Source organism: Eutrigla gurnardus (genome assembly GCF_963514095.1).
Source record: "Eutrigla gurnardus genome assembly, chromosome: 3".
Taxonomy (NCBI): Eukaryota; Metazoa; Chordata; class Actinopteri; order Perciformes; family Triglidae; genus Eutrigla; species Eutrigla gurnardus.
Genome location: NC_139917.1, coordinates 5146335 through 5290513, shown reverse-complemented (window position 1 = coordinate 5290513; position 144179 = coordinate 5146335). Strand labels below are relative to the sequence as shown.

The following is a 144179-nucleotide window of genomic DNA, read 5'->3' as shown; positions in this document are numbered from 1 at the left end:
ACTGCAGCCTTGACCTGTACAGGCCAGTTGGAGATGACATCCTTGACTCAGTCCATGGAGCCCTGAGCTCGGAACCTCCTTCTGCACAGGGAGCTTTTGCTGGTTCATTAAAAGTTTCTCAATATTGCATGAATCACATTTACAAATCGCACCAAATTCGTCAGCCCACTCCCTTGGAGATCTATCAAAACATTCTTCAAGACTCTTCGAATGCACATTTGGCAAACTTGCAAGGTGCTGTGTCTTAGCTGGTTAAAGCACCTGTCTAATAAACAGGAAATTCTGGGTTCAAATACCAGCAGTACATTGTTGTTACAGATTTACCTCTTACAGAAAGTCTGTGCTTTCTCTCAAGTAATTTATTCATATATGCAGATAAACTGTGTTCATGTGAGGTAAATGTTTGTTTTATCATTAAAAAGGTAACTATGGGATTTGGAGCAACACTGTACCTGTGATCATCTTTTTGAACTCTATGTGATATGTTGGATGTGACTGCATTTTTGACATGAGATGAGGCTCATAAAGGACTGATGCATAGTTATGAAAGTAGGCACTGTGGCTTAGCGGTCAAAGCACCTGTCTTGTAAACAAGACAATATGGGTTCAAATCCCAGCAGTTCCTTGCTACATTCTATGGACTTATTCCTGAAGTGTTGCTATTAGTATCGCTTCAAGAGTAGTTGTCTGGAGACATAATCAGCAACTTTTTGATTAATCTGAAATTCCCTGTTCAACTTTGGTTTACTGTAAGCATCTATTTAAGCACCCAGCAGCAATAGTGAACTGCAGCCTTGACCTGTACAGGCCAGTTGTAGATGACATCCTTGACTCAGTCCATGGAGCCCTGAGCTCGGAACCTCCTTCTGCACAGGGAGCTTTTGCTGGTTCATTAAAAGTTTCTCAATATTGCATGAATCACATTTACAAATCGCACCAAATTCGTCAGCCCACTCCCTTGGAGATCTATCAAAACATTCTTCAAGAATCTCACCTGTCTAGTGTTGAAGAAAAACTCTTCAGGTCCAATTCTGTGGCTGGTTCAAATGAGGTTTAATCACTGACAGTGGAGAAAAGAAATTGGACAGATGAAGATCCATTCTCCCGAATGGCCTGGCCGAGGTGGATTTATACAGAACATTCGGGAGAACAAAAGGGAAAGCGTCATGAGTGGATTTGCTTTGAATCAACACATGTCTCTCTGCAGAGGAAGAGACATCTGTGGATGTCTGCAAGGTGTTCTCGGGACAGCTAGACGATGTCACTACAGGGGTCACCCATCGGGCCCTGATCAATGTATGTGAGACAAATGTTACAGAGACAGTTCAGGAAGAGGGAAAGATCAAAGAGTCTTTTCATCAAGACAGCAAGGGTTAAACACAATAAAAAAACAGCTCAGCAGGACATTTGATGTTCCGAGAGAAAGGAACATTATATGAGATACAAATCAGAATTGTAAGGTAACACATTTTCTTCTACAATTCCCCATTTTGTCCTATAGGACAACACTAAATACATAAGAAAATGTAATCAAGTGAAGTAAGAAAATTACAATACATCAATTCTACACAATTCGTCGAAAACATCATGAAATAATTCTTTAGGTACGTCGTGAGTAGTTTGTTGAATCATCATTTTAGTAGTCACCTTAGCTGTAATAATTTTGCACATTGCTTTGAAACAAGAAAAAATAACAACAAAAATATAAAACAGATTATACCAACAAAAACATATTGAACTATATTTGTACCCCAACGACAAATGAGTGTTTCCAACCATTCAAAAGGGCTACTAATATCACTGGTGTGCACTTCATCAGCAGTTGTGTTTAACGTGTGTAATGACATCAGAAAGGCTAGCATTATAATCTGGCAGATAAGTACAACATTCAACACCAATCACTGCACAAGTACCACCCTGGGATGCTAAAAGATAGTCTAAAGCTGCTCTATTCTGTAAGGCAACTAGACGGGTTGCAGCCAGCTCTTTTGATAAGAGAGACAAACCTAGGGAAGTGGTATTAGCTAAATCCTCTATACGTTTGGAAAGATCTCTTATCTGATTCAGGGAAAACAATACACCATAACTGGGAATAAGCATACCGAATAGAAGGCTCCAATATGTGTGTGAGTGGGTGATTAACACATCTCGTTTAGATCTTGTTGACCTTAATCATGAGGGAATTGTAGGCAATTTATCTACAACTCGCATTGCTGGGACTACGTAGCCCAGGCTACACACTCCGCTCCAACCCTTAGGAAGATATTCATATGCTTTTTGTCCACATATCCAGTACATCCCTTTTCCAGCTGGGACGGAGCAAAAAGAAGCCGCTGTGGCTAACCTAGAAAAGTTAATGTCAAGTGTAGAACAAGCTGTAGGTGGAGGGCTGTAGTCCGAAGTCCATATTCTGGGAGAACTTCTTGGTATTGGATAAAACAGCGAGTCACAGTTCGAATGTCCCATGTCATGACCAACTCCGTTACCTTTAATGCACCACTTTAATGGTCGTGGGACTACTCTAAGAGGGATGGCAGCAGGGACATCAGTGCATGCCTGACACTTGCTTGTGGATGTTTCGCAAGGTAAAGGTCTCAGTTCAGGTGTAACTGGGCACAGTTCATGGGTGTAAGATGTGTGTGTATTTAGGTGAAGTAAATGGCATATGTCGCAGTCAGAAATGGGCAGAGCCATCAGGGGGGAGGCCTTCATTTGTGCTATGTGGGATGAATCCACATACGTAACAATTGGTAGAATTTGAGCTGTGATAAGCTACTATTCTAGTCAGGTTGATATAAGTGTTTGTAGAAATAATTTGGTCATGTGTGAGAAATGTATCGGGTCCAGTTTCTCGTCTCTGTTGAAGGATGGAGCATTTAAGGAGGGACGAGATATTGCTAATATGCTTTTTTTTTTCTTTTTTTTTTGGTGGCTCCGTGGTTTCAGTATTAAGAGGGGGATCTTCCAAAGCAACTTTCCGTCCCCATTGCTTAATACTGGTACTGCAAAGGAGCCACAGAAGTGATAATCCGGTCACAAGCAGCAGCCATGTTGGTGTCGTCCATCAGCATCTGGTCAGAACAGCACCGTTCCGGGTTGTCCTCCTGCTGGGCTGTTGATCTTCACTGGTCCATGTTGGCATCCTGCTGGGCTGTTGATCTTCACTCGTGTGAAGAGTGGATCCATGTGGGGTGTCACACACTTCATGACAGTGTTGTTGGTCAGCAGTATTTGAGATGGACCGGTCCACCTGGGCTGGAGAGCGTTCCTTCCCTTGAACTGCTTCAGGGTTGAAATCACCAGGCTGAAGGTTGTGACAGCCCCCGTCAGCGGGAGGCGTGTGGGCTGCGATCACCTGTTAGTGCAGAGCTTAGACAGAAGAACACAGTTCCTTGCAGAGTTCTCGTGTGATAGAGGAGTTGAAATGGGTGCCTTTGTCGCTGTTAATGCAGCGCGGGGTCCCAAACAGGCAGACAATGTCACTGTTGTGGTGTCTGCTTTTCTGTTTGCAAAAACTTCAGTCTATGTTGAAAACATTTGATTAAAAAAAACAATAACAATAACATGTGAACATATGACTTTGTACAAAGTCAATCAGCATATTTACAAAAGAGTCCTCACGGGGGGAATGCGCTTCTTGGTTTGTGTCGAAATTCTGGGGTCTCAAATAGGGGACCAATTGCATAACCTGAGTCAAGTGTAGGGCTCTCTGTTTCCCACTATGCACATAGACTGAATCGCAAAATCTGACAAGAATACCTGTAAAACGTGGAATTTGTCAAAATCTGAAAATCAATGTTTTCTCAAACATTATAAGAGTTTGTTACCATACCTAAGCAAAAAAAAAAAGGGGGGGGGGGGACGTTGCGGAGAGTCTCTATTGTGTTTTAGTGTAATCAACGGGAACACCGCCTCATCCAGCATGTCTGAAAAGTGAAACATAAATAGCGGCGAGTGGATCGACAGATACGCTGATTTTAGACACGGCGAAAGTTTAAACGGAAAGTACGGAATTTGGGAAAAATTAAATGGGAAAACATGAAATTTAGAAAAAATAAAATGGAAATCAGAATTTAGACAAATTAAAACGGAGAGCACGAAATTCTGGAAAAATAAATGGAATTTTGAAAAATTAAAACGGATTTCATAGGGTTCTAGTCAAGTGCTCCAGTGGGAGAGCGGTATGAGCTACCATCTACAGACAAAAATAACTCAGGTTTTGCAAGTGGTTTGTCTAGTGGATCGGGACGGGGTGAGCATAATGATCAACTAAGATCAACTTTCACAACTATATGGCTTGCCATCAATTAGGGAAGGAAGGAGGGAAACAGAGTTAAGAGGTGATCAGCGCTCAATAGTAAGGTGAGGTTTGGAAAGAAGGGTGAACTCATAACAAGTCTGTCTAGAGGAGGAAAAATGTTGCGTTTCAGAGCGGAAGACCACATGGGAGACAGAGTGGGTGGCAAGTAGTGTTTAGTGGAGATCACAGTACCATGGAGGAGGTAGTTTCTACAGCGTGACTGAAATAAAAAAATACTGGGATCTGGGATGAACAGAACAGGAGGAGAGGATAGTGGTTGTATCTGGAACTACAGGAAAAATAGGGTTAACACAGTCATTAACTGCACTGAGGTCTTATAACTTGTCTTATTTGTTTTTTTTGGTATGGGAAAAATGGGAGTGTTACATAGGCTGGAGGTAGGTAGTATTATGCCTTGTTCTAACAGGGACTCTATCACAGGTGCAATTCCAAGTTCTGCGTCAAGTTTAAGGGGATACTGGCGTTTCTTTGGGAGTGGTTTATCTGGGTTGACATTAATTTTTACACTAGAAGCAGAAAGAATGAGTCCCACATCATTAGGGTGGGAGGAACACAAAGCAGGAGGGATCTGTGAGAGAAGATGGAAGGAGGTTGTAGATGGAGAAATAGGCTGGGGGGGCTAGGTGTGGTTCTGTCTGTGACAGAGTTGAAAAGATAACAGGTTGTGGGTCAAAAGAGACACACAGGATGTACCCCAAAGAGCCAACCTTGTACAGTGGGTAACTGGCTACAGTATCACAAAATGTTTTGTCATTACAACATTGGAATAACTTTACCATCTTGCCCAGCTCCAAGGTGTCGCATTTGTTAGCAGTAGCTACTGCGATATGGGGAACACTGTCATACTTCTGAAACATAGGTTGTTGAGTGAGAGATAGTTTTACATTGAGTGCAATCCCTGCATGACCAAAATGTATATCATTATCATGCAAGAGGGAGGTTGCTCTTTCATCTTGCTCAGCTTTTTGAGTATACTCAGAATTTGGAACTGCATCGTGATGAGCTAGACAATGGAGTGAGGGAAACCAGAGCAAAGAGTCAGATATTTCAGAAATCAGCCAAGAAAGGAAAGGAGAAGTGGGTTGTTTGGTTATATGGTCATAGATTGTTTGAAGTTTTAAAAAAAGTTGAGGAGAGGGCAACTGCCAAGCATAGGTCACTGATCGGGAAACCTGTTGTAGCATAGAAAACACAGTATTAACATTAGCATCAGGTACATCAAGATACACCCCATAAGGGGTGCATTAATGGTGCAGCCAAATTGACATAATAAATCACGACCCAGTAAGTTCAGAGGGGAATCAGTAGCCATTAGAAAGGCATGTTCTCTTGATAGGGGGCCTAATTCCACTGTCATTGGAGTACTTACTGGGTTTTGTTTAGTGATGCCGGAGACGCCTACTGTGTTTACAACCTCAGAGGACAATTCAACGGAGGACAAGTCTTTAGGATTGATGGCAAGTCATATAATTCAGTTAATTTATCCCTCTTTTTTTTTTTTCTTTTTTTTTTTAAGAGAGAAAAAATAAAATAAAAATGTACAAGCGAAAATAATAATGAAACACTAATAAAAAATAAGATGAAATAAAAATTAAAACCAACATAATTATTAACGAGAAATTTAAAAATGAAAATAATACATTTAAAAAAAACCAACTAATATTAACAAAAGGTAAAAATTAATTAATATAGACAAAAAACAAACTAGTTAAGATAAACAATAACACTTAAAGGACAAAGTACTGATAGTATGTGAAACCTGAAGTAATAAAATAGAAAAATAATGTATTTACAAAAAGACTAAAATAGTAACCGGTAGGTTGCGGAAAATGCATTAAAACAGACTCTGACCAACTAGTTAGAGAAGCGATACTAAACAGTGTTGTGCCTGAACCTGTTCATTGAACGATAGTTCTTGAACTCGTTCATATTTTGGGAAGAACGTGAACTAAACATACTGTATTTCTGCCTGATGAACGCTACTGTGAATGCATTCATCCTGGTGTCTGTGAACGCTCTCTCAGTTTAACTCCGTTCAATAGGATGCCAGATTTGTATAGATCATTCCAGGCAAAAACCAGGCGAAAATAATAAAAAAATAATAATAAAAATAAAAATGAAATACTGTGAAAATAAAAAAATAAAAATACAATTGAAACAAACAAAAAATATTATAAAATGATTAACAAGAAAATAATACTAAAAACTGAGAACAATATTTTTACAAAAAAATAAAACGGGCAAATTAATTAATACAGAAACAACCGGCTCAAGAGAAATGATAATTCTAGAAGGATAAGGTACAGTATTAGTTATGAGAAACAAGAAATCATAAAATTGAAAAAATTTACAAAAAAATAATAGAAGGTAGGTAGGGTGAAGTGAATTTAAAAAAATAAACAAACCAACAGGCTAAAGAGAAGCCAGAATACTAAAAGAACCAACAATTTAACTATAGTAAAGAACAAAAGAGTAAATAACAAAGGGCAGGGTGGGGGAAACTAATTAAAACAGAGAGACAAACCAACTAGTTAGAGAAGGGATAAAGGGCAAGTTACTAACAGTCTTGAGTAACAAAAAAATAAAAATAGAATATAACATATTTACAAAAAACTAAAGTAGGTTGGGGAAAATTAATTAAAACAGACAAACAACCCAACTAGCTAAAGAAGCAATACTACTAAATAACAAAGGAACAGTGGAGAAAAAATTGAATTTACATGAAAAGAAAGTACTCTTAGCCACGTGGTAAACCAGCAGTCGTGAATCACGGTGAACAAAAGGTTATTAACTAACAGATAAGGAATTAGAGCTGGAATGTTGTGTTCAATTGTAACCTCCCGAACAACTACTCAATTCCAGCAATAATTTCTCACAGTAAGAAAACAACATATTTATGGTCGCAGTGGGCCTTAAATCACAGCAAAACACAAATACACAACATTGACAAACAAGACGTTACAATGAGCTCATACAACTCTCAAACCGGTTATACACACCTCATTCATTCAATATAACAATCTTTTACAAAGAGAAACACTGAAATCCATAAGATCACAGAGAGTTTCACCATGCAAATCGTCATTATATTTCCAAGTAGGGATTACGATGACATGAGTGGCGGTCTGGCTACCCCTACTTCAATGTCATCCACCTTGCATAACAAACCCTCATATAGAAAAATCCTCAATCACAGAGAATTTCACTATATAAACCGTCATTATACTACCAATAGGATTTAGGACAATGTGAGCGGCGGTCTGGCTACCCCTACTCCAATATCATCGACCTCATATAATAATCCCTCACATAGAAAAATCCTCATTTACAGAGAATTCTACTATGCAAACTGTCATTATACTACCAATAGGATTTAGGACAATACGAGCGGCGGTCTGGTTACCCCTACTCCAATATCATCGACCTCATATAATAATCCCTCAAATAGAAAAATCCTCAATCACAGAGAATTCTACTATGCAAACTGTCATTATACTACCAATAGGATTTAGGACAATATGAGCGGTGGTCTGGTTACCCCTACTCCAATATCATCGACCTCATATAATAATCCGTTACACAGAGAAAAACTCAAACCCATAAGGTCACTTTATAGAGAATCGCACCCTGTAATCCGTCATTATACTACAAAAGGCCTTTTTGCTTAAAACTCACCAGAACAGCCTGCAGTCAACCGCTGCTATTTGCAAAATTTCAATCGCCTTACCTGGGTCTATGGAAGATCCGGACCTGAGACAGGGTATTGTGAATATCAGCAAAAGTTAGGAATTTTACAAGAGGCTTCCTTTACCCTTTGAATATGGCGCCAATTGCTAATATTCAAAATCACTCCCTCCAGTCCAGACGTCCTCTAGCCCAGGGTTAGCGAGTTACCGAAAACGCCATATTGTGGAAGAAAAACTCTTCAGGTCCAATTCTGTGGCTGGTTCAAATGAGGTTTAATCACTGACAGTGGAGAAAAGAAATTCACAGTGTATTCATGAAGATCCAGTCTCCCGAATGGCCTGGCCGAGGTGGATTTATACAGAACATTCGGGAGAACAAAAGGGAAGGCGTCATGAGTGGATTTGCATTGAATCAACACATGTCTCTCTGCAGAGGAAGAGACATCTGTGGATGTCTACAAGGTGTGACTGTTCTCGGGACAGCTAGACGATGTCACTACAGGGGTCACCCATCGGGCCCTGATCAATGTATGTGAGACAAATGTTACAGAGACAGTTCAGGTAGAGGGAAAGATCAAAGAGTCTTTTCATCAAGACAGCAAGGGTTAAACACAATAAAAAACAGCTCAGCAGGACATTTGATGTTCCAAGAGAAAGGAACATTATATGAGATACAAATAAGAATTGTAAGGTAACACATTTTCTTCTACACTAGTAAACAGGAAATCCTGGGTTCAAATCCCAGCAGTACCTTGTTGTTACAGATTCACCTCTTACAGAAAGTATGTGAACTGTGTGTGTGCGTTCTCTTGAGTAAGTGATAAATGGCATAATTACAGACCTATTAGTATTGTGCCTGTAGTCTCTAAAGTAATTGAAAAGTGGGTCGCCAAACAAGTAATTGATTTCCTTGGCAATAGCCATACTCCTTTACATCCCATGCAGTTTGGGTTTCGACCTTACCATTCCACCGAGACCGCATTGACCATGTTCATGGAGAGAATTAAGTGTTATTTGGATGCTCATGGATGGGTTGGTGCTGTCTTTTTAGATTTAAAAAGAGCGTTTGATACCGTCAATCACAAGGTACTTTTATCCAAACTGTCTCATTTTAATTTTTCTTTTCAATCTATTAAATGGTTTGACTCATACTTGTCACATAGAGAACAACGAACTGTGGTGGCCGGTGCCAGCTCCTCTTTTATGGGTTGTCCAGTAGGGGTCCCCCAAGGGTCCATATTGGGGCCCATTTTATTCACATTGTATATTAATGATTTACCCGATTTTTGTTTAGATGTGGATGTTCAGCTTTACGCTGATGATGCGGTAATTTTTACTAAAGCTAAAAATCCTGAGGAGGCAGCACGGGTGCTTTCTACAGCACTCACACACATACAAACATGGCTTACAAGTTCGTGTCTTATTTTGAAGGCAAAAAAAACTGTTTGTCTATTTCTGTCGAAGCAATCTGCTTCTTCCATGCCTTCTCGCTCAGGTGTTTTTTTGGGTGCTGACGAGTTGGAAGTTGTTAATGAATTTAAATATTTAGGTGTGATTATAGACTCTAAACTTTCTTTTAAAAATCATGTTAAAATGTTATCAAAAAAAATTAAATATCACCTTTGCAACTTTAAGCAAATCAGAGGATCGTTGTCAGAAGCAGCTGCTCTGATGTTTCTGCACTCTATGATTTTTTCTCATTTAAGCTACTGTATTACTAGCTGGTTCATGACCGGCTCTACTATCGTGAAACCAATTGAGCTTCTGTATAAAACAGCACTCAAAATCTTAGACAAAAAAACGTTTTCTTACCATCATTGTAACATTTTAGTGAAATATAATTTGCTGAGTTTTCCTAATTTTTGTAAGTTCTCCTCTGTATGCTTAATATATAAAGTACTTCATGGCCTGGCGCCATCTCCACTTAAAGAGTTTATTGCATTTAAACAAACAAGGACCACCAGATCAATTACTAATAGGGACTGTGTGGTTCCATACAGGAAAACCTCTTTCAGTCAAAATGCCCTGTCTACGAAAGGAACTGCAATCTGGAACACACTACCCTTACCCGTAAAGGAATGCCCTACCTTGACTACTTTTAAGAGCCACCTGAAGGTATGGCTTAGAGCCAACCAAACGTGTAATCACCTTTAATGTTTTAACTGCATGCTTCTAATGTACTGATTAGCTTTTATTTGTCTTTGTATGTATGTGTGATAGAATGGGATATACTGTATTTACCCGCTGCTAAGTCTCTAATGTCTTGGTCCACTCTATGCAACAGGAGAGGGCCATCGCATTTGGATCCATCCATTTATCCATGCACTCTATCTATGTAAACTTGCACTTGCAATTTAAAAACACTGACACTTTATACCCGGCACTTTATAGAACTCACGCTGACATTACTGCACTTTATGTCTACGTATGAATGTGTATATGATGTGAATTACTGTTTAACTGTTGCTGTGTATTTTTTACCTGCCAAGGGACTGCGGATGTAAATTAGCAGGCTTGCTAACTCCGACACATTTACATTTGTATTCACATACTGATGTTCATTAATGTGTATTGTCCCTTTCAAATAAATAAATAAATAAAAAATAATTTATATAGCGCTTTTGTCCAAAGCGCTTTACAACAATGACTGACATTCACCCATTCATTCACATTGCTCATCAGGAGCAATTAGGGTGAGGTGTCTTGCTCAGGGACACCAGGCACTCAGCTAGGAGGAGGCAGAGATTGAACCGGCAATCTTGCGGTTGCCAGCCAACCCACTCTACCTCCTGAGCTAAACCCCCCAACAAGTGAATCATCTATGCAGAAAAACAGTGTTCATGTTAGGTAAACGTTTGTTTGATCATTAAAAAGGTATGATGCATAAGTATGGAAGTAGGCACTGTGGCTTAGCGGTCTTGTAAACAGGACATCCTGGGTTCAAATCCCAGCAGTGCCTTGCTACATTCTATTGACTTATTCCTGAAGAGTTTCTAGTAGTGTTCGCTTCAAGAGTAGTTCTCTGGAGATATGATGTCGACATAATCCGCCAATTTTTGATTAATCTGAAATACGCTGTTCAACTTTGGTTTACTGTTAGCATCCATGTCATCACCCAGCAGCAATAGTGAACTGCAGCCTAGGCCTGTACAGGCCAGTTGAAGGTGACATCCTTGACTCAGTCCATGGAGCCCTCAACTCGGAACCTCCTTCTGCAATAGGGAGCTTTTGCTGGTTCATTCAAAGTTTCTTAATATTGCATGAATCACATTTACAAATCGCAACAAATTTGTCAGGCCACTCCCTTGGAGATCTAGCAAAGCATTCTTCAGAAAACTTCGGATGCACATTTCACAATCTTGCAAGGTGCTGTGGCTTAGCTGGTTAAAGCACCTGTCTAGTAAACGGGAAACCCTGGGTTCAAATCCCAGCAGAACCTTGTTGTTACCTTGTTGTGTGCTTTCTCTCGAGTAAGTGATTCATCTATGCAGAGAAACAGGGTCATTGTTAGGCAAAAGTTTCTTTGATCATTAATATGATATATTTAACAAAATGTGTTTTTGAGAAGAAAATGATCCAATTGGCCACTTGTGTTTTGTAGGTGTGAGTCTGTGTTAAGAGTTTAGAAAAAGCATCTGAAGTATGGGTAAGCGCTTGTTAGCAATTGAAAAAAACTGTAATATTAATGGCGTTACACAGGAGTATACGTTGCCAATACCATTATCAGCAATGTGATTGTTTTACTTCCTGTCTACTAGAGGGCATTCCAAAAACATTACCAACAAATATGTTGAGTTACCAACAGGTGACAGCTTTTTAGATAGTATTAAATAATAGTACTGATTTTTGTACCATTCAAATTTTATTTGATTCCCGAAATCATTCCAACACCCGTAGTTCACGTCAAGCACTCGAACGTCCCTCCTGAGCAGAGAGCCAACACTAATCTGCCTCTGTTGTAGGGCTTTTGTCAGGGATCTCCAAAAACTGTCAGTAAGTATAAAAATCAGGACATAAGTCGTCTGGTGTGAAATAGGCATAGCATTATGTTATGATGACTGCAGTTGTTGCTTACCAAGTCTAACTGTGGAAGCGGAGTTCACAGCATTGTTCAGTGAAGGGACAGTAGGTTTTAATGAGCTCTTCAAGATATGATGGTGCCTGACCATTAAGAGCCTTGTAATCACACATTAAGAGCCAATCACAATCACAATCACACACACATATATATATATATATTAATCATTTTTAATAGGGAACAGAATATGACTGAAATTTAAATGGGTTCAAATGTGTTTTTCATTGAATCTCGACTTTAAATTTTACTTTAAATAATGCTCAAACACATACTATAATATCTCAAACACAATCAATATGTTTTCATCTGGTGAAATCATTTCATTTCACGTCTTGCAGCTGGTTTTGCGCGGCTTGTGGCTATACTCTTCAAACTCAATAGAAAAGCATAATACACATTATGTTTTGGGTTGGATTTTCTTCTTGAATGCACAATATTATAAAAAAGTTAAAAAAACAAACAAGAATTAGTATAATATAATACGTAAAAAATCAGACTACTTGGTTGCAGAAGTCAATGCAGAAGAGTAAATACAATGACTTATTCCCACTTTGAGTAACTGCAGGCAAGATGTAGCTTTCAGGAGATGTTTTCCGCTGCTGGGTTAGATTTTAGATCAGTGTACATCCATTTCAGTAATGCCTCCCATCACTGTAATTCGTCCCTTAGCAAAACACTCAGTAAGCCCTTCAGGAGTGAAGCATTTGGGACGACCCCACTGTTGGGATGTTGGGCTCCCTGCTTGATGTAATAAAGAGGAAAAGCAAACTGGCAGCAGATGCTGGTAAGACCTTTCTTAGGAAAATGTTTGGCAGTAACTTCAGTGTTTCTGTGTGACTGCCAACGTAACCGACACTACGTGGATTTAGCTGCTTCAGTAAACCCCTCTCATACGGCACTTACTCCCCGTAGCTTAAAACAAACTCCAAAACATGATTTGTAGCTGCTAATTAACCCAGCAGGTCAAATGAAAAAGTGTTAGTATTGAAATCTGCGATACCACCTGCTGCTTAACTGCGAATACAGTAGCAGAAGGCTGGCCCTCCCGGGGCTTCTTAACTTCCATCAATCTACCTAAAAGAGGTTAATGATGAGAGCTGATGTAAGTTTTTCAAAATGTCTTCAGTGACAGCATAACAAAACAGTGTTTCAAGACCCGGGGCCCGTTCCAGAAAGTAGGTTTTCCTGAAACTCTGAGTTTGTTAACCCTGAGAAGAGGAATACTCTGAGTTTTCTGTTCCAGAAAGAGAGTGAACTTACAGTTTTTTCCGATTGCTAAAACCCTTTTTTCAATACTTTGAACAATTTTCCTAAACTCTTAACGCACCAACACACCTACCACACACAATTGGCAAAACAGTTAATGCTCCAAATCACATATTGTTAAATAAAATCTAACATCAATTTAAAAAAAAACAATAATACACTAACACAATACACAATGTCTACTACAGTTTTTTTCAATCGCTAACAAGCGCTTACCCATACTTTTTCTAATCTCTTAACACAGACTCACACCTACAAAACACAATTGGCCAAATGGATCATTTTGTTAAATGTATACTTACTCTTCATTTCAAAATAGAACACATCTTTCTCTGCACACACTAACTTTACCAAAACATTTACATTTACATTTAGGTCATTTAGCAGACGCTTTTGTCCAAAGCGACTTACAATAAGTACATTTGTCAAAAGAAGGAAACAAGGAAACCACAACGAATCATTGCCGATAAAGTAAGAGCTAAAAGTAGAACAAGTGTTAGGTCCTCATCTGAGTAAACTAGTAGTTCAAGAGCAACAGTGCTACGATCAGAGTGCTATAGGTAAGGGTGTTTTTTTTTTTTTTTTTTGGGGGGGGGGGCATGCTAGTCGAGGTGAAGTCTGAACAGGTGAGTCTTGAGCCTTTTTCGGAAAATGGCAAATGACTCAGCTGTCCTGACATTAGTCGGGAGTTCGTTCCACCACTGAGGCGCCAGAACAGAGAAGAGTCTGGACTTTGCTTAGTGACATTTGTTTGATTTCAGCGATGGTGGTACCAGCCGGCCAGCTGAAGTAGAGGAGCGAAGTGCTCGCTTCGGGGAATGAGGTTTGACCAGTGTTTGAAGGTAGATGGGTGCCGTTCCATTGATGGCCCTGAAGGCCAGTGTCATCGTCTTAAATTGGATGCGTGCTGCTACAGGGAGCCAGTGGAGGTCACGGAGGAGGGGGGTCACATGGGAGAATTTGGGTAGATTGAAGATAAGACGTGCTGCAGCGTTCTGGATACGCTGCAATGGTTTAATCGCAGAGGCCGGGAGTCCGGCCAGGAGAGAGTTGCAGTAGTCAAGGCGGGAGATGACCAGTGCTTGGACCAAGAGTTGCGTTGCGTCCTTTGTGAGGAGGGTCCGAATCCTGCGGATGTTGTAGAGGGCAAATCTGCAGGATCGGGCCACAGCAGTGAGGTTGGGGGTGCAGGATAGTTGGTCATCGAGGATTACACCCAGGTTCCTCGCAGTTGACGACGGCAATACTGTGATGCCCTCGACAGTGACCGACAGGTCCATGCAAGGGCAGTCTTTCCCTGGGATGAAGAGGAGTTCGGTTTTATTCAGGTTAAGCTTGAGGTGATGTGCAGTTGTCCAGACAGAGATGTCAGCCAGACAGTCCGAGATGCGAGTTGCAATGTGGGTGTCAGAGGACGGGGGAAAAGAGAGGAACAGCTGGGTGTCATCTGCGTAGCAATGGTAGGAGAATCCATGCGATGTGATAACAGAACCTAGTGATCTGGTGTATAGTGAGAACAGAAGCGGTCCTAATACTGAGCCTTGAGGGACACCCGTGTCCAGAGAACAGGGTTTGGACATAGAGCCATTCCATGTGACCTGAAAGGTGCGATTTGTCAGGTATGATGTAAACCAGGCGAGAGCAGAGTCAGTTATGCCAAGTTCAGCCAGAGTGGAGAGGAGGATTTGGTGATTGACTGTGTCGAACGCAGCAGATAGGTCGAGGAGAACACTGTGAAGTGAAAACATGTGTTATTCTTTGACAGAATAATTTCATTTTGAGTCAGATTTCCAATGTACATGCAGTCAATCAAAGTACATCAGGTTTCAAAATACTGGCTATTGTTGACATTACAAAAACTGCATGGACTTTTATGTTTCAGTTTTACAGGTATTTGCATGCAAAACATGCAATCCACCGTTTTTCAGTGTTTGGAATAACGCCGTTTAAAATAACGGCGTTAGGTAACGCCGTTATTTTTTCAGTAACGGGGTAATCTAACTAATTACTGTTTCCGTCGCTACAACGCCGTTATCGTTACTGAACGTTAAATGCGGTGCGTTACTATGAATTGAATTTGTCGGTTGTCGGTTAAAAAAAAAAGTCAGGATCGTGTTCTGCTTGCGCGCCGCTCGTGCCTGGTCTCGGCAGCCTGTTGTCCGTGGAGAAACGTGCAAACTTGCCGCGAGCTGGAGCCGGAGTTGGGGCTGCTGCTGGTCTGAGCGGCGCGCGAGGGCCACGCGGGCCCCGGTGTCCCGCCATTCTGGTGTTGGACGGGAATCCGGTGCAGCTGTGGAGTGCGGATGGTGAAGACGGTGTTGATGATGATGATGATGAACGGCCCGGCGGCTCGTGGAGGCACCGGGGTCTCGCCGTCATTATGTGATATATGACAGAAAAAGCGTCTCCCACTGTATAATTTCTCCTCAAGTTATTCCCGCATGCGAGGTGCGGAGAATGCGATCTCAATTTTTATACACAAGACTACACGCTACGCGACTATAGGAGTAGACTACAAGACTACAGTTTGCCATCTCATTACAAGAAAAATCCAAATTCTTTGACATAAAGCAACTTTTTTTTTTACAGTAACGCAAATAGTTACTTTCCCTGGTAACTAGTTACTTTTATCATAAAGTAATTCAGTTACTAACTCAGTTACATTTTGGAACAAGTAGTGAGTAACTATAACTAATTACTTTTTTAAAGTAACGTTCCCAACACTGCCGTTTTTACACTAAATTTCTTCGTTTGGAACTTTATGTCACATTCAAAAGCATTCCAGTAAAAAGCAAATCATTTTTTTCCCCTTTACTGTTTACTACAGGAGGTACAGTAGAAATACTGCTTACAGTATGATAGAACAGAAAAAGCTTTACAGTATTGCTTACATTGAAGAAAATATCCATGAAACAAACAAGAGCATTCTGGAAAAAAAAACAGCAAAAAGCCCAGATAAAATGTTTGTCTTTTTCTGTTTCTGTTTGCGAATACATCACTCATCAAAGTCCTCCTTTCACTGTATAAGTGTCAATGTAATAGAAAAAAATAACCCCTGCCACTGAGTCTAAGCCACACTGGAATCAGCTGTGGTTGGCCCAATTTACCCAACATAAATCAGCTGTGTTTCAATTATTCAATTGTTTGTTTTTTATCAGCTGAGAAATATTGTTTTTGAACTGATATCATTGCAGAAGCAGAGGATTTTATACTGTATCTGAGGTTTGGAATATTGTTTTTGCTATTGTGGGATGTTGTGTGTTAACATTCGTAAATAATACAAAAACAATCCATAATTTTGTTGGGAGGTATAGCTTGTCTGTTAAGAAAATGTAAGCATTGTTGAAATGTGTTCACTGACTGCATATTGTGTGAAAACAACATGAAATGTGTGAATAGTATGGCCACAAAAGACCGATGGTGTGCTAATTGTGTTTAGAGTTTTGAAAATGTGACAACTGGTTGGACAAACGCTTGTTAGCGACTGAAAAAAACTGTAAACAGCTCATGAGTGGAGATCAATGCCACAAGTCATCCCGCTCCATTGTTACTTATCAATAAGACCACAAGATGGCAGCATTTGGCTTATTTAAACAGATTGATGTTATTGTTGCTTCCCAAGTACCCATTAACTGGTGATGCAGATGTTTAACCTCTGTGGGTACTTGATCAGACCAACAGGTGGCAGTATTTAGCTACATTTGGCAGAGGCAATCTCACTGACTCCTGCTCCGTTCTGGAGATCACAACATCCAAGGCCCACAAAAAAAATTAACAACGTCCGACCTTTAACTGATGCACTGTTGCAGACAGGAATGTCACAATATGTATCCTAACAGGAAGTTTGACTTTAATGTTTGACTCATTGGGTCAGGGAAGGCCTACATTCTTTGGAGGACCAGTTGAACTCTGTTGGCCACAGTTTTGTATCAGGAACAGTTGTGACATTGAGGTGTCTGGAACCTCTTAGAGCTTCAAGTGCTTCAGTCTTTCTTGCTATAATCTTGCTGCTAAGCATTATGACCTACAATACAGCTTGCTGGCTGACTGGTGCAGGATCAGTGATAAGTACGTTAGTTCATCTCCAAGTCCTTATCTCTGGCTGAGACCAGCATGGTTGAAACAAACATTATTGGGAAGTGAATGGGTTTGAATAGTAGATCAAAGCCACCTTAACTTGCATCAATAAACTCATATTTTAGGAAGAAAGCAGGACGTTTTTTCATCTCAACAAAATGGTCTTGAGGCAAACCAAACCCACTTGAGGACTCAGCTTGACCAAAGCCAAACCAGGTTATTTTTTCTTCGCTTTTATATGATATTTAATAGATAGTTCCATGTCAACTTGAGTCAGGCTGCGTTTCTGTGGAAAGATGACCAGGGACTGGAGGCAACCAGGTAGAAATATTAGCTGCAAAATGCACCATGTTTAAAAATGTTGGTGTTTCCTTCTCTGATTCTTTTCAGATCAAGTACATGTTTTTTTGAAGTATTCTAATTTATTTATAATACTTAAAATTATACTCTAAATACAGTATATGAGTTAGTATGTGAGGTAATTCTTCATTGTCTTGTTCTGCCTGTGTGCTTATGCATATTTCTCTTACTTTGCTGGAAGCTATAACACACCGCTAAGCACACAGCACTTTAATAAAACGAATCAAGATGTCAAATATTTGATACAACAACCTCCCCGAACCTGAACATCCCCCTAGACTCCAGCAGATCCCACTGAAAACATTCTCCAGATGATGTGAGAGGTGATCTGCCATAAATAAAGGTTCATTTTCATTAAATATTTTACCTCCCATGTGATCGACCTTTTCATTCTTGTGTTTAGAACTCAAAATGGACGACCTTATATAGAATAATGTGTGTTTTTCAGGGATTTAATATTAGCTAGACCAAGTGTCTGCCAGCGCTGGCGGTCACTGTGTTTTTATAACCAGAGGAGAGAAGTAGTAACTCTGCCTCTTTGTTTCTGTCTAACACACACACACACACACACACACACACACGCACGCACGCACACACACACACACACACACACACACACACACACACACACACACACACACTGCAGCCAGCGAGGGCTTCAAAGATGTTACATGAAAAACATATTTTGGCTAACAGGCATCCACTCTTACAGGCATGTTCAGAGTTAGTGGAAGGTCAGATGGTGGACATGTTTCAGAGGTACATACTGTAACAGGGTTGGATATATCACACACTGACCTTTTATTAAAATACTCTCTTTCAACTCTTTGACTTTGTACACAGTTCCCGTTGTAGCTGGAATGTTAATTGATTTGCTCAGAGATTTTGTGTCCACACAATCTACACAAAAGATCCGTCCAATCACTTTTTTATTTCAGGCCTTTGTTGCAGGTTAAAGCATCACAAATTAGTCTCAATGGACCATAATTTACTAAATGAACATCATGCTGGATTGAAGAAGACTTACAGCTTTTTTTTTACGATTGCTTTGACAATTTTTTCAAAACTTTTAATGTTTTAATGTTTCCTCTAAATACAGTTAGCAGCAAGATTTGTTTATTGTTATTTTACAGTTGGTGGGACAACAAAATGTGAGTAGGAAGGAGTGCATGTCATTCTACTAGTATCCAACCTTTGGGTTCATCTGAGCTTATTAGCGTTCCATGAATCAACATGCAGTGAACATGCTCCTGAAGATGCTTTCTAGCTTCATTAAAAAAATGTTTAAAAAAATTCAAATTTCAAATACGAAGCCCTGAATATTTAAATGTTATATTTTATTTGGCGTAAAACTGGTCACAGCAGGCAGTGGACCAACTACCAGGATCCTGTTTACCCAGAGCAGCATCTGTCTGTCTTCTGTCTAAACTGTTGTATAGTTTAAGCTACTGATGGCTATTTTATTGAGTTTGCTTTTAGTGAAATGCTCTGAGTAAATTTGAGTTCCCTCCCTTTTAAAAGATTAGAATAGAAGGGGAGCAGCTGATCTGAGCTGCCTTTATCAAGGTTGAAAGGATTATTAAAGTGTGCAGTCTTGGTTTTTACTCAAAGTATCTGTGTGGTTGTCCATTAAAAAAAAACCTTGCCCTGAAAAAAATTTATTACTTTGCTTGTTGGTCACAGAAGTCAAAGACACACCTTGTTTGTGAAAGAAATCATGAAAATTATAACAAAAAATATATTGACATTGAAATGAATCACACAAAAAGGCCATTACACTTGTATCTGTATAGTCATGCATCTTCTTACACCTTCAACATGATTTTATGGATTTAAGGATAAGGACTAAGTATTGCACAGCAATCTCACACATACACACACACACACACACACACACACACACACACACACACACACACACACACACACACACACACACACACACACACACACAGCTGTTTTTCATCTGTGCTGCTTTCATTCAGTTATTCACAGCTAGTAGACGGTTTGAATATTATTGACCCACAGGAGACCCCCTCTCCTATGAGTTAAATAAAAACCTGATGTGTAGGATGTGTGTCTGTGTACACACAAGCTCAATGGGACTTTTTTAACTTAGTAGTTTTATTTTGCATATAAGTAGTCTATGTTCATTCTTTCCAGTGTAGAGTAAATCAGCATGTAGACCATCAGGAGCCACAGTTTACAGAAAGCAGAGCCAAATTCAAACATAGATAGATAGTTTATTTCGAACATGTAAAAAAACAAAAACAAAATTATCATAAAGAAAAAAATAAAAATATATAACAGAGTAAACATAAACTAAAAACTATCAATTCTGTTCACATATCCGAAAGGGAGTGGGAGGAAGTATAAACTTATTTTAGTCCACCCCCTTGTAATGAATAATACTACTGAAGTATTTTGCCTTTTATCAGTATATTAATAATAACAATAATAATAACTTCCATTTGTCATTTGTCAATTTCCTTTGTTCTATATCTAACAAAACATAAATCTGATTCAAGAATATTTATCCTAATAAAATATTATATTATATTATTCTTTATAGTATTATAATATACAACATACACACACATACTGAAGATGACACATAGTACAATATATATATATATAAACATACATACACACAGACCTACACACACACACACATATATATATACACACATATATACATATATACACGTACATATATACATACATACATACACATACATATGACATACACACACATACTGAACAAAGAACACAAAGATACATAAATAACAAAATAAATAAACAATATACACCCAGTTATAATCAAACACCCTCCTCATTTCTGTACCTTGTAAAAATCATCTCCTTATATATTTTTTTAAACTGGTTTATGTTTGGACATTCCCTGAGCGTCTCCTCCAGACTGTTCCATAATTTAACCCCACAAATTGAAATACAGAAACTTTTTCCTGTTGTGCGTGCCTTCAGTATTTTGAATTTAAATTTTCCCCTTAAATTATAACCCCCTTCCCTTCCAGTGAATAGTTTCTGAATATTTTCCGGTAGCAGATAATTTTTTGCTTTGAATAATATTTGTGCTGTATGAAAATCCACAATATCTTTGAATTGTATGAGTTTTGACTGTAAGAATAGTGAGTTTGTGTGATCCCTGTATCCTGCCCCATGAATGATCCGTATTGCTTTCTTTTGTAGAATTAGAAGTGGATGTATTGTAGTCATGTAGTTATTGCCCCAGACTTCTACACAGTAAATGAGATATGGAAGAACTAATGTACAATACAGAATACGGAGTGATTTATGATCCAGTGCCTGTTTTGCTTTATTTAATACTGCGATACATCTTGATAGTTTGGTTTGTACATGTTTAATTTGTGATTTCCAACTAATCTTGTCATCTATGATCACCCCTAAAAATTTGATTTCATTTACTCTTTCAATACTAACCCCCTGTAATTGTATCTCTAATTGTACATTAGTTCTGTGATTGCCAAAAAGTATTGTTCTTGTTTTGCTCAGGTTTAATGATAGTTTATTTTTGTCCAACCATGCTTTTAATTTATTCAATTCATTATTAATCACTTGTGTTAAAATTTGTAGATCACTGCCAGAACAAAAAATATTTGTGTCATCCGCAAACAAAACCAACTTCAAAACTTTTGATACCTTGCTTATATCATTGATATACAGTATAAAGAGTTTGGGGCCCAACACTGACCCCTGAGGGACGCCACAGGTAATGTCCAAACACTTTGAGCAAGCATCACCCAATTTCACAAACTGCTTCCTTTTAGTTAAGTAACTCTTGATCCACTCTAATGCTTTTCCCCTGATGCCATACCGGTCTAGTTTCTTGAATAATATATCATGGTTTATTGTGTCAAAAGCTTTTTTTAAGTCTATGAATATCCCAACTGTATACTGTTTTTGGTCTATTGAATTTGTAATTTCCTCAACTGAATCGATTAATGCCAGTGATGTTGCCCTGTTGGATCTAAATCCATATTGACTTTCAGTGAGTAATTTGTGTTTATTTATGAAACTGTCCAGTCGGTTCTTGAAAAGTTTTTCTAGAATTTTAGAGAATTGAGATAGTAATGACACAGGTCTGTAGTTTGTGAATTGGTGTTTGTTCCCAGTTTTGTACAGAGGTATGACCTTTGCTATTTTCATTTTGTCTGGAAATGTACTCGTTTGAAATGATAGGTTACAGATGTATGTTAATGGTTTTGAAATCCCCTCAATCACTCTTTTCACAACAGTCATATCAATATCATCACAGTCCTTAGAAGTCTTATTTACACATTTGGTAACAGTATTTATAATTTCTTTCTCATCCACTACTGTGAGGAACATTGAACTCAGATTCCGGTCTATTAAACTGTCACTCTGCTCCTCAGATGTTACTGGATCTGGGATTTGTTCTGCTAGGTCAGGTCCAACACTAACAAAGAATTTATTAAAGCTGTTAACTACTTCATTCATATCGTGCTTTTCAGTGTTATTGATAATAAAATACTTAGGATAATGTAATTGTGCGGCGGTCGGTGGCGCAGTGGATAAGGCAGCCGCCCCATGTACGGAGGCTGCCTTATCCACTGCGCTAAAACAATAAAAAGGCTTGCATGGCACTCTAGCCATAAAAAATAATCTTAAAAAAAAAGGATAACTTAATTGTTTAGAGCTATTTCTTATTACAGTGTTCAGTATGTTCCATATACCTTTAATGTTATTCTTGTTATCATCTAATATTTTGTTATAGTATTCTTTCCTAGCTATTCTTATAATATTGGTTAACTTGTTTTTATATTTTTTATATTTATTTTCTGCCTCCTTGGTTCTCTGTCTCATACATTCTCTGTACAGTGTATTTTTCTTTTTGCAGGCATTCTGCAAACCCTTTGTGATCCAAGGATGATCAGCATATTTTAGTTTACTATACATTTTTTCTACAGGACAGTTTTTATCATATAGTATTTTAAATATTTTTAAGAATTCATCATATGCACTATTTATGTTATTGCTATTGTATACAATATCCCAGTTTTGCGCCATTAGGTCATTTTTGAATGCTGATATTGATACTTCTGTTCTCACTCTCCTGTATACAGTTTTATTGTCAGGTAGATTAGTCTTGTAGTCATTGTCATACACTATAAAAACTGGCAGATGGTCACTGATGTCACTGATGAGTAGCCCGCTTATTGTATTGTGAACAATGTCATTTGTGAATATATTATCTATCAGAGTTGCACAGTGGGTAGTTATCCTGCTGGGTCTGGTGATTTTTGGGTATAGGCTCATACTATATACTGTGTTAATAAAGTCATCAGTCATTTTGTGTTTATTTGGATTAAGGAGATCAATATTGAAGTCTCCACAGATGAGAATTGTTTTATGACTCTTATTTGTGAACATTTCCTCCATCCATTCATTGAACAGCTCAATAGATGAGCCTGGTGTCCTATATATACAACTAATGATAACTGGTCTATTTTTTTCTTTGTACAGTTCAATTGATATGCATTCAAGCATGTTGTCCACAACCATTGACATACTTTCCAACACCTTGAAGTTAATGTTTCTGCCCACATATATTGCGACTCCTCCTCCACCTTTATTTTGTCGATCCATATGCACAAACTCAAAACCTTCCAATTCAAAGTCCACCCCTTTTTCTGCGTTAATCCATGTTTCAGAGATTGCAACGATGTTGAATGATTGTTTAAACTGATTCAGGTAATCCTTGATACTTGCAAAATTTGCATACAGACTCCTGCTATTAATGTGTAGAATTGATAGTTTCCCATCCTTATTGATTTGGTTATATTGTTCATCAGTGTAATAGCAGCAGTTATTATTGATGGCGTTGAAGAGGGAGTTGTCCGGGTCTATGTCATGTTCCATATCCAACAAATTGTGTTCCGTATATTGAAATGTTTGTAGTTCAGGGTTATCATGATCATTGATCCTCTGTGTTGTGTTACTGTTGTCTCCAGGACTAAATGAGTGAGCTCTTTCAGTGTGCATCATGTTTATGTGTTTGTTACCTTACAGTCCAGTCCAGCCCATGTTGATCATTGGTATTTGTCCAGGTCGTTGATACTTTTAACCATCAGTACTTTTGCCTCTTCCAGTGTTCCGTTTAGTTTAATGAATATCTTGCAATTTGTAGTCCAGGTATGTTGAATTTTTTTCTGTTTCTTCAGGTAGCGTGCTTGTTTGGCAATATCTGCGTTGTGTTTGGTCAGGTGCTCGTTGATGAAAACGTTTGTCCCTTTTAGTTTCCTCCCCTGTTTCAGCAGTGCAATCTTGAGTTTTCTGTTTACAAACCTCATGATGACAACTGGTTTCTCTTTGACGTTTCTTCTGGGCAGAGTGTGGCAAGCCTCGATGTTCCCACAGTCCAGCTCTATGCCTCTGGTCTGCAAAAAAGCGGCCACCTGTTGTTCCGTGGAGCTCACATCCAGGTCCCCGGACTCTTCCCCGTTGGTGGCAGCCACCGCACGAGCGTATGACCGGGGTTTTATATCGAGCCCAGTGATGATGATGCCGTTCATCCTGATGTATTGCTCCAGGTCGGCAACTCTGTTCTCCAGGAAGGCGATTTTCTTATCCTTCTCCTCATTCTGGATGCGAAGGGCTTTCACCTCCTCCACCAGAGTCAATATGCCCTTCTGCTGCAGCCTGACAGCGGAAACTTCTTCGGCTAGGAAGTCGAGCGACTTTTTTATGTCGTCGACCTCTGGTAGCTTCTTCGGACCAATTTATTGTCCGGTTGCGCTAGTTATTTTTGCTCAGATTTACAGTATAATAATAAATCGATTAACCGTATCAAGAGTTTACCTTTTTAAAATTAGATCAGGTGAAAAAATCAGGAGTGTAAAGTTATTTGCCAATATCATTGTTCTTATTGTTTGTTTAATATTTATTATTTATAACAATATTACCTCATGTAAGGAGGAATGATGACGTTGAGTGCAGTAACTTGTATAAATGTCAGGTCGTTTACAACAGGTTTATCAGAGCCTGTTGACTAAAAAAACAGCTGCCTTCAGTGGATGAAAACAAGGAAAAATCACAAAAAGAGCTGAAATATACTAACACATGTTCTCTACAGAGGAGGTAGAGTCTGAAGACCTGGGGGAAGGCTCTCCCATATCCCAGTGGCAGAGGTCGCAAAGCTAAAAAAACTGCAGTGACAAGGCCCCGGGGTGGATGAGCTTCAACCTGAGGTGCTGAGGGCTCTGTTCGGATGTCTTGGTTGACATGAGTGTGGTCCAGTTATTGGGGTATCACACTGCTCAGCCTCCCGGGAAAGTTTACTACAGGGTATTGGAGAGGAGGATCCGTGAGATTGTCAAACCTCAGCTACAGGAGGAACAATGCGGATTCCATCCTGGCCACGGCTCTTTACCCTTGCAGGTCTGGAGGGGACATGAGAGTTTGCTAATCCAGTCTACGTGTGTTTTGTGGATTTGAAGAAGGCATACAACCGTGTTCCTTTGGACGTCCTGTGGGGGTACTGGGAGAATATGGGGTAATATGACCATTGCACCGAGGCATCCGGTCCCTGTAAAACAAAAGTGAGTGCTCTGTCTGCATTCATGGCACAAGGTCAAACACATTCTCAGTGGCTGTTGGCCTCCGTTAGGGTTCTCCTTTGTCATCAATCCTGTTCCGCAGACGGGAGGAGGAGAGTGACTTTTTGCAGATGATGGGCCCTAGTTTCGTAGACCAGGCTTAGTCAGCGCGCAGCACCTGCGCCACGCCGACGGGGTGTGTCCGCCTGGACTTTGCAAGTTTCGTGCACCGCGCAGGCACGCCTCCCGTCACTCCCACCCGCGCAAGTGGGAAAGAGGGAGGAGAAGAAGGCGTGAGTGGGAGACGAGGAGGAGACGAGGCGTGGACTGGGATTAATACAGCCGATTCAGATCTTCACCAATCAAATGAGCTCCTCTCCTCACCTTTAATGCACTAGGGGAGGTTTAGTGCAAGTTCCGTCACTTGACAACCCGATGACAGAACAGCGCCGCCGCTCCAACCACGCGCATCACGCGCTGTGCGTGCGTATAGTCATAATAATAACAATGCCGATATTATAAAAAACAGGAGAGAGAGAGGGAGATGTTTTGGTCCGAGAGGCTGAGTTTCCGTTACGCGTGCCATCCGCCTTTGATCTGACGTCAGATGTGACGGGACAATCTATATAGATATAAATTCACGTGTTGATTCAATTAGTTGCATTAAATAGTGTTTGTTGTGATTATTTATTGCATTTAAATGTGCCTGGAATTGTGGAAACCCGCCTGTGAGGTCTCGGTGACGTGTACGCACTGCGCGCCGGTGAGCCAAACTTCCACTCCGCCAGCTGTGATTCGCCTTGAATGAATGGACTTTATTTGCGCCTTGCGCCTTACGCCAAGAGTAGACCAGGTTGGAGCTGGCGAGCTTTCAGCGCAGTCTCGGTAAGGCTTTTTGCCACGAAACTTCCCTACACCAAGCTGAATCTGTGACGCCTCCCCCTGCTGCGCCGCCACACCCATCTTGGCGCAGGCGATCCACCAAACTGCCAAACTGACCGTGCGCAAGGCTGTGCGGGTCGAAACTTGCATTACGCCGGCTCCGCCACCCTGCGCCACCCTGCGCTGCGCCACGAAACTAGGGCCCGATGTGTTTCTGCTGGCTCCTTCAGAACATGACCTGCAGCACGCACTGGGCTGGTTTTCAGCCGAGAGTAAAGCAGTTGGGATGAGGGTCAGTACCTCCAAGTCTGAGGCCATGGTGCTCTGTGTGTGTGTGTGTGTGTGTGTTTGGGGGGGGGGGGGGGGGGGGGGGTCATATTAATTCTGCCATGTAATTCTTCCATGTCGATTACAGGGTCATGTCAAAATAAAATTATGTTGCCAGGGGGGTTATGCTTAAAGTGATCAGTGGTTCCAAAATCCATCCGGTGGGTCTTAAAATAAATAACGAACAGTCTCTTAGAGTTATTCAAGTGACTGATAAATCTGTACATGAGGTTCCTCATTAAGGCTTGTAAGGTATTAACTCCTGCATTCACAAATAGCTAACTCTCACTGCTCCACCTTGTTTTTTAAGCAAGATCCTAAAACAATCATTGTAAGCAACCTGAAGTCTGTGCATACTCGATTTTTTGAACTTACCCCATAAGGGGGAGTTTAGAGGAGAGTGCAATATGCTCTTCAGAGAAATATATTAATATGATCAGAACACATGTGAAATGTTCTTGCCAACATATTGGCTTGGGCATATTATATACTGTACGACACTGTAAAAATGTCATCGTCAGACATTTGATCTGTTATAAGGTGCCCGAGGTATTTGGCCCTTTTCTCCCTTTGCCCTACATATAATCACACTGCTCTTATTTGAATTATATTGCAGATCATATTTAGCACCATATTCTGTGCACACATTTTACAACTTACCAATCATACAACCCGTTCTACAGCCATTCAGTTGGTCCGATAAATTGTTCATATACAGGTCGAAGAGGGCTGGTGACAGTAGCCCCCATTGTCAAACTCTATTACCAACACCGAAGGGACTAGAGACACTACTGCCCCATCTGACTTGCATCCTCTGGATAGCACCACCAGTATGCAAGTATTCTTATAATGCTAGACTCTTCTCTGTTCTGGTCCTCAGTGGTGGAACGAACTCCCGACCAATGTCAGGACAGCAGAGTAATTTGCCATCTTCCGAAAAAGGTTCAAGACTCACCTGTTCAGACTTCACCTCGACTCTGCATAGCATGACCCACTAACACCTTACCTATAGCACTCTGATCATAGCACTGTTGCTCTTAAGGTATGTTTTGCTGAACAGCTACTACTTTACTCAGACTAGGACCTAACACTTGTTCTATTTTAAGCTCTTACTCTTACTTGATATGTTGTGGTTTCTTTGTTTCCTTCTTTTGACAAATGTACTTATTGTAAGTCGCTTTGGACAAAAGCGTCTGCTAAATTACCTAAATGTTAATGTAAATACTAGCAGGTACACCCCTTTGATTTAATTTTGTAAATAGCTTCTGGTGATTGACATCAAATGCTTTAGAGGCATCAATAACGACAATTAAGACAGAGGAATTTTGTCATCTATACATTTCTACTATTTCTTTTAAACTATAAATACACAACTCAGTTCTATGCTTCTGTTTGAAACCAAACTGATTGTCTCTGGTATTGATATAATCACCCAATGGATCTAAAAGAATACTCTCCAGGGGCCTCATTTATAAAGCTAGCGTACGCACAAAACGGGGCGGGAAACGTGCCTACGCCACTTTCCAAAGATTGTTTGGAAAGTCTATCACAGGGCCGACATGCAGGATAATGCTGCAGAAAGCAGCATTCTCCTGCTCTCTGCTATCTATGTTGCAAGGGCACCGTCACTGCATCCTGAGAAGATTGTGATCGGTTTCAAGAAATACCAACAACCCAGAGCATTTTTGCCACTATGCCAGAATGATGTGTGGAGGCAGACCCTTGTTCAGTGCTGACACATCACTGTGGCAGCGTTATCTCACAGAGATACGTTAGTCCTCTTCACATTACCGCATTACCTGCTGGAGGCACATATGTGTCAAATTACCATGAGAACAATTTCACATCAGGTTTAGCCAACAAAACTACTATTTAGGTTTAGAAAAGATCATGATTTCGGTTAAAATAACGTAATTTTTTTATGCAACATCTTATGGAGCCTATATTAAAAATTACTCAACCTTGAACGTTGGTTTTATGCAGGAAATGAACACCAGTCTCCTTGGTGAAAGTCCCGTGTCGATGCATCCCTCCACCCAGACCTCCTCCCTGCTCAGTTTGAAAGTCATGTCTCCACCATGACAAAGGAATCTAACTGTCCTTCCATTTGGCATTGCAAGTTCTGTGGGATCAGGCCGGTTCTGGAGATAGGTCTGACTATGTGAGACTAAATTTATGAGAATAAGACTCCAGCTTATGTCGTCATCCCTACTTCTAGCAGGACAAAAACATCATAATTCACTCTAAGTGGCTGCCTGTTCTGATTTCAATGCCAATGTCTGACTCATGGAACTTATGAAACCTTCTGTCTGCCTGAAAAAAATGTGAGTACAACTGAATGTATCCTATCTTTAGGTTTCTACTATGTAGAAACATGTTTGATTGAATTAGGTGTTCTACATTCAGTATCAAGTCTGTCACATTTTAGATGACTTCATCATGATTTCAGATCATGTTCACTCTTGGTTTTAGTTAAACCCAACCTCCAGTTAGTTAATCTAATGTCAAATGTGGAGTTTCACTATATAATGAAGCCAATTTGAATTTCAAAGTGATTTTAGTTTTTCCTGCATATTAGTGCATTTTAAACAACAGTGTCTGGTGTGAACATTCCAGGCCACATTTATTATGGAGACTTTTTTCCACTTTTCTGATGGAGCAAGCAGACACTAATTTGTAGTGTCTTATTCTATTGTGTCTATTGTGTTATCTAAGTAGCTGACACACCCAATACCCCATTTTCCTCCTATAGTCTCACCCTCCTCTCTCTCTCTCTCTCTCTCTCTCTCTCTCTCTCTCTCTCTCTGTCTCTTACACACACACACACACACACACACACACACACACACATAGGTCATAAGTCAAATAGGATTGAATGGCAGGAAGGGAGTGTGATTGTTAATACTGGACTTAACTGTAATATATGGTGTGAACTGCTTTCTGTGCCACCAAGCTTTATCTTCACATCTCCTCCCCCCCTCTCCCTCTCTCTCTCACACACACACACACACATTGCGTGTGCCTACATCTTATCTTCTCATCGACAGACCTGGGTAGCTCCGTTACCTTCCTTCCCTCTTATGGAGGGACTTTACTTCCTGGAGATTAAAACAAAGCAAACAAAAGAAATAAAAGGAATTGAATGAATAAAAAAATACAAAATTAACTAGGCCACTTCTCATTGCTTACTTATTATGATTATTTATTATGGATATGTTTTTTCAAGGCACTGGTCTGCTGAACTTCATTGCAATGGTTAGCATTTCATTGGCATACAAAATTCAACATAGCTCCATCCATCTGTTGTCTGCCGCTTATCTCAGGTCAGGTAACCCAGACGTCCCTAAACGTCTCCAAGAAAGCATTTCTTTCCAACTTTCCTGAACTCCCAGACGAATGCATTTCATCATCATTACAGGATTGATCATTATTTATTGGACAATCCCATGCCCTGAACAGTTTGGATGCGCAACACAACATAAAAAACAAAGCGTATGAACACATTATATACATCAAAACAAACAAAGAAGAGTATGCATGTTTAAATTAAAACATCTGAATCTGAGAATAATATTCAAACAGTCTAAATCTGTTAAAATATTAAAAATATAATAATTTTTATGACTTTTTTGGGACATTTATGACACCGGTTTGCTGACACAACCCTGGGGGGCTCTGTACTCAAGCTACCATTAACCCTGACCTTTTATTTAAGATCGGTTGAGAACAAGTGGTACCAGACATCCGTCTGAGGTAGAGTCCTCTAAATCGCTTTCTTTCCAGATGGAAGAACCGTAAGTAAGTCCAGAGACTTCTGGTATGTAGGGATCAAGTTGGCCTCTGCCAGCTATTCATTGCATGATATTAAAACCGAGAGCAGAAGAACAATCTCTGTACTTCGTGCTGGTCCATGATTGTCCATGAGGTAGGTTTGCTCCTACACTCAGTTGTTTCAAGCCTCCTATAAAAGCTTTTAAATTAATTGGTGGTCTTTAAAACACTAAGCCACCTACAGTATATGACTTCAACACAAATTTTTATGGCACACAATGACTTTTCATATGAGATACTGTATATTTGTTATGACTTCGTTATGGCATACATTTGTATATCTTATAGTATGAGTTATTTTATGGCATACAAGTCTATGACATGTTTTATGTCATTAAGTCAAGTCAATTGTATTTATATAGCCCAATATCACAAAGTTGCCTCAAGGGGTTTTACAGTCTGTCGAGCAGATGACGCCCAAGCACAACCTCACCCCAAAAACCCTTAATGGGGAAAAATGGGAATAAACAACATTTTAAAATTACAATACAATCAAAATACCAAACATTAGCATATAACGTAAACATATGAAGAAACTGGATCCAGGAGGAGCTTCCAGGTGTCCCCAAACAGCTAAAGCACACGATCAACTCTCCATCAGGTAAGCTGGAAAGAGGACAGGCCGAACAAACACACAGGATGAATCTGATGATCTTGTTGGAAACAATCCAACAGTGTTATTGAGATTCACTGGATACTGTTTTTGTCGCTTTTTTGCCTTTTGGATTAGATACAGCTGAAGAGAGACGGGAAAGGGGTAGAGGGCCATCGGTCAGATTCCAACCCAGTCTGCTGTGGTTGGGACTATGCCTTAGTGGAGCGACCCAGTGTTTGACCTGGGAATGAAAACAGGCTGCTTATTGTCTGGAGGTTAAAACTACATGTGAGGTCCAAAGCAAGTGATAACTTTGTATCAATTCCATACATTGTTTTAAGGAAGTTCTGCATGTTCACTTTAAACAGTGTTCCATGTAGTTAAAGGCTATCGGGTGTCGCTAATGGTTCACACAACATGCCGTAATAGACATAATTAATAAGTGAAAGTACCCATGCTCTGCCAGCATGTCCAAACTATTTGGATGTGCATTTGTATTTGTACTTTATTATTTGTAAACCACTGTAACCAAATCAATGGACTGGCAGACAATGAATGTTTCATTTCATCATTGACTCATTAAATGTAAATGTAAATACATGTAAGTCACTGTTAACTCCTTGTCATTACACAGGCACATTTTGACTACATGATAAGATTATTAACGCATGAACCAATACACATACTCATGTCTTGCTGTACATGCGGTGGTGATCTATCTTCCACGAAAAACAGCATTAAAAATTATTTTAAAATAGCTTAGTATAGTATATCATAACAGTGTCATGCCAGGGTATGGCATAAGAAATATCATGAACATATCATAGTATAGTATGGAATAAAAAAAGTCAGAAAAATATAAAAGTATAGCATGCAATAACAACATGGGCCCTAGTTTCGTGGCGCAGCGCAGGGCGGCGCAGGGTGGCGGAGCCGGCGCAATGCAAGTTTCGACCCGCGCAGCCTTGCGCACCGTCAGTTTGGCAGTTTGGTGGATCGCCTGCGCCAAGATGGGTGTGGCGGCGCAGCAGGGGGAGGCGTCACAGATTCAGCTTGGCGTAGCGGAAATTTCGTGGCAAAAAGCCTCGCCGAGACTGCGCTGAAAGCTCGCCAGCTCCAACCTGGTCTACTTTCGGCGCAAGGCGTAAATAAAGTCCATTCATTCAATGTGAATCACAGCTGGCGGAGTGGAAGTTTGGTTGACGGCGCGCAGTGCGCACACGTCACCGAGACCTCACAGGCAGGTTTCCACAGTTCCAGGCACATTTTAATGCAATAAATAATCACAACAAACACTATTTAATGCAACTAATTGAATCAACACGTGAATTTATATCTATATAGATTGTCCCGTCACATCTGACGTCAGATCAAAGGCGGATGGCACGCGTAACGGAAACTCAGCCTCTCGGACCAAAACATCTCCCTCTCTCTCTCCTGTTTTTTATAATATCAGCATTGTTATAATTATGATACGCACGCACAGCGCGTGATGCGCGTGGTGGGAGCGGCGGCGCTGCTTCTGTCATCGGGTTGTCAAATGACGGAACTTGCACTGAACCTCCCCTAACGCATTAAAGGTGAGGAGAGGAGCTCATTTGATTGGTGAAGATCTGAATCGGCTGTATTAATCCCAGTCCACACCTCGTCTCCTCCTCGTCTCCCACTCACGCCTTCTTCTCCTCCCTCTTTCCCACTTGCGCCGGTGGGCGAGACGGGAGGTGTGCCTGCGCGAGCCTGCGCGGTGCACGAAACTTGCAAAGTCCAGGCGGACACACCCCGTGGGCGCGGCGCAGGTGCGCTGAGAGCTGACTGCGCCTGGTCTACGAAACTAGGGCCCCATGTGTCAAAGGCCCGGTAGCGTTGGATTGTTTTCCCCTTTAATAAATAAAATAATCATTTAAAAACTGCTTTTGTGTTTTCTCTGGTTGTGTTTGTCTTATATTAAAATAAGTTTGATCAGAAAGAAATCAGGAGGAGGGCAAATACTACGGCACTGTAGATAGATAGATGTGCACTATTCTTTAAGAGCTTTCTTGGTCTTGAAAACTATTTCTAGTATAGAATTGCAGTTTTATGTACAACCATGATTTCTGCGCTATGTACAACCATGATTCCAGGTCAGAAAAACATCACAAACCTGCAACTTTCGATTACGTAAAACATTTTCAATCTACTTTTTATGTCAGTGTGAGAAAGAGGTATTGCAGCCCCAACTCTCATACAGACAGGACGCAACCAGGAGGTAACACTGGTGTTGCAATGCAGGAAGCAGGAGGCAGCTCACAGAATTCCAGTGAATAATGATGCAGTTTATTTTACAGGTGCGAGGTACAAAAATTATAACAAAAGAAAAAAATATAAACAAAATACTGAAATGACAAAAGAAACAAACTGACTACTCATAGGCAATACAAAACTCAATTTAGTTTTCAGTGGTGGAAAGAAAACAGCCTCTCCACAAGCTGACTCATCCAACAACCCCCTTTGCAATCCCCTCTTTGAAAATGATATATATATTGAAATGTGTTTATGGGCTGCACGGTGGTGTAGTGGGTAGCACTCTCGCCTCACAGCAAGAGGGTCCTGGGTTCGATTCCCGGGTCGGCCTGGGTTCCTTCTGTGTGGAGTTTGCATGTTCTCCCCGTGTAAGCGTGGGTTCTCTCCGGGTTCTCTCCGGGTTCTCTGGCTTCCTCCCACAGTCCAAAGACATGCAGGATGGGGATAGGTTAATTGGTGACTCTAAATTGCCCGTAGGTGTGAATGTGAGAGTGAATGGTTGTCTGTCTCTACATGTTAGCCCTGTGATAGACTGGCGTCCTGTCCAGGGTGTACCCTGCCTTCGCCCAATGACAGCTGGGATCGGCTCCAGCCCCCCCGTGACCCTGAATACAGGATAAGCGGTAGAAAATGGATGGATGGAAATGTGTTTATTTAGGATAAACCCCTTGAGATGTATGGTCTCATTTATGAGGGGGTTCCAACATATAAGACAATCACTACATAATAACAGAGAAATGACAGAAAAACTCAATAATAATACATTCGGAAAATTAGAAAAGAGATAAAACATTTAAAGAAAAAAGATCAATACAACGTACATACACAGGCAAAAAAAAGGACAAACCATATACATCATAAACATTACAGCCACTAGGTGGTTATGGAAGATACAAAGTGTGTGTGTGTGTGTGTGTGTGTATGTGTGTGTGTTTATTTTTATGTCTGATTCTGCTGGCGAGACACTAAAGATACACACACAGTATCTGGGTTGACATGAGGGGTGATGGTGGTTCAACAACACACATTCTACATCTGGAGTGGATTATAAAGTATATCAGCCTCTGGAGCAGCACATCCTATACACACAAACACACACACATGCACAGGAAACTTCAGCTTCAGTTTTTGATTGTATCTCATTGATAGAAGTCTCCTCCCGTTTATTGACCTAAATGATTGACTTATTCAAATAAAAGTGCACAATGAATCCTCTCGCCCTCAGATTGATGGCTTTAAATACGTATGCCAGTTGTTCTTCTGTTGCATTTGTCAGCTGTTCATGGTGCTGCCTCCAGTGGTAAACATGTGCCCTGTGGATGTATAGGTGAGGCAGAGTCACGTCAGGGTGTCAAATCACAACACTGTGGATGCTCAGCTGTGGACAACAGTCCACCTGCTCTCGTCCCAGCAGAGTCCTGTCCTCTGTCCCGGTCCACCCATCAAGGTCAGTTTGATGCAGGATAAATCCACCATGGACCAGGTACATCTTTGCAAAGATATGGGACCAACAGTCAACAACCACCCGTCGCTTAGCCTGAAATATATTTTTAAACATGTCAGCCCTGTGATAGACTGGTTACCTGTCTGTCTCTACATGTCGGCCCTGTGATAGACTGGTTACCTGTCTGTCTCTACATGTCCGCCCGGTGATAGACTGGTTACCTGTCTGTCTCTACATGTCGGCCCTGTGATAGACTGGTTACCCGTCTGTCTCTACATGTCTGCCCTGTGATAGACTGGTTACCTGTCTGTCTCTACATGTCAGCCCTGTGATAGACTGGTTACCTGTCTGTCTCTACATGTCGGCCCTGTGATAGACTGGTTACCTGTCTGTCTCTACATGTCTGCCCTGTGATAGACTGGTTACCTGTCTGTCTCTACATGTCAGTCCTGTGATATACTGGTTACCTGTCTGTCACTACATGTCAGCCCTGTGATAGACTGGTTACCTGTCTGTCTCTACATGTCTCCCTGTGATAGACTGGTTACCTGTCTGTCTCTACATGTCAGCCCTGTGATAGACTGGTTACCTGTCTGTCTCTACATGTCTCCCTGTGATAGACTGGTTACCTGTCTGTCTCTACATGTCAGTCCTGTGATAGACTGGTTACCTGTCTGTCTCTACATGTCGGCCCTGTGATAGACTGGTTACCTGTCTGTCTCTATATGTTGGCCCTGTGATAGACTGGTTACCTGTCTGTCGCTACATGTCGGCCCTGTGATAGACTGGTTACCTGTCTGTCTCTACATGTCGGCCCTGTGATAGACTGGTTACCTGTCTGTCTCTACATGTCGGCCCTGTGATAGACTGGTTACCTGTCTGTCTCTACATGTCTCCCTGTGATAGACTGGTTACCTGTCTGTCTCTACATGTCAGCCCTGTGATAGACTGGTTACCTGTCCAGGCTGTACCCAGCCTTCGGCCAATGTCAGCTGGGATCGGTCCAGCCCCCCACGGCCATGAACAGGATAAGCGGTTGACAATAGATGGCTGGATGATCTTCAGATAATGTGCTCTTTATGGTAAGCCGCCACTGGTTGCTAGGCAACAGTATCAGGAAATTGATACAGGAAGTTCTCTGTAGACCAGACGACTCATTATGCAGACAACTTATTTCTGCCTTCACGGTCTCCTCTAAAGGATGGATGCTGAATTGGGACACAGCTATAGACATATACAAACACACACACACACACACACACACACGGTACACAAGGATTAGCATGTTGAATTGATTTCTCAGCAAAGTCCATCGCTGTGTCTGTGTGTGTATCTGTGTATGTGTGTCTTTGTGCGTCTGTTTATCTGTGTTTATATGTGTGTGTATCTGTTTGTGTGAGGGAGACAGAAAGAAAGTGCAGACGGTATGACGTTTCTGTACAACCTGCATTATCTATATTAATACAACAGAGTGATGACTATATATGTATGTATCAATTACACTTTTATAGCCCAGTATCACTAATGGCCTTCAGGCCTTACACTCTGTGGTACGACAGCGTCCGTCCCAGGAAACTCTCTGTCTGTTTCACTGCTGGTTCTTCTCCCTGCTCTGTAACGGGTCTCAACACCGACAACATCTTTGTTCAATTTAAAGGCTGATGGATGTTTTCATATTAGTGTGACGTTAACCTTCACTTGTCCTCCGCCGCCTGTGTAGCTGCAGGGAGGACAACTCACTCCTGGACGATGTCCAGGTAGGAAATGAAGAGGAAACAATAACATCGTTCCTTTTTGATAACATGCTGTAGGAGAGACTGGACCGTCCAGAGTCCTCTCAATGTGAGATTCCTGCAGTGATTGTTGAAAAATAATATTTGTTAGTTTTGGAGGTGTTCACTATTGCTTCGGACAGATTTTTGAATCTTTACACCTGCAAATCACATTTTCTTTCAATGGCCTTAATGCTCAACATATTCAAATGCAGAAATATATTATACATTATATATATATATATATATATATATATATATATATAATGATATATTATTATATCAGTATAATATGCACCAGAACAGACCAACTTAGTTTACAATATACAACATCCAGTATACTTTATTTTACACATATACTATACAAGATACAAAAATATTGATCACAGTGTATTTTCATGGAAAGATTGAAATTGCAATAAACACATGTTGAAAAATAACATTTAATAAATTATATAATCAATATCTGACATAAGAATACTGAGACATAATTAATACAAACCCCCCCAAATATATATATATATATATATAGACAGTAATTTGAAACAAGTGTTGACTCAGTCCTTCCTGCAGCTCCGATCAGCTGTTCTCCCATTAAAATGTCTTCATGAGCTCAGTCAGTGCATTTCCCTCCTTCAGCATCACCGGAGCATCAGCAGCTTCCCAAACCTGCACTCCGGTCACCGAGGCTTCATCAGGGTCCGCACACGTAGCTGCCATCACAACCGATGGGGAGCCTCGTGACCAGCAGCAGGATGGCTGATGAATTCTACTTGTTAAGTGTTATCTTCTCATTAGCATCTCGTTAGCATAGTTATCGGCCCGGTTAGTCCAGTCGTCTCCAGTGGGACGGTACGCAGCGACACACTTCCTCGCTGAAGGAGAACCCGGGTTCACACCTTCGCCTCCGAACCTCGCAGGGAGGCCTGAGACAACTGCAACGGGGAAAGAATAGGATTTAGCTTCAAGGCTAACACCACAGCAGCAATTGTTAGCATTGCACTGATGCACTCCACAAATAGCCAATGGGAATTTTCCATTGGATTTTGGATTAATCAAGAAAACAATGTGTAGCAAAACAAAGATTTTTATTCACACATTTTGTTCAGCAAGATAATCGTCACATTTGAACACAACTTCCCTGATGAAGTGTGAATGTAATGAATGTAATCCCCAGAAGTATATATGTAACGTTGTGCTATAAAGGAATGACTTATGTAACCACCAGTAAGCTGCAATTAAAGACATCGTCGGCGCGCAGGCTACGCAGGCACGCCTCCCGTCACTCCCACCCACGCAAGTGGGAAAGAGGGAGGAGAAGAAGGCGTGAGTGGGAGACGAGGAGGAGACGAGGCGTGGACTGGGTTTAATACAGCCGATTCAGATCTTCACCAATCAAATGAGCTCCTCTCCTCTCCTTTAATAGGTTAGGGGAGGTTCAGTGCAAGTTTCGTCACTTGACAACCCAATGACAGAAGCAGCGCCGCTGCTCCCACCACGCGCATCACGCGCTGTGCGTGCGTATAGTCATAATAATTATAATGCCAATATTATATCACTATAGAAATTGTAGGCACATTTTAGGCATGTCTATCACAAAACAGGGTCAGGGCGCACAGCAGTAGACATAATGGTGGCGAGAACACAGTGCCTGCACGAGCCGGCACTGGACTCTGGACGGTCCAGTCTCTCCTACAGCAAAAACAATCTGGGGATCATCATCATCACCGTCGTCATCATCTGCGCTCCACAGCTGCACCGGATTCCCCGTCCAACACCAGAACGGCAGGACACCGGGACCTTGCGGGCCGCTCAGACCAGCTGCAGCCCCAACTCCGGTTCCAGCTCGCGGCAAAGTTGCGCGTTTCCACGGACAACAGGCTGCCGAGGCGCGAGACCAGGCACGAGCTACTGTATTTTTTTTTCAGATTTTTTTCAGGCATAGACGCATTTTATTAGCAGTGGATAGATATGAAAAACAGGAGAGAGAGAGGGAGGTGTTTTGGTCCGAGAGGTCCAAGTTTCAGCTGTGTTAATTCAGTCAGGCTGAGTTTCCGTTACGCGTGCCATCCGCCTTTGATCTGATGTCAGATGTGACGGGACAATCTATAGAGATTGTGCAGAAATTCTGCGCTGCGCCACGGAACTAGGGCCCATCATCTTGATTTCACCGATGATACTGGCCCTTTTTGTTTACTTCTCCGTCTCAAACTATAATTTGTGCTGTGACTGGATGGAGCCATTATCCTCTGATTAAAGTCCATCATATCATCCACCTATCATATGCATTTCATTCCAAAGGTTTGTTAATGGAGAGCAGCCAAATTGTTTCCTCTCCGGTTTGAATGAAAACTTCATTCATTTGGCACCTTGTCGTCTACATTGCTGATCCTCTGTTTTCCAGGAGTCTGCAGGCTTTCAGTGCAGCCACTCTTCTGCAAATGATTGAGAACCACTGCCACCTTACAAAAACGAACACTAACTGTTTTCTTGTGTGTTCTTAAGGTCAAAGGTTATGACTAAGGTTTAGATTTCATAGCAGTAAAGCCTTCACAACTACCGTGTGATTTGTAGCCCAGGCTTGAAGCACCAGACAGGATGCCAAACTGTTGCACTTATTGTTCTTTTGCATCATGATACAGTGTGTTCTAAATCCTGTTTCAGGTTGTTTTTTTAACCCAACAAGAATAAAAAGTTAAGTAATGGTGACCACTTGAATTTTCCCTACAAGGAAATTCTCAAGTACATGTAAGTCCGAATTGGCAACAAAAAACAGCTAAAAACCAAAAAACATTAGTATTGGCCTTGAAAAGCTGATATCTGGTGAACCCCAGCACAGAGTCAAGGCCTACCATCAAGTGATTACACAAGGATCCGTGGAATTCCAAAGAAAACATGCAGCGTTGGAGGGATGGAGTCCTGTTTCACGTAGCACTTCATCAACACGACAAAGACTCCGGGAACGCCATGTAATTGCCACTGCATTTCTGGCTGCACGGGGTGTCACAGAATATTTAGTCATGGTTGCTTAAAGAGATCTATGAACCCACGAAGAAATATCCAAGAGTTCAAATAGACACACACACACACACACACTCACAACCACGTACACACCAGCGCCAGATCCCAGACACTAGATTCCAACCGCTGGTTTCTCCTCATAAATCACTTTCAAACAGGTCAGAAAGGGTCAAGACTGGATGGGATGGATGGATGTGTGTGTATGTGTGTGTTTCCTTCAAGGCGGGAAGAGGAAATGGTTAAGTGACAGCTAGGAGAAGTCATTAGCACACTAAGGTCTTGTATTACTCACCGGGTTCACTGCAATAACCAACTACTGCCGGACTGGAGTGTACTGCCAGTGTGCCAGTGTGTGTGTGTGTGTTAGAGGTCGAGAGGGCACGACTCTACTCTAGAATGATGCAACCTTTGAACCACTGAATTATAACTGTTATACCGCTGCCGAATGCCTCGTCATGATCACAATCTAGAAAAAAAATATGCTAATTAGGTAATTCAATAAAATATCTGGTGCATAATCCACTTTATAATTCTATACAAACCCACTTGGCTTCACATAACACATAGTAATATGACGATACAATAACAGCAAAGTAGACCAGAAGAATGTGTGTTGGAACATCAGCCAATCTGGATTGAGCATCGTTTCATTGTTTAACCGTCTCTTATCACTGATGCAAAGTTACAACATCCATGTTAATAAGCCATTCAACCATTACACATTAAGAATCTTGATCGATCAATGGGATCAGTTAAACTGATGATCTCATTGGTCGATTGACGGGCGTGTCACAAGGTCCACCATTTGTGTTGCTGCTCATGTCCCAACGCTGAGGGGCCTAGTTTCGTGGCGCAGCGCAGGGTGGCGCAGAGCGGCGGAGCCGGCGTAATGCAAGTTTCGACCAGCACAGCCTTGCGCACGGTCAGTTTGGCAGTTTGGTTGATCACCTGGGAGGGAGGCGTCACAGATTCAGCTTGGCAAAGCGGAAGTTTCGTGGCAAAAAGCCTCGCCGAGACTGTGCCGAAAGCCCGCCAGCTCCAACCTGGTCTACTCTTGGCGCAAGGCGAATTACAGCTGGCGTAGTGGCAGTTTGGCTCACCGGTGCGCAGTGCGCACACGTCATCAAGACCTCACAGGCAGGTTTCCACAGTTCCAGGCACATTTAAATGCAATAAATAATCACAAGAAACACTATTTAATGCAACTAATTGAATCAACACGTGAATTTATATCTATATAGATTGTCCCGTCACATCTGACGTCAGATCAAAGGCGGATGGCACGCGTAACGGAAACTCAGCCTCTCGGACCAAAACATCTCCCTCTCTCTCTCCTGTTTTTCATATCTATCCACTGCTAATTAAATCAATGCCTGAAAAAATAAAAAAATAAAAATACAGCAGCTCGTGACTGGCCTCGGCAGCCTGTTGTCCGTGGAAACGCGCAACTTTGCTGCGAGCTGGAACAGGAGTTGGGGCTGCAGCTGGTCTGAGCGGCACGCAAGGTCCCGGTGTCCCGCCGTTCGGTGTTGGACGGGGAATCCGGTGCAGCTGCGGAGCGCTGCACCGGATGTAGTGCTGTGCGATATGGACAAAATTTTGTATCCCGATATAGCTAATTTTATATCCCGATAACGATATATATCCCGATATAGTATTTTTTCTTAGAATGATATATATATAAATAAATAAATCACATCTCAGCACTATTTTTGATAACCATGTGAATGAAAGGCAAATGAATGGCACTTTTTTTGACGTGGTCAAGTGGTTTTATTAACACAAGTGTTTTATTTTGAAAACTTTTATTGTTGAGTATGTACCGAACTTCCTGTTTCGCTATATTTGCCCTGTGCTGAATTGCTGCGCCGTGGTCCGGCATCCGCCAGAAATAGAAGTCCGTATTTGTTGCGGAGAGCTGCGGACTGCCGGAGCTGAGACGCAGCGGACACGCAGCGCAGCGGACACGCAGCGCAGCGGACCTGGTGGGGATTGACCCATAGACTAAAGTGAAACGTATCTGCTCCGCTGGCGTGGCGGAGACGCAACGCAGCGGAGACGCATGCAGTGGAAATGCGTGTAGCAACAGTGCTAAACAAGTAGCCTACACGTTAAAATTACGATATAAAGACAGAGGGTTATATCCTACGGTAGACATTTTTATATCGTACTACGATATATATCGTAATATCGCACAGCTCTAGTATGATGTTTAAAATCTGGAGCAGATTTCCCTCCACACCCCTCCTTACCTGCATGTGGGTTGGTGAAACCTCCGCCCTTTTAGGAAACATTTGTTGGGCGACTCGTTACATTCGCAGGAACACTTTGTTTTGTTGAGGGGCTGGTGCCTCGGACACGTCTTGCCACATGTGCACTGACAGCTGTCCTTATTGAAGACGTGGTTCTGTGGGCAGGAAGCAGCGGACGCCGTGTTACAGACGCACTGACACGTATTGCGGTCAAGGTGTCGGTTGGGGCCGCAGTCCTGAGTGTGATGGTCGTGCCGACACACACACTGGCAGGTTTCCACATCCAGTTCCTTATCCGAGCCACACACATCTGCTGAGAATACGTCTGTAGAGACAGGAGAGGGAGACACATAGACAGGTTCGTCTTTGATGCATGGACACAGACAGAGTCCTGATATACTGGTGTGCTGATATACATGTTTCACTTTTTTACACTGATGACTGTACTGTGCTTCCAGCGGGGTCAGTGTTCCCCAGCGTAGTGAGCCAATTGTAATTCAATCCACTTGAAATTATATTATGAAGTATTTGTAATCAGTGTGATAAAAAGTGGTATCGGTGCATCCCTATTTGTCGAGGCTTCACATTCTGGTGCATTTATGCCTTCTGTCATTTATCTTTATGTTCACACAACAATATACGGGAAGATGGCAATTTATCAGGTATATTTACAAATGGTGATTAATCATGATCAATCTGATAACATTTTGGAAGCGTTAGAATTATGTTAGTCAAAATTGTTTTCAGATTAATATATATATATATATATATACTGTATATATATATATACTGTATATATATATATATATATATATATACACCCCGTGAAAGGGTCTACATGGTCTGCAACAATGCTTATGTAGGTGGTACGTGTCAAAGTTACATCCACATGAATGGCAGAACCCGAGGTTTCCCAGCAGAACATTGCCCAAAGCATCAGACTGCCTCCACCAGCTTGCCTTCTTCCCATAATGCATCCTGGTGCCATGTGTTCACCAGGTAAGCAATAAACACGTACCAGGCAATCCATGTGATGTAAAATAAAACATGATTCATCAGACCAGGCCACCTTCTTCCATTGCTCTGTGGTCCAGTTCTGATGCTCACATGTCCATTGTTGGGGCTTTGACAGTGGACATGGGCCAGCATGGACACTCTGGGCCCTAGTTTCGTGGCGCAGCGCAGGGCGGCGCAGGGTGGCGGAGCCGGCGCAATGCAAGTTTCGACCCGCGCAGCCTTGCGCACCGTCAGTTTGGCAGTTTGGTGGATCGCCTGCGCCAAGATGGGTGTGGGGGCGCAGCAGGGGGAGGCGTCACAGATTCAGCTTGGCGTAGCGGAAGTTTCGTGGCAAAAAGCCTCGCCGAGACTGCGCTGAAAGCTCGCCAGCTCCAACCTGGTCTACTTTCGGCGCAAGGCGTAAATAAAGTCCATTCATTCAATGCGAATCACAGCTGGCGGAGTGGAAGTTTGGCTGACTGCGCGCAGTGCGCACACGTCACCGAGACCTCACAGGCAGGTTTCCACAGTTCCAGGCACATTTAAATGCAATAAATAATCACAACAAACACTATTTAATGCAACTAATTGAATCAACACGTGAATTTATATCTATATAGATTGTCCCGTCACATCTGACGTCAGATCAAAGGCGGATGGCACGCGTAACGGAAACTCAGCCTCTCGGACCAAAACATCTCCCTCTCTCTCTCCTGTTTTTTATAATATCGGCATTGTTATTATTATGATACGCGCGCACAGCGCGTGATGCGCGTGGTGGGAGCAGCAGCGCTGCTTCTGTCATCGGGTTGTCAAGTGACGGAACTTGCACTGAACCTCCCCTAACGCATTAAAGGAGAGGAGAGGAGCTCATTTGATTGGTGAAGATCTGAATCGGCTGTATTAATCCCAGTCCACGCCTCGTCTCCTCCTCGTCTCCCACTCACGCCTTCTTCTCCTCCCTCTTTCCCACTTGCGCCGGTGGGCGAGACGGGAGGTGTGCCTGCGCGAGCCTGCGCGGTGCACGAAACTTGCAAAGTCCAGGCGGACACACCCCGTCGGCGCGGCGCAGGTGCGCTGAAAGCTGACTGCGCCTGGTCTACGAAACTAGGGGCCCCCTGCAGACCGGGAACATCCCACAAAAGCTGCTTTGGAGATGCTGTCTGATGCTCGTTTAGCATCACAATTTGGCCCTTGTCAAATTCACTTAAATCCTTACGCTTGCCCATTTTTTCAAGCTTCTAACACATAAAAAAAAAAATATATATATATATATATAAAACTTTTATATATATATATATATATATATATATAGAGAGAGAGAGAGAGAATGAGAGAGAGAATGTTTGCTCTTTCCTCAGGGATAACACAGATGGTTCACTTTCAATACTTGTAATTCATCTTTTAGCTGAGAAATACAGGGAGAGACAGAAGGTCTAATGTGTGTGTGTGTGTACAGATGAACAAACACAGATAACAAACATACACAGTTAACTGCTGACAATCCAAGCTGTGTCTACTCCAGCAGACAGCAGCGTCCTGACAAACAAGTTAACAACCTAAATCATTAATGAGGTTCAGTGGAACTTCATTTCCCCCCAAGGACGACGAGGATGACTATTTTCAAGCTTACAATAAATAAATAAATATACTTTTTCATTAATTAATGATTCATTACTCAAGATTACGCAATTCAGGACCAACACAAAATGCCTCTGTGTGAAGCCTCTCTTACTCTCAAAAACCTGATCATCCATATTCATCATGTAAAGGTAATTTCGAGCCTTTTCAGACATATATCAACACATGTTTTTGGAACTCTGTCACACCAAATTATTTGCGTAATATTTCCTAATATTAAGGTATGTTCCACTGGACTAATGCCATGGTTTGTCAAACCTGCTTGCCAAGTTTTGGTTCTGTGTCCTAATATTTGAGGGGTGACTTCGGGGTCTCCGTCCATCATGAGAAGTAACTGCATTCAGTTGACAGATGTGACACAGAGTAAGATGTATGTCCTTGATAATCCGACCAGGACCATCCAGCTCACATATGTCTTGACATATGTCATGACATATGTGCAGGATTTCTCTAAATATAACGTCTTTCACCACTATGTTTCCCCACAATGGCAGGATGAGGCGATGGGTGGTGGGTGGGTCAAACAAACACGGGACTTCATCCACGAGGCCGGTGTTTGTGTACTGTGTGAAACTCCAAGCAAGGAACGGATTTCAGGCATCGGTTCAGGTCAAGTGGATCGCAGCATTCATCATATCGTCGTTCATTTATTCTGTGTTTGAATAACATTTCAACATATTGAAAAATCTTCAACATTGCAGGTTGTCATAGTAACACAACATGCTTTCTGGCTTGAGGAGTTTTTCCAGGAACTCAGTAATCAGAAAATAGTGACTGTAAGAGCAAAGCTCAAAGAGATGCGGATATATCTTCACTCAGTCTGGATCGGAGCCCACCAACGAAACTATCTTTCAACCTGGTACACATGAAACTGACTGTCAGACCTGCAGGTTGCTCTGACACATCTCATTTTCCTAAACGCCAGCACGTATGGCTGTATGGCTCTACATCGTGTTTTCACTGCTGGAAGGTCACTCTAGAGGGCCCTTGAGCACATTCTCTGGCGTATCTGCCCACCGTAGATTTGTTTTTTTTCTTCTTCCATAGATAATTTGTTTTGACTGTGTAATACATACTGCGTAAGTGTGTATTTGTATGCAAGAGTAGCTGTGGAATCTGCTGCTTTGGGGTCTTCACATTCTGCTGCTTCTCAATTGTTTACATGGAGTCAAACACACACACACTCAATGAGTAACTCACACACACACTCACAAACTCTCAACTAACACACTGCAGTCATAAATACTGCTCAGTGAACACATGAACATTCTTCAGTCACAAAGACTAACAGAGGGAGCCAGCTCCGCTAACAGTTTGCTTGTTTCAGTGTGTGCTCACTAAACGCTTTGGGGACCCGCTATCATGCAGCAGCAGGCCACGCTGATCACTCGCATCTATTGGCAGCTACTGTATTTATTTGAACTCTCCTGTAATCTACAGGTCGATCTGCATTATTTCTGTTTTTGGATTTTTTTGTTGTAATCTGACCCTAATTCTTTCCATGAGGTTTTGCTTGTACCGAGTTGGACTCAACAGACCCTCTTAACTGCACACATTTGTTGTAATTTGCTCGTTTCAACTAATGCCATGTGTTCATGAGGCGGTGTGCACAACCGTGATGAGTACATTTTACAAAAATGTCATCCAAGATAAATACACTATATTGCCAAAAGTATTGGCTCACCTGCCTTGACTCGCATATGAATTTAAGTGACATCCCATTCTTAATCCATAGGGTTTAATATGATGTCGGCCCACCCTTTTGCAGCTTCAACTCTTCTGGAAGGCTTTCCACAAGGTAAACCTTGTGTGTGTTTATGGGAATTTGTGACTGTTCTTCCAGATGCGTATTTGTGCTGTTTGGCAATTTGGCAACTAGACGTGTCTATAATGATATGAAAAATGAGAAACTATTACTAGAGCTGTCAAATATAGCCTGACCGATATTGGAAGTATCTAGTCGAAGTCCTGCTCCTATAACGGATATTGGCCAATCCGCGTTGCATCTGACAGGCCTGATAGGATCCAACAACTATCCTGCTCTGCTCATAGAGTGTTTCAGAATTTCTTCATTTTCAGGCTGGTTTAGTGGATTTAGAGCTCGACCTGGTTAACAGTTGTGTAAAAGTGGTACTTGTTAAGTGCAACGGATGGATGTATTACACAATTAATGAGCAATCCATTAACAACACAGATGAACAGCTTACATTGTCCCCACTGATAGAAAACATATGTCGTTTCCTCAAACCTGCCAGCAACTCACTCATCTTTACTCTTCCCAGTTGTCCTTGTGAGATATTTTATTTTCCACCTTAAAGAATACTGAATATTGCATTCCTTGAGCACTTCTTGCATTCCTTACATTCCTTGTTGGGCCAGATTGGATCCTTTGTGGGGCCCGTTGTTTGACACCCCTGGTGTTAAATGTTCCACCACAACACTCACTTTTGAAATAAAATAAAACAGCAATGCTAAATCCAGGGAGCTTTTCCTTTCTCAACAGTTTCAGTTGGGTGGGAGAAATGCTTCGTGCTAAGTGAAATTACACTTTGCTGCATGTATAAAGCCAGCAGATGATTAGCTCTACAGAGGAGGCCCCTCCCCCAACAACATGTGCTCAACTTTAATTTCATCTACATCATTCATTATATCTATTAAGGTTTCACAAAAATATAAACATGTTGACTTGACCACACACACAGCTGTTATTATCCACTTATTACTAGTCTTAATTGGCAGCTGTTAGACCTACTTTGAACCTACCAGCAGTTGTAACTCTTGGTTTTCTTCCTCTTTTGTCATTATTTCTAGGCTACTGCAGGAAAAATAAGCAAACAATATCCTCTACAAGGTTTTCTGAAAAAATAAAAGACAAAATCTGCTGTGTGCAAACACTCACCGTGCTGCTGGGAGGGCCTCGGAGGGGGCGGCGGTGGAGGAGGGGGATTGTGGTGCACGTTGGCAGTCATGCTGACACAGCGACACTGCCAAATACTCCAAGACTGACCAGGAGGACACGTCCTGTTGGCTATTGGACACCTTCAACAGAGAAAGAGAGACAGATTTTAACTTTTGACATTACCAGAGGTGGTTTTCTGACTGTGTGCAATGAAAATCGCACATCAATGGTTTATTAGATCTAATGTTGTACAGGTATTGAAATGGCCTTCACTCCAATATAATGGGTCCCAAAGTTTCATGAATTTCTGTGAATTATCTTCAGTAACCAGGTCATGATTTAAGGAAAGAGACATAGCTGTTGAGTTTTTACATTTATTTTTTGGTGCTCAAGTCGTAGTGCCTTAAAGTCCCCCAATGGCCAATAGTGAAAATGCTCTCTGGTGGCCATCGGGGGCAACTCCTCTCTGATTGTATGGAAGTATGAAATGAGAAAGGGAGCCTATTTCTGTCTTGATTTTTTTATTTCAGTAAACATTGTAAACATGAGTTTATGGTCTGAATCTCTAGTTTCAATTTTGGTCCATTTAGAGCGAAATAGACCATAAAGCAGGGGATGCTTTAGGGCGGGGCTACCTGACAGGTTGCTACCACAGAGGGGTATTTACTGAGGTATTTTATAAAAAAAAACGTTCAATTCTTCAGCTTCTGTTAATCACAGACCTTATTTCAGACGTTGAACCAAAAACACAAGACAAAGGAACTGGAAATGCAAAAATGCTGACTCATTTCTTGGTCTTAGGACTCTAGAGGACTCTATAGCAGGCTAAGTCGGCTAAGACTGTAAAGGGCACTGTATGTGCCAGAGTGCATTAAAAGCACAAAATAGAGCTTCTTTAGCAAAAGGAATGGTCACAAGTCTTAAAAGAAATAGGTGTGTAGAAACTCATTTGACCCATTACAATCATTAAAAAAACTGAACAAGGCCAGTTGAGCTGGACCCAGATACATATCGGTGGGGATATATGTTGATGAATTATGATTAAGGTCCACAACTATCAGTGTATCATATGTCTAACACAGCAGTAGGCCTACTGTTTTATGCACTTCATGACTTCACACCTTGGATCACTTTAATTCTGCCAATAAATAGGAAGGAAACCTGTCCAGGGTTTATAATGGGTTTGATTCATGTTTGTGTGACTCCCTGTAGTGGATGGATCTACATAGTCCAGCTGGAATTTACAGTTTCATATTTTACTTAGTTAGGCTTAGGCAACGAAACCACTTAACTGACTGACTGACTAATGACTCACGAGAATAGCGCGTCAATGTGACGTTTGATCTCTGATTGACATTGCTAACGACTAAAGTTGACTTTCAGTTTGACATGGGACACTGACATGGAAACATCCACCTCCCCTCTATCCCTGTGTGTCCCTTTATGCTACGTCGTTAATTTACCCATAATGCAGCAGGTGGCTGCGTCACAAAGACATGCTCACACACCAAATGAGTGGCGATGTCAGACACCAAGGGTCACTGACAGAGCTGCATTATTTGATGCCTTGCTAGTGAGAACGGGACACGTTTTGGACCCATCAACAAATGAGTAGCCCTCTAGAGAAACCCATGTTGTTCTGTGTCTGTGTCTGTGTGCAGGATGTGGAAAATTGTTTGCATAACATCTTGATAAGTTGATACTGCCGAGTTTGAAAGCAGAGAGCGGAGCCCAACTCTGACTTTCACTCAAGTGTTAATCTTTAATAGCTTTGGCAGCAAAGGTCCAAGGTCCAATAAATCCAATCTAATCTCTGAGCTTCAAAATGTTTATAGCAACGTCTATAAAACACAACAAAAATGTATTAACCCCGCCAAAAAAGTCATGATCTCCTTCCATCAGATCTTCAGGAGTAGCCTGGGCCAGAAACTGGGAACTTAATTGGTTTAAGAAATCGGATTCCTCAGATCTGTAAGCATACACATGTTACCTCCCAGTGCAAACTGTTGGAGGGATTGTAGACAAAAAAAACACCTTGATCAAAGAAATAATTAGGATTAAGCAGAAACAGAAAATCATTAGAGACAATAAAAGGGAAGTGGAATGTCTGGATGTGTTGACCAGCTTTAACTGACAGAATGAAAAGGCAGTACCACAGTAGCCTCAGTGTACTGAGTGTTTGTCTCTCTCTGGCTTCATTTGAAGACTGAATATGAAAAGCCCAGGGCCCTCATTTATCAACAGTGCGTACAGTTGTGTGCATAATGTTTGACTGTTTATGTGTATACCGGTCCTGTCTCGTGAGCTGGTTGGTGCGTCGGGTGTAGTTTTAAGAACCGGTCGTGTGATCCGGTCTCTGGTTCGCGGAGCGGGCCGACATTATGCAGTACAGCCAGAGCCAGGCTGGGAATGCTGCCTTTACTGTCGGAGCGTCGTCGTTCAGAATCGTTAAAAAAGCATCAGAAACACAACCGGTACCGGCACAGGTGCTTGGTGGTCAGAGCAGTGAACTGAACAACAGTTCCTCATTTCTGTTGCTCTCCGTTTTCCCGGTGAGGGGAAAAAGGAATTTGCTTGGGGGCGTTTCTGAATGCAAATGACCACAAATGTGCACGAGCATGGTGGTTTAGAACATGTGGGATTTATTAACGCTGGTGTGCGTACGACCGGCATGCATGTTTGATAAATACAATCTTTTTTGTATGCAAATTCTAAATTTGATTCGTAAGACAAAATTTCGAACCTTTCTTACATACTGTCGATACATGAGGGCCCTGGAATGTAGTCTTCTTTTCCTGATTCAGAGGATCCAACTGATGGATCTTTCACAGCCTGACTTATTCCAAGGTTCACTCATGACAATTACATTTTACATGGTGTCTATGAGCGGATAAGCAGCGAGAGATGCAGCAGAATAAACTCTCTCTCATATATTATGAAGCTCCTCCATCAGAATATCAAATAAAAAGATCAAAATGTAGTACAGACTCACTGTGCTGAAAGGAAACCAAACCGATCGATGCAGAAAGGTCCAGTTCCATGAAGTACATGACGATATCTGTCTTTTAGAAAACTCCAGCCAACATATTAAGGGTTCTAAAACACATATACCTGATCATAAACTCATGTCCATGATAACACTCACTAATATCCTTCGATAGCAGCTACAATGTCAGTGACGCCATTTGTGATGGCCTCTGAAGTTTTCCACAGTTAAAGCTTCTGTAAATCAGAAGACGGTCAGCTGTCAGCTGATCCAAATCAGATATGTCTTTTTAAAGATGAGTGGATTGCAACTTGCATCTCAGAATATTTCCCTGACATCAGCACTTGGATGTCTACCCATCACTTGAAGCTCAACCTTAACAAGACTCTTCGTGTCGGCGAAGGACTGTCCTCACATGGACCTCATGGTCACTGTCAAGGACGCTGTGATATGTCCTTCACCAACTGTGAGGAACCTTGGTGTGATACTGGCCAACCAACTGCGCTGCACTGCCAACATCACCGCTGTGACCCAATCCTGCAGATTTGCCCTACAACATCTGCCTGAACCGGCCTTTTGTCATGGAGAAAGCAGCACAGCTCTTGGTCCAAGCACTCGTCATCTCCCACCTCGACTACTGAAACTCGCTCCTGGCTGGACTCCCTACCTCCGCGATCAAACCTCAGCAGGGTATCCAGAACGTGGTAAGCACTAGTCAGACACCACGCCCCAGCTAGAGCACTCTACTCAACCACCTCAGCTGGCCGGCTGGTACCACCAGCGCTTAGAGCAAGCAGAGGTCGCAGAGCCGGGTCACAGCTCTTCTCCGTTCTGGCACCACAATGGTGGAATGAGCTCCCTGCCGTTGTGAGGACCTCATAGTCGCTCCCCATCTTCCGTAAAAGACTCAAGACCCTGTTGTTCACAGTTCACTCGGACTCTGCTTAGCCTCCTCCCTCTACTACCCCCCAACCCCCAAAAAAAGAACGTAGTACTGATTGCTTATTTGTATGTACAGATAACAGCCTCACTTAGCTTTGGATAAGGTGACTGATCATCCGTGCCTGTTGCTGTATACTAACTGCAATATGTTGCAATCTCTATACTGCTGCAGCCCTACAAAGCCTGTAAACGAGAGGCTCTGTGTTTCTAGAAGGGTCAGATTCCCCCCTCCTACCCCCTCCCCCGCCAGCCTGCACCCTGCACACACTGCTCCAATCCCAAACAGGCCTGAGCACGGTTACAACGCGTACGTGTACACCACACATGGCTTTACGTAGGTGCCGAGAAGCTTGTCTCAAAGTCATCACAAGAGAGAACAACACAGGGAACAGGACTGCAACTGTGACTGCACATATTTCAAGTCAACACTTGACTTGCATCAGAGCATGTGAGCAGAGCTGAGCAAGCGAGTGGACAGCGCGAGTGGAGCGGATTTTGAGCACAGAGCAGCATTTTTATTCTAAAAGGACGGAGCATCGCAATGCATCCTGGTCCAGTTCCACTCCAGTACCGATCAAACCACGAGTCTGAAGCCCAAACCTGACCCAGAAACCTGCTGTGTCCTACACCGTCAAGACTTTTCAGTCAAATATGATAGTGTGACGCACACACACACACACACACACCTACATATCTCATCGATCATTTGGCACAGGTATCATCAACACACACAAACACACACACACACACACGTATTATATAAAACAGCACAATGTGTCTGACTAAAAGGGCACATTTAGGGAACCGCTGAATTGGACACAGACAGACAGCCAGCTGTGTGTTTACACACAGACAAATAGTTTGAGGTTGTGAAAGTGTGGCGGTGACAAGAAACCCAGTGTGGTTTCATTTCAGCTGCAGAGGCAGAGAGGCAGAAATGGACATGCTCACTAATGGAGGACAAAGGAAAAGATGGGAGAAAACGGCTGCTGGTCTACTCTCACTTCACCTTAATGTGAAACATACGCATGCTTCATGTCCATGTGTGTTTCCTTATTGGATGATTTGTTGGAGTGAAAATCTCTACAATGCGTTTCCTTTTCAAGCCATAATCTGACATGCTGAGTTTAACACTGCTGCTTTTTGTGTGTGTGTGTGTGTGTGTGTGTGTGTGTGTGTGTGTGTGTGTGTGTGTGTGTGTGTGTGTGTGTGTGTATGTGTGTCAAATACCAGCACGTATCAACATTCCTCGTATCAGCATCACAAGTGGTCCTTCTCTCTCTCTCTCTCTCTCTCTCTCTCTCTCTCTCTCTCTCTCTCTGTCTCTCTCTCTCACACACACACACACACACACATACACACACACACACACACATCAAGGCCTATTAATGTCAAAGAAGTGGATGGTGTGAGCCGCTACAACATCCAGAGAAACCACTAAACAGTCTGTGAGAATAAAGAAACGAGCTATTTTAGAAGAGCATACATTACATCTGTTTAATGAGTCCATTTGAAAGTTGTCTAAATGCATGTCGTTAACACAACATCAGTCATATCACAGAAGCAAACATCCTCCAGGTCACATACCGACGATACACACACATACACACACACACACACACACACACACACTCACACACCCTTCACTGACTAACCCGTCATGTCTTTCTTTGGTTTAGATTTATTGGGAAGTTCCATGGCACATATAAGTGCACATTCCATATTGAACAGGTCATTACTCTCTGGTATTGCACCCCCCCTCCACACACACACACAGACACACACACACACACACACACACACACACACACACACACACACACACACACACACACACACACACACACACACACACACACACACACACACTCACACTCACAGGGGCTTCTTCTAACATCTACTTGGATTTCATCCTCACCAGGATGTGACTGTCGTTCAGCGAATGGCTCATTCACCTGATTTGTACAATTGATGGGAGTGAAATGGAGCTGAGCTCACAGCGGAGATTCCTCTGCTATAAGGACCGACCCACAGGAATGACACGTATAGAAGACATGCCGACCGATCAGATCAGATTATTCAATGATACATCAGTATCATCATACAGTAAATAAGAGTTCTATCACACAATATATGCTTAAGGTAACTCATAAATAGTAATAATGAATGACTAAATACATATTTTTTAATAATAAATACATTTGGACACTGCAATATGATTACAACTCTTTAAAAGCATAATTCAAGAGATCTCTGCTGATATATTATAAACAGATTTTGGGATGAGCCTTGATAATCCAGAGACAGTCAGGCTCCTTATTAACTAAAATAACTATCCATCAATCTGCTTTTTGAGCATTTTCAATTGTTCTTTTATATTAAAACAAACACAGGACTTTCACCCAGGAGACCATTGCTCATATCCACTGTGAAACCAGAAGTAAATACTAACTTTAAGCAACATTATGTAACGTTGTTAAGCAAAATTAATGTAAATGTTGTGTAATAAAGTCTGCTAAGAGTGGTTGTTTATATATGCTAGTTATGTAGTTACGGTTATTACATTCAATTTATGATATTTTTCTAGCCTAAACAAAGTTGTTTTGTTGCCTAAACCAAACCATTTCACAACATTAACCACGTAACGTTGTGTGTTTCTGCAAGAATGATGGCGACATGAAATGTGTTTATGAAACATCGGAAACACTGACATTGCAGAAATGCAAAAATGCCAACATGAATTGAAATCAGAACCCAAGATAACTGAAATGAGAAAACTGGTTCCCGACCTGAAGGACTGGGATTATCATGGCCTGCAAACAATTAGCTGCTCAGCCCTATCCACAATGCACTTGGTGCTAAACATGATGTCAACCACACATCATAATAATTAACAACAAGATTGTTGTGCACGGTTCTGTTTTCAAGACACATTCAAAAAGCCCCTCCTCCTCTTAAACCACAACATGCTTCATTTGGCTCCCCATCAAATACTGGATTGAGTTCAAAATCTACTCATCACCTTCAAAGCCCTCAACAACATGGCCCCTCCCTACCTCTGACCTCCTCCACCGCCACACTCCTACCCATCGCCTCAGATGCCAACCGCCTCCACCCAATCAGGACCAAGCTCCGGACCGGGGGCGACAGAGCCTTGCTGCAGCCACCCCCTCCCTATGGAATGCCCTTCCTAGCCAAATCCACAACGCCAACCCTTTTCCATCCTTCAAAACAGCCCTCAAAACTCACCTTTACACTCTTGCTTTTAACCTTGGGCATCTGGAAAAGCGCTATATAAAACCGATGTATCATTATTATTATTATCTATCGGAGCACTCAGGAACGGACACGGGTTTCATGGCTCTGTGAAGTTAATCAAAACCTAATGTGAAAAGTGTTTCCTACAGTAACACAGCACAGGAAGAGACGTCTTTAACAATAGATTCAAATACTCTGTGTGTGTGTGCGCATGTGTGTGTGTGTATACCATTAAGAACACTTGGGCTGGAAAAAGGAAACCACACACACACGCACACACACACACACACACACACACACACAGCCGTGACCAGACGGGCGCCAGGCAGAGGTCTCCTTTGGTTTGTGAGCTGACCGAATTGTCTGCAGGTTGAGTGTGAGCATGATGATGCAGTGAGTATGAGCTCTTACTCAGGCAGGGACCTCCTGATGATGCTGTGGACTTGCTTGTAGACATCCAGCTTGGACAGACAGCTGCACTGGGTATGGTTGGCCACGCTGATGGTCACCGGCTTGGTTCCCTGGGTGATCGGCACTGTGATCTCGAACAGCTGCAGAAAAAGGCAAAAGGGGAGAGTCGGACAAGGTGAATCAAGACGAGAAGCAAAATGGATGAAGTGAGAGGAATGGTGGAGCAAGAAGTTGTCGCTCAGGGCTCTACAAGCTCCTATAATAAAGACATGAACAGCTGTCTCCTGGGTGAAAGTCCTGTGTTTGTTCGACCTGTCGGAGTTAGTTGAAAGGCCAGTGAGTCTCATGCAGACACTAACTCATGTCTCAGTGCCACTGAAGATTTTCACCAGTTACTTGGAAATATAAAACCAGTTCATCTTCCGTCACTGGACTACGATATTGTGCAAAAATATCTGCACCATCACAACATAAGACTGGTGAATATGTCATGAATGAACACATTGGTTATGGTGGCTGCATATATCAATCGGTTTATCAAACGTAACGCCCAAATTGGCCCTTACAACACACGCCTCATTCTTGCATTCCTAAACCAATTGCAAACATCCTCACAGCAGTAAACCAAGCGGATCAATACACATCCAAGATTGGTTTTGCCAACATCCACCATTTACCGTACTATACCTTCCACCATACTCTCCATTCCTTAATCCTATTGAGGAGTTTTTCTCTGCATGGCGGTGGAAGGTATGTGAGGTACCTTGGCAATGAGGACATTGATTGCAACAGTACAGTACTCTAAAGTGTTACTATGTTCTGTTATGAATCTGACATGTTTTGTTATGTATGACTCTTCAGGTTGACATTGGTAATGTTGGGCATGGAGACAAAGGCATTTTATTTCATCAGTCTGCAACTTTGGCCTTGTGTAGTGTTGGTGAATTTACAGTAGTACTGTATATGTACTTTCTCTGTATACTTTGTTTATAGTAGCCTAATCTAATCATTGGGAAGTAGAAGTGCTAAGAGTCTTTTAGGTTTATCACAGCAGTGTGTAACTAGTTCAAACATAATATAATCATATGAAACATGTGTTTCCTATCGTAACAAAGTATGTTTTTCATAAAGAAATGTGTAGTTTTTAGAAGTGTTTCATTTTGGCAAAAAATAGGTATTCTGCAAATGGGGTGTGTGATTCTGTTAATTGTGTGTAGTGTTTTGAATAAAATACCACTGTTTACAAAATTGTTTAAGCAGTTTAAATCTGTAATAGATTTTTGGCCAGTAGGAGGCAGAAAAATACCTATCGTGCTGTTCTGGTTAACTTTTTATCAAACAGCTTATTAACTGTCTTGACTCAGACTCCGTTCATATAACAGCTGGAGGTGCCGTCACATATATGTGGCCCTCAGATCCATCAGTGCACAGTCTAAGGTTTTTCATACATGACGTACAACTAAATATATTTTAAATTCATTGTGTGAAGCTGACTTTGTCTCAGTAAAGGTAATCCATCACAAGCAGCCACTATATCACACATTCTTCTCACAAGAACCCTTAACAGGGAGCCCTCGATGTGGAGTTCAACCTGAAGCTTGAATCTTGGGGGAAATGAGAACATGTGAATGTGAAGACAATGAGCAAGAATGTGGAGGATCACACAAAGAGCAACAAGGAGCTGGGCTTGGTTTTTCACATGGCACTGATCACATACTCACACAGAACAGACATAAACCCTGACAGTACTTCATTCCTTCAACCACTGAGTTGAACAGCATGAATGGAAACTAATTAGTCTCAATGACTCCTATTGAAAACCCTTAAACAGCTTAAACTGTCTGTCAGCCTCTCATCCTAATGAGGACATCATTGAGGCTGACCTTAGAGGAGAGCTCAGTTGGTTACAAAACACACACACACACACACACACACACACACACACACACACACACACACACACACACACACACACTGAGATCACAATGACCTTCTCGAGAACATATATACATTATAGAAATATATGCCTGGAAGTCTTTGCACCTCCACCAATATCATGCAAATGAGTTTCAACTGCATTTCATCCCTGTGTTGCATAATGACAATAAATCATCCTTGGATCCTGTAAAGGTGCATTGTGTTTAGGTATCAGATGCAGAAGGCTGTGACAAATGGCCATGTTTGAAGCCCTGGGAATGAAACCAGGCTGAGTAGTTTATTTGGAGGGCAAAGTATACAATGTGTTTGTTGTGTCTCCAAGTCAACATTGCAGAAGACAGTGACAGCGCACCAGATATCTTTCAGTCATCGGAGAGAACAAAGTCAGAGTTATGGGCATATTTTTTTAAATAATGCAATCATTGGATCACTGGTTGTGTGTGGTTTTCAATGTCATACATACTGTCTGTCTGAGTGGCTGATGTAGCAGCCATGTGCAGCAATGCAGCAATGGCGTGACACCGATAAAGAAGCCACCGGCACCGAGCCTGCATGCGGTAAAACTCTATGAAAATATTAGTAATATAGCATATGTGAAGTGTTACAGGGGCCAACTATGACCAAACCAGATGACATCAGTCACCATATAGACGAGGCAAAGACAGAATAAACTGCCGTCTTAGAGAGAAAGTGGTCGACTGTAGAGTCAAGATCCATGACAGCGCAGGTGTTGAGCTAAACTTTTCTGCAGAGAACCACCAGACAGATATAAATGCTTAAAGATACTAACGGTCGGTCAAATAGTAAATTATACAGTTAAGCACAACTTCTATTACCTGCTAAGTGTTGAAACCTCTCAACGATTGCCAGCTGCTTCAAGACACTGCCAAAGAAAATCAGTGCACTGAAACTTTGGGGGTTACGAAACAACCCACAGAAAGGGCAATGTTTAAGTCCTCACCTCTCTTTACATCGACTTTCAGATGATCACATTGAAAAAGTCATCGGAACTCAGTTGAAGTGTAAATTGTCTATCTAGTCTGCCATCATCTGAATGACGTACGATGTAACACTCCAAACTCTGGCCAGTCGTCTGAGATTGCAGCCAAGAACAGCAGTTTGGGGGGAAACCGCAGAGTGAAAGAATGTGTTGTGAAAAGTCAAAGAGACTGTGTCTCTGCACACACAGCCGGGCTGGTGGTGCCAGGAGAACGCCTTGCAGCTCGACCCTGGCGTCGTTCCCTCACCTTAACTTCAGAGTGGCACGCTTCATTAAGGTTTTTGAATTTTGTAGAATCCAAGAAGTAATTCAAACACCTTTGTGCAATTTTCAAAATGTGCAACAGGGCGAACGTTTGACTCTGTTTTTGAACAGATCTTTAGATACACTAATGGAAATTCTGTGGCGCCGAGATGAAACTAACCTTGTCTCCTTGAATACAGCATGATGATCATTTAGTCAATGATGTTTAGTGCAGGGCTCCCTTGTGACTGGCAGGTCTTTATTGCAGCATTGTTACCTTCACTACCACACTAACAGTGATAAGATTATTTTAAAGGAGTCATAACCTGGTTTTATACGTATCCAGCCCCCCTTGGATCGCTTTGGATCAATTCGTAAAACTTATTAGAAAAAAAAAAAAAAATTTTAATCAAACATTGAGCTTGTTCTGACCCTTTTTCGTACCGCGATTTTATCACGCGAGATTACGCGCGAGGTTTTGACTGGTCCGGATGTGCATTGTATAATATGTAATGAGGCGCGCGTTGATTCGCCGCAGGAAGGACAGAGCCGGGGGGGCTTGCCTGCATGCAGACTCCAAAACATAATGGCGGCGCTTCGGCGATTTCAGGTAGCGGATGGGGCGGGGTTGGGTGGTGAGAGAGGGGTGGGCTTATGCAAGTAGCCGCCACGGTGACGTCACCGAAGGCGCAGAATCAAAATCTCGTGCTTTAGGAATGCACACCCTTGTGTGCTATTCCTGTTCGGAAAAAGAGCAGAAGCGAAAAAACGGCGCCACTTTCAAACTCCAGCCTTTCAGGCAAGTTTCAACTGAGGTCAAACACAGATATGCATGTTTTAACAAGAGAAATTGCGATTTCCTGGTGATGACTCCTTTAAAGCAACACTTAAGAAGTTTTCCTCTTCGGTCCCCCTACAGGTTGGAAGCGGAATTGTCCATTACTGCCGTCGTAAATAATTTAGCCTACCGCAGCACACACGCAAACTACCTAGCTGCAAGGTATCTTCCACGCACCTGCCGGGTGTTCTCCCACTGATCTCCATGCAGAGCCTCCACCTACCGGCTTTTGTAACGCTTGCCGTTAAGCAGGTCAAATTCGTAGTCTCATTAGAACTACAAAACCGCTACCCGATGAGGCAAAGTTACATGGTGCGGTTACAGCCAATACAGGGCTGCAGAGCGAATGCTGAAGTGCCATTCACCCGGTTTTGAGGTGATGAACCACTGAAACTATTTTGGAAACATTATTTTAAGGCACTAAATACTCTTTAGTGTTGCTTTAATACTGAAGGCCTTTACACACCAACAGCAACGTCAATAAACGGCATGAAATTACGAATTCTTCGGAGGCAAGGGGAGAAAAAGGAAGGGTACATCTGTTATTATAAAAAAGAGGAGAACTTGGAGAGTTCCACTCCTTGGTTCAAGACCTTAAACTGGATCAGGGCCACTTCAGAACCTACTTCAGGATGTCCGTCAGACAGTTTAAACCTCTGCTGTGACAGCTTGCCCCCAGCCTGAAAAAGCAGAGGAGTCATTTCAGAGAGCCCATTGAGCTGTATGTCTGAGGTAGGTTTTGGGATTTTTTACATTCAATTTAAGAAAAGTCCCATTAGTTTATGAACAGTTTCAGAACAGTACAGAGGATAGAGGACCTCAGTCTGAGGACAGAGGATAGAGGACCTGAGCCTGAGGACAGAGGATAGAGGACCTGAGCCTGAGGACAGATGACCTGAGGACAGAGGACCTGAGCCTGAGGACAGAGGATAGAGGACCTCAGTCTGAGGACAGATGACCTGAGGACAGAGGACCTGAGCCTGAGGACAGAGGATAGAGGAACTGAGCCTGAGGACAGAGGATAGAGGACCTGAGCCTGAGGACAGAGGATAGAGGACCTGAGCCTGAGGACAGATGACCTGAGGACAGAGGACCTGAGCCTGAGGACAGAGGATAGAGGAACTGAGCCTGAGGACAGAGGATAGAGGACCTGAGCCTGAGGACAGAGGATAGTGTTGTACACCTTAGTGTTGTAGAGCACAGAACACCCTGGGTGGGGTGAAAAGCCCTGCAGAAGGATACATACTTTGTTTTCATAATGTTTATGTACTGAGGTGGCTCACACAGATACTAGCCGTTTTATTCATTACAGACTGATGTTTGACAGCAAAAGCTAAATAACATGTATTCAGATTTATCTGACTGCGTGCTTTCATTGATTAAAAGTTGTGCAGCGGTGTTGATCATTTAGGATGCGATACATCAAGATGCACTGAGAGTGCAATCCATTGTTTCACACCTCTGCTTGTTATGGCATCACAACGGGGTTTGGTGACCCAAAGCATGGCCCAGCTGTCCGGTTACATAACCACACATGTTGTGTTATGTATCACCACCATGCGTAGGATTCTCTGTCCTCTCTGTGTACCGATGTTTCGTTCTCGTCCAGCTGCAGGAAGACGAAGTCACGCCGTGTGGAGTGTTAGATAACATGCAGGATTTTGTGAAACGCTGCTCCGGTCAACAGCTAGCAGAAGCATTTACTGTACACCAGAGTAAACATCAGCTCTCCATCCAAGATATCAACACCAAACAACTGCTGGTATAACTCGGATACTTGGGGAAAGACGGCATCAGCTGCTGCTGGCGGTTTGTGTTCCATAAGTGACTTATCACGACAGTGTTGTTGACTAGTGAAGCTAAATATTATTTCTTTGCGCCCTGGGTGGCAGGTGTCTCAGCTGCTTGATCATTGCTCATAAAATCTATTTCTTTAATGTGGACATAGTACAGACAGTTAATCAGAGCAGAATTTATGAGTCAGATAAGCTTATTTTCTGGACAGAAATGTATAGTGAACAAAATATTCAAATTAAAAATATCTTTCTGTTCCCTTGAACCAGCTTATTCTTTGCTTTAGATTTTAAAAATTTCATTTTTCAGTTCACAGTGTGTTTAAAATGCCCATAAATGCGTGTTTTTATGAAGATTATGTCATGCTCCCGTCCTTTTATGTTGTGCATATTTTCCGTTTTCATTTCCTGTTTTATTTTATTAACTCTTGTGTCATCTCATCATAGATCCCCACATCCTGCCGGGTTTCCTGTTTCCTGCTGTGTTTCTCCTCCCGTACCTGAGATCCAGCGTCTCTTCCTCGTATGTTTGCTCCTCTTTCTTCACTCTGCCTGTTGTCTGCAGGGTTTCTGTCCCGTTGCCCCCGCTGACCACCGACCTGAGTACTGTACCTGATATTAGAGCCTGAGCACTGAACCTCATCTGTCTGCATCTGTGGGTCCGTGCTTGTCTGTGAGCCTGATAGTCTCACAGTCTCCATGGTGCTCCAACGCTGATGGGTGTTTCTAACTCCGGCCATCAAATGAACTCCAGGAACAAAACACAGCAAACTACTGCACAACACTTCTGCATGAGCCGCCGTCATCAATCAGGAAGAGAAAACACACACACACACACACACACACACACACACACACACACACACACACACACACACACACAGACACAGTTCCTCTGACCACAGCAGATGTCAATTACGAGCAAACCACATGCTTGTAACGTCTTCTTTAACCACAAATGCAGTCTGGAGACCAGTAGAAAGTCACACACACACACACACACACACTCCAGAGCTCCTGCATCTGAACTATACTGTAAATGTGTGAATTTAACTATTCTGCCCCTTATCTTGATCCTACTAGGAAAAAGCCCCACCCCCTCACCAGAACCAGATACCAGGAGTCGTTCTGCTGAGGAATAGTGATGACATGAATCTCAGCCTCTTGGTCTTCAGCTCCTCTTCCTCTAGAAGTCCAGACGAAGGACGTTTACGTTCGTCTTCTTTACATGGAGACTCCACACTCAGCTCCACTCTGACTAGCTTTGTTTGACTAGCTGGAAATATATTATGCTAATGAGTTACCTGGTGACATCATCACTTCACTGAAGAAACTATTTGAATGGAGGCGTTTGAATGAGTTGAGGAGCAGAGTTTATGTGGGGGAGAGGAACTCCTTTTGGACCTGGACTTTAGGATTTCACTCTCTGGGCCCTAGTTTCGTAGACCAGGCGCAGTCGGGGCGCAGCGCACCTGCGCCACGCCGATGGGGTGTGTCTGCCTGGACTTTGCAAGTTTCGTGCACGATGCAGGCTAGCGCAGGCACGCATCCTGTCACTCCCACCCGCGCAAGTGGGAAAGAGGGAGGAGAAGAAGGCGTGAGTGGGAGACGAGGCGTGGACTGGGATTAATACAGCCGATTCAGATCTTCACCAATCAAATGAGCTCCTTTTCTCACCTTTAATGCGTTAGGGGAGGTTCAGTGCAAGTTTTGTCACTTGACAACCCAATGACAGAAGCAGTGCCGCTGCTCCCACCACACTCATCACGCGCTGTGCGTGTGTATAGTCATAATAATTATAATGCCGATATTATATCACTATAGAAATTGTAGGCACATTTTAGGCATGTCTATCACAAAACAGGGTCAGGGCGCACAGCAGTGGACATAATAGTGGAGAACCCGGTGCCTGCACGAGCCGGCCGGGCCATTCATCATCATCATCACTGTCTTCATCATCTGCGCTCCACAGCTGCACCGGATTGCCCGTCCAACACCAGAACGGCAGGACACCGGGACCTTGCGTGCTGCTCGGACCAGCTGCAGCCCCAACTGCTGTCGAAACTTGCATTGCGCCGGCTCCGCCACCCTGCGCTGCGCCACAAAACTAGGGCTCTCTGTCTCAAGACCCCTATGGTTTTAATGAAGGTTCCAGACTTCTTGGAACACTGTAAGCTATATAAGGAATTCACAGAATGAACTGTGTCATAATTAGCTTAAGGAACTCCTGAGGTAGGACCAAAAACTTGAATTGTCATTGTAATTAAAATTTATACTAGCTGTCTGCTCTTCTGCGTCCCCCTGGACCGCCTCAGTCCCAACAATCTACCTCTTTAACCATTTTTATGGCTGTATCGTCGCCGTCTGGACCCACCACCTTTAAGCTTCACAGGGGCTCTTCAGATATCTAGTCAACGTCCATATTTCACAGTTTATGGTACATCCATGATATCTTATTCACGTGGATGTGACAGACATGAGGTCACAGCGACCTTGACTTTGACCTTGAACACCAAAATCCTTTCATAGTTGAGTCCAGGTGTACGAAGCAGATCCCTTTGGGGTTTACTGAGACAGACTGAGACGGACGGACAAAGTCGCCGGCGCAGAGGTATAAAAACAGTAAGTAATATTATGAGGCATGCAATAATAACAGTAACCTTTTAATAACAGCAAGGTATTGTATATAACATTAGACATCTCTCAGAGAACAAGAGTCATTTTTTTGCAAAACCAAGTCAGCTCTCACTCACTGTGTGTGCAACCACGGGTCTGAAGTGAGGCCCCACCACTGGTCTGTAACAGGTCTGTAGTCTCAGTGGGTCCCACCACTGGTCTGTAACAGGTCTGTAGTCTCAATGGGTCCCACCACTGGTCTGTAACAGGTCTGTAGTCTCAATGGGTCCCACCACTGGTCTGTAACACCGCTGGTCTGTAACAGGTCTGTAGTCTCAGTGGGTCCCACCACTGCTCTGTAACAGGTCTGTAGTCTCAGTGGGTCCCACCACTGATCTATAACAGGTCTGTAGTCTCAGTGGGTCCCACCACTGATCTGTAACAGGTCTGTAGTCTCAGTGGGTCCCACCACTGGCCTGTAGTAGGTCTGTAGCCTCAGTGGGTCCTGTGGAAGAAAAGTCTTCAGGTCCAATTCTGTGGCTGGTTCAAATGAGGTTTAATCACTGACAGTGGAGAAAGGGCAATGTTGCGTTGCCACACAGTCCATTCTAAGGCCCCGTACACACGAAGCAAAACTAACTTTTTTTCCTCCGTTTTGCCTTGGCGTCGTTTGAAGAAAATCTGCGTCCAGACGAATCCACTGAAAACGACTCAGCGCACTGTAGTACATATTCCAGGCCCTCATGCGGCGCTGTTTCTGCTACAAAAATGCAGAAGAAGAGACGGAGCGTGACCGGATGTTTGCCGTTGCTATGGCAACACGTGAGGGTTACGGCTAATCTCCGCCCGACCACCCGATCAATAAACACCCATAAGATGACAATTTGGCCCGTATAAATAAAACCAACAATAAGCACCAAAAGCCGTCACCCTAAGGACCTTGACGAGGCGTTCTCACTCGTTGGAATGGATTAATTAGACAAATAAATGCCTACATTCATGGGAAGTTAGCTAGCGGTTGTTTGTTAGCATCGTAATAAAGTAGCTTTTTTCCCGGAATATCGCCCCCTCTCTCGGCTCCGTTTTTTTTCATACAGCGGCCCTGATACACTGTCGTACAGACGAGCAGAATATCTGCTACGAGCACGGAGGCCGCCATTGTTGTTGTTGTTATGAGACGTCGCGGGGGGAGAAGTCAGGCTCGAGGGTCGAGGAGCGGGGCGATGACTTCAGCGTTTTCGTTTTCGCCGTCCACACGAAAACGATCACGAAACGGAGGGGGGCGGTTTTTTTCTTTTCCACCCTTAGAGCTGGTTTCAAAAAAGTGTGTTTTCACGCCGCGGAAACGCCGGATCCGTATGGACGGGAGGGCGAAACGCACAAGACTTCTGCGTTTACGCACTGAAAACGTTTTCGTGTGGACAGGCCCTAAATAATATGGGGTGAGGGAAAGGGGCAGGTCTAAACAGTGGATTTACATTGATTCAATACGCATCTCTCCCAAGAGGGCGAGACGTCCCGAGACAACAGAAAGGTGTGACTTCCCTCGGACTAGTTGGGTTCTTTCTACATAATGTCACAACAGGGGTCATTCATGAAGGCCTTGATCAAGTATGTGAGATGAAGGTGTTTCAGAGACGGTCCAGGAAGGGGGACAGATCAAAGGGTCTTTTCATCAAGATGGCAAGGGTTAAGCACAATGAAAACAGCTCAGCAGGACATTTGATGTTCCGAGAGAAAGGAATATTAGTATGAGATACAAATAAGAATTGTAAGGTAACACATTTTCTTCTACAGTCCACCGCTGGTCTGTACCAGGTTTGTAGTCTCAGTGGGTTCCACCACTGGCCTGTAATAGGTCTGTAGCCTCAGTGGGTCCACCACTGGTCTGTAACAGGTCTGTAGCCTCAGTGGGTCCTGCCTCCTATAGGCGGGTTGAAAACATGAGGAACTAATGTTGTCGTCTTACCCTCTCTAACCAAAGAGCCTCCGATGATGCAAAATGACGATATTTGCGCCATCGGAGGCTCTTTTTCGGAATAGAAATAGGGAAATCTCCGTCTCTGGGGAAAATCAGGAATTGATCCACGATCATTCAAAAATCATAAGGGATTCTAACGATACAAACCTTAATGACAATCTGTGAAGTATTCCTTTATGTCCAAGACCCAAGTCTACATGAGCTACATGACAGGAGAGGTAGAGGGAGCTCCAAGGTGGGAACCTGCTAACAGTAACTGGATATCCCAGACGCCACTGCTAGTTTTGGTAACAGTGACTCTCCCATTCATTCATGTGCTAAACTGGACCAGGTCACATTATTCAACACTACAGGTTGAAAGTCAAAATGAAAGGAAATACCTTTTCCGACCTTTTCTCACACATACACAGATCCACACGTGAGCCCATCATACAAAGAAGAGAAGAAGAAGAATGTGCTTACAGTTTTGCTGAGGTAACCAGTGGAAATGTTCCTGCACTGTTTGTCTTCAGAGTGGCAGCAGCCTCCACATCTGTAGACGGACACACAGGGTGGTTTATAGAAGATGTTGGTGGGAGCTCCGAACTCCCTGCCCACGTCGACACACACTTCCCTGGGCATGCACTGAGTCTTCCTCCACTCCGACTCTATACCTGCACACACACAGAAAGTCAGACCGCCACCAAGCAACGGGTCTTTTTATTCTCAGCGGCTGTACCAACAGTCTCACGGCAGTTAGTGAAATATTCACGACACAGGCATCTACTGATCCCATTTATTTGGCGTCGCTAAGTACGACTTTCTTGTTTGCATCATGGTTTTATTTTGGGACGACATTAAGCTACAAAATCAAAGTTAGGTTTTGGAAACAGAAACACTTTGTAAAGTTGAGCAAAAGGCCATCACAAACTCATCGCTTAACAACAAATGGAAATCCTGACCTGCTCATGGTGCTGATGGAGCAGTTGGAAGGTCATTAAAACCATTAGAATTAATTGTATGGGGAGTAAACAGCATATGCCACTGTTAGTAGTCTTTCTTAATATGAAATACTACGCCACCAACTCTGGATGTTGCATAGTGTCGATGTCCCTGGACAAGAAAGCAATAGGTTGCATTTCGTGACTATTCTACAAACAGCCGTGAGACGGGGTTGGCTGTACACATGGATGGCAAAAACACAAATCATACACTCATACACAAATGTGTGGTTGCTACATTTATATATTCCAATGTTGCCAAGTCTCAACTGTGGTCAATAGATATTTCATATTTTTAACCCACAACTGTACAACTTGTATTATGTCTGAATAGAAATATTACACTTTGCAGAGCAGAACAGAGTTTACAATCGGGCCTGATAAGACAGCATGCTGTTTTGTACATTTTAAAGTTAAATGCATCAATCTTGCGCACTTTGACAGCAAAATCAAGAGGCTAAATCTATTATGTATGCTCTTGTAGCATTTAAACATACATTTTAAAAACACAGAATCAAGTACAGCATATTTTTGAGCAATCAAAGGTAGGAACCAAAAGTGGTGTTGAATTGTTTGTTTGTTTTTATTAAAATTTATTTTAAGGTTTCATGTCATACTCCTTTGCAACAGCTGAATAGATTTTCAGTATACAATACCTAGACTGCTTTATGTACATTTTTAGGACTTTAAAGGACTTATTTTGAAATGCAACATCAGAATGTCTTGATATCCACTGAGTGACACTCAAAGGTGGCCTGCTATCAATCTGAGGGGAAATTAGTGCTGGACTATGGATCATTTCCTTTTAAATCTAATCTGAATTTAGAAAGACATCATTTTCAAGTTAGATTTGTCTTTGGAAATGTAGTCTTCATTATAATGTTCAGTAAATACTAACTGTAATTAGAGTTCCACTTTTTTTCTGAAATACAGTTTGCATGCGGTAATCATTCTTTTTGAGTTATCACATTTTGTGTATTATTTCTAATTTATCATTTTTTTTGTAATTCAATTTCTTTATTAATTTGTCATGTATGTACGACGCCGAATTAGGGCCTGCAGTAAAAAAAAAAACGGAGCCGAGAGAGGTGGGCAATATTCCGGTTTAAAGTGGCAAATTTGTGACTTTTTTCTAAGTTTATTAGGATGCTAACAATATGCATTTATGCTAACTAACTTCCCATGAATTTCACTTTTATCTTTCTAATTAATCCATCCCAACGTGTGACAACGCTTTGCTAAGATCCTTAGGGTGATGGCTGTTGATCGTTATAGTTGGTTCATTTTATATGGGCTGAATTGTCATCTTATGTGTGTTTATTGATCGGTTGGTTTGGTTAAGCTGGCGGTAGCTTTCACTTGTTATAACAACGGCAAACATCCAGATCAAGCTACGTGTTTACTTCCTCTATGACCTACCACTAGCTTAGCGGTTTCTGTCAAGCTATGCAAGAACATTAACCACCAAAGACTGCAAATACAACCAAAGAAATCGACTTTCTAGATCTGTGTGCTATTAATGAGTGGGTTGAATACATTAGCAAGAGGCCCAGTATTTAGTGGCCACATGTATAAATGTATTCGTTAGAGAAACCTAGAGTGTAATGTTACATCAGTGAGAAATTCTATACAAGCAGTATACATGTAAAATATACAAGCATAAAGTCACTAGACCATCCAGGACATGTACAGAATGGCAAACACCATGACATGGACACGGACTGTCAGTGTAACCGCCGTATGACAGCAGAGCAGTGGGGAACGCTGACATGCATTTTAAAACAGCTGGCCAACTGTGTAAACAGAGCAAGGAGAAGCTGATCACAACACACACAGAGGGAGAGTGACTTCATTCGCACACAGACAATAGTTGTTTGATGCTATATTAGTGCTCTGAATGTTAAATACAGCCCCTTTAACGAGTGACCAGGTTAAGTCGTGACTGGTTGCTTGTAGCAGCTGTTGAAAACACCAAAAGAACATGAAAGTGTCCTCTGAAAGACATTCTCATCTATGTTTGTTTGTTTTCCAGAAAGAAATGGAATTGGAATTTCATATGAAAAGAGGAGGAATTTGTGTTGTTGTTATGCCCTTGTATGGATACACCTATTACTGTGTGTTTGTCCTGTACGCACACATTCTTATGTTTCAGTCACCTCTGGGTATAGTGGGGGTCGCCAGTCTCTGGCGTTATTTTGGAGCTTGCGGGCTGAAAAGTTTGGGAACCCCTGCTCAAACTGGTCTGGATGGCTGGTGCAAAACACCACTGCCAACATGCACACGCATATTTCTGACGACCGGCTTTAAAAGGGTCTATAGCTGTTACCAGAACAGCGGCAGCTGGACACACGTTGACAAGACATGAAGACAAGCAAGCATCAGTAGTAGTCCAACGTCACCAGAGCATGAGCTCCTTTGCAGCAATTACTTTTTAACCTTCCTGAACGCTACCAAAAATGTCCAGACATGAATGCACCTTTTCTCATGTGTCCACAACCTTTTACATGCATTTAAAGGTGAGCAATGTCCACAATGTCAAGAAGCAAATACTTTGCAAAGATATTTTTTACAGTATCCTTCTCAAACATTTATGTTCAAATGTCTGACAATGCTCTTGTTTGAAATGTTTTCAGTATGCCATTTCATGCTGAAACATGTTCCTAATAGTGTGAACGCATGTAAAGTCATAATAAAAACTGCTTGCTTTTTACACTTCTGAAAAAACAACAATATCTAGAAAGGAATATTAAAACAAAGTGAAAACATACTTTTCAGAAGATCCAAGTTGAGGTAGGCAGCAGCAAACATGGGCTCTTCTGTATCAGCCGGGGGCCTCAGTCGGCGAGGCTGAAGCTTGGAGGCTGGAGAGGCAGCAGCAGCAGCAGCAGAGAGTTTGGATTTGCACTTCAGAGCAGCCCAGTAGGACGGATAAATGAGACTCATCAGCTCATCAACGCTGGAGGCTGAACGCAGCTTCTGCTCCATGTCTGGCTTTGGTGAAGAGTCCTGAAATAGATGAGAGATGCTGAGAAGACTGGAACTCAACACTCAACTACTTAAAGACACGTCACAAAGTCTGTGTCTTTCTACACACTCAAGTGAGTCACAACTTCAAATTCCAAGTCAAGAAGGGAGTTGAAACCAAAAAGTACCAAGTCAAGTCTGGAATGAAGATCAAGTTAAGTCCACCAAGTCCTGAATCGAGTCTTAAGTTAAGACAAACCAGCCCCAAATCAAGTCCTAAACTTTGTGATTCAAGTGTTAAACAAGTCCTGTTGTGCTCTCCACCAAACTGATTCAAACTTCATAACATAGTGTGACCATCTGATCCAGACCATGGATGTGACACCTTTCCCTGGTTGGTTTAGCAAACTAATCAAAACAGAAGGGTGCCTGTAGGGAGAAGAAAGCGAGAGAGAGAGAGAGAGAGAGAGAGAGAGAGAGAGAGAGAGAGAGAGAGAGAGAGAGAGAGACAGCTATGAGCAGTCAGGCTTTATAGACCGGGAACACCGGGACTACGTGTTCCCATTAACGATCCCCTTAGGACCAACAAATGAATAGTCAACAAACAGTTAGCTACAACCAGGAAGTCTCCACATTAGCCATTCTGTCCCAACATCCTCCTCACACCTACAAACTGGATCCTGGAAGTTCATTAAGAGAGAGAAAGCAACAGGAAGTGATGGAAACCCCGACGTTAACATAGAAAAGGGACCCACTGTGGCTGACTAACCAACCCCAGGTGGGCCATGAAGTTGAAACAGTAACTAGTGTGTATAGCAAATCTCAACACACTTCAACCCATGCTGTAAGAAAAGGTGCAAGACCTGGGCCCTATGATTTCCCGATGCGGAAAACATGGAATTTGACAATGAAAATTGAATCAACTGTAAAACGCGGAATTTCATGGAATTTGTCAAAATGTGGCTACAATTTATAAAAATCTGTGTTAATTTCTCATATTTTCTTATTGATTTATTGAATTTTTAGTCATCAACCACATGATTAGACACCATTTGATAGAAAGAATGCTTTTAAATTTTAAAATTTCAAAATTTTAAGAAAAATAAACATAAACAATAAAACGGAATCTGGAAAAAATTCAATAGGGCATAGGGCATTCATAGGGCCCTAGATACGTTTTCTTTATCCCCAAATGTCCACAAATATCATGTGATGTTTGCAACACCACATTACAGATGTTACATGACACTTGACCTGGAAACACACCAGTGTTTCCCACACATTGATGAGACTATAGCGCACCGCATAGTCTAATTTAGGCCACCATAGTCTCGATGTTCGGCCAAAATTATTTTATCAAGGCAAATGGACTTAACTAGCGGCTCTAATGATAGGCCTAAACAGGAGGGCAGCAACGCTTATTATAAGGGGAAATCCTTGCGGCTGGTTTGGCTCATCAACGTTCTGTTTTCCCCCGTTGCAATCGCAAGGCGTCCCCCACGCCTACCCCCCCTCAGCTGCGCGAGTTTGACAGTGCGTGCACGTCAAAACCAAAACACTAAGGAAGGCTGAGGAATAGTCACCCACTTATATTAATAATGATAATTATAATAATAATAGTCATAATAAACTAATAGTATAAAGGGTCAGCACTGTGTTTTAGTCATTTTTGTTTTCATCTTTTCTTGAATGCTTAAACTCCTCAACCCCATTTAGTATGTCAACATTTGTATCAGTACCAGCAGTTTGTAAGAAATTGGTCACTAATTGATAAGTCATATTTTGGTTCTCAAAATCCACCAAATTGATGCATTAAAATGAAATCTATTCAAAATTTTCTCCCAGGGGGGCATACCCCAGGACCCCCCTAGAGGATCGCCAGCCCCCCCACCATAGTCTCCAAAAATCCCGTGGGAAACACTGAACACACTTTTTCACCAGCTAATCCACCTGGACAAAGTACCCATGAGTGATGCATCTTATCTTTTCAAAGCCTCGTTTATCAAAAAGAGATGAATCCTCCCTTTGACCCGTTCCACCCTGGGAACAGATGGAGGAAGATCAGGCAGTGAAGCCATATGTTCTCTCCACACCATACTGTTACAACACCCCGAAACTGGCCAGTCTGGAGCAGGTACTGTATGTCACATCACAGCGCTGGCTGGGACAACACCTGGATCAGGGCTTGGATTGGGGGGACTGGAGTAAACAGGGCTCTATGAACACACAGCATAGCCACATACCAAATAATACATCTAAATAACTGTGATGGAGGCTGTGACGGCCCCTGTATGTATGTATGTATGTATGTGTGACTAATAGTGTTGTCTTTGAGGTAGGAGCTGGCTGCATTGGTGCCGAGGATTGCTGATTGCTGGGATTGGGAGCACCTGGAATCAGTGCTCCTACAGGATAAAAGGCCCAGCTTCTTGCCAGTTTGCCCTCTCACTCAGACGCTGACCACATGGGCACCTTTTGGGTTTTGTTATCCTTTGTTTAGTTTACTGCACACCACACATCACCTCACCATATTCATGCACCCACAAGCACACTACTGATAATACAGATTGAAACACACCTCATTCTTTTGTGACTACTTTTTAAGTTAAAATAAACATGGAATTGCAGTTTTGTTGTCCTTTTCGGTTTTGTTTGTCATGGCCTAGAGCAGGTGTGTCAAACTGATCCAGTAAAGGGCCGCTGTGGCTGCAGGTTTTCATTCCAACCAAGCAAGAACACACCCGACTCGACTTATTCACCTACCTGATTTGCCTTCACACCTTGATTGGTTGGATCAAACCACATCTGGCCATTTTTCAGTATCTGAAACATGTTTAAATCAGAGTGTTTCATCAAACTTCATCACCGAATGTAGATTAGTAACATGAACTAGACTCCAAGTCCTCCCAGTGAGCCGCCAAAGCTTCTCTAAGTCGAGCTGCTTTCTCTTCTCCTTGTCCTCCTATTATCTGAAGTTTCTTCAATTCTAACTGCAGAGCAAACGATACATTTTGCTGCTCAAAAGCCAAACCAGCCATGGGCAAACACAACTCGCTTGTCTTTAACACCACGACACCAGATGATACAGAGAACAATGCTCAGTGCCAGACCCACACTTACTTAATCTTAATCCTCATCTTCCAAACCAAAACTTCCCAAACTCAATGAGATTTTGTAAAGTAAGGTAACCTGTAATAGGCCACTGAAAATATCGTCACCAGCTCTGGAAGTTGCATAGACACATGGATTCATGTTATTTGTGTGTCCACCAAGAACAAGGATCCTAACTGACTTTCCATTGACGTTGACTGGATGACATGAAACTGAATGGAAACTGTCAATGAAACACCAGATGTAGATGTTGTGACTATTACACAATCTGCTGTGAGACTGGGCTGGAACTGCAGCAGAGAGAGAGAGAGAGAGAGTAGTAGCAACACTGGGCTCTGCTGACATCCCTGGCCTGATTTCACCTTTTTGCTCTGCTGCTTGTGTTCGTCCAGCGTTCTTCAGACAGAGGACATTTCCTAGCTGCATTACTGTCCCACGTTCGGCCCTAGTTCTTCTTCTGTGACAAACGTATGGCTTCTGATGTCATATCCTGTCCTTCAATGCAATACGATACAAACCATTGTGCTATTTATGATAAACAGCAATTTAACATCCACACAATCACTCTGACAGAAACGATATGACTGTTGGCTGAATGCAAGGCCACCACACACACACACATACACATACAGACACACACACATACAGACACACACACACACTCACCGACTGGCCTTTGTATTAGAGGCAGACAATGTAAAGCGGTCCATTGTATTTTAAAGCCTCTGCAGAGATAACGCACTCACACTCCACTTCCTACAAGAAACAATGTGTTTATTTACGTGTTTCTATGCATATGCATGTATTGTGTCTGTCTGCACAGATCTGTTTCGACATGAATGTGTCCCGCTTGGGTTTCCTCTGTCTCTATGTGTGTTTGTCTTTCTGTGTGAGTCCTGTCTCCATTTCCCCTGACTCAACAATGTGTGTTGCTGCTATTCTGGTTACACACACACACACACACACACACACACACACGCACACACGCACACACACATTGACCCTTGATGTGGGAAAAAGGCATTTCTCTGGCGTCACATTGAGTCAAAGAAGCTGAAAGAAACAACACAGCAGCTCTAAGTAGGACTGTGGTGTCACCTGACAGAGATGACAGCTTCCTGTTTTAAAGCATTTATAGCTGTCGCGTCACACAAAACACCCTGAAAGAGACTTTAAACCATTTATCAGCTACTTTAGGTTTTAGAGCCTTGATTCATTTCACATGGCTTAATCTATTGAGCCGTTCACAATTAAACACCAAAGAGAGTGAAAATACTGTTGATGACTAATGATGACTGCGTAACACACATGGATTCTGGGTCAGGCTTTGGAATGCTTCAGACTGGTGGTGTGAGCCAATTGGGAGTGGGATATAGGGTCACGCTCCATCCTTGAACCTGAAACAAACGAGACCAAGAAGGTCTGAAGCTTTAGCTGATTACACCGACCCTTTTACTGTAACATGAATTATTATCGTCTGCTTCCATTCATTCATACCAGGTAAGAAAAGGAACCCTGGACAGGGTAGCGTCTGACAGGCAGAGGACCAACTACCAGGATCCTGTCCTATCCTTCACATTCTGACAAAAACTAAAACTATACTGAGGTGTCAATGAATCATATGAAAAACACCCCTGGTGGGATAAGGCCTTTATAATAAACATTTAAAATTCTGAAAATTACAAGTGAACAAGGAGGGTTGTCCCTCAAATCACTCACTCATTCACTACTCGCCACTCACTAGCTGGGGGCTTGTGTAAAGGGGACTATACAATGAGTCGGGATGGGACGATAGGATTTTATCGTGGATGACAACAAAAAATAAAACTGACAATAAGTTGATAAATCTCATCACTCATGTGACACGATTATGCCACTAGTGGGATAATCGTGTCACATGAGTGATGAGAAGAGAAAAATAGAGCCGTATTTAGATTAGAAAGAAGAGACTCACACAATGTTGAATATTTGTTTTATTTGTCCTTTATGATCTTCAATAAAAAGAAGTGCTCTATTTGTTATGCAATACAAATTTGCTTCTTGTTTTAATGTGAGATAAAGTGATTCCAGAATTTTCTGCTGCCATTTTAGGAGTTTAAATCATATTTTATATTCTCTGTGCTGTTAATGTCAATTAAAAGGAGCGTCCCTAATAACTACCAATAGAAAATGTTGTAATAAAAACAACCGTTATTGAGTTCCCTCGAAGCAAAATGCTCTGAGGGTGAATTGAAGTTCCTGAGCGGCGTGTTTTTTCACATCCCAGCTCATTGATTTGTCTCAATTGTGCTGTGCATCAGTTTGCATGTTCTCTGTGTCAGCGTGGGTTCTCTCCAGCTTCCTCCCATGATCCATAGACATGCAGGATGGACCTGTCTGTCTCTACATGTCAGCCCTGTGATAAACTGGTTACCTGTCTGTCTCTACATGTCAGCCCTGTGATAGACTGGTTACCTGTCTGTCTCTACATGTCGGCCCTGTGATAGACTGGTTACCTGTCTGTCTCTTCATGTCAGCCCTGCGATTGACGATGGATGGATGGATGTGTGCTGTGCATCTTGTCCATCTGCCATTGTTCCATGAGTAATTTAGCATTTTATTGTATGCCAAAATCACATCCACCATCAGAAAACCACCACAGCGACAGAGTTCAACTGAAACTGGACCAAGATGGATTGAATGGTGTCACACAGACGTTTAGTCTGATTAACAGCTTTAACACAAGCGTCAACAAATCAAACAAATCAAAGCAGGCTGACACATATTTGAGTTCGGTGTGAGAGTGCTCCTGGATATTTTAAATATTACACCACAGAGTAAAAGCAAGGCATGGATGACAACTTCACAAGCTTGAAACAAACAGACACTGATCCACTCTGCAGGGCTTTTTATCCGCTCAGACTTGATCTCACTCTGACACTGTTTCGTCTCTGCCGTCTAGTTTTTTGTAGCATGTGTTGCTGTTCACAAATTCAAACTGACCAACAACTGTTTCAAAGTTAAACATCCGGTTACATCTTGAACTTTAAACGGGCTCAAAGCTAATAATTCAGACAGAGATCTACCCTGCTAAAACATCGACTATGTCATATGAAGCTACGTTTGTTTGAACAGTATACAATATTTCTGCATGACAACAAACACTTACAAGCTTGTTCTAGCACTTTTAACTGCATCGCACAGTAGGGATGGGATGATATATATAGGATGTTTCGTGGATTGCAATAAAAACACACCAAATTAGTTGATCGTGGTTAATATATCATGATAATCATGAATATGGTCGCAAGTGTCATAGCTGACTATCATGGTGGAGAAGTGAAAATAGAGCCTGAGCCCTCAATGCATGTTTTATTTGACCTATACTTTGTTTATTATCAGCTTATTTAAACTAATATGTATTATTCTCTATAATAATCAAAAAAAGATGTTCATTACTCAAAGACACATGTCATATTCTTAACATATTTGTAAAAGAATGAGATAATAGGGCTCACAAAAGGAAAAGCAGCTGACATTGTCTCCACAAAAAAACATTGTTAAAAGTAAGAAATTATGTTCATTTTTAGCAGCAAACTTGAGAAAAAACAGCTAACAAAGAGAATTTTCCGAGGAGGAAGAGGAGCCAGTGAAACTTTGCTGGAGGGGAACTCTGAACACAGATGGTGAAACGCTCAGACAGCAGATGTGGAAGAGACCCAGAACACAGATGAAAGGAATGAAGTCCAACATGATCTTAAAGATGTTAAAGTACTAGTTCTGCTCTATGTGTAAACTTTACTGTGATATGACATTATACATTAAATTGAATACAATGAACTTAAGATTTAATTTAAGATATCAGGAGATGTTTTGTCACCAGCTGGAGGAGATGGAGGACCTGAGTGGGAAACGATCATATATTTCTAATTGTTGTTGGAGTAACAGGAATAGTTTACATTTTACATTAACATTTTGTAATGTGCTCAACATGGAGACAGCAACGCAACGCAATGAAGCCAAGATGTTGAAATATACAGCAATTAAAGTTCCCATATTATACTGTTTTCATCAATTCCACACAGCTGTCAGAGGTCCAACAACACTGTTTTCGATATGCATTGCCCCAAACCCATCTGTGGTCCTGAAGTTCAGCTGTCTAAAAGTTGCTCAAATGAGCTCTACTGAGAACAGACTGTTTCTGTGTCTGCACCTTTAAATGCTAATGAGCTCCGTCTGTCATCCCCTACTCGGAGAGAGACAGGATGCCTCTTGCGCTACGCGGCAGCATGCGGCAATGTTTACGTAGATGTATAGCTATGGCTCGCCTATGTGGCTCAGGTGAAGTTGCAGAAGACAGATCCATTTGTGAGGGTCAGTGTCGAGGCAAAGCCAGCTTTGTACTGACCATCGTTACTGAAGCAGTCCGATGTGAAGTTAGCACACACATACAAGCTAACACGGACCGTAGCCGTAAAAATGAAACGCAAGAGACCAGACCCGGACTGTCATGCACGGCGCTTTGTCGGACATGCGCCCCCGGGTTCCGTCCGACCGGAGGCAGCAGTGAAGACGCACCAGAGCGCCTGAGACAGAGGGAGGATTGTCTCCAGCTTCACCTGCACAGGGATTTATTCACGGAGCACCAGCCGGATCACCCAGCGCCATGACCGGTAAGTTTGGCTGCACTCTCCGTGCACACTGTGGGTCCGTGCTTGCTGTCTGCCCATGCTCTCCGTGCGCTCTCTCCTTGCCTCTCTGTGAGTGCTCTCAATGCACCTGTGGGTCTGTCGGACTTGCTCTCCCTCACTGTGTGTCCGTGATGTTGGTCCACACTCTCCGTGCGCACTGTGGGTCCGTCCGTGTAGGTCCGTGCTGCTGTCGGCCCGGGCTGTCAGTTCTGCTGTCGTCTGTCCGTGCTCTCCGTCAGCGTGGGTCCCTCTGGTTGGCGCTGTTTGTCCGCTTTCTCCGTCGCGCTGTCAGCTATCAGCGCTGTGTGCGAAACGCCCCCCTTTCGGATCTCCTATCATCATGCAGAGGAGTTCGGTCTATGCAAATGACTCCTTTCGTTACGTAAAGAAAGGAGTTGAATCTGAACGGCCTGTAGGAGCACCGTTTTACCAGAGGGTGGGCTGCAGATACCATGCAGGAGTTGCTTGTTTTCCTCATCCTGGGAGTTGGCAGGCTCAGGGAGGACCAGTTTATAGGTGTAGAAACCAGAGAAAACCTGTTTTTAATAATATGGCCCCTTTAACTCATAACCTCACATGTATTTGTATGTATTCTTTTGTCCATATTAACTTTATTGCCTTGTTCATTATGCCGGCTTATAATTGTGGTATATGCATTGAACTCGTATCAACAACACGTGAGGATGACGTTTATCATAATCTCATTTTTTTAAAGATGAGCCCGAATACTGGATATTCCTTATTTTTTGTTTTTTCAATATTAAAATTATGGTCAAATTTGTAATGCTCAAATTCAGCCTATTAATATGTGCTACACTACACAGGCTTATGCATTGGCAATGCCATTATGAGCAATGTGGTTGTTTTACTTCCTGTCCACTAGAAGGTGTTTCAAAAACATTACGAATAAATAATAAATACATTTTGATTCCCGAATTACAGCAGCCTGGGGTTGCAGTCGAATAGTCAAAAAATAAGGTCCTAACTCCTATTCTTTGACCTTGGGGGGAAACTTCACAGGGTAAAGGAAAGGCGATAGGAGAACTCAAAAGGATTTAGGAAAAGTTGACCGCGGTGCTCAGAGAATCCGACCGGACTTTCACTAAGCTACGTCATTATAATGCTGCTGATGATTGACAGCTGATGATCGGCCCCGGCGATTGACGTGCGTCTGCACTAGAGAAACTACAATAATGGTCTACAAAAAGCGCATTGTCCACTTCTCCCCATGGTGTTGGTTTTATAAACGGCTCGTTCACTGACCGGCTTCGAGCAGCTCCTCCTTCCTGTTTGACCGTTTGCTGTATTTACATTTCATTTGTGGTTTTAGTTTCATTTTTGTCATGTTTGTATCATGATTTAAATAAAAATACCATTCAATTATTATCACAGTCCACACACATTTATCAACACAATTCCAATTACTATATGTCTGCATGAAAGTAATTGTTAAATGCAAAAACATATTGTTTGTTTTCGTGAACGGCCAAGATGTGCAGCACTTTAAATGTTACTCTTGCAAAGAATTGTGGGTCGGCGTGATCTCCTTTCCTTTCGTAAAGGACGATCCGTTGTATCCAATACTAAAGGAGATCTGAAAGGAAGCATTGGAGCTCATTTCCTTTGCATTTAGAGAAAGCAGAGCTAAAAGGAGAGTGTCGATTAGACTTCAAATCTTCTGGCTTAGTGTCTTATTCTACATTGTGCTACACAAAGTGGTACTGAAAGGACCTTTATAACAAGACCAGTTTATAACTTCTTGTGTTTTAATGACAGAACATTTTGAAAGGTGTTGAAATCTCTGACAAATACATACAAGTAGATGTAGAAAGCAGCACAGATGATCTCGACTTGTACCCTTTATATAAATGTGTAATTTTCGTGCCCAAAAATAACAAATAACAGACAAAAACAGAAAAAAGCAGTCTCCCAGATACAGAGACAATAATAAGACATCGGGTTTGATGCTCATGGATATACTGAGGAGTGTGTGTGTGTATGTGTGTGTCAGTAACCACAGTTTTATTTGCCAAACAAAGCACTAACTTGGTGGTCCCACAAACAATCAGTAGTTTGTGTTTCCTTCCCATTCTGTGACTGTTGAAGTTAGAAATTCATCATGGCCGTGTGTTTGTTTAACAATGGAGTGTTTGATCGTGTCTGCACCCACACAAACACACACACACACACACACACACACACACACACACACACACACACACACGCACACACAAACAGAGAGTTATAACCTTGCACAAAACCTAGACAGGGATTAAGCTTGAATTTCTACTAGGAGGACTAGAGGAATAGAGGACTATATAGAAGACTATATAGAGGACTATGTAGAGGACTATATAGAGGAGTAAATAGAGACTGTATAGAAGACTAAGGACTCTATACAGGGTGAGAGAGAGGAATATGGAGAGACTACATAGAGGACTATCTAGAGCAATGGTCCCTAGCCTTTTTTCGCCACGGACTGGTACCATTTCAGGCAACATTTTTGCGAACCGGTGTGATGGAGAGAAAATGATTAATTATATAAAAAAAACGTCGGACTGTGTAGAGGATTATGTAGAGGACTATGCAGGGCTCTCTCTCTCTCTCTCTCTCTCTCTCTCTCTCTCTCTCTCTGTGATTCAAATACTTTATTGGCATCAATGTCTAGGGAACAATATTGCATATATTACTGAAGCCAAAGATAATTATATAAAACATTGATTTGGCAATTCAATTGGGATAAGAAAGAGAGAGAGAGAGAGAGAGAGAGATAGGGCCCTAGTTTCGTAGACTAGACGTAGTCAGCGCGCAGCGCACGTGCGCCACGTTGACGGGGTGTGTCCGCCTGGACTGCAAGTTTCGTGCACCGCGCAGGCAAGTCGCAAATTTACGAGAAAAAACTTGCAAATTTACGAGAAAAAACTCGCAAATTTGCCACTTTAAAACTCGTAACTTTACGAGAAAAAACTCGCAAATTTACGAGTTTAAAAAGTGGCAAATTTACGAGAAAAAACTCGCAAATTTGCGAAAAACTACCTTTATTGAGCAGGTAGTTTGCCTAAGCTAGCTAGCGGTAGCTTTCACTTGTTGTCATAGCAACGGTAAACATCCGGGTCAAGCTACGTGATTACTTCCTCTATGACCGCTAGCTTAGCCAAACCACCCGATCAACAAACACACACACCGTAAGATGACAATTTGGCCCATATAAAATTAACCAACACTAACCATCAAGAGCCATCACCCTACGGACCTTAGCAAAGCATTGACACACGGGATGGATTAATTAGAAAGATAAAAGCTACAGTCATGGGAAGTTAGCTAGCATAAATGCCGGTTGTTAGCATCGTAATAAACTAGCAAATTTGCCACTTTAAAACTCGCAAATTTGCGAGTTTTTTCTCGTAAATTTGCGACTTTTTAAACTCGCAAATTTGCGAGTTTTTTCTCATAAATTTGCGACTTTTTAAACTCGTAAATTTGCCACTTTAAAACTAGCAAATTTGCGACTTTTAATCTCAGAATATTGCCCACCTCTCTCGGCTCCGTTTTTTTTTTTTTTCCCGACAGTGGCCCTAATACGCCGTCGTACAGATGTGACGGGACAATCTATATAGATATAAATTCACGTGTTGATTCAATTAGTTGCATTAAATAGTGTTTGTTGTGATTATTTATCTCATTTAAATGTGCCGGAACTGTGGAAACCTGCCTGTGAGGTCTTGGCGACGTGTACGCACTGCGCGCCAGTCAGCCAAACTTCCACTCCGCCAGCTGTGATTCGCCTTGAATGAATGGACTTTATTTGCACCTTGCGCCTTACGCCAAGAGTAGACTATGTTGGAGCTAGTGGGCTTTCGGCGAAGTCTCGGCGAGGCTTTTTGCCACGAAACTTCCGCTGCACCAAGCTAAATCTGTGACGCTTCCCTCTGCTGCGCCGCCACACCCATCTTGGCGCAGGCGATCCACCAAACTGCCAAACTGACCGTGCGCAAGGCTGCGCGGGTCGAAACTTGCATTACGCCGGCTCCGCCACCCTGCGCCGCCCTGCGCTGCGCCACGAAACTAGGGCCCATAGACTTAAAGAGTAAAGTATCTCTTTGTAAATTATTTTTATGTCACCAAACAAATGTATGTATGTATCAAACTGTATATACTGTGTATATTCTAACTTAATTTTAGTTAGCCAAACATTAGACCTACACCTTAAAAACTAACTGGATATCCTATAACTGATGGTGATAAAAAAAAAAGCTATATTAGAATTATAAAATCATAGTCTGCAATATGGATATATATCATATGGATTAAGCTATTGTTTTTTAAAATACATTTTTTGCCTAAAAAGACCTCTGATCCTGCAGAAGCTCAACCAACTGCTGACCAAATGAAATGAAATATGCTGCCTCATCAAACTCTGCATATTTCATATCCATGGACATGATGCCTTTCGAGATTGTGGAAAAACCCAGATTTCTTCATCTGATGAAATAGGCAGCAGTACTATACAAAGTTCCAGTAAGAAACTACTTTTCCCACATATGAAATCCCAAGGATGTGTAAGGAGGCGGGAGCCAGTGTGGAGAAACACAACGGATCTGTGGAACAGCAGTTGTGGTGGAGAACACATTATCAGCTTTACAATTCAGTACGTAAGATGGACCAACAGCTGAACTCTCACTGCCTTGAGATGCTGTATTTTCCAGAAAATATTACCAAGATGGTAGACTGGAAGGTAAAGACGGGAAGTTAGGAATTTCAACAGACAATGCCACACACATGAATAAGACCTTTCAAAAAGGTCTCTTGTGTTTGGTTCTACTGTTCTGGCCACAATTTAAACCTTGCATTTTCCAATGTCTTGAAGATCCACAGGGTGGAATCTGCTGTCTGAGCTTGAATTCACTTGATCCGGAAAAAGACACAAGGCTTGAAGAAGAAACATCCCTGATGTGCACTGATAGGTGAAATGATATCCAGATATTTCCTCCATCTTTTATAGTGCTAGCAGGAGACAGAAACACATGGGGCCCTCGTTTCGTGGCGCAGGGTGGCGGAGCTGGCGCAATGCAATTTTCGATCAGGGCAGCCTTGCACATGGTCAATTTGGCAGTTTGGTGGATCGCCTGTACCAAGATGGGTGTGGCGGCGCAGCAGGGGGAGGCGTCACAGATTCAGCTTGGCGCAGCGGAAGTTTCGTGGCAAAAAGCCTCGCGGAGACTGCGCCGAAAGCCCGCTAGCTCCAACCTGGTCTACTCTTGGCGCAAGGCCAATTACAGCTGGTGGAGTGGCAGTTTGGCTCACCGGCGCGCAGTGCGCACACGTCATCAAGACCTCACAGGCAGGTTTCCACAGTTGCAGGCACATTTAAATCCAATAAATAATCACAACAAACACTACTTAATGCAACTAATTGAATCAACACGTGAATTTATATCTATATAGATTGTCCCGTCACATCTGACGTCAGATCAAAGGTGGATGGCACGCGTAACGGAAACTCAGCCTGACTGAATTAACACAGCTGAAACTTGGACTAGAAATGCACAACTTTGCCGCGAGCTGGAACCGCGGCTGCAGCTGGTCTGAGCGGCACGCGAGGTCCCGGTGTCCCGCCGTTCTGGTGTTGGACGGGGAATCCGGTGCAGTTGTGGAGCGCAGATGATGAAGACGGTGAAGATGATGATGAATGGCCCGGCCGGCTCGTGCAGGCACTGTGTTCTCGCCACCATTATGTCTACTGCTGTGCGCCATGACCCTGTTTTGTGATAGATAAAATGTGTCTACAATTTCTATATTGATATAATATCGCACAGCGCGTGATGAGCGTGGTGGGAGCCGCGGCGCTGCTTCTGTCATTGGGTTGTCAAGCGACGAAACTTGCACTGCATCACGCCTGGAGCATTCAAGGTGAGGAGAGGAGCTCATTTGATTGGTGAAGATCTGAATCGGCTGTATTAATCCCAGTCCACGCCTTGTCTCCTCCTCGTCTCCCACTTACGCCTTCTTCTCCTCCCTCTTTCCCACTTGCACGGGTGGGAGTGACGGGAGGAGTGCCTGCGCTAGCCTGCACGGTGCACGAAACTTGCAAACCCCCAGGACACACCCCGTGGTGCAGGTGCGCTTCATCCTTCTGCAGAAGCTCATTGATTATGCATTTATCAGAGAAGGTAGAGAAAAGATGAACAGAGAGGAGACACCAACTGTAAGGAGATTTTTCATGTCAACACGTGAACTAGATACATTTTTTGTTGTATTGTCGACGTCCCTGATCCAGAACTCTGCTGCCAAGCCCAAGTTATGCTTCCGCTTTGACACAATGCAAGGGGGCTTACGGACCCATTACGTCCTTGCGGACCCCCTTTACATCCACCGCAAGGGCCTGATGTGCACCTCCCAAAAATCCTAGACGTGCGTCGAGGCAACGCAGCACCAACGCAGTAGCATTGGCTGTGATTGGTCCGCTAACTACATCCGCTGGAGACCGCTTTTCCGGTTTCCACTCATAAACACCGCCATTTCAACTTTTAATACTTTTATTGTTTGCACCTTGTTTTATTGTTTGCACCTTGTCGCTTTTGCACAAAGAAATAAAACACCAAGTTCTGAAAAATTGTGGATGTTTAAAGCCGAAAGGTAAACAAATAGGCTATAACGAGGCTAACGACAATATCGACACAGGAGGGTCGGTCGGTCGGTCTTTACAAAAAACATAGCGTCCTCTACCGGTGTGGCACTGAATTGCATTTCGACACGTAAATCTTACGCAGAACCATCACAGTCACGTGGCCATTGCATGATCACTACGCGGAAGCATAACCGAGGCTTTTGGGGAGAACATTTTCCAAGGACCCCCTCATAATCTTAACACAGATTAAGAACACTTCAACCGCTGCTGGAAGTATGCGTTCTTGTGCGATTGTGTGTGTAGCAATCCATTGAGCGGTCAAATAGGAATTTCAACAGAACATGTGGTGGTATCTGTATCTGCAGAGACGCTGCCCTCTGCCTGGACTTTCTCTTCATCTTGGCTGACTTTGCTGTAGTCAGCACTCTTCTGGGAGCCTTTGGGCCTCACATGGGGGGTTTACCTCCAGCCAATAAACAAGGTGTGCAGCTCATTGTCATTTCCATGTCAAATACCTTTGTATGAGGTCTAGTTATTGTCTGTGTTGTTGTTTTTTGACAGGTCAGTTAATTGAGTTAATGGGCCCTAGTTTCGTAGACCAGGCGTAGTCGGCGCACAGCGCACCTGCGCCACGCCGACGGGGTGTATCTGCCTGGACTTTGCAAGTTTCGTGCACCGCGCAGGCTAGCGCAGGCACGCCTCCCGTCACACCTCCCGTCACTCCCACCCACGCAAGTGGGAAAGAGGGAGGAGAAGAAGGCGTGAGTGGGAGACGAGGAGGAGACGAGGCGTGGACTGGGTTTAATACAGCCGATTCAGATCTTCACCAATCAAATGAGCTCCTCTCCTCCCCTTTAATACGCCAGGCGAGGTGCAGTGCAAGTTTCGTCACTTGACAACCCAATGACAGAAGCAGCGCCACCGCTCCCACCACGCGCATCACGCGCTGTGCGTGCGTATAGTCATAATAATTATAATGCCGATATTATATCACTATAGAAATTGTAGGCACATTTTAGGCATGTCTATCACAAAGCAGGGTCAGGGCGCACAGCAGTAGACATAATAGTAACGAGAACCTGGTGCCTGCATGAGCAGGCCCCATTCATCATCATCATCATCACCGTCATCATCTGCGCTCCACAGCTGCACCGGATTCCTCATCCAACACCAGAACGGCGGGACACCAGGACCCTGTGTGCCGCTCAGACCAGCTGCAGCCCCAACTCCGGTTCCAGCTCGCGGCAAAGTTGCGTGTCTCTCCACGGACAACAGGCTGCTGCGCGAGACCAGGCTGCTGTATTTTTTTTAACTATTTTTTCAGGCATAGACGCATTTTATTAGCAGTGGATAGATATGAAAAACAGGAGAGAGAGAGGGGCTGTGTTCGAAATGCCATACTAACATACTGCCTACTACATACTCAACGTGTATGTACTGCATACTGCCTACTAAATGAACGTTTGAGTATGCTGTTACCCTCAGACTGTTCACACTGAAGTATACACATCTCATACTACATTTTTTTTTTTTTTTTAACTTTATTGACATCTCGTCCTCATCTTCTCTCACGTAACCGAATCGATTACGTTAGCGGTTCTAGCTCCCGTTTAATATTAATTACTTATCAAAATATAAAGCATGATTATTATTACAGTTAATTAAATATTTCTAAATATTTTTTAAGTCAAATTACAATTGTCAAACGTTTTCTACAGTTTATTATATGCGCGCTCTCACGCTTTCCCTCTTTCTTCCTCTTACCCGAGTAGCTGCTTCACTCGCCATCGATCGCGACTATTAAGCAGCTTTTATCGATCAATAATCATCCGTTCATAGATCGTATTATACCTCTGACCACGGAACACCAGCACCTTCACCACAGAGACGACGCAGGCAATCTGCCCGTCGGAGGAGCTACATTATTCACATGTACATGGAATTTGGATTTCCCTCTGAAGTAAGTAATATGACTTATCCGGTTTAAATACGTTCCTTTATTATTTGATTTTCAATAGATGTGCACATGCATGCATAAACAAATGTAGGCTACATGTAGGCTAATATAAGTGGTTTTAATAATATCATGTATGAGTTTGGTGTGATAAAAATAAACAAGTACAAGCAAGTGGGATATTAGTGAATAATTTATTAGACAAATAATCCATGTTATATATACAGGTTGCAATACGTGTATGATAAGAATAAATAAGTACAAATGAATAGGAAAACATTCAGAATAAATGTAATATCTTGTGTTTTCTGTTACAGGTTGGTGCCAGAGGGCCGTACTGCAGGTCAATCCTCATGTTCCCCCGATGGGCCTCTACTTCGGGAAGGGGATTTAAGGAAGGACTTCTGTCTTTCAAGGTGTTCCACGGAGAACCTCGTCCACTGCTTACTAACAGAACAGATGGGTTCCATGTCCATAGTTCCACGGTGGTGATGGGGGTGACAGCGACGAAGCCGAGCCACACAGCAGTCCTGGGACATCCTCAGAGGCTCCAGCAGCCCTGGGACATCCTCAGAGGCTCGTAGCTGCAGTGTCTGCTCCAAATGTCCAGATCCCTGTGTTGCAGGAACATGATTATTGTTGAGGTTTTATTTGTGTTTATCAGTAGTGCAGTTTATAAGTAAAACTTCATGGAACAAAACATGATGTTTTAACACATTGTAGATATTACCCAGCACTGCCTTTGCCTGATTATTAGGGGTGTTACCAGGTTCTCGTTACTATTATGTCTACTGCTGTGCGCCCTGACCCTGCTTTGTGATAGACATGCCTAAAATGTGCCTACAATTTCGATAGTGATATAATATCGGCATTATAATTATTATGACTATACGCACGCACAGCGCGTGATGCGCGTGGTAGGAGCGGTGGCGCTGCTTCTGTCATTGGGTTGTCAAGTGACGAAACTTTCACTGCACCTCGCCTGGCGTATTAAAGGGGAGGAGAGTACCACGAGATCTCGCGAGATTAAAGTCGACGATATTTCTCGTCGCGTTAAAAATCTGTCTCGCGAGATTTGTGAGCTATACATAGCTGAGGTTTTACAGACAGCTTACTGACTGGGAGCTTAAAAAACCCAACCACGGCATCGCTTATTGTAATATATTTCAAAATGCACATGCAACTCTGCTAAATTAAAGTCTGTTGGTCCATATATTTTGTCATTGTAGTTTTCTTAAAATCTCGTCTCGTCCTCGTGAACCCAATATCGTGTCTCATCTTGTCTCGTGAGCGGAGTGTAACGTCACACCCCTACTGATTATTAATAAGAAAGACAACTTCATCTTGTTTCTTTTATGCTGTAGTGTTCAATACTTTAAACTGCTTCCAACTCACCTTGTATTTCTGCTTCATGTTCTCCCACTTCTTCTTTGTCCATCCGGCTCCACCTTCCCTCCACCCCTGTTCTTTAACAGGGTCTCTGCAGGTTTCAACAAGCCAAATTTAAGACTTTTTAAGACTTTTTTAAGACCATAATGAATACAATTTAAGACCCGTTTCACATCTATACTGGCAAAAAAGTACAAAAGACTTGAAGGAAAACTGGAGGCCCGGAATTACTTGCAAATTATATGAATTTATTCACAGGTCTTTCACATTGGAATACAAAACGATTAACCTAACTAAAAACACCAGAAACCTCTGAACCAAGATTTGTTTGGAAGTTAGAATAAAAAAATTGCCAAACTATATTGGTAAACTGGCAAAACAAGTAAACAGGCAACGGCCATTATGTGTGTGTGTGCCTGCCTGCGTGTGCATGCACAAAAGAACTATCTGATGTAATCGGCAAATCCAAATCGCGCTATGTACGCCGTCTTGTCTTTTCCACACTTAAATGTTTTTGCTATTTCTGAATCCGGGAACATCATCTGGAACAGCTCATCAATGTTCTCATTACCAGTATATGACTGGTGCTTAGTTACCGTATGAAAAGTCCATAGCACCTCCGCTTTTAGTGTCGGCGTAGACCCAAACGCTGTCCGGAGATCGACTGGAGTTGCAGCAGACTGGGTCGCGCTGGACCTTGATGCTCCGGCTCCTGATGTGGAGCAATAGTGGCTAATTGGCGGCGTTTTCTGCTGGCATTTTATGACCGCCTTGTGCTTCTCTGATTTGCAGTGGGACTCCAATGCCTTAACGCCCAATGTTCCGAGCTTTAAAGTTTTCTTGCACAACGTGCAGTTCGCTTCATAAGCGTTTCCCTCCACCGGCTTCAACCATGCACTGAACTGCTCGTTCTGAAGCCACAAATCATTAAACTTGCACTTACCCATGCATGCAAGTGCTGTAATTCGCCTCTGTTTAATGTTTTCTCCGCTGCTATGCTAACTAAGCTGTCACAGAGCTGCACCGAGCTGCGCGCGCAAAGCAATTGTGACCGGGCAGCACAGGTAGCCTACATTTAGTTCCGCCTCGTAGTTAGGTTATAGCGTCCTCAAAAATCGAAACATTTCAAAGCGAGACTGAAGTTTATCCATGTTTTAAGTAAAAGTAACGTCAATAGATTTTTAAGACCTTTCAAAATCGTATTTAAGACCCTTTATGAGATTTTAGGAGAATTTTAGACATTTTAAGGCCTTAAATTGAAATCATTGGATTTAAGACTTTTTTAGACTTTTTAAGGCCCCGCGGATACCCTGTTTAAGAAACATCCTATATGAAGAACAGTACATAGAAAAGTGTTACAGCACATTGATGATTTCTTGCTGTTCAACAGAACGTTTCAGGTAGACATCTCAGGAAAGCAGTACATCTCCCATCTATATACACTGGTGTTCAACCTTATATCATTGAGAAGCTAAATATGCACCAGTAGTTGTTAAGCCCTGCATATGAGAATTATAACATTTAATACCACATTTTCTTAAGTGAAGCCTCTCAGAGCAACTTTCCTCCTGCCGGTGAACGTCTCCTCATCGTTCCCTCCACTGAATGATGGTACAGACACACCAACTCCGGCAACAGACGTCAAGTCAACGGATCCCATTCATTGTCTATGTAGAGCAGGAGCTCCGCATGATGGATAAAGCACGTCGAGTTGACTGCCCTGTCGCCGTATGTGAATTTGCATAAAGTTCGATAGATTGAACTTGTTGGAAACGGTTGGAAACGGCAGAGCGAAACTCAAGTCCCGCCCACTACGCAGGACGTCTATCCAATTGATCCAACTTTAACACAGAACTGCCCACTCGCCGGTTCGTTCAGCGGTCCGTTGCGTCCATATCCGTCGCTGCCGGAGTTGGTGTGTCTGTACCATGAGGCGTTCGGTGTCTGCATCCGTCCCTTTAACGGACAACGTTGCACGGCGTTATTAATCACCGTTAATAAATATATAACCACGGTTTAACATAAGCACTATATTATTAGTTAACGTCGGTAAAAACGACTTCGGTTACGCTCGCTAACCGCTATGGTAAATTACCGTCAGTAGGCTAGCCGGCTAGCAGGACCTTCGATTCATAACGTTAACGTACAATGCCAACAACAATAAAGTAACGTTCATTATCAATACGATTTAAAAGTCAGCTGGAAACATAAAAATCATGTTACAGTATACTTACATGTGTACACGGTTTGTGTCGGGCTGTCGCCAGAATCACCGCAGTCGTCCGCCATTATCCAAAACTTTTCAGATGTCAGACAAGCCGCAATGCATTTTGGGGAAGTTGAGTAGATTTAGCAAGGTCCGCTGTATACTCAGAAATTCTTGCCAATGCAGTATACATCCGGGCATTTCTCGCGTACACAAATTCACATACTATTGTATGTGAACGCACTACGTACTCAAATTTACGTCACAATTGAGTACGAGTAGGACGTTAGTATGGCATTTCGAACACAGCCAGGGAGATGTTTTGGTCCGAGAGGTCCAAGTTTCAGCTGTGTTAATTCAGTCAGGCTGAGTTTCCGTTACGCGTGCCATCCGCCTTTGATCTGACGCCACATGTGACGGGACAATCTATATAGATATAAATTCACGTGTTGATTCAATGAGTTGCATTAAATAGTGTTTGTTGTGATTATATATTGCATTTAAATGTGCCTGGAACTGTGGAAACCTGCCTGTGAGGTCTTGGTGACGTGTGCGCACTGCGCCAAACTGCCACTCCGCCAGCTGTAATTCGCCTTGCGCAAAGAGTAAACCAGGTTGGAGCTGGCGGGCTTTCGGCCCAGTCTCGGCGAGGCTTTTTGCCACGAAACTTCCACTGCACCAAGCTGAATCTGTGTGCTGCCACACCCATCTTGGCGCAGGCGATCCACCAAACTGCCAAACTGACCGTGCGCAAGGCTGCGCTGGTCGAAACTTGCATTACGCCGGCTTCGCCACCCTGCGCTGCGCCACAAAACTAGGGCCCATTGTCTTTATTTAATCTCTTTTTTTTGGGGGGCCCAATTATTTAATAATTTGTTTCATTTACTAATGTTTTTTGGGGTAAAATATTCTTTTTGATAATGATCTGTCAATTTGCATCTTTACATGCATACCACTCCCAGCAGCAGTGTATTGGTGTGGTTCACCTGCAAAATGTCATTACAATAGAAATGGAAGCAGCACGCTGCTCAGCTGCCTGCTGCCACTCACACCTCCTCATTGTTACATCTGGAATTACAAAAATTATTTTACAAAATTACAAAAAACAGATTCCTCCTCTCTGGCAAACACCTAGCCCATCCCTTCTTAAAAATATGGCTCCACGTTTCCTTTGTAGCCTATAAACAAATTGATGTCATCATACGTGCTTGTTTCAAGTTTTACATTTTAAACAGCATGCATGTAATAACGGCCTGCCAAAAAAAATGAAAACTTGTGGCCCATACATGTTTTATAAATTGTAAGACTACCTGTGAAGGTCGCCATGAAGGAGTGTAGATCAAAAATGGATTCATGTCAACAGATGAGATATACTTCAGGAATAAACAGTGCTGGATAGAAGTCATGTCTTGACTGAGTAGAAAGACTGCCTCCTGGCCTCTCAGCAGCAACAATCTCACTTCATTGTGTATTCTATCCTCATTGACCCTCTGTCACTTTCAAATCCCTCCCATTCATGCTCCCACTCAACCCCCTCCCATTCACAGCCACACAGCCTAAAACACAGTGTCAACTGCTGAGGTCTGCAGGTCAACAGCATCAGGTTAACCTTCACATTTCAGAACACTCTGAATTAGACCTCACATAGTTTAGTTGAAAGAGCATCAAGAGTCAGAGCATAGATTAGCATTAGCGTAGCAGTTCAAAGCATAGATAGAAGAGTACAACAAGGTATAGATGTTTCTCCTTTTGGAATATAAAAGGTCCAGATAGGTTTACTGATTTTTTTTTTTTAATAAAAAAAAAACATTGTTTGATGCAGACAGATGCAGTGAGTTCAGGAAGGGAGGTGAAGGCAGGATGACAGAGAATCAGTTTTATTAGCTTGGATTTAGTTTTATCAGTGTTTCAGTCCTTTGAAGGATGTTAAGATTACAAAAAGAACATTGTTGTTTTTTTTCTTCTTTTATCCGAAAGAAATGGATAAATCTGAATCTCTTTATCCTGACAGAGACCTATCTCATGTTGGACGCTTGGAGGATTCTGCACTTACTCTTAAAAGATGCTAAATGAAAATCTATTACCTCCACATTTGTGGTTCCTGGGTCGGCCCGGGTTCCTTCTGTGTGGAGTTTGCATGTTCTCCCCGTGTAAGCGTGGGTTCTCTCCGGGTTCTCCGGCTTCCTACCCTGCCTTTGCCCAATGACAGCTGGGATCGGCTCCACCCCCCGGTGGAAAATGGATGGATGGATGGAAAATTTGCCATGAAATGCGGGGTAACATTTCCTCTTCAGCCACCACAACCAGAGGATGAATGCACAGTCAATAGTCCTACAGAATATAACTGCTCGTTTGCTGTTCACTTCCTGCGGCAGTCGGCTTCCTCCACTTCAGAACAGCTGACGTTTTATTACGTTTGGAGTCCGCTTGTCCACCAGCTTTAGATTTACATTTTCGCATTCTTTACTTCATTCTCAACTTTTCTTCTCAAGTACTGTGTGAACATGGCCTGGCAGTCTCATGCCCTTTTATGGGCACAGGCGGGGCATTTACATATGCTAATTAGGAACAACTGGCACGCTCTTTCAATTTACCAAGACATGGAAATCATCATGATAACAACACAGATGTTTACATTTCAGCAGTTTAAGAATGCAAATTATTGGTGATTGGGACAAGATATTAGCCCCGCTAATCTGAAGTGGCACCATAGGAGAGCGAGGTGTCGGAGTGTGTGTGTTGGTAGTAAACATGGACAGGATTGCACAGCATGCTGCAAATTAGCTGCTAGCCGACGGCTATCCAGCTTGTCAAGATGGATAAGGAAAAAGGATGCTGCTGTTCATATAGCATTGACTAGAGGTCTTCACAGGTCCAAAATCGTTGACCCAATCTGGAATGGACACATGGAAAACCAGATCTAAAATGGCCGGATATAATATTAAATCATAATTATGAATTATTCATGAATAGCTCAGCATGACACTCACTTTACAGATACAGATGTCCAATCTAATCCATTTGTTGGTATAACAAAGGCTTTGCTCTCCCTATAACCCAGACAAAATCCTTACCATCACTCTCTCAGAGTCTCATAACATTTAACAGATTAGGTGCTGGGGTTCATTGTGGTTGTTTTTGGCTCATAAGAAAGAAAGAAAAAAGTACCGGAGTGCAGACTGCTTCAAACTGGAGAAGGAATCACAAAGGATGATTGAGGATCAAGTGTATCCTATATTGGTGTTCGTATGTGTGTATGTGAGTTCTGGACATAACCGACACACAAGAGTAATCTCATTCACCTGGTTTCCATCTACAGCCGTTAGAAATGAACACCCACATACAGTTCTGTAGGTCAGACCTTGTCTCCCTTGGCTCCAGGTGTAGGGTGCTGTGAAGTTTCAACCCAGGCCTTTCCAAGCCGACTCTGAGCCTGTCACGGTGCACCACTACAGGGAAATGCGATCGCCAGGGAGAGGATCCTCCCATACCCAGTATCCGTCCCTGATTCTGGGTTGATTTATACATGAGAGATGTCAAGCAGCAAAAACATTTGTACAATGACATGTTGAAATGAATTGGCCCTCATTGCACGTCCTGTGATCTGACTATTGCACACATTGCAATGTTGATAGACCTAGTAAGGATTATGAATCCCTCTGTGAAGTATCCCAATAAAAAAATAAAACCATTGCACCAGATCTGACTAACATGAGTCTACGTTGGAGTTAGGCCGATTTTCGGCTTCACCGGTCCAGTTCGCTGTACAGAGCTAAACTGATTTGATTTATGCATGTGGTTGAACCGGCATTAATATAATAGAAAAAAATATTAATATATGATGCAGAGCGACTTCGCTTGCAGTTGAAGAGCCGTGTAAACATGCAAAACAGCAAAAGTTCACCTTTCACAGTTGCTTTGAAGCCTCAATCTTATTGGATTTCTGACGCTCATTAAATACGTCACGGCGTCTCTGGTTCTGCAAAGCCAGGATGCTTTGTAAAAGGAGACACGGTTCAGACTGTATGTTTCCCAAACAATGTCATGTTACAAAGTATTATACAATAATGTCATACAAATCTAATCAGTCATGTAGAGACAGACAGGAAACCAGTCTATCACAGTGCTGACATGTAGAGACAGACAGGTAACCAGTCTATCACAGGGCTGACATGTAGAGTCAGACAGGTAACCAGTCTACCACAGGGCTGACATGTAGAGACAGACAGGTCCATCCTGCATGTCTTTGGACTGTGGGAGGAAGCCGGAGAACCCGGAGAGAACCCATGCTGACACGGGGAGAACATGCAAACTCCACACAGATGGAACACTACACCACCGTGCAGCCCCCCATTTATTTATCTTAAGTGTTAAATAGGGATGCAACAATACAGTCAGCCCTCGGTTCAATACGTACTTCTGTTCTTGGGTTACGGTTTCGGTTCTGTTTCAGTACACATTTTGTGCGCAAGGAGAATTTTTTTTTACCAAAGTCCTAGTAAAGAGTAGAAGACATTCAGTTACATCATTATCCACAAACAACGGTTAAAGGGTGATCTTACATACTAGGAATCGATCAAAATGGTATTTTTTCCTTTGTTGCATCTCCATTTACTCTGGAAATGTAATAGATAGGTTCACTTACAATTGATAAATATTTCTTGGCTTTCAAAGGAGACTAACAATATACAGATGCCTTAAGGTTGAGGAGCTATTCCTGATTCATTTTTGGGAATGTTTAGGAAATGACCTATTGGTTGCCTAATACAGTCCAGCAGGCAGGGTAATGTTCCTTTCAAGTTTACTATACACACTGGAATGCCAAATTAATTAAAAAATATATATATATTAAGGGAAATCCCTCAAGACTAAACTAAGTAGATGATCTCTCCTGTGACGGTGGTGTACAACAGGATACTTTAATCCATATGCTCGGGCAGTGCCCACCTCCTCTTTAATTGGATTTGTGGTTCAATTGATAAATTAGTGCCATCGTCTAGTGGGGAGTCATTGTTTTGGCAAACAATGCTGCTGTTCCAGTTGGTATCGCTGTGGGAAAACATGGCAGGAAAACACCCAACAAGTTGGTTTTCTGATGTTACCTGATTATTGCAGCCACAGGGGGCACCAGAGTGGCTATTGACTTTTAGCGCAAAACGCTGCATTTGGGAGGATCTTCCTCAATCTTAACTACTACTACTAATGAGAGATGAAGAGACCGAGAAAATGAGAGACGCAGACAAAAATGAGACTTAAAAAACAGTGTGATCATATGTAGGTCTATAAACAAATGAATAAATACATCAAAAACATAACAGCGGCATCGGAATATGCCAGCTGTGCTTTCTGCATTTGGCTTTAAGTCTTAATGATGAGTTTACCTTCTAGTAGTTCTGTAATATAATCTCACGATCTGCACCTGGAGCTTCGATTAGTCAGTCGGCGCTGCTTTTGTATGAGTTGATCTCTTATATTAAACATAACATTGGTTAGTGTAAGGACAGATTGGTGCAGATTCTCATCCTATAATTGCTACACTAGAGATAGCAAACGGACCAAAACATCATATATCTTTGGAAAGTTCAAATCATGTGTATCCGTATAATGGTCTCCGCATGTCGTTAGGAGGCATAGTTTGTGAGTTATTCGACCGGGAATACGCAGTGTTTTTGCCGCAAATTAGCATGAAAGTCAAAGTTAAAGTAAGCTAACGTTAGCCTCCAGCTGCAGCAACTAAGTCATTTCAAAGCCGTTTTTCTCCGCAAAGCTTTGCCTCACAGAGAACTAACTTATGTCCATGGTTGTCTTTGCTTATTGTTTACAGATGCTTCTTGGGCATTAACCCAGAGATGGGGTCCACGTCGAAGAAGAAGCATGGAGCCATCAATCCAAATGTGAGCACTCTACAAAGAAAGCTTGTTGACTTCGAGTGGTCAGTTTAAATGTGAATTGTTGCGTAGTTTATGTCAGAATGTTCATATTGTATATGTTCACAAGTTGTTGATTGTTTATACTGTATTTTTATACTGTATATGTTTAGAAGTTTTTGTAAATTGGCGTTTGTAAATTCGATAGCGATTAAATATTGATTGATTAATGTCAAACAAGACTGTCAAGGCTGACAGTGGGGATTAAAATGTTTGGTGGTTTATTGAATATTGATAGTTAAAAAAGATTGATTGATTTATAGACAGGGAATGAATATATGGGCAAAATGAAAATTCATGTTTATGTTGTAAAATTGTTTTTATAATTATTACAGTTTTTTACGATTGTTTACACACTAAAATAAAAATTTCCACACAATTTGCGAAATTCTACTCCAAGGAGCAAAACACCTCCACAGATTTGCACAACATTACACACAATGTCCGCTTCACCCTTTTTGCAAAACATTACACACAGGGATTTGTAAAACGCTACACACATTTTCACACCTTAGACACAGACAAGGATTGTGAGGTTACTTCCTTGTCATTACAAAGCCCCGGATTGCCAATGACCACACTAATGAACAAATTGGATAATCACATCCACCAAGTGTGGAAGCACATATGTGCTTATTTGAAGCTCAGGTGTGCTATAAAAGGCAGCAGGTGAGTTCACCTGTCTTCAACAAAAATGGAGGGAGCTAGAAGAAGAAGAGTGAGAATGAGAGGGGGAGCTCAAAAAGGAGATGAAGGCGGTAGAGGAAGAGGAGAAGGAGGTAGAGGAGGAGGCCCAGGTAGAGGAAGAGGAGAAGAAGGAGATAGAGGAAGAGGTAGATAAAATAAATACTTGAAATATTCAGTCTGCAGCATCAGTGTTGTGCAGTGCTTGGTAAGTTTATAGTAGGCCTATTTGTGTACATTCTCCCTATATCTCAAACTAATCATGAAGAATGTTGTGGGTTTTCACTATTTTTTTGACATCTAATTTATCCCTTACATAACAATGTCTGGCCAAAAATCTAGCACATGCTATTTCCTAAAATTAGTTTTTTTACAAATGTGTTTTTTATTTATCACAGCAGTGTGAAACTGGCTGCAATAGTGTCTGATCATTGAGGACTGTGTTGGTTAAATTAAAACTAATAGCATTTTCACAAATATGTGTATATGTTTTGACTGAAGTGTGTATGTTTTGACTGAATTGTGTCATTTTGCAAACAATCTAGGAATTATGCAAATTGAGTTTGGTGTTTGGATAATTGTGATTATATTTTGAAAAAAAGAACCCGGTTTTCAAAATTGCCTGTAAACAATTGAAAAAAACTGTAAAAAGTTAAAATGAGTATTGTCTTTTTTCCTTTGTTCTTGTTTTGACTTTTAATTTAGCAAATCCAAAGCATGTTTGAGTGGTAAAATCACAGTTGAGTCAAATTTGCAATATTTTACTGTATTATTTAAATTGTAAATTAACAGTAAATTAAACTGTAAACATACAGCAAGATACTGTAATTCCACAGCTACCTACTGCTATATCACAGTAATTCCATGGGCCAGTATATATCTGTAGTTGCATTGTATTTTACTGTGAAATATTTACAGTACATTACTGTGAAATATTTATACAGTTTTTCCCAATTGTTTACACACAAATACTGGTACTTGAGACACAATGACCACAACATGCAACTCATGCACCAACACCCCTGAACTAGCTCTGCTAAACTGCAAGCACAATTCCTGCTTTACACTCAAATTGCAGTTTTAAAACACACTTTTTTCAAAACACTACACACAATCCTCTGCATTTGGCACAATTTTCATGAAGAAAATCTCTTGTTTTCACAAGGAACACACTGCCATTCAAAATTCTAAAGTTAATTTCCCTACTATGCACACTGACTCATCACATGGGAAAACACCTGCAACACAGTTTTACAATTTGCAATCAGAGCATTAGCATAAAAGTGCAACAGGTGAGCTCTTCTGTTTTGGAGCAATGGATGCCAACATTGGCAACAGAGGCAGAGCCAGAGGAGTGAGAGTACGAGGAGGAGCCTAGCATGGATTTTCCATGCTAGGCGATATTTCCCCCGCTGCTTGGCCATCGCTTGCATTGCCTGTGATGTGGATAAGGTGCTGTGGCCAGACCGAAACAGAATGATGTGGGATAGTTGTTTTGCTTTTGTTTTTTTTTGTAACTGTATACAGTAAATTCTTCTGGTTTTGTATGTAGACCACTGTATATGCAACTTTGTGTTGGTTGGGATGAAAACTATACATTACAGTATTCTTGTGGGAAAAATAAAATATATAAAAACAATATTCTAAAATATTTTACAACACATTTATGTGTACTGTCTGTAGTGAGTGTAACACTGAACCAAAAAAGGCCTAAGTCATTATGGTAAATGGAGAAGAAGTGTTCATCGTGTTTTACATTGAGCACATCAGTGTTCAACTGGTTCTTATACATGTCTATTCATATGATGGTTTGTGTGTCATTTGAAAACAAAATACCATTTTGAGAAGAAATAACATTGTTTTGAATGTAAAGTTTCATTTTGCAGGAGAATTGAGGGGTTTTGCCCATTGTGTGTGTGTTTTTTTGATTTGTGTGTAGAGTTCTGAGTATGAGGCATGCGTTCAGAAAATGTGTGTAAACAATCGAGAAAAACTGTAATAAATTACTGTGAAATAACTGTAAAAGTAATGCAATTTACTGTAAATTTACAGCAAAAACATTTTACAGTGTAGTCTAAGTTGAATCTGAAGGAACTTTGTACATATTTAGAATGATATTTAAAGTTAACATGGTTGGTACTTTGAGCTGATGAACACATCGCAACACTCAAACAGAACAGTGAGACTGAGCTGGACAGTCCACGGAAATATAACAAATATAATATTGCTAATTACACACCAGATTCTTCTGCTGACTCCATGGGCGACAGATAAAGACAGACAGAAGGGCAGAGAGAGAGAGAGAGAGAGAGAGAGGTGAGTTGTTGGGTAAAAATAAATAGAAACTCGGATGACAGATTATGTGGTGACTTGGTCAATATAAAGGCTGAAAAAAGAAAAAGAGCACTGATCTTGCTTTTCTTAGTCATCTTCATCATGCTGAAGTCAGCGTGATGGAGCAACAGAGTGATGTCATGCTGGCATTGTGAAAGGTATTTCACCACCTCTATCTGTCTTGAGATTTACTTTCCCGCTAGAAACCATTATCACTTCAAACCATCATTGACATTAAAAGATAACAGTAGTGTTTGACTTGGTGGGAGGTTTTTCATCCCAGCTTAGGAGAAAGACGAGTGCCAATTTTTAAATGAGCTCAGCAGGAAATACATTTAGGATCCACGCAGACTATTATTCTGAAAAAATAAGCCAATGCTGAAGGTCCTTAAAGCTACATTCTCTCTACTGGCCATCAGGGTGTGACTCCTCTCTGATTGTATAGAAGTTTATGAGAAAATTGTCCTACTTCTCTCTTGATTTATTGGGCCCTAGTTTCGTAGACCAGGCGCAGTCAGCTTTCAGCGCACCTGCGCCACGCCGACGGGGTGTGTCCGCCTGGACTTTGCAAGTTTCGTGCACCGCGCAGGCTCGCGCAGGCACACCTCCCGTCACTCCCACCCGCGCAAGTGGGAAAGAGGGAGGAGAAGAAGGCGTGAGTGGGAGACGAGGCGTGGACTGGGATTAATACAGCCGATTCAGATCTTCACCAATCAAATGAGCTCCTCTCCTCTCCTTTAATGCGTTAGGGGAGGTTCAGTGCAAGTTCCGTCATTTGACAACCCGATGACAGAAGCAGCGCCGCCGCTCCCACCACGCGCATCACGCGCTGTGCGTGCGTATCATAATAATAACAATGCAGATATTATAAAAAACAGGAGAGAGAGAGGGAGATGTTTTGGTCCGAGAGGCTGAGTTTCCGTTACGCGTGCCAGTCGCCTTTGATCTGACGTCAGATGTGACGGGACAATCTATATAGATATAAATTCACGTGTTGATTCAATGAGTTGCGTTAAATAGTGTTTGTTGTGATTATTTATTGCATTTAAATGTGCCTGGAACTGTGGAAACCTGCCTGTGAGGTCTCGGTGACGTGTGCACTGCGCGCAGTAAGCCAAACTTCCACTCCGCCAGCTGTGATTCGCATTGAATGAATGGACTTTATTTACGCCTTGCGCCGAAAGTAGACCAGGTTGGAGCTGGCGAGCTTTCAGCGCAGTCTCGGCGAGGCTTTTTGCCACGAAACTTCCGCTACGCCAAGCTGAATCTGTGACGCCTCCCCCTGCTGCGCCGCCACACCCATCTTGGCGCAGGCGATCCACCAAACTGCCAAACTGACGGTGCGCAAGGCTGCGTGGGTCGAAACTTGCATTGCGCCGGCTCCGCCACCCTGCGCCGCCCTGCGCTGCGCCACAAAACTAGGGCCCATTATCTCAGTAAACATTGTAAACATGAGTTTATGGTCTCAATCTCTAGTTTTAAGTCTTCTTCAATCCAGCATGATGTTCATTTAGTACATTATGGTCCATTTATGGTCCAACAGACTAGAAAGCAGGGGATGTTTTAGGGGCAGGACTACTTGCTGATTGACAGGTCCCTTCCATGCTACCAATGCATCTACTAAGACTTTAACACTTTGCTGTAAAGTTGACCTTGAATTATGAAGCTAACTTTGTTAAGAATCCAGATGGATCCAGATCCAGTAAGGTTGCTGCTTGTGGTGCTGCTGCTTACTCAGATCCACCTGTCGCTCCTCCAAATATGGTCACTACCGTTCACTCGATGCAAAAGTTGCACAAACATGTTGACGAACTTGAGGCTTCAAAATAGGGTTGCAGCCATATCCCTTTTCATGATTTATCATTTATTTATAATTCCATAAGCATTTCCTACTTACCGTTTTTTTTAATATATATATATATATATAAAAAAATAATAACAAACAGTGCATGCGCATCTGTTTTCCTGCTGGACTACCTTGTCAGACTCCTCAGACTCCTCCCCGGGGGGAACGGAACGATGTTTATATTTATTTCAAAATCGCGTTGAAAAAAAAAAACAGAATCAATTTGTGGCGCTCGGTGTTGATTCTGTGGCGCTGCACCACACATCTATGTATGGCAAACACTGTACGTGTTGCGCTTACAACTTTAATTGCTAACGAACAAACATTTAAACGTCCACCATAAAATGCAGAATAACTTTCCACATCCCAGCTCTGTGTTGTCTGTCCACTTGGTTAACTCCGACTTAAAGACACACACTCACCCCGATCTGACCCTATGAACACACACACACACACTCGCGGGGCTGACGGAAGTGAATATGTGCGTGAGATAAAGGTGCTGACAGGGTCAGTCTGGCATCTACAGTTATTTGGCAAATATGTTTGATAATTTATTTATCGCAATCATGACTGCATACTTAAGTTAACTTTGTGAAGCCTTCCTCCACCACTAACATGTAATCTAACGTGCTTTAGTTGTATAACATAGTTTTATATACTATTTTTCTATCATTTTCATCATATTATAATTCTGTTAATTCATTAGATTCAAGCAAGCTCTGCAAAGACACCAGTTCCTGCACTGAACAGCTTTCTGATTTATGTATTTTCAAAAGGGAGACTTTGTACACATTCTTCTGAAAAATAAATCATTTGTTTGACCCAAAAAGCCCCTCTTTCATTTATCCAAGGGTCATTGTGACTAAATTATAAAAGTAATAATAATAACGATAATAATAACAATGTTGAAATACCGTATATTGTGAAATTACTGAGATGGTTATCATACTGCAAACATCTCATACCGTTGCAACCCTACTTCAAAACCATAGTCCACAAACCAATGATGGACCAAAAGTCCAACTGTGAGTGCTCCACTTCCTCGGCCCTGGCACGGTAGGAAGAGGTGAGCTTCAGCACAGTACAGCACAAGCACGGGTACGCAACATGGTCATGACGTGTAATATATATATCACTATTTATTAATTTACTTTCTGGCTAATTTAGATAGAAGTATAAATGATGCTTCGTTATCAGCCAATGGCATCGATAGCTTCCTCCTGGAAATACCTTGTGATTTCACTGCACTGCACAGTCGTATGGGTATGGGAGTATCATGTCTCTTTCTACCTTTTCCGAGGAGAACTCTATGGTTTGACTAGTTAACTGCTTCTACTCAGTGTCAGTGTTCTGAATTGATATGATTGGTCAAAACAAGGTTACTATTACGTGATGGACTTCCTAGATGTTACGTGTATGCTGTGCATGCAGAGACCTGGGCATTAACATGTTTTTTTTTTCATTTGTGTGTCTCCACAAAAGAACAACCCAGTTTAGATGAAAGAACAACCCAGTATCTCCATGAAAGAACAACCCAGTATCTCCACTAAGAACAACCCAGTTTCTCCACTAAAGAAGGAAAGGCGATAGGAGAAATCAAAAGGATTTGCTCAAAGAATCTGACCAGACTTTCACTAAGCTACGTCATTATAACGCTGCTGATGAGTGACAGCTGATGATCGGCACTGGCGAATGACGTGGGTGTGCGGTGGAGAAACTACAATAATGGACGACAAAAAGCGCATCGTCCACTTCTCCCCATGTTGTGGTTTTATAAACAGCTCGTTCACTGACCAGCTTCAGCGCCTCCTTCCTGTTTGACCGTTTAGTTTAATTTCTGTCAAACATTTGTAACATGATTTAAATAAATAAAAAATACCATTAAATTATTATCCTCGAACAACCCAGTATCTCCACCACCTGTCGGTCACTGTCGAGGGCATCACAGCATTGCCTTTGACAACTGTGAGGAACCTGGGTGTAATCCTCGATGACTAACTATCCTGCACCCCCAACATCACTGCTGTGGCCCGATTCTGCAGATTTGCCCTCTACAATATCCACAGGATTCGGACCTTCCTCATAAAGGATGCAACGCAACTCCTGCTACTACTACTGCAACTCTCTCCTGGCCGGACTCCCGGCCTCTGCGATTAAACCATTGCAGCGTATCCAGAACGCTGCAGCACGCCTTATCTTCAATCTACCCAAATTCTCCCATGTGACCCCCCTCCTCCATGACCAAGGCTGTACTGGCCATCGGGCATTTGCCCGAAGGGCCGATGGCGATTTTGGGCCGAGCCTTTTTTTTTTTTTTTTACTAATGGTATTAGTGTTATTAATGGTATTAGTCGTGATACCTATTCAGTGTTTCCCACACATTGAATGGACTTAACTAGCGGCTCTAATGATAGGCCTAAACAGGAGGGGAGCAGCGCTTATTATAAGGGGAAATCCTCGCGGCTGGTTTGGTTCATCAACGTTCTGTTTTCCCCCGTCGCCATGGCAAGGCGTCCCCTGCGCCGACCCCCCTTAGCTGCGCGAGTTTGACAGTGCGTGCGCGTATGTCAAAACCAAAACACCAAGGAAGGCTGAGGAATAGTCTCCCACTTATATTAATAATAATAATAATAATAATAATAATAATAATAATAATAATAATAATAATAATAATAATAGTCATAATACTAATAGTATAAAGCAGCCATCCCCAATTAGCGGCCCGCGGGCCAAATCCGGCCCGCAAGAGCAAAGTGTCTGGACCGTGCGGACCCAGTGACACTATGCAATAACCTGCCATAAGGTGAAATAAAGAGTTCTGTAAAGTTGGAAATATATTCACAGATTCGGGATCAATAAATCTAAAGAGAAACGTTTTCAAACACAAATGATGCCTCTTTCCCACCGTAATATCATAGACTACGAGCTACAAGGACCAAACCCAGATTTTTTACATAAATAAGCCGTCCGGTCTGGACGGAGAACATTGATCTATATGCGCAGCCGGCAGCCGGGCGAGTGCGCAGGGACCGTCTGCAAATTACAAGACAAAAGCAAGACGCTGCAAACAAAAAACATTAACTCCACTGTTATACAATATTTTTTTCCTCCTGTGCACCACTTGCTGTAGTGCTGTTTTTTGTTGTTGATCAAAATATTCTCCAGGGGCATTTAAATAAATAAATCGTTGATATTGGACTTATTTTCATTCAAGCATACATTTTTATCTGTCCCTCAACACAGGCTAAGACTACTACTACTATCTGCTACTACAACCAACTACCACTGGTAGTACTAATCATTACAATAATAATACTTCAAATAATAGCAGCAACAATAATAACATTTGCACATAAAATAATGTTTAGTGATCCAATGAAAAAAAAAACGACAATTTGGCCCTCGACTTGGCAACCTGGGGAACCCTGGAATTTTTGTTTTCATTTTTTCTTACCCCATTTAGTATGTCAACATTTCGTATTAGTACCAGCAGTTTGTAAGAAATTGGTCAGTAATTGATGTCATATTTTGGTTCTCAAAATTCACCAAATTGATGCATTAAAATGAAATCTATTAAAATGTTTCTCCCGGGGGGGCATGCCCCCCGGACCTGTTGCAGCACGCATCCAATTCAAGACGATGACACTGGCCTTCAGGGCCATCAATGGAACGGCACCCATCTACCTTCAAACACTGGTCAAACCTCATGCCCCGAAGCGAGCACTTCGCTCCTCAACTTCAGCTGGCCGGCTGGTACCACCATCGCTGAAATCAAACAAATGTCGCTCAGCAAAGTCCAGACTCTTCTCTGTTCTGGCGCCTCAGTGGTGGAACGAACTCCCGACCAATGTCAGGACAGCAGTCACTCGCCATCTTCCGAAAAAGGCTCAAGACTCACCTGTTCAGACAGCATAACCCCCCCCCCCCCCCCCCCCAAAAAAAGCCCTTCCATGTTCTTACCTATAGCACTTTGATCATAGCACTGTTGTTCTTAAGGTATGTTTGCTGAACAGCTACTACTTTACTCAGACAAGGACCTAACACTTGTTTCTATTTTTTCGCTCTTACTTTATTGGCAATGATATGTTGTGGTTTCTTTCTTTTGACAAATGTACTTATTGTAAGTTGCTTTGGACAAAAGCGTCTGCTAAATGACCTAAATGTAAATGAGACCTGTCTGTCTCTACATGGCAGCCCTGTGATAGACTGGTTACCTGTCTGTCTCTACATGTCAGCCCTGTGATAGACTGGTTACCTGTCTGTCTCTACATGGCAGCCCTGTGATAGACTGGTTACCTGTCTGTCTCTACATGTCAGCCCTGTGATAGACTGGTTACCTGTCTGTCTCTACATGTCAGCCCTCTGATAGACTGGTTACCTGTCCAGGTGAACCCTGCCTTCGCCCAATATCAGCTGGGATCGGCTCCAGCCCCCCACGACCCTGAATACAGATAAGCGGTAGACGATGGATGGATGACGATAATCTGTTTAATGGCTGCATTTTTCTTCGGAGCATCTTTGAGGACTCTATAAAATATATTCTATAAAAAATGAAGATTATCTTCTTTGCATTCCTATTTTGACAACAAGACATTTTGATTGAGGAACATGTCGTCTGCTTCCACGGTTTTCTGCCACCACAATGCAACGACAGCGACGGCGTGAAGATATAATGGCATGCATACCTACAAGCATCATATACTGGCTCACATCACTTGTTAATTTCTGTGTTTAGTTGCAATATTAATCACAAAAGGAAGAAAATGTAGAGGTGGTGTTGTCTTGAAACAGAGATTTTCCGCATTTAACTGAATAAAACTGAACTCAAGTGTGGTAAGCCGATTAAATGGTTGCTTGGAGGCCTCGTTCCTACAACTGCGTTATCTCCAAAGTTGGTCTTGGTTGTTACTTGAATTCTTCACTGTGAGAACTTTAAAGGTGGAAGACAGGAGCTGAGGGGAAAAGGCTCATCATCCCAATTAAAGTCTACTGTGATCAAATGGCTGAATGTTACTGCTTAGCACTTATCCCCCCTCACACACACACATGCACACACACACACACACACACGCAAACACACGCACACACACACTTGACCTCTGCCACCTGCATTCATTGGCTCTTTTCTCTGGCTAATTTGAAAACACTCCTTCCTAATCCTCCCCCCTGGTAAAAAATGTTGACCGCCCTCCTCACTGTTTGCTTTCCTCTCTCATCCACTCTTTCTATAGCGATCCAGTTCAATTCAAATCCACTTTGCTGGCACGGCATTAAAGAAAAGTACATTTCAATGGCGTACTACCTCGTATTATGAACGTTGACAGATGGATAATGAGCATTTTGTAAAAGTCAGAAAACATAAGCGTTGCCAAACTTTAAACGGCTAGTTTATAACAAAATCAGTGTTTGCATGTGTATCTGCCTGTCCTTGACCTCTCGGATCCAGAGGCTCAGCAGAAACAGCTCAGGGTAAACCTTTGATATCCAGCACACCAGAACACATGATTACAATCGGTTAGGAAAACACACTGAAAGAGATCTGGCTCCTCGTTCTGAGCACTGACCGTTACTAACGCGCCTTTTGTTTCCGTTCATCCAGAGCCACACCAGGGGAATAAAAGTTGGAAAGTGCAGCTGAGATCAAATTGGACCAAGTGTTTTCTGTCTGAACAGCGAAGCACCATTTGGTTCCTGTGAATTTCCCTTTTCCAGCCAAATTGGTCTGCATTAACTGGGTGTACACGCAAATTTTTGTAGGTCAGCTATAAATAAAGCATCAGCTATACATTTTTGTGGTCACATTGGTTTACTTTCACAGCCACAGAGGGATCATTGCAGGGCGACAATTCAATTTGATTTATATAGTGCACACAATTCTAACAGACTCTATCTCTGGATTCTGGTGTGAAGCTGTTAGTTTTGTGAAGTTTGCTTCATAATTCAAGGTCAACTTTACAACTAAATGTTGAAGTCATCTTAATGGCTAACTGCATTGGTAGCGTGGTAGCAACCTGTCAATCAGCAGGTAGCCCCTCCACTAAAGCATCCCCTGCTTTCTGGTCTGGTGGACTCTAAATGCACCATAATGTACTAAATGAGCATCATGCTGGATTGAAGAAGACTTTAAACTAGAGATTGAGACCATAAACTCATGTTTACAATCTTTACCCATGACCAGTGAACTGAACTGTATGAGTTGGAGTGGAGTGTGTTATGTCAAGATTTTTTAAAAATCGTTTTTAAATAGTTCATAGACTTTATCCAATATTATATGTGCCCTGACCCAAGATGAATGACATCATTAGGATTCATGCCAACCTCTGCAGGTGGGAGTTCAAGTGGTTTTCCTTTCCATCTCTGATTCTCCTCCTGTGTTGGTTTTTAATAAAGGCATGCTATTTAACTGTTTAATGTTGAACTATTAAATATTTAACTATTACATATTTAACTATTAAATACTTATCTATTACATATTTAACTATTACATTTTTAACTATAAAACAGCACACCCTCCACTAGCCGAATAGTAGAACACAAAGCCAAAAACCTATCAGAAATATTAACATAATACTGGTGGGACTCGTCTAGTATTACTACCATTACTATGTGGTCACATGATGGACCCTGGTGGTCCCTGGGACCCCCTTTGGAGACGGGATCAGGTGAAATATAGACGCTTCACTTCACTTTGGTTCTACTTACCGGCTCGTCCATCTGCTCGTAGTCGTCCTCGGAGTCGCTGCGGCTGAAGTCGCTGGCCAGGTTGGTGTAGAGCAGATAAGCCAGTAACAGAGATATTCCCAGGAGGTGCATGTTTAGAAAGTCATTCGAGAACCATAAAAAGGGAAATTTAAAAAGCCCTCCCCTGTGTGCGCGCTCCTCTCCTTCTGCTGCTGATAACTCTCTTTCATTTGGCCCCTATCTCTCTCTCTCTCTCTCTCTCTCTCTCTCTCGCTCTCTCTCTCTCTCTCTCTCTCTCTCTCTCTCTCTCTTTCTCTCTCTCTCCTTGTCTTTGTCTCTCTGTCAAGGTCCAGGACTTGTCCCAAGGAGAGCCTGCAGCATGTGTTAATGAAAGCCCGGATCAGTCCGAGCCTGTCGCGTCACGGAGGACCGTTAGGGCGCAAGATTACAGGAAGACGGACGATTGCCTTCAAAGTAAAAGCCTGCAACTGACCACTTCCATGACACAGGTCCTGTAGGCCAGGGACAGGAACGCCCCTTGCTTTGATTGGCTCGTGGCTGTAAAGCAACGCCAACTTTCCCTCCTTGACTACTTTCTCAATGCACAGCTGGTTCTGGCTATTAGTTAAAGATAAGCTTTTTATTTTTATTTACTTATATCAGATACCAACAAATCAAATAATGATATCCAACCAACCCTTAACTAACCAATGACATGGTCATGAGATAATCTTTTCAATGATCAAATCAAATTCCTCCCAATGTTATGTCCCGCCTCCTGTTTCACTGGGAAATACATCACCATACAGAAGACAGACATTTTTAAATATATTTAATATAAAGGACTGTATATATGTAGATATACTGTGCATATGGGCACATGTGGACGCTCACCCTGCAGCAGCAACGCTGTGTGTGGACACGACAGCTCTGTGGACCACGTTTGTCAGAAAAAAAATGCGTGGAAACTTCACCATTATTTTGTAGGCTACGTAAAGCAGAAAAGGGTAAAACATAGTAAAATATCGTCACTTCCTCTACCGGTTGCAAGAAATCCAAGATGGTGAAGGACAATATCGAACTAGGGCTTCAAAACTAGTCCACAAACCAACGGGCGACGTCACCATGACTACATCCGCTTCTTCTTCTTCTTCTTGTGTTTGGTCTGAAGGGAAATAGTGTAGTTTTATTGAGATAGATTGGAAAGGAAGTTTGACTTTTAAGCTTCTTTACTTTGAGTCGGAAGATGAAGTTGAGAAACAGTCCACCAGACAGGTAGAGAGAGACACACAGAGACAGCGATTCCACCTCTCCTATCATATGTTGCCACAAGTATCAGACTATTTCGCATCGGGATGAGACAATATGGGATTATATCACAAAAACAATGCTCATGTGCTCAAATACACAAGACAGAAACGACTGACATGATGTATTACGATTAATTTCCAAATGTAATAATGTACCCCAAAAATTGTTGTGGGAACAGAAAGATACATGACAGAAGGTGTATATGCACCAGAATGTGAAGCCTCTCCAAATAGGGATGCACAGAGACACTTTGTTTCACACTGAGTAGAATTACTCAAATTTCAGTTCTTGCCGATACCGAGTACCGATACTTAATAATACCATTACAGTTCTAACAATAACTTTAAAAAACCTTCAACTTTGTGTTTTCCTGATACCAACAGAGCAGTATCCACACCTCCAAGTGATTGTCTTTCATTTATTTTATTATGTTTTTATATTTATTTTTATTTTACTTGAGAAATATTTTTCAATATATTTTAAAATTGAAATCCTTAATGTTAGAAGCAACTACAACCAAATCAACTCAACCATTTTAGTCTCAATATGATAAATATGACTTACACCATTTACTTGCTGAGTACCACACCAGATGATCTTGGAAAAGTTTATTTATGGGTAACCCCTTGAGATGAGCGGTCATCTCGTTTTCAAGGGGGTCCAACAGAACATACAATACAAGACAAGACATTACAGTTACAACAACAGACACAACATACATAGATACCGTTGGGGATGTAGCAGGAGCAGATTTGGTTATCAACAGTTAATTATTAATGTCAATATGATTATCAGTATTAATAATTATATTTAATATATTATCATGATATAATCATGAATAAACGGGGCACCACCCTGGGATCAGGGAAAAGATAACCGAAAACTGTATTCAGTCTCAATATAAAGGTTTTATACTCACATACCAATCATCGTGATCATTGGCATAGAAGTATAAAAACAATCTAACAATTACGCGTGAAATTCAAGCACTAGCCTTCACAACCTGCTGTTATCCAGTGACATATACACAACAAGCACAAGAGACCGCTAGTTATAATATAATAAGATTTATTAAAATCAGTAATAATGATCACAATCAATAACACTGCAATTAACAAAGCCTTATTACCTAACTACCTAACACACAAAGCTAAGCTAAACAGAAGGAGAGACACACGTGGAGTGTGTGTGTGCGTGTGTGTGCGTGTGTGTGCGTGTGCGTATGCGTATGCGTGTGTGTAGAGAGAGAGAGAGCGAGAGAGAGAGGGAGAGATGGCCGGGGGCGGCCACCAGATGGAGCTATTCCTCACAGCGTTCAGGGGCGGAGCCACTGACGTCCGATAGGATCGCGAGAGAGAGAGTCCTTAGCGTCCGCCGGGAACAGCTGGCGTAGGACACGTGCGGGGCAGAGTATGTGTGTGTGTGTGTATTAGCGGGACACAAACAAAGAGAGGGGGAGAATGCGCGCGCAATATTCTAAGGCTCAGGAGGCGTGTTAATATCACACGGGCGCTCGTGAATGAACTGGTGTTTATTCCGCGAGACCGGTCTTTTAACTGATAGTAGACGCTTACTGAGCACGCGAATATGGCTGGGGTTAGTCAAAAACACTGTTACAGAAATCAACCCAGCGGCGTGGGTACACAATCAGCATTCAAATACAACACGGAAAGCAACGGACTCGGCGGTCCGTGGTCAAAACTTAAAACACATTAACAAGAATTACAAGCATGTCCTACACTGTTGAATCGCTGCTTCTGCCCAGACAAATAGCCTCTTACTTTTGTCGATGTGAGATGCGTCGATGTGAGGTTTCCGTCCCGTGCGGTGATGCCGTTTCTTGACGCCGGCAACGGACGGTAGTTCGCGAGCGCTCATTCAGCGCCAGATCCAATTAGTTGAAGAAAACCATTAATATTTCTTCCTTCTGCAGGAACAATAACAATCGCGGGGCTCGGCGATTTAGTCAGCTGATTTCAGACAAAATCGGAGTTATCCGTTCTGCTGGCAGCTGGGACGAAGAAAGTGTTTTCTTCCTTCCGCGGGTGAACAGGAGAGTCGCGCTGTCGCGGCGATCTCCTCAGGATCCAAAATGATAAACAAAAGAAAAATAAAACGAGTAGAGAAAAAGAGGGGTAAAACAGTCTGTTGATCGTCTAGCGAGTTTGGGGGAAAGACTGCGGCCTAGGACAAAGGAAAACACTGCAGACGTAATGTTCACCTCCTGTTGTAACGTGTGTCACGGTGGAGAGAGGAAGTTCTTCAGGCGGCGCCGGAATATATAGCTCACGGCTGCTTCAGGGGACCCCCTGGGGTTACCTGTGGTTGTCAGCCAATAGGGCACCAGTTGTGTGACGTTGCACTTCGCACCCAGGTGCGAGGTGACACTAAAATGGTGGTTGTAGTTTTTTTATCTCCTTTGTTCCTTTGTCCTGACCGCATGTGAGGGCTTCTGTAGGCCGCCTTGTGTAGTCCTAACGGTGAGGTCCCAACAATACATAGAGGCTCTCATCAACCCACCTATCCAGATACCAATCCCAAAACCCCTCCATCCCCACCTGCTGCAGTTATAACAATTGCCAATTGACTTGACATATACACCCACCTACCACACAACACACTCCAATACAGATGATCAACAACACTGTATGACATATCATTTCATGACATTGTGACACAATATAATACAAGACTGTTGCACTATGCAACACAATAACACAAAAGTACAATGGCCATGCATACACAATAGCCATGTCAGATAATCACACACAGATGATAAAGAGGAGCTCGAAGATTCTAACACTAGTAACAGGTACATGGTTTTTATTAGGAAGGGCAAAAGTGTATTTTTAAATAGACGAAATGAGCTAATAGTTCTTATGGCACTAGGCAGAGTGTTCCAGTCAGAAGGAGCTTTAAATTTAAATGAACGTCTCCCAATTTCTTTGTTGGTTCTTGGAATGAAAAAAAGGTTTGCTGAATATGTCTTAGTAAGTATGAGGGTGGTTATGGTAACAGGGATTGTTTTAAATAAGAAGGGTAGTTGAAATGGATGCATTTAAATATGAACTGGAACCAGTGGTAGCATCTTTGAGAATAGGGGGATAACCAGTTTAGTGTTTGGTACATAGAACAGTGGTGAGTTAGATATGGACACCTTAAAATATATCTGCAAAGATTATTATAAATTACATTAAGGGATTGAAGATGTGTCTTTGCACTGCAGGTCGTTGACACTGGCGGTCAGCTCTGGAGGTAAAAACACTGTGAGTGTGTGTGTGTGTGTGTGAGCCATCATAACTGATCAAGACAAGACAGCTCCTCACCATGTCCAACCAAATCCAGCACTCTGAGACTGGACATTAAAGGCTTGAATCTACTTGCAGAAGTGAACGCTACATGTATCCAAGATGCAATATGCACAAAACCGCTCAGAGCGGAGTAGAGCTTGTGTGGTGATGTGCCCAGATCTGACCAAATTGGAGGTCAGAGGGCACAGAAATGACAACAATTGTGGAATGTTTTGAAAGCTTCCAAGACAAATGAATAGAGCAAGTCTGACCCACATCCCACCTCAAATCCATCACGGACCCACTCCTGGACCCACGACTGGACCCCCTGCAGTTCGCCTACAGAGCCAACAGGTCTGTGGACGATGTTGTAAAGGTGAGAACTCTCAGGAACAACCATCCTGTTTGTGGATTTCAGCTCTGCCTTCAACACCATCATCCCAACCCTACTCTACCCCCCAACAATCACCCACCCTGTGTGTATACTGCAAAATTGCTCATTGCATCTGCATATGCTTATATAGTGTCTTTTTCATTTCCTCCCATTTTTCCATTTTATGTTCTTGACTGCAGTGTACTGTTTTATTACACCAAGGCAAATTCCTTGTATGTGAAAACATACTTGGCAATAAACTCCTTTCTGATTCTGATCTCATCTGTGTGGAGCACCATTCGCCATTTCAGTTGATGTGATCTGAGAATTGACATTAAACCAACCTCCTCTTATCATGGCGGCCAATTGTATACTTCCGGGTCACTTTTTCAGTTAGGAACCTTCCTAAGCAAAATAGACTACTCCACCTCAGCCATTGTTGGTGTCTACGTGGAGGGAAGCACTCCTCTCTGGTGTGTCTACTGTGACTGACACAAATAAACATGAATGGTTCCAGGAATACTGAACCTGTGGTCAAGCTTGTGCGAGTCAAACAATAATTTGTTTTGCATTTGGTGTGAAAACAACATGAGTGTGCTTGTGTCAGCCAGTACCTCTGAACCTAAATATTTCTGATGAACACAAACACAATATTTCTGTTGTGCTTTTCTTTAATTTATATAAATGTCAGTTTGATCAGTTCTCTTCAAAATGTTTTCCTGTGTGAATCTGGAGCGTGCTTCAGATTATGTGAAACTCCAAACATCTCTTGTGGTTTTTATGAAAATATCAGTGATATTATGTCAACATTTCATGACCGATGATTATATTTATATTATGTTTCTGATGGATAGAAGAGTCGAGGTGAACCCAGTCCACAGTGTGAGCAGGTTCAGCTGAAATAACTTGGCACGGAGTACTGAGAGATTGAACGACAGAGCTATTGAACACCTTGGTCTACAATGTGTCCCCACACACACACACAAACACACTCACGCACACACACACACACACACACACACACACACACACACACACACACACACACACACACACACAAAGGAAAGGTTGTACTACTCAGGGGGGTCTCTCCTGTTTAGTTAAGCTACTTTAAGACTGTGTGTGTGTGTGTGTGTGGGGGGGGGGGGGGGGGGGCTCTGCAGATATTCAGGGGATATGAAATCCTTCAGCGTAGCTAGCATTCCTCAGTATTACACACACACACACACACACACACAGATTAAGAGCAACAGCATGAATGGACTATTTTCCTTGTGGTATATTTGTTTGAATTAAACTGAGTTTGTTTAAGAGAAGAAACAATAGTGAGCTTGAGGCCTTTCTAAGACACTGAGTTATTATTATTCATTATTTTCTGTCTGTTTTGAAAGAATTAGATTGACATTCATGAGTGAGACAAAAAGAAATGTCTCACGTGCATATTTGTATGAGATCTTTGTTTTTTATAACTTATGGCTGCTAAGCATCAGAAAAGTGTGTGTGTGTGTGTTCAGCCACCCATTCCAACTGTGGGAATTCTTATTGTACCGGAACTGAACAAAAACAATGGGCAGGGTGTTTTTCTCTCTCTCTCTCTCTCTCTCTCTCTCTCTCTCTCTCTCTCTCTCTCTCTCTCTCTGTGTGTGTGTGTGTGTGTGTGTGTGTGTGTGTGTGTGTGTGTGTCAGGTAGATGAACATTTCATGAAGTGGAAAAGATTGTTATAATTCATGTTGTGTTTTGAAAGATTGAAATGGAAATGGCGTCATGTTTTTAAAGGTCTTTTCTTTCATGAAAACAAGGTTTCATATTGAAACACTTAACACGAAAACCTAAAATTCATCAGGTTTCTGTTAATCATCAAACTGCAAGTGTACTGTCAGAGCCAGATTCAGACTCAAGGCAGTTATGTTCATGTAATGTTTTCATAGTTTCTGAAAGCAAAACACTTCAATGCTTCACGTTATGTTGACAACAGAACAATTACAGTTTTTTACTATCGCTAAAACATTTTTATCAATACTTTTCACAACACTTAACACACCAACACATACATCTACCACACACAATTGGCAAAACAGTTAATTTCATGCTCAAAATCACACATTATAAACTAAACTCCAACATTAATTTTCAAAATACAATGATTCACTAACACAATACACAATGTCTACCGAACACTAACACATGTTCTCTTCCAACAGGAACATTAAGTCAATCATAGCACAATGTCATAAAAACACTAACATCAGATGGAGTTACATAAACTGCATTATTCTATGTGTGTCAGGTCTGCCCTTTTACAATAGACAGTATATTGTAGAGATCATAGATTGTGTTTTACACAGCAGTTTCTGTTGAAGACTCTCTACATTTGTGTTTTGTTGGGTTTAGTTAATGCATTTTGTTTCTTTTGCTGCAGAAATTCAATACAAAAAAATAATGACCCATCTCAGAGACAGAACTGCTGCAGTAAAGGTTGATTTGCAACAGGACATTACTGCAAGATAACATGGTACTCATCTTCCTCTCCCTCGTGCAGGCATTTTTCTTTTCTTTGTGTTGCTCTATTTTGTTCCTTTTCCACACAAGATCAGCCCAAAGAGGCCCTCTTCAACTAGATACCATACAGCAGGGGTATTCAATTAAAAGTCGCTGAGGTCCAGTTACTTAAATTTCCTCCAAGTGAAGGTCCGAACCTCACAAGTTCAATTTATGTCTTATAGCCTACCCTACATTTTAATATGGTTTCAACAATATTTATTGTCAATTTTCCACACTTATAGTAATCAACTAGCTATTTTACCATAAATAAAAGTAGTCCCAAGCGAATGAACTTAAGGCCTTTAAATACAGAACACAACTCGTCTCTTTGTTTCCCCTCAAATAATGTCTCAGCAATGGCGTTCAAGCACTCCTTCACAATTGTCCCATCACTAAATGTTTTTTTATGTTGCCCCAAAATCCACGATACGTTTAGCGAACATTCGTTGACACGTTGCTGGGCTGTAGATGAATGTGTGATGAGTTGGGTAGATCTGTCATACTGGCCTTGCAGTTCGGTTATTTTGCGTGCCCTCAGCTCGGACTTCAGTGGATAACTTTGCTCAAAATATCTGTGCTTTGTTTTGTAGTTGCGCTTCACATTGCCGCTTTTGATTAATGCCACGTTTTCGGAGCATATGAGGCACACGGGTTTGGAACTGCCTGCCGGGCGAATTAACATATATTTCTCCGTCCATTCATTTTTGAAAACAATGGTTTTCCATATCAAACTTCCTTCTCTTGGAGCAAGCCATGCTGCCATCGCTGTCTTTCTCTTTTCTCTTGCTCTCTCTGGTGCGCTGAGGGTAAACAAACGATTTGATTGGCTCAATTCAGTGAAGTCATTGTCGTATTACAGTTCTTTTCAGTCGCTAACAAGCGTTTGTCCAACCAGTTGTCACATTTTCAAACTCTAAACACAATTGGCACAGCATCGGTTTTTTGTGACCATACCATTCACACATTTCATGTCGTTTTAACACAATATGCAGTCAGTGAACACACTTCCACAATGCTTACATTTTCTTAACAGACAAGCTATACTTCCCAACTAAATTATGGATTGTTTTTATATTATTTACGAATGTTAACACAAAACATCCCACAATAGCAAAAACAATAATCCAAACCTTAGATACAGTATCAAAACATCATTGCTTCAGAATGATATCAGTTCAAAAACAATATATATCAGCTGATACAGTTTTTTACGACTGTTTACACACTAAAATAAAACATTTCCACACAATTTGCGAAATTCTACTCCAAGGAGCAAAACACCACCACAGATTTGCACAACATTACACACAATGTCTGCTTCACCCTTTTTGCAAAACATTACACAGGGATTTCTAAAACGCTACACACATTTTCACACCTTAGACACAGATACGGATTGTGAGGTTACTTCCTTGTCATTACAAAGCCCCGGATTGCCAACGACCACACTAATGAACACATTGGATAATCACATCCACCAAGTGTGGAAGCACACATGTGCTTATATGAAAACGCAGCACTCAGGTGTGCTATAAAAGGCAGCAGGTGAGTTCACCTGTCTTCAACAAAAATGGAAGGAGCTAGAAGAAGAGAGGGGGAGCTCAAAGAGGAGATGAAGGCGGTAGAGGAAGAGGAGAAGGAGGTAGAGGAGGAGGCCCAGGTAGAGGAAGAGGAGAATGAGATAGAGGAAGAGGTAGATAAAATAAATACTTGAAATATTTAGTCTGCAGCATCAGTGTTGTGCAGTGCTTGGAAAGTTTATAGTAGGCCTATTTGTGTACATTCTCCCTATATCTCAAACTAATCATGAAGAATGTTGTGGGTTTTCACTATTTTTTTGACATCTAATTTATCCCTTACATAACAATGTCTGGCCAAAAATCTAGCACATGCTATTTCCTAAAATTAGTTTTTTTACAAATGTGTTTTTTATTTATCACAGCAGTGTGAAACTGGCTGCAATAGTGTCTGATCATTGAGGACTGTGTTGGTTAAATGAAAACTAATAGCATTTTCACAAATATGTGTATATGTTTTGACTGAAGTGTGTATGTTTTGACTGAAGTGTGTCATTTTGCAAACAATCTAGGAATTATGCAAATTGAGTGTGGTGTTTGGATAATTGTGATTATATTTTGAAAAAAAGAGCCCGGTTTTCAAAATTGCCTGTAAACAATTGAAAAAAACTGTAATAAACAAACAATTGAATAATTGACACACAGCTGATTTATGTTGGCTAAATTGGGCCAACCACAGCTGATTCCAGTCTGGTTTAGACTCTGAGGCAGGGCTTATTTTTTTCTATTACATTGACACTTATACAGTAAAAGGAGGACTTTGAGGAGTGGTTTTCGGAAACAGAAAAAGACAAACTTTATCTGGGCTGTTGTTGTTTTGTTCAGAATGCTCTTGTGTGTTTCATGGATATTTTGTTCAATGTAAGCAATGTCAGCCCTGTGATAGACTGGTTACCTGTCTGTCTCTAGATGTCAGCCCTGTGATAGACCGGTTACCTGTCTGTCTCTACATGTCAGCCCTGTGATAGACCGGTTACCTGTCTGTCTCTACATGTCAGCCCTGTGATAGACTGGTTACCTGTCTGTCTCTACATGTCAGCCCTGTGATAGACTGGTTACCCGTCTGTCTCTAGATGTCAGCCCTGTGATAGACCGGTTACCTGTCTGTCTCTACATGTCAGCCCTGTGATAGACCGGTTACCTGTCTGTCTCTACATGTCAGCCCTGTGATAGACCGGTTACCTGTCTGTCTCTACATGTCTCCCTGTGATAGACTGGTTACCTGTCTGTCTCTACATGTCGGCCCTGTGATAGACTGGTTACCTGTCTGTCTCTACATGTCTCCCTGTGATAGACTGGTTACCTGTCTGTCTCTACATGTCTCCCTGTGATAGACTGGTTACCTGTCTGTCTCTACATGTCAGCCCTGTGATAGACTGGTTACCTGTCTGTCTCTACATGTCGGCCCTGTGATATCCTGGTTACCTGTCTGTCTCTACATGTCTCCCTGTGATAGACTGGTTACCTGTCTGTCTCTACATGTCTCCCTGTGATAGACTGGTTACCTGTCTGTCTCTACATGTCAGCCCTGTGATAGACTGGTTACCTGTCTGTCTCTACATGTCGGCCCTGTGATAGACTGGTTACCTGTCTGTCTCTACATGTCAGCCCTGTGATAGACTGGTTACCTGTCTGTCTCTACATGTCTCCCTGTGATGGACTGGTTACCTGTCTGTCTCTACATGTCAGCCCTGTGATAGACTGGTTACCTGTCTGTCTCTACATGTCAGCCCTGTGATAGACTGGTTACCTGTCTGTCTCTACATGTCTCCCTGTGATGGACTGGTTACCTGTCTGTCTCTACATGTCTCCCTGTGATAGACTGGTTACCTGTCTGTCTCTACATGTCTCCCTGTGATAGACTGGTTACCTGTCTGTCTCTACATGTCAGCCCTGTGATAGACTGGTTACCTGTCTGTCTCTACATGTCTCCCTGTGATGGACTGGTTACCTGTCTGTCTCTACATGTCTCCCTGTGATGGACTGGTTACCTGTCTGTCTCTACATGTCTCCCTGTGATAGACTGGTTACCTGTCTGTCTCTACATGTCAGCCCTGTGATAGACTGGTTACCTGTCTGTCTCTACATGTCTCCCTGTGATAGACTGGTTACCTGTCTGTCTCTACATGTCAGGCCTGTGATAGACTGGTTACCTGTCTGTCTCTACATGTCTCCCTGTGATAGACGGTTACCTGTCTGTCTCTACATGTCAGGCCTGTGATAGACTGGTTACCTGTCTGTCTCTACATGTCTCCCTGTGATAGACGGTTACCTGTCTGTCTCTACATGTCAGCCCTGTGATAGACTGGTTACCTGTCCAGGGTGTACCCTGCCTTCGCCCAATGACAGCTGTAATCGGCCCCAGCCCCCGGCAGGATGGATGGATGGATGGAAGGATGGACGGATGTGTATGTTGCTGTAGGAAGTTTAGCTGCTCTCCCTGCATCTCTCCAGCTCTTACTTACATATACATAAACCCTCGGCTCAACATTGACCTCTTTGTTAGGCAATTAATTGTGCACACGTGCACATACACAGAACATCCAAAGACTACTAGCTCAGACCCCCCACAAACAGCAAGTTGTGTCTGTGTGTGTGTGTGTGTGTGTGTGTGTGTGTGTGTGTGTGTGTGTGTGTGTGTGTGTGTGTGTGTGTGTGTGTGTGTGTTCCCTAATTAAAATGCTATGCTTTTGGTCACAGACGTCGGTGGAATTGGAGCTGATATTAAAATAATTGCACCACTTAAGCGTGGTCAGACGTTGTAACGAGCGTTGTGTTTTCACAGTCAGGAACATAACGCTCCGCTGTTTACACACAGTCCTCCTCAGTGTGCTTCCACGTACAGCAAAGTTCTTATTTTGGTGTCAGACACTGTTTTATCGTGGTAGAAAGTTAGCACAAGTGAGACTGGGGGGGTTGTCTTGTTTGGTTAACATGGGGACATGTAAATCCCTGATTAGCTCTTTAACATAAACTTCCCTCACTGGCTGATCAACACCGGAATACCAGAGTAATTTTGGATTGTGTGTGTGTGTGTGTGTGTGTGTGTGTGTGTGTGTGTGTGTGTGTGTGTGTGTGTGTGTGTGTGTGTGTTCCTACCTTTGGGGACACATTGTAGACCAGTTAAATACCAGTTAATTGGGGATGGCTTGTCCAATTCAGACCAATAGCTGTGTCCGTATTTGGGAAAACGCAGATGGGGGATTGGGTGGATGGGGGGATAGGGATAGGAGAGTGGTTATGGGTAAATTAGGCCAAATCTCCAAGAAATGAAGGTAAGTCAACAGAACGTCTCCACAAGTGACCATCTGCCACCTAAAGTGATGGACCCAAAGGTTATTTAAATTATGTAACAGTGAAGTTGAAATGATGGTTGATGATGAACAAGGATTTCACCCTTATGGGGTTAATGTCACACACACACTGATATAAATGTCGAGAGCCTACACGAGAGAAGGACTTTGGAATTAAATTTGAACTGAACTGTCACTGCTCAAAGATATTTGGATGATTAGTTTAATCTCCTTAGATACTTAAATATGTACATGGTTCAACAAGACTAGACTAGATAAGAAAATGGGTGATGAGGTGTCTCATCATGCGTTATTGCAACCATCGATTGCAAAGAAATTTAGTATAGACATCCGTGGCCCTGAGAGGTCCATATCACCTTTTTAGAAATGTGAGTCTCCAAACTTTATGAAAACTACTTTGTTCGGCTGAGGGAACAAAACTTCTTGGCATAACGTTGATACTTACAAAGGACTCTGACACCCCATTTTGTCTCTGTAACTTTTACACTAATGACATTGTGGGAAAAGGGAGTGATAATTCCTCAATGAAACAGCAGTGTAAAAGGGGCTTAAGACACATACAGGGAATTAGGTTTTGAAGATATTTTTGGGGAGAGGAGATATGGGAATTATGTCCTGGAGGGACTGCTGGTGTGTGTGATGATGGTGGAGGAGCAGCAGAGTGTGGACAGATTGAAGTGAGGTAGAAGTAAGGGGCCAATCACACACAAGTTGTGTATAGAAGTCTATGAGAAAATGGTCCTACTTCTCTCTTGATGTATTATCTCAGTAAACATTGTAAACATGAGTTTATGGTCTCAATCTCTAGTTTCAAGTCTTCTTCAATCCAGCATGTTGTTCATTTAGTACATCCGTACATCATTAATTTCACTGTATTCGTATAGTGACAATAAAGTTGTACCTTACCTTACCTTACCTTATGGTCCATTTAGAGTCCACAGGTCGTTACCATGCTACCAATGCAGTTAGCTACTAAGATGACTTTAACTCTTAGCTGTAAAGTTGACCTTAAATTATGAAGCTAAGTTCGTTAGCAGCTTCACACCAGAATCCAGATGGATCCAGATCCCGTAAGGTTGCTGCTCGGGTTGCCGCTCTGCCGCTTGTGTTCATCAGATCCCCCTGTTGCTCCTCCACAGTCCAAATATGGTCACCTCTGGCAATGGCCGAAACCAAGATGGTGATGGCCGAAATCCACGACGTAAGCACCAGAATGCCAAACTTAAGTCTTCAAACCAACCGGCCATTTTTAAAACGGCTGTGCCTGTAGCGACAAGAGACTGCTTTTCTCCAATCAACCATAATCTAATAAGATCTCTTCATGTAAACCTTCCACCTGTCTCCAAGACCCGATACCAACCAGGCTATTCATAGAAGTCTTACCCTTAGTTAGCACGTCCTTATTAGATATGATCAATGTGTCTTTATTAACAGACTATGTACCACATACCTTTAAAGTAGCTGTAATTAAACCTCTTCTTAAAAAGCCTACTCTAGATCCAGGGGTTTTAGCAAACTACAGACTTAAATCTAAACTTACTGTTCTCTAAGATCCTTAAGAAAGTAGTCGCCAATCAGCTGTGTGACTTTCTAATAACAACAGTCTACTGGAGGTTATGCTAACATTGTATCTGCTCCATAAACAATTTGTCACGGTGTGGGCTAGGAAGCAGGAGGTGAGGACCCAAATGCAGTTGAAAAGGTTTTATTTAAATAATAAACTAAAAACAAGAACTAAGACCAGAACAAAGTATCAAACAAAGAAAACCACGAGGGCAAAAACGACTATCAAAGAAACACTTACTAAACAGGAACCAGAACACAAAGGGACACGGAAGGCAGGACGCAGGTACAGAGGAACATCCAGGGACATGACATGGTGCAAGACGGCGACAGCGACAAATGACAACGACAATGATCCGACAAGAGACAGGGGAAACACACAGACTATATACACAGGGAGGCAGGGAGCTGACGAGGGACAGGTGAAACATATCAGGGCAGGCATGGTAATCAACACGAGAGGGAGGGGGAGTCAAGACAGCGGAAACAACAAGGACCAGGAAGTACGAGACAGGGAACCACACTGAGGACAAAATAAAACAGGAAATCAAAACCAAGGAAACAGAACATGACAAAACAAACACAGATCTTGACACACTTAAAAATAACATCATCTAGACATAAATGTGGCAGCAATGTTTGTTTTTATTGTGGCTTGTCTGTTATTTGTGAGATTTGTTTTCTTTTTGTAAAAGGAACTGATCGGCAGGCCGGTCAAGCTTGATTGTTTGGCCGGAGTCAGCCCAGCTGAATAGATCTGATTTAAAGTTATTACAATTATTCCTGAGATGAAAATGATTGTCTGAACCAAATGTCATCACAATCCATCTAATAGTTGTTAAGGCATTTCACTATGTTTGCCAAAACAAAAATAAAATACTTCCATATTTACCACAACTAGAAAGAAAAAGCAGAAACTGTCCAAAGCTACAATCAGAAGGAAAACTGAAGGCTTAAACAGAGATGTGATTTAAAGGAGCAGGATGGCCGATTTGGGTGGATATATTAGAAGAAACTGAATATAATATTCATAACTACTGTATGTTTCCATTAGAGTATAATCCACTGAGAATGTTCATGAGCTTATGAGCCAGTCATATGTGCATTGGGTCCTCGTCATGGAGTCATGTTTCTACAGTAGCCCAGAATGGACAAACCAAAGTCTGGCTCTAGAGAGAGCCTCTCATACACGCTTGGAAAGGGAGGGGTGAATGCTAATGTGTAAATGTGCGAATGCTGCTCTGAGGTTGATCTTCACTTCGACAACTTTTGAACAATAATTACATGTTGCATTCCTACTTATGTGAAACAATACCGGTGCGATCTTGTTGCTCATTTATTTATTCTATTTTTATACATTTTTGTTTTGTTTTCCAGTATGGACAACTTGCAATCCCAGAGGAAACCAGGTGGGATTAACTGAACGGCTGTCATACAGTGGAGCATCAGTGATTCCACAGTGAAATAATGTTAGTAATGTTCATCAGCCTCTTGAGTCACCAGAATAAATGAGCTCAATTGTTCTCTACGTGGTGAAACAAAGGTTTTCTTTTGAGTTTGCACATTGGGGATTTCTCAGCTATGTCTCCGGCCTATTTTGTCGTGTGAAACAATGAGAATCAGTGTTAGGGGCTTGGCCCATACAATGTTATCATAGGAAATATCATAGGACTCAGAGGCAGTGTCTCAGTGAGACGTATTGGAGTTCCACTTCCCATCCACTTGAATGTGCACACCAGAATACTTGTAGAAAAGCATTCTGTTGAGGTGAGTCATACACACCAACAACAATAGCACATTACTCAGCTCCTTTGGTGCATGCTAATATGAGTCCGACTTCATGCTTGACTCACAGTTTTCTCAGTGCTGACGTCCTACTGAGACTTGGGACATTTATGTCATTTTGTTTTCAAAAGCAACACTGGTCGGCACAAAGCGGTCTGGCCGGTCTGCTGCTGTTTGATGTGTGAACTGGCTTTGAACTGAAACGGTGGCACTGAGCTGGTCTCAGGTGATTAGTGCTAACATGGCCATTCAAGGGTCAGCGTCACAGGATTTTAGGTGTAGAGTTGGAAAACCTTTATCCAAAAGATTGTCAGTAATTTGTTTTGTAATAAGTCATACTATAACCAGCAACAGAATCCAGAACAGAACCTCTCTAACCTGACACACACACACACACATGTGTTGTCGTTCAAGTTTTTACCTCATGCACAGCATGTCTGTCACCAGATCTACCTTACTTGAAAGAGCCAGTGTGGAGGATTTAGTGACATCTAGTGGTGAAATTTTGGATAGCAACCAACTGAAATCTGCTGTTTTATTATAATAGTTATAATCCATCCATTGTCTACCGCTTATCCCGTATTCAGGGTCGCAGGGGGGCTGGAGGCAATCCCAGCTATAATAGTAATAATAATAATTATTATTACTACAGAGTGAGTTTATTGAGCAATCAATAAACTCACTCTGTAGTTGTGATATTCAGTTTTATTTGTATTTACAAAGAGGATTAGTTACAGCAAAGGAAGGTGACAGAACATTCCACACGTCTATTAACAGTTTTTTATGATTCCTATGACAATTTTTTCAATACTTTTTTTCATCACTTTTACCTTTACAATTTTCCTTACAGTTTTTCTCGATTGTTTACACACATTTTCTGAACGCATGCCTCGTACTCTCAGAACTCTACACACAAATCAAAAAACACACACACAATGGGCAAAACCCCTCAATTCTCCTGCAAAATGAAACTTTAAATTCAAAACAATGTTATTTCTTCTCAAAATGGTATTTTGTTGTCAAATGACACACACAAACCATCATATGAATAGACATTTATAAGAACCAGTTGAACACTGATGTACTCAATGTAAAACACTTCTTCTCCATTTACCATAATGACTTAGGCCTTTTTTTGTTCAGTGTTACACTCACTACAGACAGTACATACATAAATGTAATTTTAGAATATTGTTTTTATATATTTAATTTTTCCCACAAGAATACTGTAATGTACACAGTGTTCATCCAAACCAACACAAAGTTACATATACAGTGGTCTACATACAAAACCAGAAGAATTTACTGTATACAGTTACAAAAAAAACAAAAAAAAACAACAACTATCCCGCATCCTCTCTTCTGTTTCGGTCTGGCCACAGCACCTCATCCACATCACAGGCAATGCAAGCGATGGCCGAGCAGCGGGGGAAATATCGCCTAGCATGGCAAATCCATGCTAGGCTCCTCCTCGTACTCTCACTCCTCTGGCTCTGCCTCTGTTGCCAATGTTGGCATCCATTGCTCCAAAACAGAAGAGCTCACCTGTTGCACTTTTATGCTAATGCTCTGATTGCAAATTGTAAAACTGTGTTGCAGGTGTTTTCCCATGTGATGAGTCAGTGTGCATAGTAGGGAAATTAACTTTAGAATTTTGAATGGCAGTGTGTTCCTTGTGAAAACAAGATATTTTCTTCATGAAAATTGTGCCAAATGCAGAGAATTGTGTGTAGTGTTTTGAAAAAAGTGTGTTTTAAAAAACTGCAATTTGAGTGTAAAGCAGGAATTGTGCTTGCAGTTTAGCAGAGCTAGTTCAGGGTGTTGGTGCATGAGTTACATGTTGTGGTCATTGTGTCTCAAGTACCAGTATTTGTGTGTAAACAATTGAGAAAAACTGTAACTCTTAACACAGTTAGTGCAACATCTCTCTGCGTAAGTTATACAATTAACACATTTCTTGTTGCTGTGACACAAAATGCCTGAAGTTACAGTTTTTTTCATCGCTAACAAGTGCTTACCCATACTTCAGATACTTTTTCTAATCTCTTACAGTTTTTCTCGATTGTTTACACACAAATACTGGTACTTGAGACACAATGACCACAACATGTAACTCATGCACCAACACCCCGAACTAGCTCTGCTAAACTACAAGCACAATTCCTGCTTTACACTCAAATTGCAGTTTTAAAACACACCTTTTTCAAAACACTACACAATTCTTTGCCTTTGGCACAATTTTCATGAAGAAAATCTCTTGTTTTCACAAGGAACACACTGCCATTCAAAATTCTAAAGTTAATTTCCCTACTATGCACACTGACTCATCACATGGGAAAACACCTGCAACACAGTTTTACAATTTGCAATCAGAGCATTAGCATAAAAGGGTAACCGGTGAGCTCTTCTGTTTTGGAGCAATGGATGCCAACATTGGCAACAGAGGCAGAGCCAGAGGAGTGAGAGTACGAGGAGGAGCCTAGCATGGATTTGCCATGCTAGGCGATATTTCCCCCGCTGCTTGGCCATCGCGTGCATTGCCTGTGATGTGGATGAGGTGCTGTGGCCGGACCGAAACAGAAGAGAGGATGCGGGATAGTTGTTGTTTTTTTGGGTTTTTTTGTAACTGTATACAGTCATTTCTTCTGGTTTTGTATGTAGACCACTGTATATGCAACTTTGTGTTGGTTGGGATGAAAACTATACATTACAGTATTCTTGTGGGAAAAACAAAATATTTTACAACACATTTATGTCTGTAGTGAGTGTAACACTGAACAAAAAAAGGCCTAAGTCATTATGGTAAATGGAGAAGAAGTGTTCATCGTGTTTTACATTGAGCACATCAGTGTTCAACTGGTTCTTATAAATGTCATATGATTGACATATTCATATGATGGTTTGTGTGTGTCATTTGAAAACAAAATACCATTTTGAGAAGAAATAACATTGTTTTGAATGTATGGCATGCTTTCAGAAAATGTGTGTAAACAATCGAAAAAAACTGTAACACAGACTCACACCTACAAAACACAATTGGCCAAATGGATCATTTTCTTCTCAAAAAGACTTTGTTAAATATATACTAACTCTTCATTTCAAAATAGAACACATCTTTCTGCACACACTAACTTTACCAAAACACTGGAAATCTGACTCAAAAATGAAATTATTCTGTCAAAGAATAACACTTGTTTTTACTTCACAAGGTACATGCACTCAATCAAAGTACACCAGGTTTCAAAATAATGGCTATTGTTGACATTACAAAAACTGCATGGACTTTTATGTTTCAGTTTTACAGGTATTTGCATGCAAAACATGTAATCCATCGTTTTTACACTAAATTTCGTGGTTGGGAACTTTATGTCATGTAATGTTCACATTCAAAAGCATTCCAGTAAAAAGCAAATCAGTTTTTTTCCTTTACTTTTTACTACAGGAGGTACAGTAGAAATACTGTTTACAGTATGATAGAACAGAAACAAGTTTTACAGTATTGCTCACATTGAACAAAATATCCATGAAACACACAAGCATTCTGAAAAAAAAAAACAGCAAACAGCCCAGATAAAAAGTTTGGTTTTTTCTGTTTCTGTTTTCGAAGACATCACTCCTCAAAGTCCTCCTTTTACTGTATAAGTGTCAATGTAATAGAAAAAAATAACCCCTGCCACTGAGTCTAAACCACACTTGAATCAGCTGTGGTTGGCCCAATTTAGCCAACATAAATCAGCTGTGTGTCAATTACTCAATTGTTTATTATCAGCTGATATTGTTTTTGAACTGATATCATTGCGGAAGCAGAGGTTTTTATACTGTATCTAAGGTTTGGAATATTGTTTTTGCTATTGTGGGATGTTGTGTGTTACAGTTTTTCCTCAATTGCTAAAACACTAAACCCTATTGTCTGAACCAAATGCTCCGTTGCCTGAACCCACTGATTGAATCAGTCACTCTTTTGGCAAAACCATAAGCACTTTTCACCTGTTTAGACACAACTTGCCAACACATTTTCATTGTGATGCACCTGTGTTGCATAATGGTGAGCACAGGTGGCAAAACTCAAACACAAGTAAAGCACAGGTGTCACTGGTTGAACACAACAACACAAAATTGATCACACTTGTGGCTAACGATGTGAGGGAACATATATTCAGAGAGCACTGGTTTGTGAGGCACTACAATGGATAGAAATCTGAGAGGAGGAGTTCGTGGTCGAGGTGGTCGAGGTGGTCGAGGAGGTCAGCTAAGACAAAGAACAGTAATATCTGATGAAATCAGAGCTACTGTGATTGACCATGTTCTTGTCCATGGTATGAGCATGAGGGAGGCCGGACAAAGGGTACAACCAAATATCAGTAGATTCACTGTGTCCACCATAATCCCAAGATTTAGAGAAGACAACAGGTGATTACCTTTTTTGACATTATAGTATGTAAATGTCGACAGCAATTACTGTATGACTACACTATATACTGTACCACAGTATACTGTAAGTAAATATGTCTTTCAGTACATCACTGTGCCAATGTACTGTAGTATTGTAATGGAGGGTTAGTCTAACAGTTTGTAGGCCTAGTATTCCATGTATATTTTTGTACTTTATGTTTACGTAGGCTTTACTGTATACAAGTGCTAAATGCACAAGATTTCTGTTTGTTTTTGTACTGTACAAGTGCTACGTGTAAATGCACAGGATTTCTGTTTTTAGTACTTTTATTTTTTACTATGTACAAGTGCTAAATAAACAGGTTTTTTGTTTTGCAACATGCATTTAGCCTACAGTGAACAATGAACATTTATTTCTACAGCTTCATGTCCTGAGCATTGTGTTTTCTATTTTTCTATGTAGTGTTTAGTGACTGCTCTGTAGTGTTTTTAATTTTGATTGACTCGGGGCAGGATTTGACAACATAGTTCAGTTTTGTGAACCGATTGAACTGTTTTGAGGTGAGAGTTCAGTTTTGGGCACAGATTAAACTGTTTTGAGTTAAAAGTTTGGTTTTGCAAGAAGAGTCTGAGGTTTTGTGAATATAGCTTGAAAATTGGGTTTTGTGTTCACAGTTTAGAGAAAAGGAAAGCAGCTTTCGAGAAATGTGTTTTAGCAATCGAGAAAAACTGTAACATTCGTAAATAATACAAAAACAATCCATGATTTTGTTGGGAGGTTTAGCTTGTCTGTTAAGAAAATGTAAGCATTGTAGAAATGTGTTCACTGACTGCATATTGTGTGAAACAACATGAAATGTGTGAATGGTATGATGATGTGCTAATTGTGTTTAGAATTTTGAAAATGTGACAACTGGTTGGACAAACGCTTGTTAGCGACTGACAAAAACTGTAACACAAATTTAAAATGCTTCAACTTATTTTACACACAAAGAAAGCAAGAAAGAAAGAAAGAAAGAAAGAAAGAAAGACGCCTGCAAGAGGGAGAGGAAGACGAGTACCAGGACAAGGGAGAGGAAGATGAGTACCATGTTATCTTGCAGTAATGTCCTGTCAGCCAAATCAGCCTTTACTGCAGCAGTTCTGTCTCTGAGATGGGTCATTCATTTTCTGTGTTGAATTTCTGCAGCAAAAGAAACAAAATGCATTTAGGAAACCCAACAAAACATATGCTATCTATTGCATAAGGGCAGACCTGACACACATAGAATAATGCAGTTTCTGTAACTGCATATGATGTTAGTATTTTTATGAAGTTGTGCTGATGTTTGATTAAATGTTCCTGTTGGGAGAGAACATGTGTTAGTGTTCGGTTGACATCATGTATTGTGTTAGTGTGTTATTGTATTTTGAAAATAAATGTTGGAGTTTAGTGTACAATGTCTGATTTTGAGCATGAAATTAACTGTTTTGCCCGTTGTGTGTGGTAGGTGTGTTGGTGCATTAAGAGTTTAGGAAAATTGTATTGAAAAAGTTGTTTTAGCGATAGTAAAACAAACTGTAAGCTACCGTAATGTTTTCTCACAGATCCACCGGATTCCAGCGCTACAGTTGAAGTCGTTTAAGCCAATGAAATTAATCATTGTGCGAAGATCACCACAGTCTTCTCCTCCAAATGCGTCATCAGGCTGCCCGAGGGCCCAGTCTAACCTGCAGATACAGACAGTACTGGTTGTTATTGGCTATCATCATACAATGGAATCAGCTTACAGTGATCAACTGCTTTTAGGACCATGAATTACACATATGATGTCTGTCTATTTAAAAAGATAAACCATCTAACAACAGGTCTCTCTGTGTGTTCAGTACCAGGATGTAACGTTACTCACACTAGGGCCATTTGATCTGTAGGAGGTTTGCCCCCCCTTCCCCTGTCCCCCACCGGCCTGCACTCACATTGCTCCAAGTCCTAACGGGCCTCGGCACGGTTACATTTTGTACAGGCGTCATTACGTCGTGATTACGTTTCCAAGAAGCTTCATCTCAAAGCCACTAGAGATAACAACACAGGGAACGTGACTGCAAGTACCGGCCCAGTTCTGCTCCGGGACCGCTCACACCACCAGTCTGAAGCCCAAAACCTACACAGTCATCAACAGTATTTTTAGTCATAAATCGTCTCGATAGCAGGGGGAGAGAGGTAATGAGTGGGACGGCCTATCACTTACAGCCTACGTCATGTCCACACTGCGTACCCGTGCATGTGCTCATTCGTGAACTGTACCGTACTCAAATCCACCTCTTCAAGTGTGCCGGGGCTGAGGAAGCGGACCGTTCTTAAGTACAGAACAGAGCGCTCACACCGGCCAAACAATCCGGACTTTAGCCTCAATCGTGCCTGGGAGTGGTCCGGTTGGTGTAGTGTGAGTGCGCCCTTACACTAACAACAGGTTTCCCTCCTTCTTTCTCTTCCCGGCTGATAAAAAGACTTGCTGGATACCTTATTTTTTTATTTTCCAACATTATTGGTATCATACATATAGAAATTGAATATTTGAAAGATTTGGAGGAAAATTCTCATTGTATTTAAATCACAAATAAAGCATCGAGAGTCGATTAATAATCGAATTTTGAGGTGACGAAGGATTCCCACTGGTCTATTTGACTCTGGACCATAATGTACTAAATGAACATCATGCTGGATTGAAGAAGACTTGAAACTAGAGATTGAGACCATAAACTCATGTTTACAATGTTTACTGAGATAATACATCAAGAGACAAGTAGGACCATTTTCTCATAGACTTCTATACAATCAGAGAGGCGTCGCCCCCTGGTGGCCAGCAGACAGAAGACAGCCTCCGGTTTTCAGAAGGTTGCTGCCTGTACAAATACATGTATTGTTACACCCCTAGTGCAGAGTGAGGTCACAGTGTCCTGGGACCCTGAAGAACATCGACTCTACTGAGAAGTTCAACAACTGGAGTTCATCAAAGACGGCACTATGCCCCATGAAACATTCACTAAACACAAGTCTAAAACACTGTCATTCATCTTCCGCATGAATCGTAAACATAGGTGTCACTACCTGCATTTATTTGCACAGCCTATGTTTACTTTTTCATCAATATCTCACCTGTCGTTGTTCACTGGTGTTCCGTCCACCCAGATCCAGTTTCCTTCCTCCTTCCTGTCGGTCATACCGACCCACGCCGCCATGGTGAAACCAGTGAGGAAGGCCTGTCACAAACACAAATGCTAATGACCTTTTTAAAGCATCTTCCGACCACTCGAAGCACTTCACTCTACATGTCACCCATTCACACACATATTCAACCAATGATGTCGCCCCTGCCCCTCAGACTGGCACATTCACACACCAATGGAGCCACAGCCACAGGAACTACAGTATCACGCTGTCTGTTTAGATATCTGATTATCTGCATCATCCAACTGAATTTGTAACAAAATCTTTAATAAATGAAATCATGTAAAACGTCTCCAGAGAGTGAAATCCTAAAGTCCAGGTCCAAAAGGAGTTCCTCTCCCCCACATAAACTCTGCTCCTCAACTCATTCAAACGCCTCCATTCAAATAGTTTCTTCAGTAAAGTGATGAGGTCACCAGGTAACTCATTAGCATAATATATGTCCAGCTAGTCAAACAAAGCTAGTCAGAGTGGAGCTGAGTGTGGAATCTCCATGTGGAGACGAAGGTAAACGTCCTTCATCTGGACTTCTAGAGGAAGAGGAACTGAAGAACAAGAGGCTGAGATTCTTTTCATCACTATTCCTCAGCAGAACGACTCCTGGGCTGCGTTTCAATAACAGTTTGAGTCGCCCTCGCTCACTTGCCCTCAGCCCTTGCTATGACGTCACACGGAGGCCACTTGGAGGGCGGAGGGAAAGAGGGCGGAGGGGGAGTGAAAGGGGTAAATGGAACACACCTGCCCTCGTTCACTAACAGCCCAGACAATCATGGATCAACCACACGTTGTTGGAGTAGCGCTATACTGCCTATTCCAAATTACACAAAATATGCGGAGACTCATTTCATTGAGACGAAGACGTATTCTACGCTTGATGGCAATACGGCTGCTTATATACTTACACTTGTAAACGGTGGGCTCTGCCATAACTCTGCAACAGACAGTCTAATTGCACAATTAGTACCTGCCCGTGCTGGCTCCTTTAATTCATTTTCTTCTTCTTTGGTGGTGAATAGACAGCAGACAATGGTGTTTGAGGTTCATTATGGCCACCGCATGGACATATTTTTCGTGCACCACTGCAATGCATTGTGGGTGATATACAGCTCTGAAGTGGCCATCGTTGTTCACTCGATCACTCAGCCCTCAAGGGTCGATCTCACGAAGTTCACTTCAGCTGTTCAGAGAAATGGAACAGCCCTTAAGATGGAGGCGGGGATTCCTCCGAGGGCAAGTGCTAAGGGCAAGTGCTAAGGGCAAGTGAGCGAGGGCGACTCAACCTGTTTTTGAAACGCAGCCCCGGTATCTGGTTCTGGTGAAGGGGCGGGGCTTTTCTGACGAACACACTGAGAGGTTGACCAATCAGTGCAGACTGGGCTTTTTGGCGAGGGAGGGGCAGGAGGTCAAACAGAGTGTTTCAGAGAGAGTCTGAAAAGAGCTGCTGCAGCACAGCCTGATGGGGAAAATAAATGAAAGCATGTAAACGTGTTCTTGGAGGAAACTGAAGTACAATAGGAATCAGAAGAGAACATTAAAGGTCCTGTTTAAAGAAGCCGATGGCGGAGCTGTAAAGCTGCAGAGGTGTTCGGGAGCTGGAGGATACCTGCTCCTGTCTGCTGTCGATGATGACCAGATCAGCGTCTCTCTGCACACAGTCCTGCCGGCTGCCGTCCCAGCTCCGCCTCTGAGAGGAAATGTAGTAACAGCTGGAGCCAAACATCAGCCAGCCCTGTGGACAGCTCTCTTCCTCTGGTCCATGTCACAACACAGAACAAATAGCAGACTCATGATGCAACAGAGAACAACGTTCCACTCCCAACTCATCAAATACTGACAATGTATAGTGTCTTTTCAAGTAAGTAAAATAAAGTCACCCTTTTCTACAGATTTGAATAATATTAAAGCAGGTTTAGTTGTAATGTTCAACTTGTGAGCAAACAGTTGTCTGTTTACAAGAGTTACAACTGAGTTACAACTGAGTTACAGAGCAACATACTGGTTCATTGGGGGTCTTTGTGTTGGTGTCCACCGGATCAGTGGGAGGCCAACACTCCCTTTAGCTTCTAAATGCTGCACTACGTTCACCAGACTCTGACTGTTGTCATGAACCACAAGGCTGAGCTCCAAGAAGTGAAACGCTGCACTGATCTGAGGACAGCTGCAGAGTGGAGTACCTTTCTCAGCGGGCTTATTCAGGGCAACTCTCAGAGAGATGTTGAGAATGGCTTGAAGGACACACAGCAGGCCGACGCTCAGCAGGAACACACGGAGATGTTTCAGTTCTGAACACACACACACATATAAACATGCACACAGACACACATGCACACACACACACACACATATAAACATGCACACAGACACACATGCACACACACACACACACATATAAACATGCACACAGACACACATGCACACACACACACACACACACACACACACACATATAAACATGCACACAGACACACACGCACACACACACATTCACATGCACACAGACACACACGCACACACACACACACATATAAACATGCACACAGACACACACACACACACACACACACACATTCACATGCACACAGACACACACGCACACACACACACACACATATAAACATGCACACAGACACACACGCACACACAAAAATATTCACATGCACACAGACACACACACACACATATTCACATGCACACAGACACACACAGACACACACACACACACACACACACATTCACATGCACACAGACACACACGCACACACACACACACACACACACACACATATAAACATGCACACAGACACACACGCACACACACACACACACACACACACATATAAACATGCACACAGACACACACGCACACACACACACACATATAAACATGCACACAGACACACACACACACACACACACATTCACATGCACACAGACACACACGCACACACACACACACACATATAAACATGCACACAGACACACGCGCACACACAAAAATATTCACATGCACACAGACACACACACACACATATTCACATGCACACAGACACACACACACACACATATTCACATGCACACAGACACACACAAAAATATTCACATGCACACAGACACACACACACACACACACACACACACACACATTTTCACATGCACAGACACACACGCACACACAAAAATATTCACATGCACACAGACGCACACGCACACACACACACATATTCACATGCACACATGCACACACACACATATTCACATGCACACAGACACACACACACATATTCACACACACACACACACACACACACACACACACACACACACACACACACAGAAAAATATTTATTTTGGCATAAACTTTGAAATAAACATTATTTTAAGAGTAGAATGTTCTATCCTAGATAGTTTTTTTCGATTGCTAAAGGACAACAGGCACAACTGAAGTCACATGTGCAAATCTCTAACAGTCTGAACAGCAGCAGTTCATGTGGACCAAACTCTAGTTCCTGTTTTATTGTTGGAACACAGTTTTCAAAACTGAAAGGGGAAAACTGAAAACTGTGTTCAAGTAATGAAAAAGGAGCTAGAGTTTGGTCCGCATGAATCTAGTACAAGTTTAGCACATGTGACTTCAGTTGGGCCTGTTGTCACTTAGCTATCGGAAAAAAACTGTAAAGTTCTCATCTCTGAGATAATCATCTCGTTAATTCAGAAAAAAGAGCAATGTTTTATAATCCTGATGATAATCTCACTAAATCAAAATGAATGCAGACACACGTCTCCCCGATGACTCACGTGGTTTGGGATTCTTCTGTGCAGCAGCATCCTTCGGTTCAGGTCTGGGGAACTGCCCGTACTCTCCGACTTCCAAGTGGACCCGAGACTCACTCTTGTGGAACACCGCCATGCTGCAGCAGAATCGGCGAGACAGCTTGTGTTGGTGTGTGCGATGCTGCGTCACCCTGCTTTCTAGAGTAGGAAGTAACGTTTCCACGGAGACGTTCATTCATTGGCCTGTTTCCTTTATTAATAATTAACATTTTCACTCCAAGAACATTTTAATAATACACATTTTATCTTCCAAGCATATATATTTAGTATGTTTGTGTTACATCATACAGATGTTTCCAGTTAATATGAAATTGAAAATTCCCATTTTTTATGTTTACAAATTTAAAAGTCACATTCAGTTAAATCACCCTGAAATGAATCTAAGTTTCAAACCATTTAAGTGATTTCATCATGAGCCAATCAAATCACACCGTTAAGTCATACTAACTGGCTACCAGACCTCGGTCATGCTCCAACATGTAAACTAAGGAGAAAATATAATCTCCGGAGGGAAAGAATATTTAAATGTCTCTCAACAAACTAAAATATGTATTCGTGGCTTCGTCCTTCAGCAGTTGGACTCTATGGAAACGTCCTGTTGAGAAACAGATTACAGCAGCAGCTTTACACAACGGCTTCGCAGAAACATGTCGATGAAAGAAACGTGGCTCAAACGACGGACGTCGACATTACAGATGTTTATTCCAACTGACGCAGCTCATTACATTCTGGTACAAAATATATACAGAACATATACAACATCAGATATGCGTGACAATGACGATGAGGCTGGACCGCAACACAGCGATGCAGCCACAGAAGGAAGTACAAACACAGCAGAATCAGTAGACGGGCATTGTGTATAGACATTACATGTATAACGTTTTCTGCTCAACTCCAACTGAACTGTGTATTAGTTCACTCACATTAAAGCAGTGAAAATGGAGGCCACTTGTTCATTATACTGTCATTTATTTAGTCTCTCTTCAAACTCCGTGCTGACTCATTTTGAACCATGTTTGAGCTGCTGGGACGGAGTCGCTTGCAGGAAAAGGTTTCCTCGAGAGGCCGACAGATATTCAGGATGACGGTTGTTTAGACTCCCACACAAGTACAGAGAGAACGTGCACGAGACAAGGAGATTTGAGCAGATTTGAACCCAGAACCTTCCTGCGGTGAGCTGACAAGTTGCACTGTGATTCACAGCGAGCTCATTTGATTGAAAGCAATTCTAACTATAAGTTGGAACAAAAACACAAATGTCATTGAACAAGCGTTCTACAAGACCCTGTTGGTCAACTTAGCTGACAAATAACAGACTTTATCTTCGGTCAAAGGATTGGATCCACTGGTTTTAAAGCACAATACTGTGTTCATTCCAGGGTGTTTTTTCTTATACAAGTTGTGCTGGCGCATTACAATGACATCATCATAAAAGAATCAGGAAGACATACCGACCGTGAAAAATAACTTTTGTCTGTTTAGTTGCACGTTTTTACCGGTGAGCGAGAAAAGAAAACGACTTTGTGCTTGTGTTCAGTGGGAGAATCACAACCACCTTACAGAATGTTTTGAGGTTTACTTCACAATGAAGAGAAATCTGTCGCGACACATGAACCACTGATAAGGAAATCCTTTTCCTCAGAAGGTCTCGATCAGGAGTCGACAACCTAAACCAACAGCACAGTAGCAAGAAGTGTGCAATCGCTTTTTGGAAATGTTGTCATCTATAATTAGAACTTCATGATTATGGGAGAACTCTGCTTTATAAAACTGTTGCTATGCACATGGAACGGATTATTTTGATGTGTTGTTAAAATTAAAGGTTGAATTGGCACATTAACTAACAAGAACATGGAGATCCAAAAGGTTGCTGCCCCATGAACAAATAAAAATAACAGAAGTAATAAAAATAATATTTAAAACACTGCAGTGGCAGAATATTTGTTTGGTGAGAGCACTTCATCTATATTATTATTTTATAATCATTGATCGTGGAGTATAACAGTCCGACAGTCTACAAACAGATGAAATATTCTTCCAACAAGCTAAACGGAAACGTCAACCCGTGTTTAAGTCACTGAGGTGGGGGGGGAGGAGGAGGGGGAGGTGGGGGAGGAGGGAGGTCAGAGAATGGGATAGAGTTTGGCGACCAGAGAGGAGAGGTGAAGGACGGATTGAAGTAGGAGGGAGGAGGAGGAGGGGGATACAGAGGGTAGTTGGGTGGGGGGAAGAAATGAGGAGGGGGGGGAGGGTAAGGGCAGGGAGGGGGGAGGTACATGGGGGGGACATTAGCGTGTCTAGGTGGTGGGTGGCTGTTTCTGAACGCTGGCTGTTTATTCCTCGGGTTGTGGTGCCTGAGTGGAGGTCCTGCATGTCTTGGTGGGAAACCCCTTACGTTCCGCTGCTGCTGCTGCTGCTGCTGCTGTGAGGTGTTCTGGGTAACGTTGGCAGGATTATCTGGGGAAGAAAAACAAAGTATTACTTTCAATGGTTGCGTTTCAGACGGTAACAGCAGCCAGTCACACACTTACCTGCATTGTTATTGTCCCTCTTCTTTCTGGCGTTCTTCAGTTTCCTCTTAGCTTCTTGCTCTTTCTCATCATCACTATAATCCAAAGCCTGGAGAGAGAACAGAGACATGAGTGACCAAATCTCTTCACATTCACTTGCTTTAATCTCAAACGGACTCGAAACAGAACAGGAACGCCGTCTATATGAACGCTGAGTCGTCATATGTGGGGGGCGTATTATACGTATATTGGCAGTGTTAAAAGTGAATCAATGGATCGATCGGTTACCAATAATGATACTGCTGGAAACCAGTCAAATATTGAGAAAGACTCCACACGATCCAAACGGTGTGGTTTGAGCGCTCACGTGTGACAGTACTACACAGAGCCACACCTGTTTGAATCCGCCCACAAATGACGTCTTTACCGTTTCTAAAGACAAAAAGAGATGTATCAGGAGTACTCGAAGTCGGGCCCCATCGAAGTAGCCTGAGGAAGCTGATTATCTGCCTTGTGTACTCGCATCAGGACATTGTGCCCATTTCAGCAAATGAGACGAGAAGCTATTTTGATTGATGTCTTCTAAACCTTTACCAAACATGCAACGGTTTACATTCCCCTCCGTGTGCTTACCTCCTCTGGTGGTTCTTGGTCGTTCTTCCAGGATGCATCCGATCCCCTGAAACTGAAGGAAAAGCCATTTTCACTTTCACAGAAACAAACTTCACAAGTGACTCCAACTGGACGTACAAACTAAAGAACTTTAAATCCGTCTAGCGTACTCTATGCATTACACAGGTGTGTACACTTACACTTTGAGCCGTTGTGTGAGGATGTAATGTGTGTACTCTTTGATGTTTGGTGTGTAATAAACAGTCTGTCCCTCTGTCAGCCCCTTGCTGCTTATCTGGTCCGCAGAGTTAAAACGCAAAATGTACAGTGGACTGGCCACTGGCCCAAACACCTCAAACACCTGAAACACATAAAGAAGACAACATTACCACAGAAACCAACAGGACGCATGGAGGCGGATGACATAAACACTCTGCTGGTGCACACACCTTGCCAATAGCCAGCCTATCAGCTCTAAAGATGATGCTGTCATCAGTCAGAGGGGGCGTGTCTTTCAGAGACTGGATTATAACTGTAGAAAGGGAAACTGTGGTTAATGACAGAGTGGAAAAATACACATGACAAGCCTCCACAAATTTTCAGCTTGCTGTACTCGCGTGAGTTTGACCACACAATCCAATGCGTCTATTCTCAGAGTATTTGTGTTTATTCCAGTGACTCTGACTCTGCTGCTTGGTACATGTTAAAGTCCCAGACACACCAGGAAACCAAACTCCATCCTGTCTTAGTTCATGACATCATCCAGAGGTGGTTGGTGGATTTCACCAAGATGCTGTTGACTATTTAACTGTGATTTAACGGCAATAATCATATGAAAAGGATGCTGAATTAACTCCATAATGATGGTGATCAGTAAAAAGTGTGAAGTCATGCTTTGTTTGGTCTGTCTGCAAGATGACAAGCTGACTTATTTTAAAAGGCTTGTTTTCTGAATGGAGTCTGGATTGATGGAGCTAGGCTATGCTAACATTGTAGCTGCTCCGTCATCACTCCAGATAAGGTCATCTAGACATAAATAAGACAGAGACCTTGTTGTTTGGACCATAGAGAGTCTCTGGTTTCTTCACATAGTCTGGTCTGGTCTGTGGACTAATGTGAGCTACTATCTAGACCTCTGGGGGACCACAGACAGTCTCTAGTTTCTCCACAGTCTGGTCTGGTCTCTGGACTAATGTGGACTATCGTAGACCACAGACCGCTGCAGTATGTTCTGTCCCCATTTGCGATTCAGTGACAACAGGAGGAGAATCGCAATGCAGTGGCACGCTAAAAGATTTTAGCTTGCACAAATAAAGAAATGGCCGTCATTCGCATAACATCATTCACCCCGTTTCTTCTTCCAGTTCGAGTTGCAGTGGGACTTCAACATAGGTGTGTTTGCGTTTATTTACCGAGTTGCTGTATGATACTGGAGACCATTCCTATAGGCTGCAGCTCTGCATCTTCTGGTAAGGACACAGACACCTCCTCCACTGCTGGCAGCTCCTACACACAACCACAATGTCAGATATAGCTCGCTCGCTCTATTTTTATATTTATATATATATATATATATATATATATATATATATATATATATATATATAATATTAAAAGTGATGAGGAATATATATATTCCTCATCACTTTTTTTTTCTCCTGAAGGCCGTCAGTCATTTTGATGGACTGGCGACCTTGGGAGTTCCTGTGGGGCAGAGGAACTCCCTTTGGACCTGGACTTTAGGATTTGACTCTCTGGAGACATTTTACATGAACAACAAACTATGAATTCACTAAAGAAATGAGAAGAAGCATCACAATCCACTGAGAGACCCATAGTGTTGTCTTCGGTCCTCTCAACATGGAGGAAAACAGGAACTCAACACAATTCCCCATTTGACTCTTTAAACATACAATCACAGACTGACCTCCAGCAAGACTTCATCTCTGGTTTTGATGGGGGCTGGTTGGCTGAAACCCTCATCGTCGTCATCTACCTCAACAATGGGGGGAGAGGGAGACGAGGAGGATGAAGAAGAGGAGGAAGAAGAAGAGGAGGAAGAAGAGCTGTCACTGGGACAGGAGAGGAAGAGTCTGTTATTTGTTTCCATTATTGTACTGTCGGCAGCAGGTTCAGTCTGCAAACATCAGTTACAAGCCTTTTGTCAACGTGTGTGTATGTGTGTGTGTGTGTGTGTGTGTGTGAATACCTGTCTGAGTCCTCTGACTCCTCCTCCTCGCCACCTCCCGCCGTCTTACACACTCCGTCTAGAGGAGGCATAGCTGCCGTTGGCTCTGGAGGGACGTCTCCCATTCGTGTTCCTGCGTTCGACGATGTGTCTGCATCGGCGGGCGTTACGATGAGATGTTCTAGTTGTGTTGTCATGGTAACCTCCATCTCTTCTTCCTCTCTGTGCTCTGGTAACGTCTGTCCATTCTCCTCTGATAATCGTTCATCCATCTGAAACTTCAAACATATTGGAAATGTTTGGACACAGGATCCACAAAACAGCTTTTTTTTTTAGTCTGAACGTTTGGTGCATTTCTTTTACCAATTTCTTTCATCTTTAATGGCCTTAACGTCTTTAACTCTGTCAAGAGTATCCAAAGAGAAGTTTCCCAGCTTATATTTAAAGATATACGATGTAATAGTAACTTACCGTCCAACCATTAAAACATGGCTGCTTGAGTTACACGACGTGACTTGCTGTGTGAAATACATGTGTTTAGCTAACGTTACATGCGAAAACTACCCATAACACGAACTTTCTCCACTTATTTCAGAAACGTACGTCTGCATTGAAATTAATTTCACTGGTGTGCATAAAAAAACACAAATCACAAAAACAAAGTCGACAGGTAGAATCATTATACCATTAAAGAAATGTTAAAGTATAACGTTAGCTCGTTTACATCCACTTGAACGTCAGTCGGCTAACTAGCTAACGAGCTAAACAAGGCTAACACTGTTGGATTTAAGTAACGAACCGGTTTAATGAGTCGCGTGCCCGCGTGATGACACAAACTGATTTACGGTGAACAGAACAGGTGGGTTTGTTAACGGTAATACCTGTTTATTAGCGAGGCTACTGGATCCGAGCAGCGGAGAATCTCATGGAACCGAATGAATCTCCTGTCCAGCGTTAAGAGCCACCGATCTCAACCATCTACTTCCGTTATTAACCTTCACATAAGTCGCAGTACCTTGACAAAAAGAAAGTATGCTTCTAAAAATCATAGTGTAAGTGAATACACACCTATACATTAGTGGATCATCACCCTAAAATTAATATGTGTTGAAACATAACATGAATTGCGTTATTTTGCTATATGTTTGTTCCCAAAATGAGTCCTGCATTTTATTGTGAAAAGCAAACTTGTTACATCCCGCTAGTAATCCCTTCTGCTTGCCGGGAGCCAGCTCTCGAGGCCCCGCAGCACGTGGGCTGAGAGGGTTCTGTTTTTCCGGGTGTGCGCGCGCCACTGATGCAGCTGGACGTTCAATCAGATCCATTCACCAAGAGTTTAAACCTGCAGGTTTACATGACTTTGACAAAATGTACAAGACATCACATTAATAGGTTGTGTTGGTTGCTTCGATAATTATAGTGTATTCAGTCATTTGAATTCAATCAGAATATTTCATAAGGTATTTTCTCATAAGTTCATTACAGACCAGTAAGGATATCTTTCTAAACTACACATTTGTTTATTTAAGGAATTAAGATCAATTCACAAAAGATGATTTTTTATGTCAGTCAAAATGAACTATACTTATGGATGCTGAATATTCCCAATAAAACTAATAGTCTTCATTTCATTGCTTGAGTCATTACATACAAAATTGTTGATCAAATTATATGCCTTTCTTTATCATTTTTTCCTGGAAATGTCTCCTAAATTGAACAATTGCTCTCAGGTGAACTTTAGCTTTCACTCAGGAGGAGGTGTGTGAAGTATTAGTTGTAATCAATGACGAGCCATTTGTTCACAGTCACTCAGGGATGAATCCCATGAACCCTCACTTGGCAAGCGTATATGAATCCAGTAGGACATAGTGACACGGAAATGTAAGGTCAGCATCGTGGAAGAAGGGTGAGGATGCGGGAGGAAGGGGACAAAACACAGGAAGAGGGAGAAGAGGCCAAATACATGGGCAGATTCCTAATGAAATTAGGACAGTTGTGGACCATGTTGTCAATCATGGCCTCACAATGGCTGAGGCTGGTCGGAGGGTGCAACCAAATGTTGGAAGAACCACTGTGAATTGAAGCTCTACCAAAAGGGTGTTTCTTATGTTTGTTCTAAATAAGTAACTGTAGTCTTTTGCACAATGCTGTAGAATTGCAAAGACCATATACAGTAAACATGTGAAACGTTTGGCTTGTACTCACTTGCACATCACGTGCACGTCTTTAAAATAATGTAGTCAATGTGGGTTTGTCCTTCAGCAGGAAAATACTGCCAGTGTCAGAGCCTTTAAATAATCACACAATGGTATAGAAAAAGGGCAATCTTTATCAAATCATCACATGTTATATATAAATACTAATTCATGGAGGTAGAGAGGGCCACAAGGGTAACCGGTCATACAGGGCAGCCAACACACGCTTCATTTAAGTGAAGAACCAGTACACACAGGGCTAGACATAGGTTAAGACACCGTCTTAACCACGGCACGCTAACACCCTCAACGCAGGAGGCACTGATCAACCACAGCAATCTGAGAAATCACGCAGTCCACAACACACCGTTAAAGTGAAGCCATGAGAGAGTCCCGCTCATGCCTGAGTTACCCCTCCCGCACCTGTAACCTACTCCCCCCCGCACTATGTAGAACACACAATAGGCCTATTTTCAAGGACGAAATTTTGATTTCAGAGGTGGGGGGGACACAAGTATTTTTAATAAAACTCTAACTCTTTCAGTTCACTGTGTGTTATAGTAGCCTAGTTCTTCGAGTTTTCTATTGCTAATTTTAAGTTTACTGTTCCCTTTTTTGGTTTGACTGGTTGTAAAGAATGTAGCAAAACATTATCACCCAATTCTAATCCAATAGTAATAATAACAATAATAATAATAATACATTTTATTGATCAGATTATTGAGAGCTTTGTAGATGATGAGGAGGATCTTGAGGAGGATATAGTGCTTTATTGGGAGCCAGTGAAGGTGTTGCTTGCAGGATGGGTGTAACGCATTTCTTTGTTTAACTTACACTTTGACTTCTAAAGAAGTCTCTTATGTTTACTTTTCTTTTTTAGACATCCTGGCTGCGTCTAATTACCAAACACACACACCCACACACAAGGACACCGATTCAAACGTTGATGTAAATGAAATCTCTGATATTACAATCCTTCTAGCTGACGTGAACCAGACAGAACAAACTCCCAACTTCCAGTAGCGGACTCCTGTAGGACTCCTGACCGCAGACTAGCAGACCGTCGGTGTGCAAGCAAGATGGAGTGACAGCGGGGACAGCCAATCACACAAGAAACGGCAGAGCTAATCGAGGAGCTTGTGGGCGGTCTAAACTAAAGGCTTGATTATGCTTCCGAGTAGTGATCACGCAACGGCCACGCAACAGCCACGCAGTTGCTTGGAGACCGTGATGGTTCTGCGTTGGGTTTACATGTCGAAATGCAATTCAATGCCACACCGGGAAAGGGCGCTATGTTTTTTGTAAAGAATGACCGACCGACCGACCGAGACTCTTGACGTATATCGTCGTTAGCCTCGTTATAGCCTATGTGTTTACTTTCCGGCTTTAAACATCCACAATTTTTCAGAACTTGGTGTTTTATTTCTTTGTGCAAAAGCGACAAGGTGCAAACAATAAAACGAGGTGAAAACAATAAAAGTAGCCTATTAAAAGTTGAAATGGCGATGTTTATGAGTGGAAACCGGAAAGCGGTCTCCAGCGGATGTAGTTAGCGGACCAATCACAGCCAATGCCGCTGCGTTGGTGTTGCGTCGCCTCGACGCGCGTCTAGGATTTTTGGGAGGTGCACGTCAGGCCCTTGCGTTGGACGTAAGGGGGGTCCGCAAGGACGTAAGGGGTCCGCAAGCCCCCTTGCGTTGTGTCGATGCGGAAGCATAACTCAGCCTTAAGGGAAACAGGCTTCAGTTTGAGCGGCCGTTTTCCGATTGGTCCTAGTGCTTGACACTTCTCTGTTTACTATAGCGTAACATTGTTTTTGGACGGTAAAGTGCAGGGGACCAAAACAGCCTTTTGAAAAAGTGGAGGGTCATGTCCCCTGTGCCCCCCCCCCCGCACGCGCGATTCTTTGTTTACCTGCAGAAGAGGAAACACAAACTGTTTCTTTATTTCAGCGACCAGCCGGAAGCCCAGCTCCTGTCTGAAGTCAGCTGACTAAATAGCCAAGCGTGCGATTCTATTGTTGCCTGCGAAAGGAAGAAACACGAACTGTGTCCGAGCTTGATCAACGAGAGGAAAAACGCCCACTCTCGTCTGGACCCAGCCTACTCACATGCCCCGCTGCCGCCGGGACTCACGAACTACCGTCGCAGCCGCCGCCGCGTCAACGCCATCGCCGGGACGGACTCATAGCCTACGCAATGACACCAGTAAGAGGCTATCTGTCTGGGCAGAGACATAAGTTTGATAGTGTAGGATATGCTTGTAATTCTTGTTAAAGTTTTTTAAGTTTTGATCACGGACCACCGAGTCTGTTGCTTTCTGTGTTGTTGTATTTGAATGCTGATTGTGCGCACGCCGCCGGGTTTCATTTCGGTAAACAGTGCGTGTCCAACCTCGGACACATTCACGAGCTCAGTAAGTCATCTACCATCAGTTAAAGGACTGGGGTCCCGCCGAACGAACGCCAGTTCATTCACAGGCTCCCTTGTGATGGTAATAGCTTACTGATCCTTTGTGTATTACGCGCGCATTCTCTCTCTCTTTGTTCTGGCTAACACACATGTGCACACACATACACCGCCCCCACACGTATCCTACGCCAGCTGTTTCCGTCTCCGGACGCTAAGGACATAGCTCCATCTGGTGGCTGTACCCGGCCATCTCTCGCTCTCTCTCCCTCTCTCCGATTCTATCCGACCTCAGTGGCTCCGCCCCTGAACGCTGTGGGGAATAGCTCCATCTGGTGGTCGCGCCCGGCCATCTCTCTCTCTCTCTCTCT

At 42.3% G+C, this 144179-nt stretch overlaps 3 protein-coding genes and 1 long non-coding RNA gene across 4 annotated transcripts; all 4 read right to left on the bottom strand.

Annotated features, from left to right (window-relative positions):
• Positions 1-37046: 37046 nt before the first annotated feature.
• Positions 37047-107012, bottom strand: vegfc (vascular endothelial growth factor c). The gene is made up of 7 exons (XM_084005353.1): positions 106728-107012; positions 69081-69318; positions 65795-65985; positions 54924-55063; positions 47327-47466; positions 41791-42115; positions 37047-37452 (listed from the first exon to the last, which is right to left on the bottom strand). Exons 1-7 carry the CDS (start codon positions 106836-106838, stop codon positions 37344-37346), a joined length of 1254 nt encoding a protein of 417 aa, XP_083861479.1. The 5' UTR covers positions 106839-107012; the 3' UTR covers positions 37047-37343.
• Positions 107013-123159: 16147 nt separating this feature from the next.
• LOC311010752 lies at positions 123160-125604 on the bottom strand. The gene is made up of 3 exons (XR_014596829.1): positions 125467-125604; positions 124357-124506; positions 123160-123304 (listed from the first exon to the last, which is right to left on the bottom strand). It is a non-coding gene; the product is annotated as an uncharacterized lncRNA (long non-coding RNA).
• A 2042-nt stretch (positions 125605-127646) lies between these two features.
• On the bottom strand, positions 127647-133988 carry LOC311010749 (CD209 antigen-like protein C). The gene is made up of 6 exons (XM_084005354.1): positions 133857-133988; positions 132236-132343; positions 131665-131810; positions 129990-130093; positions 128423-128563; positions 127647-128036 (listed from the first exon to the last, which is right to left on the bottom strand). Exons 1-6 carry the CDS (start codon positions 133966-133968, stop codon positions 127976-127978), a joined length of 672 nt encoding a protein of 223 aa, XP_083861480.1. The 5' UTR covers positions 133969-133988; the 3' UTR covers positions 127647-127975.
• A 587-nt stretch (positions 133989-134575) lies between these two features.
• LOC311010572 (uncharacterized protein) lies at positions 134576-140173 on the bottom strand. The gene is made up of 9 exons (XM_084005118.1): positions 140087-140173; positions 139227-139483; positions 138945-139089; positions 138430-138523; positions 137467-137549; positions 137218-137378; positions 137039-137090; positions 136427-136514; positions 134576-136352 (listed from the first exon to the last, which is right to left on the bottom strand). The coding sequence occupies exons 2-9, from the start codon at positions 139475-139477 to the stop codon at positions 135970-135972; spliced, it is 1257 nt and encodes a 418-aa protein (XP_083861244.1). The 5' UTR covers positions 139478-139483; positions 140087-140173; the 3' UTR covers positions 134576-135969.
• Positions 140174-144179: the final 4006 nt, after the last annotated feature.

What these genes read in the sequence shown, in the direction of transcription:
- LOC311010749 (XM_084005354.1), bottom strand. Translation starts at nt 133,968, where the DNA reads ATGGCGGTGTTCCACAAGAGTGAGTCTCGGGTCCACTTGGAAGTCGGA. An exon ending in ACAGAAGAATCCCAAACCAC is followed by an intron (nt 132,344 to 133,856) that starts GTGAGTCATCGG and finishes GTGTGTGTTCAG; the next exon opens with AACTGAAACATCTCCGTGTG. An exon ending in GAATAAGCCCGCTGAGAAAG is followed by an intron (nt 131,811 to 132,235) that starts GTACTCCACTCT and finishes GACATGGACCAG; the next exon opens with AGGAAGAGAGCTGTCCACAG.
- LOC311010572 (XM_084005118.1), bottom strand. Translation starts at nt 139,477, where the DNA reads ATGGATGAACGATTATCAGAGGAGAATGGACAGACGTTACCAGAGCAC. An exon ending in CAGTATCATACAGCAACTCG is followed by an intron (nt 137,550 to 138,429) that starts GTAAATAAACGC and finishes CCCTTTCTACAG; the next exon opens with TTATAATCCAGTCTCTGAAA. An exon ending in ACCAAGAACCACCAGAGGAG is followed by an intron (nt 136,515 to 137,038) that starts GTAAGCACACGG and finishes TTCTCTCTCCAG; the next exon opens with GCTTTGGATTATAGTGATGA.
- vegfc (XM_084005353.1), bottom strand. Translation starts at nt 106,838, where the DNA reads ATGCACCTCCTGGGAATATCTCTGTTACTGGCTTATCTGCTCTACACC. An exon ending in ACGAGCAGATGGACGAGCCG is followed by an intron (nt 69,319 to 106,727) that starts GTAAGTAGAACC and finishes CATCTATTTCAG; the next exon opens with GACTCTTCACCAAAGCCAGA. An exon ending in ATCAGGAGGTCCCTGCCTGA is followed by an intron (nt 47,467 to 54,923) that starts GTAAGAGCTCAT and finishes TCTCTGTTGAAG; the next exon opens with GTGTCCAATAGCCAACAGGA.